This window comes from Camelina sativa, chromosome 11, assembly GCF_030686135.1.
Source record: "Camelina sativa cultivar CO46 ecotype springtype chromosome 11, ASM3068613v1".
Taxonomy (NCBI): domain Eukaryota; kingdom Viridiplantae; phylum Streptophyta; class Magnoliopsida; order Brassicales; family Brassicaceae; genus Camelina; species Camelina sativa.
The window spans coordinates 7,481,976-7,614,357 of NC_141890.1; the positions used below are offsets into that span (position 1 = coordinate 7,481,976).

A 132,382-nucleotide genomic window follows, 5' to 3' on the forward strand; every position below is an offset into this window, starting at 1 on the left:
TTACGTACAAGAGAGTTTGGCTAATGCTTTAGAATCAATTAAAAGAGTATTCATAGGTTCTTCAAACAGGTCGACGGTCCTTCAAGAGCTTCCCCTGACAAGTGGAGAGATCATTAACCATCGCAGAAGCAAGTTCCGATAACGGGGTTTGGCAACATAATCTAGAGAAGAAATCCGATTCCTGACTAGTTTGTCAATACGTTTAAATCATTTGAGGAGGTGACGTGAATCCCTTAGCATGAATTATTATTGTGTTCTGCTCCTTCCATAAATGATAAATAGTAATCTGAAAACACAACCGGAGAAGTATATGTCTTTGAGAGAGTCTCCGGAGTTGATGCAAAGAGCTGCAAGAGTGAGGTCCCAGTCCAGATCCAAATGTTGGCGAAACAAAGCACCCGCTACTTCAGACCATACTGTAAAGGAGTAAGGGCACGCAAAAAAACAAGTGATCTCTCGTCTCGTCGCGCTCCCCGCATACGAAAACCCGTCGAAAGACGGTCCCGTACAGCTAACCAAGATATAAATGCACAACGAGGCATCCCTTGCTTTGCCCACACCACATCGCTCCAACCCATTAATGGGCTACGAGTACGTAGCTGATACCATGTGGATCTCGTGGAGAAAATATCTCTGAAATCACCCTCACCATGCGAAACATTGGGGAGGGGATGAGTTCGCAGGTGAGCTATGATCGGTACCATAAGTGCAAGACGTGTCCGTCTAAGTCTCCAGCCATTAGGACCCAAAGCATCCTTAACCATCATATGAATCGGAATACCTAGAAGACGTGGCCCTGCTGGACCAGTAAGATCAATGAGCCTACCTATAGGGAGCCACTGATCCAGCCAAAAAGATAAATGCTTGTTAATTAGCTAGTTATTACTATCCCTTATTTGTTAGCGGATTTAAGTATTGTATTCGTCTTTGTACTAAACTTGGATGAAATAACATAAAACTATTATGAACAAAAACACTGAAATGCTTATCCACAAATAATAGCATAAACTATAGAACTGTGATATGTCTCTAAAGATGGAAATGCTTATCTATAAATAATAGCATAAATACCACCGAACCTTGATGCAAAGCAACTAATCTTTGACAAAAGTAAATTCTAGAATTGTGATATGTCTTTAAAGATTTTATATTTGTAGAATTTAGGTTTAGTGTTAAGATTTTGAAATCTCATAAAATTGTGGAATCACATTTAAGAATCAAAATAGCTAAAGCCTTGTTGTTTAATCAATAAATAGTGGACAAAAATAAGAATAATCTCTTGTGAAATATGAGCCACTATAAATATCCATCATAAATTATATATTTGTAAAAAGGAATGTCTGAATGTAACATGAGCTGGAAATGAAAACAACAAAGACAAGAGACTAAAACTTAAACATAATACGCTTTGTAGCTTAAACTTAAACTTAAAAACAGAACCACTTATTTCATCTTGATAGCTTCAGTTTCTTCTAAAACTTTGTCCTCCGGTTTGACCTTTGTTGATCTTACGAGATTTACCATGAACCTCTTGATGATGAACTCTAAGTCTTTTCTTGCTCTCCTCGTTAGTATCGCTCCTACAATGAAATCGCAGATGTGCATGCAATATTTGTGATGTATCAAACATACCATTGCACTTGAGACATATAAATGAGCCGTCATTTTCGTAGGGTAGGTTGTGTATCCATTCTACGCTTTCATTATCTTCAGTACCTTCGCCTTCCTCGTACTTAACATAGACGTCAGTTTCTTCATAAGACCCAATCATTTTGTGAACTTTCTTCACCAGCGAACCATCTTTGGGAACGTATATCTCATGATGGGAATTTGGAGATGTCGAGTTTTGTTGGAAAAAAAAGTAATCGATGGGCTTAGGGGTGAAGGTTTGATAGCGTTCATCAAAAACATTTTGAAGCTGATGAGATGTAGAATTCCAAAAGGTTGGATTGGAAGTATTAAAAACTTTAGAAACTGCAACAAAATCTGAGATTTGAGCAGTGCAAGGCATACTGAAAGGAGAAACCATATTGCATCTCATCTGATGAGATGAAGAAATTTGTGAATCATGATTAGAAGTATAAGCAATAGATGGAGGAAACATATTGGCATGATTTGTGATATCAGGAGTATCGAAGATTTCTGACTGGTGGTGATTCCTCAAATTTGAGTTATTTGGGATGGGAACAAGACCATTGTGGTTCACAGTGTAATCATTGTGAAGATTGGACTCATTTGGGACTAAAGACATCTTGAAGAAGAGAGTGTGGTTTACATATTATGCATATCTATCTATTTATATTATTACTACAGTTTACTAAAAATGCAAAATTGGAGGAAAAAACACCAAAAGAAGAATTAAATTTATGCACATAAGGAAACAAGTATATTTTGTTGACTGTCATATAATATCTTTATATGAAAATATATAATTCTTTATTTTTTTAATATTTTTAACTGGAAAATCTCTATTTCAAAAATGTATATGTATATCTTTTTATCATATCCTATTTATTTCCATTTAAGGGGTACATTTCCTTAATAATATAGATATCTTTATTTATTTATTTATTTTTTAACTACAATAGAACATATTAGCTCAAAAGAGCCAATGAGAAGAGATATTGTTTACATAGGTAGCTGGATGCGAAACTGAACGAACACGTCGTGCCAGATTGTCAGCTTTACATTTTGAGCGCGGAGAACTAAAGCTAATGATAAAGAACGGAACTCCTCTTTGTCAACTTGATATATATATATATATATAGTATAAATTAGATAATTATAGAAAGATATCTATCAAGTTTGACAAAGCTGAGTTCTATTATTTGCAAAATCAAATAGACGAATAACTAAATTTCCCGACCGTCTGTGTGGCAAAATATTTATATTAATTTTTTAATTCGTAATATACTTTATGACCATTTGTTTGTTATATTTAATGTTTGAGATTTTGTTTTGATTTTTAATTATTATAATAAAAATAAGAGATCTAAATACATAGTAAATCATCTATACAAAGTCATATTTTTCTTCGTAATTTAATTATTTTACACAATGAATTAATTTTATATGTCAAGGATTGTAATACGACCGTCGTCGGATTAGCGGGCCTGTTAAGTGAAAAACAACACGATCCAGACGATGACATAGACGGCCCATCATAATGCCCGACACATCCAAATTGAAACCCCCCCCCCCCCCCCCCCCTAAACGCTTTTTTTTTTTGGGGTTCATCTCTGTCCCTATCGCGTTTACGCATTCGAAAACTCAAATCTAAAATCATGGCGGCAACAAGCGACGAGCAGATGAATTCGCTTCTTTCAAGTTTCGATCAGATCTACGAGGTGATGATTTTTTCTCGAATTCTCTCTTTCCCCCATCTCTTCTTCTTCTTCACTTGCTGCTTCCACTAATATTCTCAGTTCTGTTTCGTTTCTCGATAGTAGAAAACTTCAAAATCTAGTCTCGATTGAATTCGATTATGAGTAAATCTTCATCTAGAATCGAATCGGTTCATATATTCTTCTCTAATTGAACCGATTTTGGAAGCGAAATCTGGAAATTTTCGATCTGCTCATTGTTTTTTTAGAAATTTTATCTGGTATTCTGAAAATTTTGGGGTTGGTTTTGATTTGATTATATCGTTAGAAGGATTCAATCAATATACATAGCTCACGATTTTGTGTTTCTCTTAGGATTTTAAAATCGGATTGAATGAGATCAATGTTTACAGATCAAAGAACAATGTTGATACCAGCAGAAGAGAGGTTCTTGAGATTACTAATAGAACTCTTAAAGAAGGTTTGGTTCATCTTTAGTATTTTGCTAGTTTTTGAGGTATCTAAATTGTTTTAAACGCGAAGTTGGAATCTGCAGAGAATGAAAGGCTGAAGAAGCTTTACACGGATTCGCTTAGCAATTTTGCTGATCAGGTTGTTCTCCGCTTAAATCTGGACATTTTTGTTGTGTTTACTTTTTGTGATAGAACATAACAAACGTTCTCTGTTTCTATGGTTTTGGAGATATATATACAGCTTGAGCATCGAACTAAGTGTCACAGCTTGAAAGAAGAGCTGAAGAGAGTGATTGATGAAAACAAAAGCAAACAACATGTGAGCTTTTTAGATTTTTTTTTATACTTGGTCAATTCTTCTTTTTCAGCTTGAATAATTTGTCCTTGTGCTTTGAAACTGAAGATGATGATGCTTGGATGATCGTTCCTAGTTTTGAGATATTTGTAAACTGGTGGCAGGAACATAGGAATGCTTTTGAATCACTTAGGCAGAAGCATGTAACAAAGGTTGAAGAGCTAGAGAACAAAATCAGGTTTAAAAAAATGCCCATTTTGCAGCTACTATTTCAACTGTCAATGTATCTGATCATTTTGGCTCAACTTTACTTGCAGGAGCCTTTTGGTTGAAAAAGCAACAAACGATATGGTAATTGATAGGCTTCGTCAAGACTTGACAGCTAACAAATCGCATATTCAAGCAATGTCTAAGAAACTGGATCGAGTAGTTTCTGAAGTGGAATGCAAGTGTAAGACTCGACCACCTGACTGACCTCCAATTGTACTTTAAGTTTGTGTTTTCATTACGGTTCCTGATGTAATCGTTTGATAGATAAACTCGAGATTCAGGATCTAAAGGACTGCCTTCTAATGGAACAAGAAGAGAAATATGATATCAGTAACAAACTTCAGAGTCTCCAGAAGGAATGTAAGAGTGTCTTCCTCTTCACTAACTCAGCGTCCGGAAAAAGTGATAGATTGGTTTGGTTGATCAGGTTTCATTAGCAAGACAAAGAGTCCACATAACTTCTTAAGTCAGTATTTTGTAAAACTAATTACTGGTCCCTTTATATTATTTGCAGTGGTTATTAGTAGAACGTCAATAGCTGAAAAGCAGAGGGATACAACTTCAAATCGACAGGTGGAAACATTGAAACAGAAGCTAATGAAACTGCGAAAAGAGAATGAGATCCTTAGACGGAAACTATCTTCTTCATAGAACAGCCAGGAAACAGACACTTATCCATTCTGTCCTTCAACGAGTAAGTTTCATGAACCCGAAGCACTTTCTTTTAACTTTACTTTTGTGGATGATGCAGTTGAACACTACTCCAGAACCTAATAGTTGCCATCTTAAAAGGCATATATAAAACATGAAACTGAATAAACCATACATATATTGATATTGCTAATAGAAACTTTAAAAAGACTAAAGTTATTTTTAAGTCAGTTAACAAGAAATTGGACTCTTTAAGACGGCATTATCCGTTAAACATTGTTATCCAAAAAATAATAGATTTAAGAAGAGAGTAAGCACACAAAAACAATACATAGTCAATGCAACACGAGTTTCAGTGTTTAGGGAAAAGTAAACATTATACCGGAACAAGCACACTTTCCGATTTGATTTGTAAGAAAAGCACACAAAACATATGAAAGATTCCGCTGGATCTCTCCGTGAATAATAAATAAGTAATAAAAAAAAGTGTAGAATCAACGTCCGTTGTTGAAGACTCTGCAGTTTCTCCTGATCTCACCAGAGCGTCCCGTAAGAACCTTAATGGTGCCCATTTTCACCATTGCCTGAGCGAATCTCTGTCTAAAGAGTGCATTGCTTGATGCAAAACTCGACACTATCCCACGGGTTGATCTATCGAGACCCAAGTTTTGGTCAATTCTTAGGATTCCTCTTTGACGTCGGATCTCTCCATAGATTGCATTATCCACGATAAATGGAGTCCTTTGGTCCAAAAACACTGATGGGTCATTGGGGGCACGACATGTGTTCCTCAACCTAGCATTCAATGTGCGGTCCATTGCAGGGTCGGCAAGCCTGTCCTGGAAGAGACTGCAATGTGCAACACCGACGCTGTGGCCACCACCAATAAGTGTAACCATATCGTTCACATTCATACCTTGAGCTGCAAATAACTGGATAGATGCGCCAACCGGAATTGTTGGTCCGGGCAAGTTCACGTCATTGGGGCTTGACCTTAATCCATCACGTCTTCCTGTTGGTACTGAGAACCTTGGTCCACCAGCTAATGCGACCGAGTCTCTGGTGGCTAGAGTTACAATGTCTGCGCATGAGACTGTTCGAGGGCACGCAGCCTCGAGCTGTCTCTTAGCTTCATCAATGACCTCGTATCCTCTCACGCTTGCATTTGGTCCGGTGCTTTTCTCTGATGGCCTTCCGGGTCTTGGGTCGATCAAGAGGGAAGCATCACAACCCTACACAACCATTTAAACATTGCTTGATTAATGTTATGTCTCAGTATTAGCTAGCTTTTGATTTCTACATGTCTCAATATACACAAACAAGGAGAAGCTTACGTACCCTGACAAAGCAATCATGGAACTGCATACGAAGAAATGCTGCAGTAATGGAACGGTCACGACGGAAACGGTTGGCAACAACATTAGCAACGATAGATTCAGCGCGAGGGCATGAGCGGCCGTAGAACCCAAGTCGAAGCTGCGCCAAAGCAGAGGGAACAAGGAAACAGAAAAGGAAAAACAAAGCTGTGATTGCCCTCATTTCGTATGATGAGCTAGCTCTTACTCCCCCCTGTGAAAACTTAGAAATATTTCTAAGTTTTGGTGATGCAATTGTTCATGCCCGTTAGATGCATATTTATATGTAAATTTGGGGACAAGACATTGTCAAAGCGAATGTTTCATTTAGAAGACGTGCATAGGGTAAATGTGGATACATTGGCAATTGATGGTTGAAAGGAATATACATTGTAGTAGTTGTTCTTTGTTAATGTCTTTTAAAAAATGTTGGAGTTCGTCCTCCACACGTCAAAAAAAAATTGATACTGGCCAACTTGGAATATATATTGAACAATTTGCGTTCAATATATTCTCTCAATTTCAGAAAAGGGTACGTACCTTTTTGGATCCGTTTCGGTCTTTCAGATTATTAAAAAAAAAAAAAAAAAGTTGTAAACGAAAATAGAAAGAAATTCTGCAAGAATTGGTTCTTGTGGTACACGGAACTAAAAATTAGAGAGAAAACAATAAAGGAAAAGGCTATGAAGATTTGTAGAAGAAATTGATGTTTAATGATTTGATGATTAGACTTCAATAATCCATTCAGTTTATACTCACTTATAATGGAAAATATATTATCCTTTGATATTTTTTCTCCAGTGGTGAAAAAGCTAGTGAATCCTCCTAGGCTAAAGATGTCACTAGGTTGATACATACTATATATATAGGTTGTGCAGCAATAGTTGATATCAGTCTTTATTGTAGTACATTAATTACGTGCCGTTTCTACAGATATATGTGAAAAGACAAGTGAGTATCTTCCTAAGCTAAAATATGTCATGGGTGGAAATTTGTGAACCCCGAAGTAAACAAAAGCAAAACCAAGTGAGCAATGTAATGCATTTGCCCAATTTTCTACTGACGTCGATATTTTATTCGTTTTAGGTGTCTAAATCTCTTAGGATTTTCATGTTTCAGCATCACATACAGGCGTCTTTACGATTGCATTTGGGTATATTTTGGCTTCTTTCATATCTTCGCATGAACCATTTGAAATTCAGCAAACTAGCAAATGAAGATGAAATGATCATGCAAAAAGTATCATACATATCACATATTATGAAAGTAGCTTATATTTAACGGTTATTTGTGCTACATTGGACTGGTGATAAAAATAGATACTTATTAGACACACACACCTATTTTGGAATTTCGATTCGGTTAATAATACCAATTCAAATTTCTCCAAAGCATTTGAATAACAAATATGAAAACCAACAAACAAATTGTTTAACTACATAAAACACAAAAAATGCACACTCTAGAATAACATACATGAGTTTGACAAGAAACAAAAGAATAACATGAGAGAGTATATATTAAACCAAAAAAAAAAAAAAACATGAGTGAGTGATCACATAAATTACCAGAGTGCAACGTACAAACATGAGTGAGTGATCACATAAATTACCAAAGTGCAACGTACAAGTGAATTTGAAGGAAAATACAAAAGGAAAACTTCCGGTAAATTATTTAACCGAGAAAAAGCAAACCAAAATTTATAATGGTAATTTTAAAAAAGTTTAGAATCAACGTCCGTTGTTGAAGACTCTGCAGTTTCTCCTGATCTCACCAGAACGACCAGTAAGAACCCTAATGGTACCCATTTTCACCATTGCTTGGGCAAATCTCTGTCTGAAGAGTGCATTGCTTGATGCAAAACTAGACACAATCCCACGGGTTGATCTATCGAGACCTAAGTTTTGATCAATTCTTAGGATTCCTCTTTGACGCTGGATCTCTCCGTAGATTGCGTTATCCACGATAAATGGAGTCCTCTGGTCCAAGAACACTGATGGGTCGTTAGGGGCACGACAAGTATTCCTCAACCTAGCATTCAATGTGCGGTCCATTGCAGGGTCGGCAAGCCTGTCCTGGAAGAGACTGCAATGTGTAACACCGACGCTGTGGCCACCACCAATAAGTGTAACCATATCGTTCACATTCATACCTTGAGCTGCAAATAACTGGATAGATGCGCCAACCGGAATTGTTGGTCCGGGCAAGTTCACATCATTAGGGCTTGACCTTAATCCATCACGTCTTCCTGTTGGTACTGAGAACCTTGGTCCACCAGCTAATGCGACCGAGTCTCTGGTGGCTAGAGTTACAATGTCTGCGCATGAGACTGTTCGAGGACATGCAGCCTCTAGCTGTCTCTTAGCTTCATCAATGACCTCGTATCCTCTCACACTAGCATTTGGTCCGGTGCTTTTCTCTGATGGCCTTCCGGGTCTTGGGTCGATCAAGAGTGAAGCATCACAACCCTACACAACAATTCGAAACATTAGTTTTCCAATGTTACATCCATATGATATTAGCCATTCCATGATAAAAATATACACACACACACAAAGGAGAAGCTTACGAACCCTAACAAAGCAATCATGAAACTGCATACGAAGAAATGCTGCAGTAATGGAGCGGTCACGACGGAAACGGTTGGCAACAACATTAGCAACGATAGATTCTGCTCGAGGACATGAGCGGCCGTAGAACCCAAGTCGAAGCTGCGCCAAAGCAGAGGGAACAAGGAAGCAGAAAAGGATAAACAAAGCTCTGATTGCCCTCATTTCGTGTGATGAGCTTTTCCTTGTCTCTCCTGTGAATGGTACTTCTAACTTTTGATGATGAAGTTCTAAGTACCCTTTAACCATATTTATATGTAATTTTAGGGACAAGACATTTGCAACGAGAATGTTTCAATTAGATGACGTGCAAAGAGTAAAGGTCAAAATATTGACATTTGACGAGTTAGAGGAATATATTAGGTAGTACCTGTACACTAATAATATAATGTTTCATTGACAAGAGAATGGTTCCACACGTCAACGATTTGGTTATGGCCAACTGGAAATACATTTTGAACAGCTTGCGCTCAATATATTCTGTCTATTTCGAAATGGTACCATTTCTGAGAAGTGCATTTTGTTTAGTGCTCTCTATAGAAAAAGCATTTGTTTTTGGGATATAAATGTTTTTATGAAGAAGCTGTAAAAAATGAAAATATACAGAATCTGCAAGTATTGTTTCTTGTGCATTTACCTTAATCGTTTTGCTTATTATTACTAGTGACACCGTTATCTATAAAACATTGAAATCAAAACTCTCATGTCAAATACTTCTGAGATGCTTTCAGTCTTTCAGATGACAATCATTTGTGGATCCTGTAGATGTTTGCTAAAGGTTCGACCAAACAAAGCCATCTCCTTAGCTAATATAGAAAGCTTCATAGATCAAGTAAAATTTCCAACACAAATAGTTTTAATAAGTATATTGGTTTAGAGTAAGTATAAATCCTTAAAAACTGAAATAGTCATTCTGATTGCTGCTGACCAAAAAAATCCTCTCAAACAATCACAGACAAATTGGACAGGATCAAGAAACGGAAACAAAATCATGGAACTGTTCTTATTTGACAGTGGCCAGAAACGTCGTGTAAAACATATCTGAGATCTGAGATTCCGAAAGAGAAAAATAAAGAAGAACAGGCACAACCTAGATTTACATTACACATACATTGGCTCTCTAGAACTTGTTTCTTGTTCTTTCCCTCTCTATTATAAATGAGCCTTTCTCTAATAAAACAGCAATGAATTAAAACCTCATAAAACACAGCAAACGGTTCAAAGATTATAATTGCTGTAGCCACCAATATCAGAAGCTGGTCTATATTCCGTACTATAAGTTTGGCCAGAGAGAGACGGCGTGTAAGTTGAAGGACCTGCCAGCTGAGAGTATGCTGTTGGTCTGTACTGCCCCGGCTCTGTGCCCAGGTAGCTACTGGAGAGTGGCTCTTGACGGTTGCCCAGCTGAGGAGGATATGCAGGTACATAGCCAGTGTCGATTCTGCCATATCCCCCTGAAACCGAAACTGGTTCCTTGTGATTGCTGATGAACTCCTGCATGCACGTAAACCACAGATACAGTTTTATAGTTAGAAAGCGTAATCTTAGTATAATTACAAGGCCAGTTACCACAAAGTATAATACATAGATGGTTTTTTTCTTACTTGAACTAGTTGCTCAGCAGTTTGTACTTGGGAAGATGTGCCTTTGATTTCCACTGTGATTTGATCAGGATGTGGACTCTCTTGAATGGTTATGGTAGCTCCGCTTCTTCGACGGATGTAGGCTATATTAGCTCCTTCTACACCAATTATATCCTCCGCATAGGAGAATGGTATTTGCATCGTTTGAGATACCTAGTCAGGGAACCCATCATAGAAACGTCAATACTAGGTTCTGAAACATAAGCTTACATTTTATAAGACCAAAACCACCGGTAGAAGACTAATCACAACAAGCAAGAATGGTAATACCGCTAAACACTTTGTGGAGATGTATTCACCTGTGTGACAAAAGCAGCAGAAACCCGAGCAAGACCAGGAGAGTGTCTGGCGGACAATACAGGATCCTGACTGTACATAGAAGAAACTCCCGAAGGCTGAACACGTGACTCCATCCGAGACTCGCGCTCCAGGAACGAAGGTTCCCTCCGTGCTAAGAGGGAGAAATCAGGCTCCATTACATTTGAAGAAATATTATGCAGAGATGACTTGTTGTCAGCTAACGGCTCTTCCTGACGAGTTTGAGAGACCCTAGCTAGATACTAAAGATAAAAAAAATAACAAAAGTTAGATCATTGAGAAAGAAAGAAAAAAAAAAGGAGAGAGAAAGCTAGGAACAAATCGTTTCAGATAACCAAGTAGCTTACTTGCTTTTCGAAGAGAGGAACAACAGTATGGTCGACTAGAAATTTCCTTAGATGTCCAACAATGGCTTCTAATGCTTTAAGGATTTTCAAAGCTTCACCCTGCAAATCCACTATCCTCTCATCTTGCGCAGCATAAAACGGTGTTTCCTCTGGCAGAAAAGAAAGTACATATTACATATTTTATTATCGAGTATGCTCGTATGAACTATACAGCACACAATATCAGAAATAGGAAACAGGCATAACACAATTTTTAAAAAAAAGATGACAGACATAAACTGAAGAAGAACTAACTGAACTTTTTAAAAAGGACAAAACAAAAGAGATCATACTTGCTAAAATTGAAAAATACCTTCTGATAAAATACGAACAGATGCACCAGAGTTCTCAACAATGGATTTAATCATAGAACCTTGTTTGCCAATTAAATTAATGGCCTGAGTAGATGCAACTAACAAACGCACAGAAGAGAAGGCACTCCCAGCGTTTTGAACATCATCATCATCATTATCAGGTAACCCTGAAACTCGTCTAAACACCCTCAAGACTGCATCCATTGCAGGGGACATGTATGCCTCTGGCTCTTCCTTACCAGATATTAACACCTAAACATAGTTAAAAAACCCAAGAATTTTAACCTACACCAAAAACCCTAAAGTAATCAAATTGCAAATTAGGAAACCCTAGAGATAGAACTAGAAAAAATCCACAAAAAATTCGACTAGCCTTTTAACACAGACTGAAATCAAACACACTAGAAAGAGAGATTGAAAGAGATACTAACGATGCGATCAGGAGTGGTAAGAGGACCATCAAGGACTTTGATACGAGCACGAGTCTCCTCACACATCTTCTTGATAAAGTCACCTTTGCGTCCAATGATAGCTCCGACTTTAGTCACCGGAACGATCATACGGAACACGCAATCGCCAGGCCAACCTGGCCATCTCTCCTCCGCGGAATCGTTCGTGTCGGGAGCAGTAGTCTCGGTAACAGCTAAGCTATTTGGCTGGTTCAATTCAGGGAAGCCGCTTGCGTTTTCGTCAAGCAATGTGGTGGCACTGATTCCCGCCGGCATAATGATTTCATTCTCAGGGAGGTTTATAGCACCGTTGTTGTCAACGGAATCTGCGACGGCGGCCATTACAACCGGCAATAAAAAAAAAAATTAAAGATACGAAGAACGAGAGAGAGAGAGAGAGAGAGAGAGAGAGAGATTTAACCTCTCTGTTTTTATATTACAATCGGTGCTGTCATGTTATACGACATCGTTTCGGTTCTATTGGTTTGGGCTTCCGGTTAGCAGTTTCACTTTTGAACTCTCTTTTCAAAGCCCATAGAGCAATATTTTCTATACCAATGAAACCCTCCAACTCCCTACATGTCTTTAAAAGAAAAATTAGAGAATCTTAAGAAATTTGTACAATCATATGTTTAATTAATTAATTATCTGAAAATAAATTAACCATGTGAATTAAACCTCTTTGTTTTCCTCTCTATAATATGTACCCTTGTGAATAGTGTGATCTCTTCAAATCTGGACTTCCACACCAATGAACCTTACGTATTAAATCCAATTATGCAAATTCAAATTTCAATGATCGATTGTTTAATATTAGCTCCACAACTTGGTTTACAGTCTCGTTTACTATATTGGATTTACCAATATCCTTCTGCCCACATCAAGGATGCATAATTAAGCTAATGAATAAAAAACAGTACTAAGAATTCTCACATTATATGTATATGTAGGCCTCGGCATTTGGGTGTTCGGGTCGGGTTCAGGTTCGGGTAATTCGGGTTCGGGTAATTTGGGTTTGGATTTTTCGGGTTTGGATTTTTCGGGTTTACTAATATAGGATCCGAATAGATGTTCATATAATTTTGGGTCGGGTTCAGATTCGGTTCCTATCGGGTTCGGGTAATTTGGGTATTGACTTTAAGAAACCTGTAATGTATCCAAAATATATTCGGTTATGAATAGTACCTACTCGAACATATCCAAAGTACCCACAAAAACCTGAAATGTACCCACAAAACCCAAAAAACCTGAAATATAACTGTAGAAACAGTTGTATAATCTAACAAATTCAACAAGAAACAATGAACTAAATCATAAACAAATGAAACTGAACATACCATGAAATCTTAAACAAATGAAACTGAGCATACCATGTCTCGCAAAACAATTCAGATGTGATAGTGTGATATCGTATATAATTGTTGTCGGGTATAAACAGGTATCTTCGGTTCCTCGGGTTCGGTTTGGGTAATATCTGATACATGTGGTTATTTGAAAACGAAAACCTATTGGTTATTTAAACATAATTGGTTCGGGTCGGGTTCGAATATTTTCGGGTCGGGTTCGGGTCAGTTCCTCGGGTTCGGTTTATTTGCCTAGACCTATGTATATGGTTTTAACTTTTTTTAAGTCACGGTTATTAATCTACATAAAAAAATTATGTGCCAAAAGATACAAGCACTCTTTGTCATATGTATGTACTTGTTTCATTTCACCGTAAATTTGGAGGACTTAATAATTAAATATCATCTTGTCATCATATGCAATATGCTATGGCGAAGAAAGAGACGTAACATAAACAAATATCTACTGTCCCGAAGATACTTTTATCTCTCTGCGAGTCACTTTTGTATTTTTCATTAGGTTCCCTATCCATTCTTGATAAGGTGTAACAAAAAAAAAATTTCTTGATTTTTTTTTATCAGAAACCTTTTTTATTCCTATATTTCAAAAATTAGAACTTTGGACATGCATTTTTAACTCAGAAACTAAAATGAGTCCCCATGGTGAATGAATCAGAATTGGGATTTTAGGGCAAAAACACACACGTAATGTGTATGTATATACCGTAATATATGGTCCCCTCGATACATGTATGGAAGAAAAGAGCTAGCGTTCACTTGTAGTTTGTAACTATTTGGGTCAATCTTGTACGTACGTACGCACAGTGCCCTAATCGACTCTCAAAGGTCACATGCTTTATGCTTAACATCGTACTTACAAACGGTTGATACATTTATCACATTGAGTTATCCAGTTACATGTAATCTTTTTTTTTTTCGTTACTTTCTAACAATTTCTTACATCTTAAGCAGCACTTCTTTATCTCTAACTAATTACATCATTACAAATGTCCACAATCTGTTTACTCAACAGTCAATACCTATGAAAGATATATAACATCTACTGATCTACCGTGACGTCAAAAAGGAAAATGAAAAAAAGGTTACATCGATATACCGTCAATAAGCATTAAACCTCGTTAATAGTCTTTTTTATCCAAAGGTAAATAACAGTGACACAATACATGTATATATGTGCTGTAGATTTGTGGCTACTCCTTCGAAAAACCTTATCTGTTTTAGATTCAAATTTTTTTAAACTTCTGCTTTAATTTCAAATTTTTTAGTCGAACAGAACTTAGACATCAATTTGAAAAAAACATTTTTTTTTTTTAACATTACACTTAAAAGGAGAAAAGGTGAGCAAAAGAAAGGAGAAGAAGACAGGTCACATGTTGTCATAAGAAAAGAAGAGTAATAAGTAATAACATAAGAAGATTCCAAAATAGAAAAACAACTGGGATGGACTTTGGAGACGGTGGGCAGAGTTGGCAGACAGGTTTATCCTCTCTTTTCTCTATAGATGGGATAAAATCTCATCTCATCTTTCCTCCTTTGTAAGTTAAGTTCTCCTCGTGTATACTACACATATTCATTGAGTGATAGGCAACATATATTAACTCAAGCTAGAAAAACTCATCTCTACGTCTTGTCTTGTTAAATACATAAGAAAATGACTGATGAGACAATAATCTAGTATGTGACAAAGACAAAAGTATGTATACGGATTAATAGATAGGGCAGGGATATGGTATGAAGAAATACTGTTCAATTGCAGTACGTAACATCCTAGACTCACGAAGTCACAAACAATCGAACTGATCTAAAAACTGTAGAGAATTTAATGATTCCATTGAACGTAATGACGCAAACGTATGATTGCCATCTGCCACATATCACTTCCAAATGGGTCCAATCGTTTCACTGCCCAATACCCACGCGACTCTCTTTCTCTCCTTTGTTTTGTTACTCTCCACATTTTCAATTTAAAAATCGGAAAAGATACGTTAGTTACTTCAAAGTTTTCAGACTATCAGTCAGTACTACTACTATACAATATGTCTTGTTTTAGTGGTCGAAGGTTTTAGTCCAATCGTTGAGTTTCCTACTTCTTAGGGATGTGTGACACTAGCCTTTTTATTCGAAAAGTATATCCATATCATATGATATTTTCTATAAATTATTTTCTGATTCCATTGTTAAGCAGCATACCAATTTGAAGTTTCTGATTGTAAACTTCTTATTAGTCATACATCTAAAATTCGTCTGTATTTTCGTATTTGCCATACATATTTTACAGTTCAATGCCAATTTGAAGTTTCTTAGTAAAAAAACACCACGTCATCTTAGAAATCGAACACATGCAATGGGATTAAGCCACGTAAACGGATAAGGTGGCATGTTAAGTTTTGTAGTTTTGTATATACACGGACATATATACAGACGAAAAGTTTTACAGGTGGTAGATTATAATGTTTCCGAAATTTGGAAATGTCTAAAATCCAGTAATGAATTAACGTAATTACTACGGAAACAATCGATAAGAAAAAATTAACCTATTATCCATGCATTTTTAAATACGTAAATGAAAACTAATTTTTCACTTAGCGTTCTACAAACATGATTCTCAATAGGAAGAATATTTAAAAACAGCAGTCAAAATTTACGTTTTTACATTTTTAAAAAGATGATTGAGCTATAATACATTATTAATATGTTAGAAATATTTTAAGTAATTAATCTAAACGAATGATTCGTTAAACGTGATATCATTAATCAAAAAAATCATTCGTTTAACGTTACAAAAACTTTGTTGAATTTGTTTTCTTTCAAAATTCACATATATATTCATTCCTTTTCCCCAAGTACAGCTACTCTCTCTCACTTTTTCACTCTCTTTTTTCAACTTTTTTACCTCTCTGTTTTCGCATCAACAGAGTGATGATATATCACAAATCAAATCAAAACAGAGGAGAGCCTCAATTTATTTTGACTATATAACTTTGACAAACCCCCAACGGGTCTATTCTCTCTTTTTTTTTACACCTATCTTGTGACTCTCCCAATCCAATCACAGAATCTCTGCCCTTCTCTCTCTCTCTCTCTTTTCTCCTTTGGGAATTATTACATCCATGACCTCTTTCTCTGTCTCTCATTAATCTCAAATCTTCTTAGGTTTTTTTGTAGGCTTTCCGTTTTTCCTTTTATAGTAGACATAAATTTTGTTTTCTTTTTCTTTTGACCCTTTTCGCTATATTTAGTAAACAAGATTTTGTCCGAAGGGTTTAGGGTTTAACAGTAGATTTCGTACGATACTCAGAAGTCAGAAACGTTTCTTGAATTTAAGTTACACTATTCTTTAAAAAGAAAAGAACTTAACAGTGTCTTCCAGAACTAGAGAGATGTCGTCTTGTCTAAGCGGCGGGGCCGCTTACATGGTAAAATCGCCACCGTCACACAACACTCCTTCGCCGTCATCTACAATATCCGAGTCAAACTCTCCTCCGTTCTTAATCTCCACGAGAAGACCACGAACTCCACGGAAACGTCCTAACCAAACATACGACGAAGCTGCGGCTCTTCTCTCCACCGCCTACCCAAACATCTTCTCTTCCAAGAAATCAAAAACTCATACTTTCGGCTCCACTAAATCTCCTCTCAGTGATTACGACGAAGCTTCTCAGTTGCTTCTTCCGTTTGACTCCATCGAAGAGTCCGAGTTTCTGTTCAACCCCACGGTTCCAACGAAAGCAGAACACTTCTTGGAGCGTAAAGATGTCAGTTTTAATGACGACTCAGAGGCGAATGGGTTTGGGATTTTCGATGACTTCGACGCGGGATCGATTCTTGATGAGGAGGTTGAAGAAGGGATCGATAGCTTTATGGGGAGTATTGAATCCAACCAAGGAGAGAATTCCTACAGAATAGGTCGATTAGAGGAAATTATGAAGAATGCTTGGAACGGAAGGTTTCGATTAGGGCTCGGTTTGAGGAGTTCTCTCAGGGAACACGACGACGACAAGAACTGGTGCAAATTTCCCACTGTAGAATTTGATCAGATCTCGCCGAGAATTCAGACCGCCGCCGCCGCCGCCGCAGCAGCTGATGTTGGTGTCGTTGAGAGCAGCAAGAGTAAGACCATTGTTACGACGGCGGAGGGAGACAAGAAAAAGAAAAAGAAGAAGAAGAAGAAGGTGACTCCGGCGGCGGAGAGCTCCGGAGATCCGTTGCCAAGTCTGGAACAGAGAGTGAGTCCGTTGCTGAAGCTCGACTACGATGGGGTTTTAGAGGCTTGGTCGGGTAAGGAGTCGCCGTTCTCCGACGAGTTTCTTGGTTCAGACGCCGCAGGAATCGACCTACATGTAAGTTACTTCAATTCTTTAATCTCTCTTTCTCGCCGCTTAAATTAGTCTATCTTAATTCTGAATCTCCTAAATCCTCTTAAAACCATGCCACATGGCACTCAAATTTGCATCTGAAAAGAGTTTTGTCTTTTTAACGTTTTTTCTAAAATGTTTTGGTAACCAATCGTTAGCCGATCTACATTAGCTAAGATTATCTAAAAAGATGAAGTTGAAAAAATTATGTTTCCAAGTATGACGTAGCTATAGTAGTTTATCAAGTTACTGAGTGAATATGATGTAAGATGAATGCTGTGTGTTTGGGGACAGGCACGCTTGGGTGAGATAGATTTGTTCGGAGAGAGTGGAATGAGAGAAGCAAGTGTTTTAAGGTATAAAGAGAAGAGGAGGATTCGACTCTTCTCCAAAAAAATCCGGTATCAAGTTAGCAAACTCAACGCCGATCAACGCCCACGTATGAAGGTATCTTACTATATAAACATTAGTTTTCAAAATTAGTAATTTATATAATCGCGACATTTGTAAGCATAGTAATAATATTTTAACATGTGAAAATAAACTTTATTTAATAATTATAAGAAAATTAAAATCTTAACAAATAATATTTTTGAAAGTACATAAAACCAAAAGTAATCTATTATATCACTAATTCTGATAGGAAAATTATCTATTAAATTACTAATTTCAATAGAAAAATATGTGCAATTAATAAGGAAAACATTTGCAATTTAATTGCAATTATTATTTATATAATCATATAATAATAAAAATTTAAGAAAAGTGATTAAAGTATGAAAAGATTTAATGTGTAAAAATTAGTGATTAACGTAATGTAATTATTTCCACATTTCCACTTGGCACTCAACTGTTATGTACCCACCTTTACATAAACAAATAATTTTCTCACAATAACGTTTTTAAATTTCTGATTAATTTATGATAATGTTGGACAAGTAATAAAACTATTACTTATGAGATTACAAAATATGAAACAAATATATTTAATATATTGTTACTTTTTCAAATATGGGATAAAATTAGTTTTTAGTTCTTTTTTTGAGAATTATGTTTTATTAATTTTTAGTTTTTATAAAATATTAAGTAAGGTGTAATTTGATACAATGCACAATCTTTTATATGAAAATTATAAATGTTACTCATTGGGATTGAATGCATAGAATTAAAATCTAATTTTATTATCATGTAATAATATACAAATAAATTGTATTGCAAGATGGAGTATGTGAACTCTAAATCTGATTTTTTTTTAAAATCAAATGAAATAAAATTAATATTTTGAATACAACTTAAAATTTCATATATTTTCATATATCCGCGGGCCATATATCCGCGGACCTATTATATTATTTCTATATTGCTGTCTTAAAATGTAAAAACTGAAACTTATAAATGTATAATGAAACTATAGTACTAATACATTTGATTTGAGCTAAGGATTTAGGTCAAGGTTGTCATTATAATATTATGGTTTATTTCTCTGACAGGGAAGATTTGTGACGAGGCCCAATGCAAGGAATTTAAGCGGGATACGAGTATAAGAATAAGAGCCTAAAGAACTTGAGGAGCTCTTTGATTCTTGTTTTGTTTTGTTTTTTGCAGACTTTGCAAATTCGTCCTCCCCATTTTTTTGTCCTTTTTCAACTAGCCCCTCTTGTTTGTTTGTTTTTTTTGTCATAAGGGAATGGGGAAGAAATTAGTTGATTCGAAACAGTAAAGAATGAGAATGAATACGTACAACCTAATTTATTTTGTCTAGAATTTAATTGCGTGATGAGATTAAGAATTCATCATACGCACACTACTAACGCCAGGATGCGATGATTCATATTAGTGGAAAAATGTTGCTATGCACAATAGTTTTAACTATTACTCAATATCCCTTTTTAATATATACTGTAATTCTCTTAACAGTTTGTTTGTTCATCCTCTTTATATTTGCCTCTTTTTTTTTTCCATTTTGTTGTCTCCCATTTAATATAATGTACCATGCACTAATATTATTTTTGTTTTAAGCATTTTTTGCCTAAATATATTTTGGAGTCAAAGATCAAAACATTGTTTCCGAGTATAAGAAATTCAACAGTTTCAATTTCATTGCTTACTCTCTCAATTAAAGGCCGAGCAAACCTGTCGAATCTCTCCTTTAGAACCAGTCTTCACACCAATCTTCCCCATCTTGACTATTGCCTTTACAAAATCAGACTCGAACGTTGCCCCAAAGAACGGATTTAGCATCCCAAGATAGGAATCCACAACCCGTCGAGTTGCTACATCTTCGTAAAGACCTGCATCGGTCTGAAGCACAGCGAAACCATCCTTTATGTTTAGCAGAATCTGCTTGTCGAATAGCCGTTCACTGATCCGGTCCATTGGTACCCGGACGTTTACGTCACCATTTTGTGGGCACCGAGTGGTTAATTCGGGTAGGAATACCGGATTGATTGTCGGGTCAGGTTGCCCACCGGGTAGGAAATCGTAGAGGCGTTTGGTCATGAAGAAGCAGGCCGTTGTTCCGATACTGTGAGCAGCTGATACGGTTGAGATAAAGAATTTATTGGGACGAACGAAAAGTGGACCACTTAATTTTAGAAATTCTGTTTTCTTAAAGCTAGAAACACTTTCCTTCTTTTTTTCTTTGGTTTAAGTTTTTTTTTTCCATGTTAAGATATTAAAATGACAAACTGAGACCAGGTTTGAATGGCATGATAGCTAGTCACTACCGTATTAGACTCGTGCATGTTGATAATCTCTTCTGTATTTTGGTCACACGTGCATGTTGATGATCTAACTCTAGATATTTGTGAAGTTTTGTCCGATTACTCGCCGATCCTATAACAGGCGTATTTTTGTGTGAATGATGACATTTCTGGGGCATGCCCGATTTAGTGGTTTAGATGACAGAAAAATCAAAACACATCTTCCTTATAGAACACACTCAATTTTGTAGTTGAAATAAAATACAAATTCATGCAAAAGTGCCTAAAGTAAATTGAAAGGCTTACGAGAATTTTTCACTGAGGAAGAAAACACTGTTGGCTTAGGCTTGAAAAAATCCAAAAATGTTTTTTTTTTTATTGGTCAACCAGAATTTGGTAACGGACGGAAGCACGTGACACTAACACACGAAGAGAAGAGGAAACGGACGAAACATGCGAAACACATCACGTGTTCAGGAAATGAAAATCATATAACTTGAACTTCGAACCAAAAACCTTGAGATATTCCCAAACCACCAAACAAACATGAATGAGAGAAAGACAAAGGAGAAGAGATACATACCACTGAGAAGCACGAGCTCTTTGGCGTTGAGTCCCTTCTGCATGAACTTAGCCTTAAGTATCTGAATCGAGTCACTGATCTCAGGCATGTCCTTAGGCAGCGACATGTTCGAAACACGACCGTCTCTCCGTCCAGTTGGCACCTCATACGCTGGTCCATTTGCCTGTATTATACAAATTTATCACAACGGAGAAGAAAATAGAGCAAGATCGAAAGGTTTTTTTCCTTTATCTCTAATTTATTATTTACCAAAGATATGGCATCACGTGCAGCCAAGGCAACAATGTCTGAGCAGGAGACAACACCGGGGCATGCACTTTCAAGCTCGGCTTTGGCGGCTTCTACTATCTCAAATCCTCTAACGCCTTCATGCCCAAATGCATTCTTTTCAGAGATTGCTCCGTTGTTCACGAGGATCGAGCCATCACATCCCTGAATTGTGTGATTAAAACTACAGTATAAGCATAACAGCAATAGTAGAAAGCAGAAAGAGGAGGAAAGTGCATTGTACCTCAACAAAGCAGTCATGGAAATGGAGCCGTAGAAGTATGGCTGGGAGGTTAGGGTCGGAAAGAGCAGCTCCGGAGACAACTCGCCTAATGATTGACTCAGCTTGAGGACATGTATTGGAGTAAAACCCGACTTTGAGATCAGCAAGAGAGACACGGAGGAAAACCGTAAGCAAAGACAAAGCTAGACTCATCTTAGCCTTTGTCCACGCCCATTTGTGCTTTAGTAAGATCAACTCAGCAGAGAATGAGAGAGAGAGAGGGAGAGAGACAGAGATAGAGAGGTAAAAAAAGAATAGAGAGTTATACAGACAAAGTCTCTTCATTAAGATGGCTATAAAAAAAAGGACATGTGTTTAACCATATCTGCATCATTGCATGTAAAGTGTCATCTAGCCAAAACACTTAACAAAAACCGAAACAGTAAATATTGACAAGTATCGGTACCCCGGAAATACTGGTGTTATATATACAGAGTAACGTCATTGTGTATCAAACTGAGGAATTAAATTCTTGATGGAAAAGAGTAACTTAATCAAATCAAACCAAACCAAATATTCGTCGTTTCGTACTAACTCACATAGTTTGAAGCAGTTCAGGGTTCAATAACACAGTTTTCAAGCTTTGGAAAGGAAACACCCAGTTGCATTCCAACAGTAACTAATGTCTCCAAGGACCTAGCGCTGTTAGCTAAGAGATCCTCATCAATCTTAATTGAGTCCTGCAATACGTGAAAGGTAAGGTTGATGCAGATGCAAGCACTCATCATGGGACGGTATTATGAAAATCAATGATATATAATCACAAGATTTTCAAATCAAGAAACTAAAATTCTAGGGTAATGGAAGTATATAATTCAATTTTTCGGCTATTGGAGCTTAGAAAAGATTAAGCATAAAGCATTTTATGGGTGATAAGGGTTTTGAGATTCTTTTTTAAAAATACAAAAAAAGATAGTTAGAAATTAGAAGCTAACCTTTTCAAAGACACATATAACGGTGCTTCCACCAAAGGAAAAGTAACCAAGCTGGAAAAAGAAAAGGTTAAATTAGTGGCAAAACTATTACCTACAGTATTTTCAATTATAAAAAGAGGTTCAGAATTGCTTACCTCATCCCCTTTCTTCACATGGTCTCCCTCTTTTCTAACAAAGGCGATGCTTCCAACCATTGTTGCTCCAATTGCAACAAATGCGACCTGTTACAGACATAGGCCAAGGTCAAGTTCTGTGAGAAGATCAGATTTCATTATACAGCTTTGTTTATAAATTACAGCATTGTTTTGAGTTCATAGCATTATGCACAAGAGACAACTGAGAAATAATTTGCATCAGCAGACCCAGAAAAAAGGTTAGTGTATTATGTTCTATGATGAGATGACAAACCTTTCCAAACTCTTCTGTTGATATAATTACGATGGTCCGTTTATTCTCAGTGAACACATTACAGTACTTGCTATTGACTGCAATTGGATTAACCTGAGAAGCAAGGATACGAAAGTATCTCCAATAAGAAAATCCAGAAGAGAAGAATGAAACTCTTCAATGTAAAAACGCAGATGGATGAGTACATACTGTATATAAGCTTCCAGATACATTGACAAACTTTTCAATGACACCAGTGACGGGGGAATGAAATCGATGATAGTCCTGTAACAGATCAATAAATGCATAAAGTGAGGTAATAAAAACAACTGTGAGTTTTTAGCTTTACATCGAACGACATGAAGCATGCAATCTTGTCGTACCTGTGGAGCCAATCGGAATATCACCAAAGATCCATCAAGGAAAGCATCCGAATTCACATCCTTCCCAAGGAGGCCTTTAATTGAGAACTTCCGGCCCTAGCAATACCGAAATCGGTTGAAATTTTTAGAACTGTAACATTTAGGCGGTGTTGCAAGTTATTAGCTGCATCACTTATGTTAAGATTTATTCAATTTTACAGATGCCTAGCTTGCAGAATTACTATAGCTACTCTAGAGGCCGATTTACCTTGATCCAGAACCTTGTGCTATCATCCACCGACTGAAACGCCATTAATCGACAATCAGCAGCAGATACAGCAACATCATCCTGATCCATGCAAGCAATTGGTCTTGCACCAGGCTTTAACTCCCGTATGAAGAATTCATTGAACGTCTGCAAGTGAGATGAGTGATGACCATCTTTCAAATCCATGAAAACTACACAAGCTTTACAGTTAACCACATTTTAAAGGGTTCTTTCCGTTCTCCATATAGACTGCAAAGGATTTTGCTTAGACGCTTAGATTTAGCTCATCATCACTTGCATTTATTTATAGCTAGTCACAAACTAATATGTTTTTAACTTTTTGTAGAAAGTCATATTGTCAGTTATTGCCTTTGCATACCTTAAAATGGTCCAGAGGATACTTGACTTCGGCCATGTTTATTTGATCCTGCAACAAACAAATGGTTCAATTGTCGGCCTTCATGTAAACTTACAGAAGGAGGGCGATGCAGTTTAAAACCTAAGAGATCTAGGGAAGCAATTTCAACCTAGTCATTGTTATATATAAAGCATAAGAGAGAACTGTCGACTGATCTCTGTCAGAGGATTTCACATGGTGTCTCAATTCCCAATAGTAATATCGAATTCCGGTAATATTCATTTAAGTTTTTTTCTAAGATATTTCCGCATAGCTCTATATCAATATCACATTTGAAACAAGTATTGCTAAACTCGAACCCAAGCCAAGTTGTGCTAGGCTTAAATTCAACAGCCATTTGACACATAATGACTTAACAAAAAAAGAATTCTCACCTTGAAAAACTCGAGAAAGCTGGGTATATTTTGAGCAGATTCAACAGTGTTCATTTTCTTCCCCTGCTTTTCAGAAAGATTCTGCAAAATCTCTTTTGCTCCTGTATCAAGGAGATCAATCCAGAAGGAAAACTTATTTGCTTTGTACAATGACAAGAATGTGTATCTCGAGGGATCAGAGCAAGCGTAGAATAACAACAAATATTGATCACAAAGGCACTATGGCCAGGTGCATTACAGAAGTAGTGGTTACCTTGGTCCATAAGGCGAAGTCCAATTTTTGACTGGTAAATAGCTCTCATCGACATAACAATCTTTGAATCGATCAACTCTTCCACAAGCCTCTTAGTCTTCCGATCAATCACCTAAACCAAAAATCAATTAAAGTAAGTATACTTCAAGTGGATTTGCATGAGCCATTAGGAGATACTCAAACGAAAACCACAAAATTTGAGGAATGCAAAAAAAAAGCATTAGGTTCCCCTCAAGCCAGGATATGCTGAAGTTTACAGGATTTTAAGAAAATAAAAATCAGACAACCGTGAGAATCGGCCTCTTTATTAAATGTTTATCATGACATAAACAAAAGAGGTAAAAAGGAAAGATACCACGATATGTGAAGCACTCGAACCAGTATTCAAGCCAACATCATAAGTCGATAGATGAGTCCATTCACTTAGTTTGAACATCCATCTGACGAAATGTTAAAATTGATTGATCAAGCGAAGAATTGATAAATTACTAGAAATGTATGTTTAGAAGATACAAAAATGTGAGAATTCTAACCCATAAGAAGCCTGCCTATCAGTTAAGAACCCTCCAGTCATCGTTTGATTACCGGTTCCTTCGTCAAAACAGAGAGTCATATGGATCATTGCATTGAGCTTGTCAAGTTGAAGAGCCTCACCACAAACCGGACAACTATTTATAATTGGCTCCCTGCAATAGATGCATGCAAATTACTGGGATTCAAGGACGTATAAAATCAATATGTATAAACAAAAGTTCTTAACATAGACAATGCATTAATTGTTATTACTGTTCCTGTTGAACGGCAAGAAGTGCAGCCAACTCATCAATTGTAACAGAACCATCTCCATTCAGGTCAGCAGCTTTGAACAACTCCTCTTTCTGGTAACAAGTCAGTGAAAACATCAAAAGTTAACTCAGCATAATGCAGCAATCTAACATCATCTATATTAAAATGCCAAGGACAACAACTTTTGGTACTTGAAATTTCAAAGGCTAAGTCCACTACACACTCGGAAACAGATACATAGGCATAAGCACGCACAACAGATAGAGGTGACAAAGTTGCTGGATGTCAAACCTTGTCAGCAGCCACTACATTCCCAAAAGCATTCATCAGATCAGAGAACTCTGAGAATGAGAGTGTTCCATCTTCGTCATAGTCCTGCGCTTAGATGAAGAACTCGAACAATCAATTATAAAGGCTACATGATGCATAATGTTCCATAGAAAAGAAACTGCTCAAGAAGCCACTGAAAACAATAAGGTAGTTCAAGGCTTCTTAATTGAAAGAAGTGTCATACCAAAATAGATAGTACAATAAAAAATGAACACAAGGAAATCTGGTTAAAGATGTCTTTATAATCAATCATTGGAAAATTCAGAAAAACACTAAAATTGTACCATGCTAAAAGGATATCAATATATCATCACAAAACTTCACAAGACCAGAACAGACAGAGTGAAAAATAAAGTAAAACATACCACTATGGACAAAATACGCTTCGCGAAGCATGTCTCAGTTTCAACAGGATCCTGAGAGTGATAGCAACCAAAAATCACAAAACCATTCCCACCGCATTCGTTTAAGTAACTGATTAAAATGTCAACATATTGCATACCTCAACGGAGCATGAAATGAACATGGTGCCAACAACATTAGATGAAGCCGGATCTAACAGGTCAAATGACTTGCAAGTAGAGTCAGGTTCCTATATCATCACATTGTATAAAAGAGAAGCAAAACAAATATGTCAACAAACAATTTTCTCGCTGATTTACCATTCACGACAATGAAATGTAGAAGAACTTAAACAGCTTTCATATGGAGAAAACAAACTTTAATTGCTGACCTGCACTACAAATTCAAGTAGATCAAGCTCGCAATAACCAACGATATTGTTCTTCAAGAGCCTATTGGTCTGTATCAAGAAAAAGGAAATCATCTCAACTGATCAAATAGCTAAAAAGACAAAATCTAGAAAGAATAAAGTAAAATCTGATATTACTTCACACCTCAAATACTGAAATTCTAGCCAGACTTGGTCCATTTTTCTCCATGAGGAGCTTCTTCTCCTATATACATACAACACAAAACCGATGAAGCCAAACTATTCTCACAAGACTGTAGAAAAAAAAGAAGAAGATTAGTAATCGAGACTTCTCTTACCGAGTTCCAAATCGGCTTATCCGTACTGCAAAATCATTAGAAGCAAGACGTTGTTAAGTTAAGTACAAGATTTCAAAAAAAAATAATTACGAGAAGAGTTTCAAAAAAATCGAATGGGAACATACGAATCTGAAATTCCCGAACGGAAAGTTTGTTCCCCGAAGGAAACACAGGCGAGCCACTTGTCCTTGAACTTCATCTCCGCCTAAAGAGAAGATACCAAAACGAAGAGAACACATGACTATATCGTAACTAATCCAAATACGCAGTGAACGTTGACGAGAAGAAACAAAATCAAAAACGAAAGGGAGAAAAAAAAAAGTAAAAGCGCGTACGCCGATAAGAGTGAGAAGAGCAATGCCGGCGAAATCCTCAGCGCTGACAGATCTCTGACTGACTAATCCGGATACGCTTCCGGATCCTGGACGACGAAGACGGCGGCTGCGAAAGTTCTTAATCTTCTGTCGCATCTTCGATCGGCGCGATTCCTTCGTCTCCGTTGAGTTTCCGTTTCCCATGGTTCTCGGTCTCTCTAGCTCTCAAGCGCCTCGTAAATCAACGGATCGGAGATGGAGGAAGACGAAGTCAGTGAGCGGCAGTGACCGGGGTCCTTTTATTTTTGCTAAGAAGAATATCTCACCGGAGAAGGTGGAGATGAATTATCTCACACTGAATACTTTAGAAACTTCTTACTTTTCCAAAATTTTTTTCCCTTTTTTTATTAATTTTATTCGTCGGTCTTTTTTTTTTTTTTTTTTTTTTTGGGCAAACATTCGTCTGTCACCTTTAATTGGTTTTATTTCCAATTTTGTTTAATCCAAAGCAAAGTAGACTAAGCCAACGATTAATGAAACAATTTTAAAAATAAAATAAAAAGCGGACGTTGTTCCGAAAAAAAGAAAGAAAAAATTAAAAATATTTTATCACATATAAATGATAATGCTTCACATTAAAAAAAAAAAATGATACTAGAAAACTTCAACTTGGTGAAATAGTTAAATATTAAATTTGACTTCGTCTTAATTTGTGGTGGCGATGGCTGCTTTGTTGAAAAGGGGATTGTCATTTTGTAGGGACATGAACTCTGGAGATTCCTGAGTCCCCAAATCCCATTCAATGATCAAAGTTGTCCTTTTGTTGATCTATTATGCTTTTAGAGAATGTCGCAGTGAAAACGTTTTTGATGATAAAGACATTGGTCAATAATAGCTAAATCCCAAATACATGTGATGATTTTGGATTTCATTGCTTTTTTATTTTATTTATAGTCGCATGTAAAAGTTATAAATCAAGATGATTGATATAAATATATAATCACATTGAATGAGAATATATATATGCTCAATATTTTCCGCAACAAAAAAAAAAAAAAGGAGTGAAGAGTTTTTAAAGAAATAAAGTATAGTGTACTTAAGGTTGTTGCTGCTGCTGAAGACTGATGAGTTTAAAATATGGACCAGTCTTGTTCAGAACGAGTTTACGGTGGCTGCCTTGCTCTACGATCTTACCTCCATGTAATACACTAATTGTGTCAGCGTTCTTGATTGTTGATAGCCGGTGAGCAACCACCACCGTTGTCCGATTAGTCATTAACCGATCCAATGCTTGTTGTACCTAGTAAAATTCATACGTTGTAAACTCATAAACTCCATGTCGAATAAAAACTATAGAAAAGTCTAGTGGTAAAGAAACTTACCACACGTTCAGATTCAACGTCCAAAGCGCTTGTGGCTTCGTCAAGTAATAGAATCGCTGGATTCTTAAGGATGGCTCTAGCGATAGCAATCCTTTGTCGCTGACCGCCTGACATCTGAACACCACGTTCACCTACTTTGGTAGAGTAACCTTCCGGAAGAGAGGTGATGAAGCTGTGAGCGTTTGCGAGCATAGCTGATTCGATGACTTCAGATTGAGATGCTCCTTCGTTTCCATACAAAATGTTCTCGTAGATTGTTGTGGCGAAAAGTGCAGGTTCTTGTTGAACCAGACCAATATGTTTCCTCAGTGCTTTCAAATCTAGTTTCCTGATGTCTTTTCCTGTAATTGGGATAAGAAAAAAAAACAGCTTATTCAGCTTAACAAAGACTTTCTTTGAAACCTTGGTGTTCAGAGATATCTTGAGACCCAAGAAATTTTGTGTTCAGAGTTCTAAGTCAAATGCACTCACCCTCTATCATGACTTTTCCGGCAGTAGGATCATAGAACCGGAGAATGAGTGAAATGACAGAACTTTTACCCGATCCACTCTGTCCGACTAGCGCCATGCTCTTTCCAGAACGAACTATCAGATCAAAGTCCCGGAAAATTACAACATCCGGTCTTGAAGGGTAGCTAAAGTGGACGCCTTTGAGCTCAATCGTGCCTTCCACATTAGTCAGCTCCTCGCTGGTTTCTCCAACGATCTGAGTTTTCCGGTCCAAGATCTCGAACACAGACGCAACCATCTGGTTTCCTTTCAGAAGATCCGGAGCTAGAGCCAATGTCTCACCCATAGCTAACGCCGTCACAATCAAAACCATGAATGTTTTCATCACTGATTTGAATCCCGCTAATCCTTTGTCCATCAAAGTTGATCCGTACCTATAAAATCAAAACTGACAGTTTCAGTCTTTACAATTAGATTCTATTTTTAAATTTGTGCGCATAGAGAGAGAGACATACCAGAGGGCGAGGCCATATGAAGAGAAAATGAAGAACTGAGAGATACCATAGAAAAGTCCAGCAATTTGTCCACGCCTGAAAGAACTTTTGGAAGGTTCTATAAGCTCTCTTGAGTAAAGTTCTAGAATCTTTTCCTCAGCACAAAAGGCGGCGACCGTGCGGATGTTGCTAACAGATTCTCCTGCCAACATGTTGGCCTTTAGGTATGCTTTGCTCAAGTCTCCTCCATATCCTTGCATGAAAAGTTTCTACAAATATAACAGAAAACATAAACACCAACGCAAACATTCATTCAAAAACTGGCAAAACGGTGCGTACGTTACCTCACTGATATGGCCGCTTATAACCAATGGGAATGTGGCCAAGACGACAAGAGTGAGACGCCAGTTAAGTATGAAGGCGATGATGAAAGAGGTCACAACAAGACCTAAGTTCTGGAGTAGAATCGTCGACCTATCGACCACTATGGTTTTAAGCAAAGTCGCATCACTCTCAAGCCGCGATGCCAACATTGAGCTTGTGTTGTCCACCTCATCGAACCACCCAATTTCGTTCTTCAAGATCGCTACAAAACCAAAAACAGAACAACACATCACATAACAAAAAAATGAGATATATGTTAAATTTATTCATTTGATATAAAACTAGCATTGAGACGAACCTCTAAACATATTTTCGCGGACACGAAGAGTGAGACGCTCTCCCATAGTACCGAAGCAGACATGCTCAATGGTGTAGACTATTAGGGTGATGACGGAGGCGCAACAGAAGAGGATAGCTATCTTCTTGATCTCTTTTTGAGTCTCATCCCAACTATTGTAGTAGGAAACTAAGGCTTGCGAGACTCCAAGTGCGAAAAGGGGCATCTGAGATCCAGCTATAAATGCACATATCGTGCCACAGACACCGTACATCCAGTCCGGACGGATCATAGCGTATAGACGTCCCGGTTTTACTTTCACCCTTTTGGATGGATCGGCCCCATCTGGTCGAGTTATGGATTCCCTCTCCGAACAAAAGCTCGACCTTGTTCTTGATAGTTCCCTAGAGTAATTTATACTGCAAATGAAGAACGAAAAAACGTTATGAGAATTAAGGATTTCGTTTAATTTGGGTTTTGTATTTTCTACGGAAAATGATCAGAGACAGAGTATGGTGTTACACGATAGTACCTATGTGGCCTGCTTAACGTGCGATTCAAGGAAGGGTTACGCTGCAATGAGGCAGCCTCTTGGAGACGAAGAAGAGAAGAGTAGGCTCCGTCCGGATTAGATATAAGATTCTCGTGGTTTCCAAACTCCACGATTTTCCCTTCGTGAACAACTGCTATGATGTCAGCGTTTCTTACGGTTGAGAGTCTGTGAGCGACCACCACCGTTGTTCTCCCAACCATCACTCGATCCAATGCTTCTTGCACGCTCTTTTCTGACTCTGCATCTAAAGCACTTGTTGCCTCGTCCAGTAAGAGTATAGACGGATTCTTCACGATTGCTCTTGATATAGCAATCCTTTGTTTCTGTCCACCGGATAGTTGAATCCCTCTCTCGCCGACCTATGAGTGAAAAAAAACAGAGTTTTACGGTTTGTAGTTGTTTCTTGTACCCTAAGGTAAAAATCTCATCTAGGGTCTATAGTTGTTTCTTGCATTCTAAGGTATCCAACTGACTGACCTGAGTATTAAATCCTTCAGGGAGATTGCTGATGAACGAAATTGCTTCTGAGAGCTTTGCAGCACGGGCAATATCCTCAGCTGTCGCGTCATTTTTGCCATACATAATGTTCTCAGTAATCGTTGTTGCAAAAAGAGCTGGTTCTTGGTTAACCAAACCAATCTGTCCCCTTAACCACTTAATATCCAGCTCGTTGATATTGTTCCCGTCTAGCAACACTGCTCCAGAAATGGGTTCGTAGAACCGCTCGATCAAAGATATGACCGTACTTTTCCCTGACCCGCTTCCTCCAACAAGTGCCACGATTTTCCCGGCAGGGATAGCTAAGTTTAGTTTGTCAAAGATCACCACATCGGGGCGAGATGGGTAACTGAAATTCACGTCGTTAAATTGAATGTGCCCGTCTATTTTCCCAAGTTTACGACTGGATCTTGCGCTTGCTTTTGCCACTGTGTTCCGCTCAATCATCTTGAAAATCGGATAAGCAGCAGCTTTTGCTCGCACAAAAGCAGAAATATCTGGCGCCGCTTGTCCAAGAGACCTACACAAAACCCAAAAACAGAAACTTTATGATTCATAAAAAGAAAACAAAGCAAACGTGGAGTGAAAGCAAACAGGATAAGAATATTACAGGCCAGCGATAACAACGTTGAGCATGGTAGTGAATGATTTGCCACCATTGGCGATATCCTTGTGAACCACAATGCTTGTAAACCATACGAGCAAGGCCCAAGACAGAAACAAGACACAATGCAACGATCCAAGACCTAGTCCTTTGGTTAAACCGGCTTTTCTCCCGTACTTGTACGTGTTCTCCAGAGCTTCTCGGTATAATCTTACCGCCCTTTCTTCACCGGTGAATGCTTGTACGGTCCTCACATTCCCAATCACCTGAATTATCATAGAGATATATGATAAACATAAACACCAGAACACTAGACATTTTTATGAAGAATATAATTAAAAGATTTCTTGTCCGAGAAGTAACCAACCTCTTCCGCAATCTCACCGGCCTTGATGTATGATTTCCGGACACGGGCGATAAGTCCGATGGCGACAAACGCGTAGATACCGCCGGCTAAAGCGATTAAGGGGACTATGGATAAAGTGACGAGACTTATTTGCCATACACTAGTAAATCCAATTGCAAAACCGGCTATGAACCGGCTTATGTAGTGCAAGAAATTCCCTACCTGCAACCAAATATACCGGTAATCCAGACAATTCGTCATAAATCATCAACCAGATTTTTGTCATCACACTGAAATTTTGAAATTTAAGCGGATCAAACTGTTTTGTGGCTAGCTAGCTGTAAAGAACCGAAATATAGGTCAAAATTTAAAATATAAATTAAATTGTATCAAACTCAACTGCCTTTATAAATGCATTTTGCAGCTATAACCGAATTAAAGACAATGCATTTATTATTTTTGCATCAGGGACCGAAAAGTTTCATATAAAAAGAAAATAAAGGCATATACAAATATACTTTGGAGTCTCAGAAAAATGAAGAATGCTAGAATATGTTTAGAAAGTTATGAGAAGAGAAAAATTTCTTTATTAATGCAGAAAGAAAAAAAAATTAATGTTTAGCATTATTGGATTAAGCCATTGTTGCATTGCACATTAATCAAGCCATGTGGGGAAAAAACAAGCCATGTAAAAGATTTGAAAATTTAACAACCTAAATGCCTATATAGATTTGATCGACCGAGGCCATGCCTTAATTAGCAGACTTTAGTAGGTATTTGACAAATAATTATTTTGTGTAGATAACCAGATATAGATTAAAAAAAAAAAAAAAGAAAAAAAAATTAAAAAAAACTCAATACCGGTTTGATTCGGTTAAAAGATGTACCTTCTCGGAGAGAGCATCTTGGACGACGAGGATGTCGGAGGTGATGGCGGAGATGACTTCTCCGGTGGAAGCTTCAGTGTCGAATAAGCTTATGTCTTGGCTTAACATCGACCGGAGATAAGCTCTCCTCATCTTCACCGCTTGCCTCTCTCCCGTATGCATCCAACATGCAACCTCTGTTTCCATTATTTAGTTATTTACTAACTTCAAATTTATAACTAAAAACTAATTATATAATACTTAAATTTATTTACCTAACCATGATGAGAATAGTATAGCCACACTCAGATATACAAAATCCAGTGAGTACTGCACCAAAAAGGTAAAAATGTAAGCCGAACAAACATAATACAGGATAATTAGCACAATTCATTCGAATTATTTGGACTATATAATTATATAATTTCAATCTGCTAAACCAAAATCAAGGTAAAAATTTCTCTTATATTTCCGACTAATCTTGTTAAGAATCTCAAGTTTTATTTTATTGTAAAAGTTCGAGTTATATCATAAGGAAAAATGAAAAAAAAAAAAATATATATATATATATATATATATATAGACAAACCTTGGCGACTCTGTGAGAGGCTTGTTTTGGGAAAAGATAAGCAAGACCAATAATATTGATGAGTTTGCCAAAGAAGATGAAAAAGATAGGAACCGAGGCGCCATGAATGCACGCTCCGATGGATCCGAGGGTCATGAGAATGCAATCATAGAAATCTGCAAAGGAGAAGAGCTTAAGCAGTGACACTTTTGGCTGCGCCTTGTCTTTCTCCGGCGTTGGATCACCGGACGGCTGCATTTTTTCAGCTTAAAGTGGTGAGCGTGTATAATTAGTTGGAGAGTAAAATGAATGGAAAAATAAGAGAAAAATAAATATAGGGAGAGGAATTAAGGGAGGAAAGTGGTTAGAGGGGAAGGGAGATGAGAGAAGAGTGAGAGACATTAAATGAAAGAAGACATATAAGACCAAGTTTATTGGTTTCAGCGAGAATTGTTTGGTGTGAAGCTCTACGTGTACGTTTATGGTGTGACCCTAGCTAGTTAATGACTCTCTTAGTTAGAGTCCGATCACTCGCGTTTATTTTGGGATTGCGTTTAGTTTTACCAAATTATGTTGGTAAATTAATTACTTGATATTACTAGCGTAGTTTTCTCGGTTCGTTATTTTGTTCACGGTAAAGGTAATGGAATTTCAAAGGGTTTATCAATGGTGAAAGGAACAAACAAGTATCGATTTTCGTGTAAAGAGTTTGCATATTTTGAGCATGTCATTTAAGACTCAATTTTGCAAACTGTAATAGTCAACGCTTACACAGATAATTCAACTACTCCTATCCTATATATATTTAAGAACAATACTTAGGTTCACCTCTTCATTCACCTCCTTGTAAAATAAGAAAATAAAATTTGTATACATTATTATAAAATTAAAAATTTAAACCACTTTTTTATAAACTCAAACCGATATATAATTTCATTTTAATTGTAAAATTTAAACCCTAACCATCTCATTTGTAAACCCAAACGGACATATAATTTCGTTCTAATTGTAAAATCCAAACCCTAACCATCTCATTTGTAAACCCAAACCGACATATAATTTTGTTCTAATTGTAAAATCTAAACCCTAACCATCTCATTTGTAAATCCAAACCGACATATAATTTCGTTTTAATTATAAAATCTAAACCCTAACCACCTCATTTGTAAACCCAAACCGACATATAATTTCATTTTAATTATAAAATATAAACCCTAAAAAAATTATTTGTAAACCTAAACCGACATATAATTTTGTTTTGATTGTAAAATCTAAACCCTAAACAATTTATTTGTAAACCCAAACTGACACATAATTTTGTTCTAATTGTAAAATCTAAATCAAGCCAATATTTAATTTTCCTTAATTAAAAGTATACAAAATTTGTTTCCTTAATTGGTTTTGCTTTTTAATTTAACTTTAATTTATTTTTAAAATGAGATAATGTATAGAAGATTTTGATTGGTTGAAAAAGAAGAGGTGAATGGAGAGGTTCACCTCTAGATGTGAACCTAAGTATTTTTATATATTTAAATGTTCTAAGTGTATACATCAACTGAATAAAAATGCAGTCACTGAATCAATTTTGTTTGAATTTTTTTTAACTATTGAAATGTCCATTCCAAAGTATGCTCCTTGTATTCATAAATATAATCATCTATATATAGGGGTAAATGGTTCATTTATATCATCAGTTATAAATATAAATTCTTACAAAAACCAAATGAAACTCTGACCGAATAAATTGAGCTGTACCATTTTATTTTTGGTCAGAACTCCACTATAGTTTACACCAAACCTAAACTATAAGTAAACCAAAAATGCATACCCCTTTTCAAAACTTCAACACATCGCCACCACTACAATGAAGTCAAACATGATGTTAATTAACTTATCGATAAAAAAAGACGTTAATGAAAGGAAATTAGTATTTTTTTTTTCAAAGGAAATTAGTATTATAAGATGATGAATTGATGATTGTATTTATGTCAAAACGCGTTCACATGTTTGTTTGGACTTTAGATGTATATGTCCGCTGGATTAAGAAGATTCAACTTCTACCATCCGTTCGAGAAGAGAAGAATTATCTTTTATTCATGTAAAAAACTTAAGAAATACAAGAAATAACTGTAAACAGAATATGTTAAAAATAATTTTTTTACTTTTTTTTTTTTGAAACTTAGCAGATTTCTATTCAATAGCTTTCATATTATTTAAAAACAAAAAGAAACTTGAAGATTAATTTTAGCAAGTTTCACACTATAGAACTTAGTCTATCCAATTAACTATTTAAATATGTTGCAAAGAGAAGAAATTATTAAGGATAAACTTGATACACAAGTTATTAGGATATATATATGTATATATTTAGATTTCCTTTTGGTACATATTGCCATTTTTTTTGGCTTTGTAACTTGTATAAATAGAGACCTTTAGGTCACATAATAAATAACACAAATCATTCATTCATCTCTTGTCATGGTATCAGAGCAGCCGATCTAAAATCTCTAAAACCCTATATTTTTTTTTTCTGAAGAAAGCCTCTCGGCCTCTTCTTCTTTTCGTCATCTTTTGATCTTCTCTTTGTTTTTCCTTTGTTTTTCCTCTCAAAAACAGAGCATCCATCTCCTCTTTTAAGCCTCTCGGCAATAACAATTTGTTTTCAGTACAATGTCAATTACAACGACCAATCCTTCACACAAGACAATCTCACCTTTTGATCTCACGTCCGGTGATAATTCGGGTGCCATCATCTCTCAACCACTTCTCAATGGCCAAAATTATGATGAATGGGCTTTAAATCTTCGGATGGCTCTCAGTTCACGCAAGAAATTTGGTTTCCTTGATGGAACTATTCCAAAACCGGCGGACGATTCTCCAAAGCTTGAAGATTGGACCGCTAATAATCATCTTATTGTGGGTTGGATTAAACTCACTATTAAACCTAAAATTTGATCTTCCATCTACACTTGTGAAGCTGCACGTGACTTGTGGGATGTAATCAAGAAACGGTTCTCAATCAAAAGTGGGGCTCGGTTGCAACAGCTTCGTAATGCTTTAGCCACTTGCAAGCAGAATGGATCTTCTATTGATGATTACTTTGGTCGATTAACAAAACTCTGGGATGGTATTGCTGAATGCATGAGTTCCAAGCGATGTTCATGTGGAAAGTATGAGTGTGATCTCAACACTGCTCGTGACAAAGAACTTGAAGTTTTGCAGATTCATGACTTCCTCCCCGGACTTGATGATGCTGTGCATGGTGTCATCCGATCACAAATTTGTGCTATATCTCCCCTCCCCGATCTCGACAGTGTGCATCAAACGATTGTTCATAATGAAACAATCCGTCTTGGTGCTACAAAGGATGCTGAGTTACTGAGTTTTGCATCTCAATTATCTACTTCTTCATCCCGCCAATCATCACTTCCTCCACGCAACAGTTCAACACCTCATGACGCACCTCGCATCAACCGTGATCCCTCACGCATGTGTACAACTTGTGGTCGATCTGGTCATGAAGCTTCATCCTGTTTCAAGGTGGTTGGATATCCCGAGTGGTGGGAAGATCGATCACGCACCAAAAGCACTTCGCGCGGACCTGCCTCTGCTCCTATGGGACGTGGTCGTGGCTTTCCTCCCCGGGCAAATATCACTCAAATTCCTGCCGTTAATTCCGTTGCTGCAATCTCGACTCTCCCGCTCAATGACGCAAAATCGACAAGGCTTGAGTGGTCTCTCTGATGAACAATGGCGTAATGTTCAACGTGTGTACGAGTCTCACAACAACCCCTCAAATCGTCTAAGTTGTGGACACCGGGGCCACACATCATATGACCGGACAGGCTGAATTACTTCAGGATATCCGGCCTATTACTCCTGTCTATGTCAAATTGCCTGCTAGAGAGGATGTCTTGTCTTCTCAACAGGGCACAATTTTTCTGACACCTACACTCTGCTTGAAAAATGTTTATTTGGTTCCTGGCTTTCATACGAATTTAATTTCGCTTGGCCAACTTGTTACGGATAATTTCCTTGTGGGACAAGTAACTGATAAATTGTTGCTTCTACAGGACCACATTATGAGGACGCTGATTGGAGTTAGTGTTCGTGTGGGAGAGGGATTGTACCAGTTCCATGCTGTTGAGACTGTGGCTTCTAATCAAACCGGTGTTAGCAAGGATTATGCTTTGTGGCATATGCGTCTAGGGCATGCCTCTTCTCGGGTTCTCGGCCAACTTCCTGGTGTTAGTAGTTTATCTAATAATAGTAATGAACTTTTACAAGAGAGTTGTGATATTTGTTTAAGAGCAAAACAAACTCGTCATCCTTTTCCAGATTCTTTTAATAATGCAAACGAGATTTTTGATTTAATCCACTGTGATCTCTGGGGTCCGTATCGCACTCTTGCATTTTGTGGCTCTAGCTATTTGTTGACTATTGTTGATGATTGTTCTAGAGCTGTGTGGTTGTATCTTCTCCCGGATAAATCCACTGTCTCTCACAAGATCCGTAATTTCTTGCAACTAGTTGAACGTCAGTTTAACAAGAAAGTGAAACGTATTCGGAGTGACAATGGCACAGAATTTATGTGTATGTCACGCTATTTTCATGAGCAAGGGATTCTTCACGAAACATCTTGTGTTCATACACCGCAACAGAATGGTCGTGTTGAACGCAAGCATCGTCATATTCTAGAAGTTGCTCGGGCATTACGCTTTCAAGGTCATTTTCCTCTTCAGTTTTGGGGAGACTGCGTTCTTACTGCTGCATATTTGATTAATCGTACACCTTCCAAGGTTCTTCATGGTAAAACTCCATTTGAAATTCTATATGGTCAACCTCCGTCATATAAGCATTTACGAGTTTTTGGATGTCTCGCTTATGCTCATAACCTGAATCACAATGGTGATAAATTTACATCTCGCAGCAAACGTTGTGTCTTTGTCGGATATCCATATGGCAAGAAGGGTTGGCGGTTATATGATCTTGATCGCAAAGTCTTCTTTGTTTCTCGCGATGTTGTTTTTAATGAAGGCAAATATCCTCTCTCTTTGGATACACCAGATGCTTCTATCAGTGATAATCTTCCGACTATCTCACCTCCTGTTCTAGCTGTAACATCTTCGGAGGAACAACTTTCTGATCCTATTCACATATTCGACCAAGAAGGATCGGTTGACCCTCCATCTGATTCAGTGATTGATCCTCCTTCTGAGCCAGCAATACCAGATGATGAAAGTGCTAGACTAATTGGTCCTGAGACTCATTTGACCGGTATCCCGAGTAGATCAACCGTTTCTACTATTGAACCTCTGCATGTTTCCTCTGTTACAACCGCAGGGACTTCTAGTTCGACTTCATCTCCTGTAGATCTTGGTGTTGGTAAACGACACAAAAAGCCTCCTGGTTATCTCAGTGATTATGTTGTTGGTACAATCTCTGTCTCTCCTCTCCCTCCTCTCACGACACTTCCTCCTCAACCATCCTCAGGTACGGTCCATCTCTTGTCAGATTATTTGTCTTCACATCGATTTTCTCCTACTTATTGCAGTTATCTTGTTGCCTTGTCAACTGCTATTGAACCTCGTTCTTTCAAAGAAGCGATGACTTATGAAGAATGGAAATTGGCAATGCAATCTGAGGTCACGTCGCTAGAAGACAATCATACTTGGGATTTGGTGGATTTACCGCCACATAAGACGGTTATTGGTAGTCAATGGGTTTATCGTATCAAGCTTCAAGCCGATGGCACTCTTGAACGCTACAAGGCGCGTTTGGTGGCTCTAGGTAATCATCAAGTCGAAGGCTTGAATTATAACGAAACCTTTGCTCCAGTTGCAAAAATGACTACGTTACGATTAATTTTGGATATTGCAGCCAAACAAAATTATGAAGTACATCAAATGGATGTTCATAATGCCTTTCTTTACGGTGATCTTGACGAAGAAATTTATATGAAACCACCTCCTGGTTTTTCACTACCTGGCGATACAAGGGTTTGTCGACTTCGAAAATCAATATATGGGCTCAAACAGTCTCCTCATTGTTGGTTTGCCAAACTCGCCGATGCTCTTAAAAAGTATGGCTTTAAGAAAACCCGCTCTGATTATTCTCTCTTTGTCTTTCGTCGTGATGGTATCTCGCTACAAATCTTTGTTTACGTGGATGACTTGATCATATCTGGTAATTCTCCCTCGGCTATACAACAATTTGTAGGACATGCTAAATATTTCTTGGGGTTGGAGATTGCGCGTAGTCCTGAGGGATTTTATCTTTGTCAACGCAAATACGCTATTGATATTGTGACAGAAGCTGGCTTGTTAGGCTGCAAACCTGCTGGTTCTCCTATTGATCAAAATCATGGTTTAGCTCTTGCTGATGGTCCGATTTTATCTAATCCGGAGGCCTACCGTCGCTTAGTAGGACGTCTTGTCTATCTCGCATCTACACGACCAGATCTTTCTTATGCTATCCATATTTTGTCTCAATTCATGCAGAAACCGAAAGAAGCACATTGGCAAGCTGCTTTGAAAGTGGTACGATATTTAAAAGGGACTCTTGGGCAAGGCATTCTCTTACGTGCTAACTCTCCTCTTCATTTGAAAGGTTGGTGTAACTCTGATTATGCTGGTTGTCCTTTAATTCGAAAGTCACTCACTGGCTGGTTTGTTCAATTTGGAGACTCTCCTATCTCTTGGAAAACTAAGAAACAAAAGACTACCTCAAGTTATTCCGCTGAAGCTGAATATCGCGCCATGGCTACCATTTGTCGCGAGTTACGTTGGCTGAAATCCCTCCTCTTCGAGCTTGGTATCGATCATCAGGCACCCATCTTTTTATTTTGTGACAGTCAAGCGGCGTTGCATATAAGTTCTAATCCGGTTTTTCATGAACGCACAAAACACATTGAAATAGACTGTCATGTCGTTTATGATTATATCGTGGATGGTACTGTCAAAGCCTCTCATGTCGACACTACGGATCAACTTGCTGATATTCTTACTAAAGCTTTAGGCCAACGCGAATTTGATGTGTTTTTACACAAGTTGGATGTTCAAAATTTGCATGCTCCAACTTGAGGGGGATATTAAGGATAAACTTGATACACAAGTTATTAGGATATATATGTATATATTTAGATTTCCTTTTGGTACATATTGCCATATCTTTTGGCTTTGTAACTTGTATAAATACAAACTTTTAGATCACATAATAAATAACACAAATCATTCGTTCATATCTCTTGTCAGAAATTAAAGAGAAAAAAAAAAACGCAAAGTCAAGAAGGAGAAGAATTCTTTATGTTGGTTGTGGTGATGACTGATGATCCGATGAGCTTATAGTGTGGTGGTGGGGGTCCAGTTGTCAAGCTTACATGTTTTTTGGCTGGTCCCGAATGATGCATAGTCAAGTCCTGATGAAGTGACCAAATTTTTACGATTCCACGCAGTTGTTATATCCATTTCGTATATCTCATATATTCTCCTGACTCGACCTTTTTTCCACTTGTTAAACTTGCATTTTCATTATATTTTCCATATAATATATATAATTAGTCTCTAGTCTGTAGGATATCAATTTTTTGTCCAAGAAGAGGAAACTAGCAATATGCATGTACAGTTAACTAAGAAACTAAAACCAGTAACAAATTTTGAAAAAAATATACATAATTTATATGCAAATAATACATTAAAAATTATATGATTATCTATATCTCCAAGTGATGGAAGCCTAAACACGCGCGCGGGGTGATGGTTTGTATATGACATTTAATTTTAAAGAAAATGAACTCAGGGAAGTTCCTGCTTTGTTTGAATATCACTAAGATCATGTGATATCTCTATGCTTTATTACTTGATACACATGCAAATCTATGTGTGTATGCATATACATAAATACATGTAAATGTGATGATGTTATTCTTTTTATTTAATCGTTATTATACATTCCTAGACTAATTTACTTCTTTAAGATTCTGAAATGAACAACCAACGATCAAACACTCAAAACCCAAGAAATTGATATGACTATTACTATATATCCCATTATATATCTATCGTTACATACCCTTTAATTTATATCTTGGTATCTATAAGCAAGTATTCATTAGATATATATATATATATATATATATATATATATATATATATATATATACACGACAATGGTGGGTAAAAAAACTCACCATGTGCTGTTGATTATGTTTTCAACAACTTATTTATCGTGATACCTTCGATATACAATACATATAATGTGATCCCATTTTCTATTTGAAAAGTATCTAGAATATCACCTTATTATTCTTAAGTTTCAACAAACTTATAAATCCTTAACAAATTAACCACAAAAAATTTATTAATCTAGTAAAAAATTCCTATGTAAGAAAAAGAAAAGTTCAAGAACAATTTTGTAAAAGAACAAAAAATAACAAACTAAAAGGAAAGAAAAACATCAAAGTATGGCAATCAAACATCAACCAGATCTTTAACCAAACTATAGCCGCATTAAACGCAATTATGGCAACCGCTCCTGCTGCGACTACTATCACCGCCTTAAATCCAAGAATACAAGACGTTACAAGGATAACCGAAAACAACCACATCCTATTCATATTTTTGTGAACTAATTTATTTACATGATCTTTACAAATAGATAAATTGAAGAAAACAAATTTTGTTTTCTAAACTCGAACGACTTGTCTATGTTGATATACAATTTGTATGGCCGTATGGGTGTGACAATTTTAATTCTCTCTTTTTCTAAGAGGGAAATGCGTGGTGGAAAATTAAATGCAAAGTATATCATGCACATTTTGACTATCCAAAAAGTAATTATGCAACTGCATGTGCATGATGTATTAGTTTTGGGCATTCTCCATCCTGCTTATTATAGTATTTTGCATTTATATCAGTGAAAATGACGTCTTTGAGCTGGCTATTAAAGGATTAATGTTGATAATATCGTTTTTCTTTGATCATATATATGAGTATGAACTAGATTGGTAGTATAAGTTTTATTTCAAGGTATTTTAACTCTTAATACAAGAGTTTCGAAGAGAAACACATATTGCTTCTCACAATTAAAGGAAAACATAAGAAATTTAATGGATCATTAATTTTATCTAGATTTATTTTAGAGTCACATGTTATAATTTCTTCTTTTAATTTACAGTTTAATTATCAACTTTATTCCACACAATGTTTTTAAATCGTAAATACATATATATTACCTCTCGTCTCTGGATCGGATGATTGGTAGTCAGTTGTGACTCTATATATAGTATGTTTTAATAAAAATCCACACTCACCCTGGAATCACATATATTGTTTTCTAAAAATATTATAATTTGAAGAAGAAAAAAAACGAGTCAAAAACTAACTCCAATAACCAAGGAGAAAAACACTCTCCATCTAACTAAACCATAACCAAAGAGGCTTATACCTACAAATTCCATCTCTCACACCAAAATTTTCAGAAGAATAAACACAAGTACTTTCATTGTCCTTGAAGAGAACATAAGCCATGGATTCTTTAAGAGGCCAAGGTGGGATTCAGATGCTTTTAACTGCTGAACAAGAAGCGGGACGGATTGTTTCGGCTGCGAGGACCGGTATAGTCATTCTCCTTCACGGTTTCTTGGCTCCAATAGTAAGATTTTGGTTTTGAATCCTTTTTGTCTATTCATTTTCTTTTGTTCATGGATGGATCAATGATCAGCAAAACTAGCAAGAATGAAGCAAGCGAAAGACGAGGCTGAGAGGGAGATGGAAGAGTACAGGTCCAAATTAGAAGAAGAGTATCAAGCACAAGTTTCTGGGGTAATTAATCAACACCAAAACAAAACCAGCTAGTGAGATATTGATTTGTACTCATTCATTACCTTTTGTTTCAGACGGATCAAGAAGCAATTACAAAACGTTTAGATGATGAAACAGAAGGCAGGATTAAGAACCTTAAGGACTCTAGCTCAAAGGTCTCCAAGGACATTGTCAAGATGCTCATCAAATACGTAACCACTACTGGAGCATGATTCTCACTTCACTGACCTCATAGTACCTTATCCTCCCTGATAATAAAATTGTTTTGATTCTTCAGCTCCAAATCTTTCTGGCCCATGATCTCTTGTGCACATTAGAGCCAAAATACATAGTCCATGGGTATATAAACACATTAACATGAAGGAAACTAAAACAAACATTAGATGCATAAACTCATGAAGGTATAATTGGTAAAACAATAAAGAAGGGAAAATCGTGTTAAAAGTACACAAGTGTTGAATTATATGTACAACAACAAAAGAGGAAACATGCATGCAAGATAAATGCAGTGGTTGGTTAATTTTTTTTGTATGTTTATTGTACGCTGAGTACAAATTATTACATTTCTTGAACAAAGTGAAACTGTAACTTGGAAATGGCATTCAGTAAGAGAAATAATTGAGCATTTGGAACAAAACAAGCAATGATATATGCCGTAGTAGCTGGTTTGACGAGTATGATCCAAATCAGAACCACCGTATGTCTGAAGCCTACGGATTCGAGTCCGACACATTAGGTCCATATGGCTTAGCTTTAACAGTGCTCTCAATTTCTTGTAGAAGAATATATATATATATATACATGAATAATTTTATTAAAAATGAGGATAAAAAAATGAAATTACATTGGTAATAAAATTCAACGATAAATCAGCTTAATTGGTACAAAAATTACGGATACATTATTTTAGAAATTGCACCTGTAGCATCCGATTATATAGTTCTTGATTTGTTTAGGTTTTGTTTCAAAACAAATAAAATATTTGTTAACGTTAAAAAAAAAATTGATTTGGTAAATGAGATACTATTTCAATACAAATTATTACGATAATTTACAATGACAATGAAATACTATTTTATAAATTAAATTTAAAATGAAAAAAAAAAAAAAAAAAAAAAATCAAGATTCCGTTACGCACGTCATGGTAGGGCAAGAAGAGAGAGAAGAGCTTGTTGTTGAAAAGTCTGTTATATTGTGTTCTGTTCGTTGTAAGGCGACTAACAAGTAACAACAAAAACAGAGCATATATACCAAACTTGGTCTTCGTCTTCGTCTTCTTCTTCATCATCCCTTTTTATCTTCTCCTTCCTCTTTACATCTCTCTCCATCGTAACCAGATCGTTACACTATTCCGGTGATCGCCGGAATAAATTAACAATCTTTTTCCAGATTCCGATTTATTCGCTTAGATGGCAACGTTTCACAGTTTCCGTAAAGCCGTCGGAGCAATTAAAGATTCCACCACCGTAAGCATCGCCAAGGTCAACAGCGAATTCAAGGTCAGACTCACATATTTCATAATTCAAATACTTTTGGTTTCTAAATTTTTTTTTTTAAAATTTATGTAATTAACCGATGAACAATTTAATATGAAATTAGGATTTGGATGTTGCGATCGTCAAGGCCACAAATCATGTAGAATCTGCTCCTAAAGAACGTCATATGCGTAGTAAGTATCTTACCAAACCCTTTTGATTTTGGTTATGATCAGAGACGTTTATGAGTTTTTACATCTCTTTGTGTAGAAATATTCTCGGCTACATCTGTAGTCCAACCACGAGCAGATGTTGCTTACTGCATTCACGCATTAGCCAAGAGATTGTCCAAAACTCGCAATTGGGTTGTGAGTTTTGTAAACTTTTACTCCTTCCATTAAATAAAAACTCTGTTTTTAGGGTTTTGCTTAGATTTGCGTTTCCAACACGTAGGTTGCGATCAAGGTGTTAATAGTCATTCATAGAACATTAAGAGAAGGTGATCCAACATTCAGAGAAGAGCTTCTCAATTACTCTCGCAGAGGACATATGCTTCGTATATCCAACTTCAAAGACGACACAAGTCCTCTTGGTGAAATAGCCTCTCCTATATCTTTAGTTCCATAGCTTTGGTGTTCCTAGTGGAAATTATTCAAAACATTTTCTTGACTTGTTGTTGCAGCTTGGGATTGCTCTGCATGGATTAGGACATACGCGCTTTTCCTCGAAGAGCGGCTTGAATGCTATCGGGTTTTAAAATATGACATAGAAGCAGAATGTTTACCAAAAGGCTCAGGTGCATCTTCCAAGGTTTGTTTCTCAACTTCATTCTCACCCTTTACTTAAACAAACACAAGAATCTCATTAAATACTCAAAAATCAATCTTCCAGAACGTAGATTCCAATGCTTCTCAAACGTATAGAACAAGGATGTTGTCTGATGAAGAACTGCTAGAGCAGTTACCTGCTTTGCAACAACTGCTTTACAGGCTTATTGGTTGTCAGGTAAAAGTTATATATCCAAACTCTAAAATCTTCCAATTTTTTTTTTTTTGTTTTTGTTTTTTACATCAGACGATTTCTTAATCTGTTTTCAGCTTTGCAGCCTGAAGTAACAGCCTATAGCAACTACCTAATCCAATACGCTCTTGCATTGGTGCTTAAAGAAAGCTTCAAAATATACTGTGCTATTAATGATGGAATCATTAATCTTGTGGACATGGTTTGTAGAAAAAATCTCCTCTTCTTTAGTATCATTTTACTTCAGTTCTTTAAGTTAGTATCACTGAAGTATATATCTCTGCTCTTGACTTAGTTCTTTGAGATGTCAAGACATGATGCAGTGAAAGCTCTAAATATATACAAACGAGCTGGCGAACAGGTAAAAGCTCGCTAAAGCTATAGACTAACTCTTGATCTTTCGGAAGCTTGCCTAATAATGTTTTCAACTGCACAGGCTGCTAAACTGGCTGATTTTTATGAGTACTGCAAAGGTCTAGAGCTCGCTAGGAACTTTCAGTTCCCAACCTTAAGACAGGTTCTTTCTTTAACTTATGATAAAATGAAATTGTGAAGATTGATCAGCTCAAAAGAACTATTATCTAAAAACTTGTTTCAGCCTCCTCCTTCCTTTCTTGTAACAATGGAAGATTACATTAAAGAAGCTCCTCAGAGTGGTTCTGTTCAGAAAAAGCTGGTAAGAAACTCAACTCTCATCATATTTGGTTGATACTGATCCAAAATAAGTCTTTTTTTTTTATATGACTTGGCATTTTGTTTTACAGGAGTACCAGGAAAAAGATGAAGAAGAACAACAAGAAGAAGAAGAACAATGTGCGCAGCCTGAAGAACCTGCAGAAGCCGAAAATGAAAACACCGAAGGAGAACAACCTCTTATCCAAGAAGAAGAAAAAATAGAAGAGGAAGAAGCTAAACCTTCTTTCTTGATAGACACTGATGATCTGCTGGTGAATCTTCTTCTACACATCATCCTCATGTGTACTTATTATAATCTCTTTTGGCTAAAATTCTCAACCTTTTCTTCTCCTTCACAGGGCTTGAGTGAGATAAACCCAAAAGCCACAGAGATAGAGGACCGCAATGCATTGGCTCTTGCAATATATCCACCAGGTAGCAAAAAATCTGATTCTTGACCAAAACTGGATACTTTCTCTGTAACACTATTGGAGGAAGAAATGAAATTGGTGAACTTTTTTTGTGTCTCTGCAGGTCAAGAAGCTCCAGGCCCATCAAACAGTTTAAGTTTAATAGAAACTGGTGGATCCGGTTGGGAACTGGCATTAGTCACTCCTCAGAACAACAACAACAATCCTCGCCCCACGCCTAACACAAAACTTGTAATTAAATCTAACACAACAACATCTATTTGAATATAAAACTCTCTGTTTCTACTCTCAAACTAGAATGAGCTTGTTTTCTTTTCTTGTATTTATAGGCAGGAGGATTCGACAATCTATTACTTGACAGTCTGTACGAAGATGATTCAGCTAGGAGACAGATCCAACTAACCAATGCCGGGTATGGACATGGTGGCACAGACACATCAGCAGCAGCACCACCACCAAACCCATTCGAGATGCAACAAGATCCTTTTGCAATGTCAAACAACATTGCTCCTCCCACTAACGTTCAAATGGCAATGCAACAACAACAGCAACAACAGATGATGATGATGCATCAGAGTCCCTACAATTACACTCATCCTCATGATCATCATAATCATCATCAGTTCTCAGCAGGTCCTTCTCCTTCTAATCCTTTTGGAGAGCCTTTCATGGCCCTCCCTCCTCCGCCAGGCTCAGCTGGTCCGCAGCAAAACAACCATCATCATATGCTCCTCTAGAGTTACAACATCTCAGTTAATAATATATCTCTCTTTCTCTCTCTTTTTTTTTTTTAGGGTGTTATTCTTTCTACTAGACAACTCTAGTCACTGATGATTTCTTAGGCATTTTAATTATGTGTCATTTTGTCTCTGCCTATTTTTAACAATCTTTCAGAACTTGTTTGCCTATACTTTTTACCCTGCAAATTATTTATATGCGTTGAGCTAGTTGTGATTAAGAAAGGTAAAACGAGTTCTGCCATGTTTTATTCCAAATAGTCAGAGATCTACTAACCAAATAAGTACATGAACCAAAACCCAAAAAACAATCACGAAATAATATTGAAGGCCACAAAGAGCCACGCAATATAAAAGGACATCCGATATGATATCAAATTCACTAGTAAGAGGATGGAGCAGGCCAGTAAGGGAACTCAGTTGATGTTAACGGAAGGTTATCTTTTGCGTAGAAGGTAGTGGTAATATCGGCTGCGATGTCGTGAACACCAAAGTTACGGCCCACATAATAGATAGAGTTAGGCCTGAGTCCAGGAGACGAGCTTGCAGGGACACAGCATGCTTCATTATGTCCAAGAAAGATACAAAGATCTCCAATGTCTTCCGTGTAAACCAAATCACCGCATATTGTATCCACTCTAAACACCAAAAACCCTTTTGTTTTATGGTAGATTGTTCCCTTTTCCCAGTTCTTGCCTTCCTGGCCGAACCTGCAAATAAGATATCTATATGTTTCAGCATATACTAAATTACCAAACTTGTGCATAAAAATATAAGTTATTAGGTACCATTTGACGAGGAAATGTTCGCCGGAGGGGGACTCCACGAAGTGGTCCGTTCTGGAACACCAGATGAACTCTTCCAAATCTATCCGAAGCACCTCCTTTACATGGTCCGTTTGATTAGACAAGTAGTGGAACTTGGGTTCGAAATAATCTTCCTCCTCCATGGCGTGGAGATCCAAGGACCAATAGTACAGTCCAGAAGGACAAACAGTGAGAAACTTATTGTTCTTCTTTGAATACATTAGACTCGAGAAAGGGTGTACAGAACCAGAGGTATTGATGTTGATCCATTGAGAGCCAGAGCCGCTGAAGGGCTCGCACAGATACACGTCAGATCCCAAGAACTTGACCGCCACTACCAATTCATCCTTCATCATGTTACGAGAGTTGGACATTGCCACGTTCTGGATTCGAGAACTACTAGGCAGAGGAGGTAGATGAAGTTTGATCGAGTCAGATGGTGTGTTACTGACCAGCATGAGATTTGTGGAATTATTGTCCTCCGATTCCTCCAAGGTAACTCTATATCCATCTTTATTATGTGGAATTCCATCGGTCATCGCCACTCGGACCTCTTCTCTGAGTCCCTTGTCCTTAATCACGAGTTTCTCTCTGTATTCATCATCGTAGTGTACTTGATCATTGTGAGAGGTGTTGGCCTTAAGTAGGTGGTCGATCAACAAGTACGGGTGTGTTGGCTTAGAGCAGAACATCCGACCCTTCGTGTTGTTGTATCTCTGCATGCATGCCATGTATACAATGAGTAAGAACCAAAAGGAAACTCCAAGTCATATCGCATAACAAATAAAGAAACTTACGATGACATTTTTGCAGACAGATGGCTTCAAGAGTCGGTTGATGAGCTGAGACATCGTCGAAAACCCTAAACTATTTTGGTGATTTGGTCGTCTCAGAGTAATATAAAGAGAACGCCTTGGAGATAATATATATATAGAAGAAGAAGACGAAGATAACATTAAATCTAAGGAGATATGAACAAGGTGAAGGTCTGTGGAGAATTTGTGATGTTTATTAACATTGTAAGGTGTTTGCAATACAGGAAAGAAGATCGACTAAAGATCATTTACATAATGTTTCTGTGAGATACAATACGTGATGAGGAAGAGATATGAAACTTAGGAGAAGAGTATCCGGTTTGGGTTTGATGGTTCCGTTTGGACAATATTTGATGTTTTATTTTTTCTTTCTTATATTTAATGAAATGACATGAAAATATATATCGTCTAAAGACTCTTAACAACTGTGAAAACATTGGCTTATTTTGAGAAGGGTGTATTGAAACCATGATTTTGAAGAATTTGATGGGATTTAGGAAATTTGGAATTTTGTTAGATTTTAGCGAAGTTGATATGATTTTCTGTAAAATTCTTTCAAATCCCACATAAAATTATGAGATTTGGATTTCTGTATTTTTAACTAAACAAATCCTCTCAAATCTTCCAGAATCCCTAAAAGTCATTAAAATCCAAATGCACAAACTGTTTTGAATAACAGTGGATTTTAAAGTAGATTTTTAAATCATCAGTTCAATAACAATGAATTTTAATAGACTTTTTAAAATTCATGATTGAATAATGTAGGATTTGTAAATTTTACACAAATAACTTATAATGTCAAGTTGAATACACCCGAATGTGACTTCTGGTTTAATATTAATTGGTTAGGTTAGTTAAATACTTAAATGATCTGGTTTGGTCGTATTTGTTGGTAGTCCCTTTTGTGTTTGAGCTGACAATAAGAAAACTGGGCCTTCAAATGGCATTTGTGATGAAGGTTGTGCAAAGTCTGGTGGCGATATCGTAAACACCAAAGGTATTTACGATAAATAGATGCAGTTAGGCTTGAGCAGTTAGGCTTGAGCCCATGAGACGAGCTCGCGGGGACCCGAAGAGCTTCACCATGTCCAAGAAATATACAAAGATCTCCAATGTTCTCTGTGTATCACATTACTTTGAATTCTTCCTTTGGGTCATCCGTTCTAAACACCATGAACCGTTTTGTTATGTGCCCGACCGTCCTCACTCCGTTGATATTCCTGAAAGAGTCTCCACTGTACCTGAAATCACAAATAATGAATCAAACTTATAATCATTTGCAATAACTCAAAAACAGGACCGTACCAGCCATTTGAACTGGCCAAATCCAATTATGCGGTCACTGTTTTAGTTGAAAGCATTATTCGCACTGACTCATGAGTCATGAAAACCAGTTTGAAACCAGTCATAGCAAATATCTAGTCCTTTCTACCGTTAAAATCACGTTTACAAACATATTCTAAACTTTATTTAGTAAGCTAACTAGAAAATATATTCAAGAGTCACATTATATATGTTTTCAAATACTTTGAAATACTCAAACAAGAAAATTATGAAACCAGGTCTAATCACTAGAACTAAGTTTAACCGTGCCGGCCGTTATGGTTTTAAATCGTTGTCTTTTTGTAATTAACAAGTGATCCCGGTTGCACAAGGCCCGATGTATATCTTATGGTGAACAAAACATTAAACATTTCTCTCAAACCTACCAGTTTACTTGGTTAGTACTGTAGAATCAAGAACTGTTGAATAATCAGATTTTTGTACATTTGTTTTAGGGGAAAATAGACGATTAAGATATATTTACCATCATCATATGCTCCTCTAGAGTTACAACATCTCAGTTAATAATATCTCTCTTTCGCTTGGTTACCTTTGTTTTCTTTAGGGTGTTAATTCTTTCTACTAGACAACTCTCTACCCACTGATGATTTCTTACGGTATTTTAATTATGTGTCATATTGTCTCTGCCTATTTCCTAAAATCTTTCAGAATTTGTTTGCCTAAACTCTTTGCAAATTATTTATATGCGTTGAGAAAAAAAGCAATGTTGCATCAGACTGCTTGTCGTTTTGTAGTTGGATCTCCAAGTTTTTGTGATTAAGAAAGGTAAAACGAGTTCTGCCATGTTTGATTTCCAAATAGTCAGAGATCTACTAACCAATAAAACATTAATTAACTGGTAAGTACTACATGAACCAAACCCAAAAAAATATTACGAAATAATATTGCAGGCCACAAAGAGCCACACAATATAAAAGGACATCCGATATGATATCAAAGTCACTAGTAAGAGGATGGAGCAGGCCAGTAAGGGAACTCAGTTGAACTTATTGGAAGGTTATCTTTTGTGTAGAAGGTAGTGCTAACTTCGGTGTTGATGTCGTGAACACCAAAGTTACGGCCAACATAATAGATAGAGTTAGGCTTGAGTCCAGGAGACGAGCGTGCAGGGACACAACATGCTTCATTATGTCCAAGAAAGATACAAAGATCTCCAATGTCTCTCGTGTAAACCAAATCACCGCAAATTGTATCCACTCTAAACACCAAAAACCTTTTTGTTGTATGGAAGAGTGTTTCGTCTTCCCAGACCTTGCCTTCCTGGCCGAACCTGCAAGTAAGATATCTATATGTTTCAGCATATATTAGATTATCAAACTTGTGCATGCATATGTCAAAAGAAATAAGTTATTATGTACCACTTGACGAGGAAATGTTCGCCGGAGGGTGACTCCACCAAGTGGTCCGTTCTGGAACACCAGATGAAGTCTTCCAAATCCGTCCGAAGCACCTTCTTAATATGGTCGGTTTGACTAGACAAGTAGTGGAACTTGGGTTCGAAATCTTCCTCCTTGGCGTCGAGATCCAAGGACCAATAGTATTGTCCAGAAGGACCAACAGTGAGAAACTTTTTATTCTTCTTTGAATACATTAGACTCGAGAAAGGGTGTACAGAACCAGTGGTATCGATGTTGATCCATCGAGAGCAAGAGCCGCTGAAGGGCTCGCACAGATACACGTCAGATCCCAAGAACTTGACCGCCACTACCAATTCATGCTTCATCATGTTACGAGAGTTGGACATTGCCACGTTCTGGATTCGAGAACTACTAGGCAGAGGTGGTAGATGAAGTTTCACCGGGTCAGATGGTGTGTTATTGACCAGCACGAGATTTGTGGAATCATCATCCTCCGGTTCCTCCAAGGTAACTCTATATCCATGTTCATGTGGGAATTCCATCGATCATCGCCACTCGGACCTCTTCTCTGAGTCCCTTGTCCTTAATCACGAGTCTCTCTATGAATTCATCATCGTAGTAGACTTGATCACTGGAACAGTTGTTGGCCTTAAGGAGGTGGTCAATCAACAAGTACGGGTGTGTTGGCTTAGAGCAGAACATCCTAACCTTGGTGTTGTTGTGTGTCTGCATGGCCATTGGCCACATATATATATATATATATACAAGTAATCATACGATGAGTAAGAACCAAAAGGAAACTCCAAGTTATCACATAACAAATAAAGAACTTACGATGACATTTTTGCAGACAGATGACATCAAGAGTCGGGTGATGAGCTGAGACATCGTCGAAAAAACCCTAAACTATGTCGTCTCAGAGTAATATAAAAAGAACGCACCAAGTTCACAATCTAAGGAAATGCTTTGATTGTATCGATATTATGATTTACAATATATAGGCATATATACATATAGGGTTTTGTACACAACTACATTACACATATATCCTTTATTCTATCTTGTGTATAGAAGAAGAATCTTTATGGAGATAACAGTAAATCTAAGGAGATATACATTAATAATCTATTTCATCTATATTATTATATTTGAAGTACATTTTTGTTTATGTCCTTCAAGTTTTGCTTATTTAATATGTTTTATTTACAACATTAACCCCTAACAATTTTCATAAAATAACATTTCATAGAAACTCAATTAATGGAACTATTTAAATCTACCTAATTTGATACGTTTATTGCCATAAATAGCTGGACAACATTTATACATTTCGATTTTTCCACAAATATCTCTACACATTAAATTTTTAATCCCATAAAAATCTTCAAACCTATTTTAATAGAGATTTTTAGAGAAAAAATCTGTTAGTTTTCCTAAATTATCTCGGCTTAATTAATAGTTTCCATTTAATATTTTCTATATATATGGAAGAAATATACATAATATTAGCTTAAAATTGAGAATAGAAACAAACAATATCTCCAATTTCCTAAACAAGAATAACAAAGAGAACGAGTAAATGCTAACAATAAACCGAGTAATTGATAAATTAAAAATGAAAATAATTAATTTTTATATACATTAAACACATAAAATAACTATTACTTCTCACATATCTCTATATTATTCTACATAAAAAACACAATCAAGCGGTGTACCGCGGGTCAAAACTTAGATAACATAGTAACATTTCTATTAAAAAACAAAAAAAAACTTAACCATTTTATTTAAAATCATATATAAACATTAAAATTGTCCCGTAAATTCAATAAATAGTTATAGGTATATAATTTAAAAATTAATAAAACAACAGCAAAATAACAAACAAATATAATATACGTATTTAAAATATTTAAAATTTTAAAAATGTAGTCCCGTGGTGTACCGTACGTTAAAACCTAGTTTTTTTTATAATGGAATGACATGAAAATTTTATCCTCTTAAGACTTTAAACAAAGAGCAGCTGGTTAGTAAAAACATTGCCTTTTGGTTTAATATCAGCTTAGCTACCTGGTTAGGTTAGTTAAATGATCTGGTTTGGTCTTAGTTGGGGTTTAGTCCATTTTATGTTTGGGCTAATAAAAGAAACTGGGCGTTAAAATGGCATCCGATGTTGATTTTTGGTTGGGCTGATAAAAAAATCAAATGTTGTTGGTTGCTCAGAATTCAGAAAGACAGAAACTGCTGTTGATGGACTGTTTGTGTTTTGGACCGGACTCAAACTTCAGTTTATCGTCATAAAAAGTTTATAGATCTTACTGAATTTGTCCATTAGAGAGATCGTTAAAAACTTACAACTATATATGTCACAAGCTATATGAGTTAAAACATTTTTATTTATTAAAAAAAAATACTTAAAAGATGATCGTCTGGCTTAGATCTTAGCATAAGAAGAAACCACAATCAGTAGTGAACCAACCATATCACTAAGAGTAGAGAGGAATTGGAGAAGGCCAGTAAGGGAACTCAGTGGACTTTAATACACCTTCATTTGTGATGAAGGTTGTGCAAAGTCTGGTGGCAATATCGTAAACACCAAAGGTATACCCTACAAAATAGATGCAGTTAGGCTTGAGCCCAGGAGATGAGCTCGCGGGGACACAAAGAGCTTCACCATGTCCAAGAAATATACAAAGATCTCCAATGTTGTCTGTGTATGACATTACTTTGAATTCTTTCTTTGGGTCATCCGTTCTAAACACCATGAACCGTTTTGTTTTGTGCTCGAAGGTCCTCACTCCGTTGATATTTTTGAAAGAGTCTCCACTGTACCTGAAATCACCACTAATGGGATCAATCACTAGAACAAAGTTTAACCGTGACCGGATTACTCATCCGGTTTGACTACCTGTCACAGTTTTAAATTGTTGTCTTTTTGTATCAAGTGATCCCGTTTTAATTTGAATCTTTATGGAGATAACAGTAAATCTAAGGAGATATACATTAATAATCTATTTCATCTATATTATTATATTTGAAGTACATTTTTGTTTACGTCCTTCAAGTTTTGCTTATTTAATATGTTTTATTTACAACATTAACCCCTAACAATTTTCATAAAATAACATTTCATAGAAACTCAATTAATGGAACTATTTAAATCTACCTAATTTGATACGTTTATTGCCATAAATAGCTGGACAACATTTATACATTTCGATTTTTCCACAAATATCTCTACACATTAAATTTTTAATCCCATAAAAATCTTCAAACCTATTTTAATAGAGATTTTTAGAGAAAAAATCTGTTAGTTTTCCTAAATTATCTCGGCTTAATTAATAGTTTCCATTTAATATTTTCTATATATATGGAAGAAATATACATAATATTAGCTTAAAATTGAGAATAGAAACAAACAATATCTCCAATTTCCTAAACAAGAATAACAAAGAGAACGAGTAAATGCTAACAATAAACCGAGTAATTGATAAATTAAAAATGAAAATAATTAATTTTTATATACATTAAACACATAAAATAACTATTACTTCTCACATATCTCTATATTATTCTACATAAAAAACACAATCAAGCGGTGTACCGCGGGTCAAAACTTAGATAACATAGTAACATTTCTATTAAAAAACAAAAAAAAACTTAACCATTTTATTTAAAATCATATATAAACATTAAAATTGTCCCGTAAATTCAATAAATAGTTATAGGTATATAATTTAAAAATTAATAAAACAACAGCAAAATAACAAACAAATATAATATACGTATTTAAAATATTTAAAATTTTAAAAATGTAGTCCCGTGGTGTACCGTACGTTAAAACCTAGTTTTTTTTATAATGGAATGACATGAAAATTTTATCCTCTTAAGACTTTAAACAAAGAGCAGCTGGTTAGTAAAAACATTGCCTTTTGGTTTAATATCAGCTTAGCTACCTGGTTAGGTTAGTTAAATGATCTGGTTTGGTCTTAGTTGGGGTTTAGTCCATTTTATGTTTGGGCTAATAAAAGAAACTGGGCGTTAAAATGGCATCCGATGTTGATTTTTGGTTGGGCTGATAAAAAAATCAAATGTTGTTGGTTGCTCAGAATTCAGAAAGACAGAAACTGCTGTTGATGGACTGTTTGTGTTTTGGACCGGACTCAAACTTCAGTTTATCGTCATAAAAAGTTTATAGATCTTACTGAATTTGTCCATTAGAGAGATCGTTAAAAACTTACAACTATATATGTCACAAGCTATATGAGTTAAAACATTTTTATTTATTAAAAAAAAATACTTAAAAGATGATCGTCTGGCTTAGATCTTAGCATAAGAAGAAACCACAATCAGTAGTGAACCAACCATATCACTAAGAGTAGAGAGGAATTGGAGAAGGCCAGTAAGGGAACTCAGTGGACTTTAATACACCTTCATTTGTGATGAAGGTTGTGCAAAGTCTGGTGGCAATATCGTAAACACCAAAGGTATACCCTACAAAATAGATGCAGTTAGGCTTGAGCCCAGGAGATGAGCTCGCGGGGACACAAAGAGCTTCACCATGTCCAAGAAATATACAAAGATCTCCAATGTTGTCTGTGTATGACATTACTTTGAATTCTTTCTTTGGGTCATCCGTTCTAAACACCATGAACCGTTTTGTTTTGTGCTCGAAGGTCCTCACTCCGTTGATATTTTTGAAAGAGTCTCCACTGTACCTGAAATCACCACTAATGGGATCAATCACTAGAACAAAGTTTAACCGTGACCGGATTACTCATCCGGTTTGACTACCTGTCACAGTTTTAAATTGTTGTCTTTTTGTATCAAGTGATCCCGTTTTAATTTGCAAAATGCCCGGATTATCCTATGGTAAGGAAAACATTAAACAAAGAGTTTCTTCTCTCAAACCTACCATTTTACTTGGGTTAGTAGAATGAAAATTTTTTGAATCAGATTTTTGTACATTTATTTTAGGAGAAAATATACGGTACAGGTTAGGATTTGTTTACCATTTGACGAGGAACTTTTCGCCAGAGGGTGACTCCACCAGATGGTCTGTCCTCAAAAGCGAATCCAACTCATGCAAATACTCGTGCATCAAAGATCTAGGAATATTTACATTCCACGTAATATTAAAGTCGGGGTGGTAACCCTTCTTGAAGTGGAGATCCAAGGAGCACCAGTATTCGCCTCCAGGAGTTGGAATGTAGAACCTTTCATCTTTTTTGGAATACATGAGACTCGAGAAAGGGTTTATAGAGCATGGCGTGGTTTCGATATCTATCCACTGAGAGTTGTCGTGACAAGCAGGCCTATAGAGCCTCAGCTGAGATCCCGAGTACTTGACGGCCACTACCCAGTCTTTGTTGTTTAGGTCAGGAGAAGAGGACATGGCCAGACTTTGGATTTGGGATCCTTTAGGAAGAGGAGGCAAATCAACTATCACAGGTTTTGATTTAGGGTCAGAGGGATCTTGGTAATGGATACTGAGGAAAGTTTGTTTTGACGTGTAAAATCTCACTCCACTGTCGTAAGATGCACAAGTCATCGCATGACGAACCTCTTCCACCAGTTCCTTGTCCTTAATCAAAATTTCCTGTTCTTTTAAATGACTTGTGGAACTTGCTGAAACGCATCTGAAGCGACCTTCCGAAGAGTACTGATCCGCGGTGTTTAAGATGAAGTCAATTAATAGATACGGGTAGGCCGGCGTAGAGAACAACCGAACGTTCTTGTGTCTCTGCCGATGGTAGGTACATTTGATGTAATCAGAAACCAATTTTAGAACCAGAAGTAGTAGAAATTAAACGTTGATTATTATGGAAGAAAAGAAAAGCTTACGAGGAAATGTTTGCATACAGTGGGCTTCAAGAGGCGGCTGATAATGAGTTGAGACATTGTTGAAAATCTATGTGGGTGATTGGTCTTGTGTCTCTTCCATCATTTTTCGAAGCTATGCAAAGGGGGTACGTATATATATCGAAGGATCTTCTATGATCAAAGAAGATATTATAAATATATTATAGAGAGATTTGCGTATATTTTATATGATTCTCTATTAGTTAGATAATTATGTACATTCATTATCTATGAGAGTCAATATACTATCTACTAAACACGCCTTGGAGACCAACCTTTACATTTAAGAAGATACATAAAATATTCTTAAGGAAAAAACATAACATATTTTGGAATCAAAATATATTGTCCTAATTGTTTTGAAAAATTAATATAAATTTTCACATTTCAAATTATCTGGCTTAATATCTAAATATTTGAAATGCCAAGAAAAACATCGTTACTGCAGTTCAAAATTGTTCCAGGAAAGAATGAAACACCTAGAACTAGATCACTTATAGCCTTTTCCATGCGCAAATCGTCAGAACATTGAAGATAGTATATATGAACTTTACAAGTACTGCATGTATAAACCTATGCTGCACTGAGACGGGTACTGATACGGAGACGGGTACGGGACGGGGACGGGAAACGGAAAAATAAAATTTTAGGGGTACGAGTACGACAAGGGTATGTCAGTTTTATAATATATAAAATATAAAAATATCCATAGATTAATAAAATAAAATAAATAAAGTCACTTATAAAGAATTTTCGTGAAACAAAACATGACTATAATATATTAAATAATAATTAAACATGACTATAATATATCGACACTGTTTTCTTGAGTAGCCATATCAATAATCAACCTACATATAAATATTATGAAAAACAAGTTGATAAACGTAAGTTACGTAACGTATAAATGAGTTGATAAAAAAGTTACAGAGACAAAGATTTGAATTATATTAAATTAACAAGAAGCTTGAGAGTTGAGACATACCTTTTGCAGAGCTAAACAGACAAGTTTGTCTTCACCAAAAAAAAAAACAGAGACGTTTGGGTTTGCGATCGATGATCGACGTCGACATGAAGTAAGAATGCAAAAAGATGAGATATATAGAGCATTGATATTTGTAAACCCTAATTAGACAAAGGTTAATTTTCCTTTTCTTTTTTGGACAATGGAAGAAAAAAAGTTAAATTCCCTATTTTACAATAGAAATGTTTCAAAAACGTTTTTGACTAGAATCATTGCCATCCCCATAAACTGTTGCCGTCCCCACCGTGTGCAAAACGTCCCGGAGACGTTTCCATGCCGTTTATTCGCCGTCCCCGTACCCAAAACGTTTTTAAGACGGGAGACGTCATGGAACTGCCGTCCCCGTGCTTCGTAGGTATAAACTATGTCTTTGTTGTGTTGTGAAAAAAACCAACTATATTTCGGAAGAAATAAAAAACACCACACAAATTTCCATTGAACTTAGAGTAGAAAAGGATTTTAATATTAGCATAGAATGAAAAAGGACACCACATAAAAACTAATGAAAAAAAAATTAATAAGTATGGGTAGACTAGTAGAGAGAAACTGGAGGAGGCCAGTAAGGGAACTCCAAGTTCCTTAATGGAACGTCTTCTTCAGAGTAGAAGGTAGTGCAAGTTTTGGTGGTGAGATCATAAACACCAAAGTTATAGCCCACAAAATAGATGCAGTTACGCTTGAGCCCGGGGCACGAACTGGCCGGGATGCAGAAAGCCTCACTATGTCCAAGAAAGATGCAAAGATCACCAATGTCTTCTGTGTAATACACAAACTTTTCATCCCATGATTCGTCCGCTCTAAACACCAAAAACTGTGATGCCATGTGCACTAGTGTTTCCACTTTGTTGTGACTGCGCACTAGGTTGTGGCCGTACCTAAAAACACATGGAAGAACAAAATATAAGATACCATGTTTCATCTCCTTTTGTGTTTGGTGAGCCATTAAATGTATGCCTAGCTAGGGTGAGCAAGCCTTAAATACAGTTTGTATGGTGTAAGTCTCAATCAAATCAAAATGTGGAGTAACCTAACAGTTTTTATAATTGTTATTAAAAAACAATGTCTTGTATATATACCACTTGACGAGGAATTGTTCACCGGAGGGTGACTCCACCCAGTGATCTGTCCTGGAAGAGGAATTTAGCAGGGTCAATTCAGGCACAACCGACTGAGGAGTGTCATCAGCTAAGAGAATGAACTCGGGATGGTCGCCTTCCTTAAAGTAGAGATCCAAGGAGCACAAGTAGTCGCCTCCAGGAACTGGAATGTAGAACCTTTGATCTTTCTTGGAATACATGAGACTTGAGAAAGGGTTTATAAACTCGGGCGAGGTTTTTATGTTAATCCACTGATGACCGGGCCTAAAGAGACTCAACTGAGATCCCCAGGACTTGACACCAACGACCCAATCTTCAGTATTATTTAGGTCACTTGAAGAGGACGACACGGCCACGCTTTGGATTCGGAAACCTGTAGGTAGAGGAGGTAGATGAACGCATGCAGGTGGTGATTTGTCATCGATGTGGATATCTAGGGAGTTTTTCGAAAGCTTGAATCGCAATCCATGATGTGAAAACCCTACAGTCATGGCATGACGAACCTCCTCAACCAGTTTCTTATCCCTAATCAATATCTTCCTTACATTGGGAACGTGATCTAGGTAACCACCTGATTCGCAGGTCTTAATGACGCGACCATCAGGAGAGTACTTGGGGATGTTAAGTACGTAGTCTATCAACAGGAACGGGTAGATTGGTGTAGACGAGAAGGAGCTATCGATCGGGGTTTGTAGTTTGGCGGTAACTCCCATCTCACCATCGGTGCTGTGTGTGTATGCTGTAGACGAGAAAAGACGAACGTTCTTGTGTCTCTACCATGTTTAATTATATCAAAGAAGTCAGACAATAAGAAGAAAAAAAGTTGGAAGGAAAACACCCTAATTATTTCATAGCAATAGAATTCTTACGAGTAATTTTTTGCAGGCAGAGGGATTGAAGAGTCGGTTAATACTACTCTGAGACATTGTTGATACCCTACACTATGTGTTGGGACTTGTGATTTTGATTAGTCGTGTGTCTCTTCTGTCGTCTTACCCATCTATGATGGAAACCTAGTAGAGAGAAATATAATATTATATGAATATATAGAGAATAACCAGTTTCAGGAAATAAATAATTAAATTATTTTCTTGCCAAAGTGTGTCTTAGTTATATGAATTCAGAAACTAATCTTCATCTTAAGTTAACCCTAATATTAATTTAAACCTAATCTGTAATCTTAAATTTGTGCAAAAGTGTATTATATAATTAATGAGTTCTATTTCTCGATGAGCTCGAGTCTTTAATCATTTACAAGAGATTATTGTTCTTACACAAGCTTATAAACAAAATTATCTTTACAATGCTCTGTTTTATAGAGAAATTAAGCTTGGTTTCTCGGTTTCAAACCATACCTGATCACACAATTAAACATCGGGGAGAGTGTGAAATTTACAGTTACCGTGTAAGTCTATTTGTTGGGGTCTAAGAAACGGAAGTATCATAGCATTGGATCTAAATGATAGCATGGGAAAGCAAAGACAGCGATAACATTAGTGAAGCAAAAACACGTACAAGAGCCATATGAATGATAACAATTATGAGCAGCTAGTGTAGAGGAGGCCAGTAAGGGAAATTCAATTTCCTTAATGGAACGTTATATCCAGTGCAGAAGGTAGTGCAAGTTTTTGTGGTGAGATCATAAACACCAAAGTTATAGCCCACAAAGTAGATGCAGTTAGGTTTGAGCCCGGGGGACGAGCTAGCCGGGACGCAAAAAGCCTGACTGTGTCCAACAAATATGCAAAGATCTCCAATGTCTTCTGTGTAGATCATGGTCTTGCTGTATTTATGCGATCGTTCCCCCTCTCTAAACACCATGAACTTTCTTGTTACGTGATTCAGTGGGTTGTCATCAAAGTCCTCCGAATCCTCGCCATACCTGCAAAGACATGATAGAGCCAATATGATGATACTCGAGCAAAAGAGATTTTGGTACATATATTGGTATGTTATAAAAACAAAAGCTATTACCACTTGACGAGGAAAAGTTGGCCGGTGGGGGACTCCACAAGATGGTCTGTCCTGGAACATGCACTCACGTCCGCCAACTCTTGAAAGACCGACTTTGGGAGAGTGTCAAACTTGAATCTGGTGAAGCCGGGTATCTCAGAGTGGAGATCCAAACAACACAAGCGGTTACCTCCGAGAGTTGGGATGTAGAACCTTTTATCTTTCTTGGAAAACATGAGGTTCGATAAAGGGTTTACAGAGTGAGGCATGGTTTTGATGTTGATCCATTTACAGCTTCCAAAAGGCCTGCAGACACTCAACTGAGATCCCAATAATTTGACACCCACTACCCAATCTTTATCTCGTATAGGTAAAGATGAAATGGCCAGGCTTTGGATTTGGGAACCGGTGGGTAGAGGAGGTAGATAAGTGGCCACGTTTTTTATTTTGGAATCAGTGGGCTCGTAAAATATGGCTGGACCATATGAACTAGCGGCGTTGTTATAGTAAAGCTCGACTCGCAATCCATAACGTGAAAATCCGACAGTCATCGCATCACAGACCTCTTCCTTTAGATCCTTGTCATTAATCAAGACTGCCTTTTCATTGCGAGTACTGTAATCGCATGTTGTTATGCGACCATCCGAGGAAGAGTCTGGATTGTTAAGTATGTAGTCAATCAACAGAAACGGGTAGGCTGGTCTAGACGAGAAGGGATGATTCACTTTAGTCTTATCATCCGAATCCAACCCGCTCGTGTAAGTTGTAGATGAGAACAGACGAACGTTTGTGTCTCTCTGCCATATATATATGTTCAAGTAGTCAGAGACAACACATACAAAAGGTTAAAAGGAAAAGCAAGAGATGCTTACGAGGATATTTTTGCACAGAGAGTGCTTGAACATTCGGTTGATTATAAGCCGTGACATTGTTGAAACTCGAAACTACGTGTGTGTATGTTTCGTCCTCTCTAGTCTCTACCTCAGTCCGAGTTAATATAGGATAGTATCCTTGCTCACCAAGTGATTGGCTAAAATGAATATTTAGAGAATAATTTGTTACAAGGAAATAAGATATTAGGGAATTTGATTGGCTAATTAAGTTTTATCTTTTCCCCGTCAAAAGAAAGAGGCATTCTACTAATTCTAAAATCTGGAAATAAAATTATATTGAATCAAAAATAAGCTTTGTAGATGAAATAAAAAGGTTACATAATAAAAAAAAGGTGAACGTCACTCTAGAAGCTGTACTGCACCTATAGAAGGAATGTTTTCCCTCAGTTTTTGAGTCAACGCGACACGAACAGTCATAACTCCAGCAGCTGGTCCAGTGAGCCGAACCTTAACAATGTAACCATCAATCTCAACCAACTCAAGCCCCCCACCTCCAGTACCAGATAGGTACGGCCGTAACTCAGAGAGAACCTTAATTGAACAACAAAACCAAAAAAAGGGCCCATTCATTCAGATCGATTACAAAACACAAGACGCTAAATTAAAAACAAACAAAAACGTTATAAAAAAAACCAAACCTTTTCGATGTTCTCATCGTTCAGCTCTAACCCTCCTGTCTCGGATTCAAGAAACTGCTCAACGGACATGATCTCTGGAATCTTGTCTCGGAGACGACTCTCGATCCCCATCTTCAACGTCATTGATGAGCTAGGACACGAGCCACAAGCTCCTTGTAGCTTTAAAACCACCACAAGCCCGTCGATCTCGTGCAGCGCCACGTTTCCTCCGTCGGCCATTAGTGCAGGCCTTACTTCGTCTAGCACTCTCTCCACATTCTCTTCCGTTAACGGCATGACGCAGCTCACGTGACCAAACACTAAACCAAATCACTACTACAGTTCTAAGAGACTGTTCTGGTTTTTGCAAATCAAAAATACGATTTTCAAGCATTCGTTACCTGTTCGTTTTCTCAAAGGTCGAGCGTGGTGAACGCAAGAAAAATGTATTCTTTGGAATTGACCCCTGAGGAATGTACTGCATTTGGAAGAGACCCCATAACTATCTGAAATTGAGTTCTAAACACAAACGAAGGAGAAGACAAAGGAATCAGAAAAAAAGTCCTTTTTTTTTGTGAAGCTCGACGAACTGAACACAATTTACCTTAGAGTTGAGAAGCGACGAGCGAAAATTAGGGTTCTTCTCAGCTGACGAGACAGAGAGGTTCATCATTGCGATGCGGGTTTGACCCGAAACCGAACCCATTTGATGAATCCTCCTCACTCTTCTGCTTTACGATCGACTAAATTTCCAGAATTTATGAAAACCCTTATCGGAGATTGGGATGAATCAGGTTGGATTGAGCTCTTCTTTACACCTGGGGAGAGAACAGAGTAACCACGAGTAGGGAAAAAAGAGAGAACTTTTCATTAGTGGATGATGATGGATGATGATACGTCTTGGAGATGATTTCATTTTGTGGCTAAGATTTTTTACAAACTCAAATAATAAAAATATAAAATAACAAATTCAATTATTGTTATAATTTATAATTAAGTATACTAATTTTGTTATAATCAGAGAATTATTGAACCCAATAAAAAAGCACCTTTTCACTTTATTATGTAACAGATTTACGAACACTACAATTACAAAACAATAAAACTGGTCAAGAGTCCAGTTTGATCCCACCCAACTAACTTCAAATGTTCGCCATGTGATGTTTCTTGGGAACGTCAAGTATACTTTAATAAGACAGTTTTGAAGTGTTTTTGTTTTTTTTTTTGTTTTTTCAAGGATGATGAATGCAAGACTTTTTAGGGTCATGCTTTCCACTGGCGCAACTCGAAGGGATCACATACATTTGTAGTATTCCTTTCCACTCTTGGCCTGGGTTCACCGTGATTGGTTTCTCGACAGCCGCGCTTTCCACCGTTACAAAACGCTTAAAGTCGTCAACTCCCAAATCGGACACTTTCTTGTCCCATGGATTCCACACAACTGCACATTATATAATTAGTAGGAATCATCCATCATTAGTACTAAAAAAAACCCAAACTGTTTATAATGTGTCTGTGTAATGTTGACAAAACTATGTGTTTAATTACTTGAATCGACTTGTCCCTCCTTGTGTACAACAATAGTCTTCTTTTTCTTATGGTCCACGATTCTTATGTTGTCTGGAGTGCTTAGGTACAACCTGTCAAGCTTTTTTTTTATTGAAGGTGTGTTGTTTAGTGATGAAACATTACAAACAAGAAGGGTTGAAATTTGAATTGGCAAAAGGGAAAAAGAGGGCTTACTTGAGCATTAAAAGTTATAACCTTCTCATGATCAGTAAAACGTGTTCTGTTCTTTTGTTGGTCAAGATAATCCAACTTGTGCAATCCTTCTACCTGGATTTCGCTGAACACATAAAACAACTAGCTTGATTCAACCATTCAAAGATGAGATCTTATGTCTCGTTTCAATATGGGAGATTATGTCTCCTTGGATTACCTGATATTGGAAACAGCGAAATAGGGGTGAAGAGCAAATGTGAAGTTAAACGGCTTAGTGTCAGAATTCTTAACACGAGATGTCAACGTCAAATCTCCATCATGTCCCAATTCTACTCTCAGTCTATATTCAAACCTGTAATTGGATACAGAGAAAATCAACACATTGGTCCATACTCTATGTAAAAAAAATCCTAATCAAAATGTTGAAAGAGAAAAAGAGAATTCAAGAATCTTACTTGTGAGGCCAGATCTTCAAATCATCGTCGGATGATCTTAGGATCAGGTCAACGAAAGCATGAGAAGAAGTCTTTGATGGCAAAGGAGGTGGATTAGCCTCAACTTCCCAGAACCTCTGTCTTGCAAATCCATGTGAGGGAAGTGGACCGGTGTTACTATACTGCGCTTACACAAAAAATCATTCCATTAACAAAAACAGATCATACTATTCAATAATTAATTACAACAAAGAAGATTTATCAAAAAAAAAAACACATACTTGCGGAAATAATATTGGAATTCCTCCACGAATAGGTGTTGGAGGATTGAAGATAGCCTGCACAATACGTTAACACATGATTTTTAGATCTCTTCTCCTTTCGATAACAAATTATTAACTATTGTAGATTTGTAGTTACAGAGCCAATCATAGAACGATCATTTATAACATGGTCTGAATAGGAGATAGAGTGAATCTGAAGTTACCTTACTACTCATAACAAGTAATTCTTCTCCCTTCTCATTCTTCCAAGAAGTTACTTGTCCTCCATACAAGTAAACCTGAACAAGCAAACAAAATGAATCAGAATCTGCATCAAGAAAAATGGACCTTGGAATCTAAGGCAGCCACAAACTAATTTGCTAGTTAGGCTCTATTCAAAAGATGTTTTCTGTACATGACAACAAGTCAACAACAAAAGATCTAAACCAAACAGAAGAAGTACCTCAAAAGATCGACCGCGATGGTCGCGGACAATGATCTTGTCGAGACCATTGATTCCTTTAGTCCGCTCAATGGGACGATGCTCGGTGGCCATGGCTACCACAGCAACCAGCAGAGCCCAGAAGAAGATCACAGATCCTACATTTCCCTTATTCCCCATGGTGAATCGTCGTCCTAAGCCTCCTTGCTTGTTTAAATTATTGATAATTCTCTCTCTCTCTTTGTATTTACATATATAAGTAATTAATACCAAGGAAAGTTATCAAAAAAAAAAAAGAAGAAAGAAAGTCAAAGAGTTAGCCTAAAAAACAGGAAATGGATTTCCCGTACAAATCCAGTAATCAAATATAGAAAAGACTTAATTATCTTCACCAAGAAAAGAAAAGTCTTAATTTGTCGGGTTGACTCTGGTATACGACCCCAACTATAGCACTTTTTCAATAAACATCAGACTTTTTACCTCTTTTCTGAATACCATAAACTATATTTTTCTCCATTAAACATCACAAACTATATATTCTCTTCTAATTACAACATAACGACTCTAAATTATGATTAGACTTAGTAAACCGATAATCACGTTTTAAAAACCACGTTTACATTAAGTGAACCAAAAAAAACAGAACCCACGATAAGTTTTCTTCTTCTCCATATCAAAGTTCCAAAATCTTAGGGTTCTCTCTTCCTCTCAATTTATCACAACAACTACTCACTTCTCTTTCTCTCGATTTTCCTGGTACGGTCTCTCTCTCCTTTCATAGTTTCTCTCTCTCTCTCTCTCTCGTTAGTCTAGATGTTTTTTGTCAAAAGCTTAGAGCTGTTACTTTTTCAGTTATCCGATGAACGAAGAAGACATGGATGCGATGCAACACGACACGGAAATGGAAAATATTGATAACAATCTTAGTGAGGAAAACGAAGATGACTGCAAATTAGAAAAAAAACAAAAGAGAGGGTAAGAAAAAGAAAAACGACGATGAAGCTGAAGATGATGAAGATGGAGTAGATCGGTTTGAGTTTGAAGTAGAAGATTCAGTAGAAAATTTTGTTGATGAATTGTCTGTTGGTCGAAATGAAATTCCAGATAGTTCCGATGAAGAGGAAGATCCGATTGTTTTACGAGATAGAAGAATCCGAAGGAACAAAGTTGATAAATTAGATATTGGTCAATTGTTCTTCAATGGTGTTGAGTTCAAAGAGGCTGTAATTGAGTATGCTTTAAACTCAGGGAATAATGTGGTTCAAGGAAGATGGGAGAAGACAAGGCTTGAATTCAAGTGTGGCGTTGTTGGCAAGTGTAAGTGGAGGGTGTATTGCTCTTTTGATGAGCCCAGAAAAATGTGGGTGGTGAAAACGACATATCGAAAGACAGTTGTACTCCGAATGGGAGATGCAGGCTACTTAGAAATCCGGTTATTGCAAGGCTTTTCATGGACAAGCTAAGAGTAAATCCTAAATTCATGCCTCTAGAAATTCAAAATCACATTAAAGATCAATGGAAGTTGGTGAGTTCTAGGGGTCAATGTCAGAGCGCAAGGCTGCTAGCTTTAAAGTTGATTGAGAAGGAGTATGAAGAACAGTTTGCTCACATTCATGGCTATGCCAAAGAGATTATGTCTACAAATCCTGGATCAACTGCCATTGTTGAAACTATACCTAACTCTATCAATGAAGATGTTTTCAACCGCTTTTATGTTTGTTTTGAAAGAACACGCACACTTTGGAGAGGTTCTTGTCGACCAATTATCGGGCTTGATGGTACATTCTTGAAGATTGCAGTGAAAGGAGTGTTGTTGGCTGCAATTGGTCATGACGCAAACAATCAGATTTATCCACTTGCTTAGGCTGTGGTACAATCTGAAACTGGGGATAACTGGTTATGGTTCCTCCAGCAACTCAAGGCTGATTTAAAACTCAAAGATGGTGAAGGATTTGTTTTGATCTCTGATAAATCAAGGGTACATATCAAAATTTTTGACTTCTCTCTCTGTTTTGTCCTTTCTTTCTAACGTAACAACCTATGTGTTGTATTTTTTATTTCTTTTTACTTTCAGGGACTCATCAGTTCAGTGCAAACGGAATTGCCTAAAGCTGAACATAGATTTTGTGTGAAACACATCATTGAGAACTTGAAGAATAAGCATCCACAAAAAGATGTGATCAAACCATTAATATGGCAACTAGCTTGGAGCTACAACAAGACTGAGTTTAAAGAGAATCTCAACAAAATGAAAGAGTATAATGTTGACGTCTACGATTCAATGATGAAAAAGAAACCCGAGACGTGGTCAAGAGCTTTCTTTAAACTTGGAAGCAACTGTGAGGATGTTGATAACAACGCCACAGAATCATTCAACCCATCAATTACAAAAGCAAGGGCTAAGGCATTGATTCCAATGTTGGAGAAAATTAGGAGGTAAGCTATGCATCGAATGGTGAAGAGGCATAATAAACCCAAGAATCACGAAGGAAGATTTACAGAGTATGTTGCCAAGATTCTCGCAGAGCAGAAGAAAGATGCAAACAAGTGTGATACAACTCCCGCAACTCATGGAGTATACGAGGTTATGCTTTATGGGAATAAGAATTTGGTGAACACGAAAAGAAGAACATGTACATGTGGTAAATGGAAAATCAGTGGGATTCCATGTGAGCATGCTTATGGAGCAATGATTGATTATGATATGAATGTTAAAGATTATGTATCAGGATTTTTCAGCACTGATTTGTGGTGAGACAATTACGAGCAGTCCATACATCCAATGAGAGGGCCAAGATTCTGGATGACATCTATGTATCGCTTGGTAACAGCACCACATGAGCCTATACTACCGGGGAAGAAAAAAACAAATAGACAGAAGACATATCAAAGGATTAAAGGAAAACACGAGTCACCGAAGAAGAAAACAATAAAAGAAACACTTGGAAGGAAGGGACGCATTATACGTTGTTCGTCTTGTGGTGAAACTGGTCATAATGCAACTGGGTGTAAAAAATATCCAAAGGAAAAGACAAAGAGACAAAGAACTACTGAGGTATGATCCTTTTCTTTTTCTTTTGTTATTTTTCTGGTTCGTTTGATAATTGTTTGTATTTATTTTTTAGGTCGGGTCATCATCATCTCAAGTACCTGATACAATCTCTCTCACGCAACCATCGCAAACAAGCACCGACATGGTGGTTTATGAGTAAAATTTTTAACGTAGCTATGAACGTTTCCTTTAGCTTAGTTTTGCAAACATGAATGATACCTTTTGGATTTTTTGTTATTTTGGTGATAGTTTTTGCTTTTTTGAAACCATCGTTTTATACATCTTAACATTAGATTACTTTATTATTGAAAAAACAACTTCAGAAATCTTGTTAGCGTTCAAGAAATTTTAATGGAAATATAAACCCTAAGATTTTGGGACTTTGATATGAAGAAGAAGGAGACTGATCGTGGGCTCTGTTTTTTTGGTTCACTTAAAGTAAACGTGGTTTTCAAAACGTGATTATCGGTTTACTAAGTCTAATCACAATTTAGAGTCGCTATGTTGTAATTAGAAGAGAATGTATTGTTTGTGATGTTTAATGGAGAAAAATATAGTTAATGGTGTTCAGAAAAGAGGCAAAAAGTCTATGATGTTTATCGAAAAAGTAGTATAGTTGAGGTAGTATACCAGAGTCAACCCTAATTTGTCTACTCTTGCTCAAAAGTTAGCCATAACGCCTCATCTCTTGACCTTATTATTATCGACGCCAATATTTACTCTCCTGTTTAAGAGTCTCATTCAATTATACATCACATTTTCTTTCTTTTCTTTGACAATTAGTAATTACATTTTCAAACTTAGAAGAGATTATTGGTTCTATGATCTTAATAGATTTGGAAATCTAAACAAATCTATCTATACATACATTTTTGGAGACATTTATGAAATAAATCCTCAAGTTCAACTCTATTTGCAATCATGCCATTGACATTATCTATATATATACATTTTTGGAGACATTTATGAAATAAATCCTCAAGTTCAACTCTATTTACAATCATGCCATTGACATTAAATTTTACATTTATTTTTTTACTTTAAATAATATCAAACTTAGAATATAATTGAAGAAGATTTTTTCCTATTCAAATTTCCAAAAGTATCGGACCAGCACCCATTAGCATTAAATATTTTATATTTAATTAATCTATTTTTTAAAAAAACTGTACTAAATATTAAACACAATTGATTAACCGTAGACAATAATAACAGCCTAGATTTTTGATTAAACTTCTTGATATAAAAAAACTTTACAAAAAAAACACTCCACCATTTTAATCGACTTGCACAACTATAAATACAAAAGTGTTAAATGATATAGAGATAAAACAACAAAAATTACAAAATCAAATTATAGTATACTCATATAATTATAAAAATAGAATATATTATGTAATACTATTATCTCTACATTGTAAATGAAAAAGAAAAATCACAAAAGAAGTATATTTGTTAACTAAATTAAATTTAATGAACATTAAGGATATCCTAACTATATAATACACCACTAGATGTTGATGATGGAAGTTATACACTGCTTAATATATTGATGTAAAACTACAGTAGATTTAAAAAATACAAAAGATATTATTTACATATATAGTTAATATAATAAATAAATTCTGTATTGCCTTTCTAAACAAAAAATATAGCATCGCGGTGTACCGCGGGTGAATATCTAGTGTCATGTGTTATTCAATCATTAATTTTAAAATATTTATCAAAATTATGTGTTATTGGTTCTATGATTTACAAATACTTGTTAAAATCCTATGTTATTTATTTAATTATTTGTTTTTGGATTTCAAAATCTACATTATGTTTTGAATGGATTTGAAATTGTAAAATAAAAGGATTCAAATCCAAGGATAAAACTTGTTATTTTAAAGTCCATTTGTTTTGATTTTCATAATTTACAATTCTATATGGATTTAGAAATCACTTCAGCCTCTTAAATAAAAACATATTTTGTAAACAACAATGATAAATTTTACTTATTAAATTTAAAAGTAGATAAATAAAATTTATGGTAACATATCAATTAATGTGACCCACTGTAGGATAAAATGTATTAATAATAGATAGTAGGGTCATTAACTAAGGGGATGTATACAATTTAATACTCCTAGTGATTTGAGTTTTTTTTTTTGAGATTTTCAATGATTTTGATGATTTTAGAGAAGTTGATACGATTTATTGTAAAAGTATTTCAAATCCCATCTAAAACCATGAGATACAGAAATCACTTAAAATGTCAAGTTGAATACACCCTCTAAATATATTTGATATACACGAATACATTTGTATAATTGATTTTCCATTGGTTCATCTTAAAAAAACATTTTTAGTTATGACCCGTGACTTATGATAATCGAGAGATACATTTCATATTTAAGAAAAAACCAAGTTGGGTGTTGTGATAATTGTTATTTTCAACAAAAGAATAAAGAGTTGAAACTTCATTTTATGCAAGTGGTGCATATACTGCATAGTTTATGAAAAAGGAAGTTGCATACTGCATAGCTTTTGATGAGCCTATTTTTCTCTTTGCTTTCTCTCTTGTCTCACTTACATACTAAAGTATATGCTAAGTTGCTAACGTTACTAGTCACGTTACTAGTCTTTCATAATATGAAACCTAGCAATAGTATCTCAGTGACAGACTGACAGTATTCATACAAAAAGAGTCAAAAACCTAGAATTATAAAGTTGTACAAACTTTTGAAAGAAGACGAAAATATTTGAAAAAACAAAATTAAAAATAAACAAATTCATTTCTCATCCAAAGTGGCCCATTTATATCATATCAGGCCTCTTATTAAGTCCGGTTTCTTTACGAAGAGAACAACTCCAAACTATGATTCTTAAGTTTCTCTGTTGAGCTTGGTTCATCATCATCATCGTATATAACAACAAAACCAAACTCGATCGTCACTCTTTTTCACGAAATCGCTCACAAATCTAAGAAGATGGGAGTATTCACGTTCGTGTGCACTGTGCAGAAACGGCAGCGGATCATGGACCGCGAAGCAACACGAGGGAGACCTTGAGGCTTTCGCCTCATCTACCTACGAGCTCCAGCGCAAGCTCGTCCAAGCTGCTCTCTCCGCCGATTCATCCGGTGGCGTTCAGTCTTCGTTTTCTCTTGTCTCCCCTACCTCCGCCGTATGCCAGGTATATATATATATATATATATAAGTGTCTCTTGCTCTTTCAAGCTTACATTTTGAGATTGGAATCACTGTGAGGGAATTGGTACTCTCTAGTCTCTACTGAGCTGGTTTCTTGTAAAGCGTAATCCTTTGGCTCATTATAGTACACTTGTTATTGCATCAAATGTGACTTTGCGTCATTTTATAACTAAGTCCTTCACGCTAAGTCCTAAAAGGTTACAGCTTTGAAATAATAGCTAATCAATCAATATGCAATTTGGCAACCCTACTCTGTTTTAGTAGTTGACTTTAGTTTACATGACTTTAGTCAAGATGATGAGTGAATGCCTTGTTGTTTTCTGCATTGTAATTTCTTGTTATTGTTGTTACTTAGAATCAATTTCTTGTGACGTAGGTGGTGTTGGTGGTGGATTCTCTGCTGGAGGAGCTGCATCGAGTGGAGGTGGAGGTGGTGCGGGTGACTCTGCAGCTGCCCCTAAGGAAGATGAAAAGAAGAAAGAAGAATCAGAAGAGGAAGGAGACTTTGGATTCCATCTCTTTGGTTAAGATGGAAATAGTAACTTGGGAGGTTTTAGTTTGAGCTTCCAATTTTTTTGTGGTGTGTTTATTCTATTGTCATGTGTGATATTATGCTACATTGCTTTAAATTCTTATGTAATGACAAGTTTCTCTTTCGATCATATCATACTTTGGCTTCCTCTTAAGAGTCTTAGTAGAAGAATGAAAAATGTTATTTCCTCAAAACAGAGTGCTGAAAAACAGATAAATTCTGGAGCAAATGAGACAATTGCTGAAGAGGGAGGCCTTATTGACGATAAGCATGTAATATTTGGCTTCGGTAGTAATACTGTCTAAAGAAAGTTTCGAATTGTCTTGGTGAAAAATCCACAAGCCGGTTACAACAAATCTGAAGTAAACTACTGATACATTTATGAATATTTACGAACATGCCACACAATCATCACAACGGCTATGCTATCATAAATATTCCAAGTAAACATCCTTCACAATCATCTAAAATCTTCCCCAATGAATATCCAACTTTCATGGAAAGCAAATTGTATTGAGTAAATCTGAGTCAGCCACTACCTTCAACTCAGAAGAGCCACTCATCATCTCGATTCTTGATTTTCTGCATAAACAACAACCAAAGTTTTGTCATTCTTGATCCCATATACCAATCATTTAAAGTCTACTAATCAGTCTTGTGCTACACCGCTTATTTCTAGCATAGAAAGTCTAATAGTTTACTTCGCCCTGTTTCAGCCTATACAACATCAAGAGGAGGAAAGCCTTTTTGTTCCAAAGAATTTAGATTGTACACCTGCCTATTCGAACTTGACTAGAGTTGAGGAATTTTAGTACCTTCACTAAAGGGCTGCTCCAACCTAGTAACAATATGTTTCCCATATGTGTATTTCTTCAATGCAGATGCATGCATTCTGACTCGGCTGAACAATGTTGCACGCTGATCAGCTGTACATGTCTCGAATATCTTCTGCACCACATAGTTTCCATACTGATCCTTCATCATCATCTGTTAAAAGTGGCTTACAGTTAATATCCAATCAGTTAAAAGAAGAAAATGTATCAGGTTTGGTCCACAAGCTCTCACCAATAAACTATGATAGCTCTCGTCAGCCCCTGCAATCTCTTTGATGATGAGGTCACGCTCAATTCGACCACCATACTCCAGACACTTCTCTATAACATTTGATGCAAATTTATGTAGGCTAAGCTGCATGATGTGCCCTGATAGTTTTCTCACGATTCTCTCTCTTTCTTCAGACGTTCCTTTCTCCAAGACATGCTGCAAAATAGCAATGTTGGTTTGAAGTGGGATTTTGGTCTAATTTGACTTCAGTTAATGTTATGTAAGTTTAGATGGTACACATACCTGTGTGACATAATTACCGTATTGGTCCTTAGAAAGGACGCATACTGATTCCAATATCTCCTCGGTAATGAAGCGACACTGATGCTCATGTGAGCAACGCTCCAGAAGCCTCTATACAGAAGGAAAAAGAAAATGTGAGGACGCATGGTTCATGAGTAACAACGAGAGAAACCAAGAACAGGAGAAGGAAAGACCGTTTAATTAAGTGCTACGTACCTGTATAACACGGCAACCATAGGGATGCATAGAGAGAGAGGAAACTTGACCACGGAATGCATATAGCATGAACCCAACTCTGTCTGCCGGGATGTTCTCAATGCATTTCTGGATCACATGGTTTCCATTTTGGTCTCGAACACATCTCATGACCTGCCCATCAAGTTCACGTGCTAAACGAACTCTCTGATCAGGTTCTATGACATCAAGAGCCTAACACCACAACAAAGTTTCACTCACGAGTCAATTGTTCCAATTCCAAACAATAGGTAGCAACTTTTATACCTTTTGTATTACGCGACAACCATACATCTGCAGACTAAGTGGTACTATTTGCCCCATGAGTTGATCCGCAAGCTCCTTTCTCTGTGCTGTGTTTCCGTATTCAAAAAACTGAAACAGATATCGCAAATAATCAATAAAAGTGGTAAGAGTCTAACAATAAACTGTAAGACATGGGATCAAATAGGAACAAACCTTCTGAATGACATAATTACCAAACACATCTGTCATTAGTTTGCAAGCATGAGGAAGAACTTCTCTAAAGACAGCTGCTTTTTCTTCTGGATTACAATTTTCAAGCTTTTGCTGAATGAATCGGCTCCCATGTTGATCAGCACTGAAAGGAAACAAGATTATACTCAAGATTGTTATCATCTGATCAGGAAGAAACCCAAGACAAGACACAAGGATCTTAAAAGACAGATAAAAACATGCCTGAACTCAACAATGTGTCCTGTGATGTCAGATAAACCAAACCTCCTGCCTTTCCCAGATTTCAGCTCTTCAAGAAAATTGCACAACCGTGGGCCATTCCCACCTTCCAAGCTCCCCTGTTGCTGCCATCCAGGATATGCCTCGACATAGGGAACAGGACCAGGTGAAGGAGGAGGGGCGAGCTGTGTAGGAAGATACTGCACCATAATCCCCATATTTGGCTGGATTCCATAATAATTTACACCCATTCCCGTTCTACCCATACTAGAGTTACTTGGCCCTCTTATTTGTCCAAGAAACTTCGGATCATCTTTCTGAGACTCAGGATCAATCTTGTGGTTCCTAGGAGCCAGCGGTTCCATCTGCCCGAATGACTGTTGACAATACTGCATATACATAGGATCTGGAAAAGAAGGTTGTCCCGCATACTGCATTTCACCTCCGTGGACAACACTTCCCGCACTTGGCCCAGATTGAATAAAATCTGGACTGACAATAAGTGGAACAGAACCATGGGAAGGGTATCCAGGCATAAACTGAGGGATCATGTTGGTGTATGGTCCATAACCATACTGAGGAGAATAAGCGGCAGGACACTGCATGTTATACACATGAGCTGGTGAAGTCATATACGCCGCTTGGGTAGCAGTGTAAAGAAGAGGTGGCGTAAAACCTGAAGACTGAAGCACAGGCTGACCATCACCCGAGAACTTGTAAGGTTGTCCATAATGGAACTGTCCAGTCCCGGTAACTGCATCGTTTACACCATGAGAACCCATTTTGCCGCCACCTTGAATCCAAGTTGCATTATTTGGTTGTTGGTGCAGCTGCCTTTCTGGCCTTGTATACCTTGGTTCTCGCGGGTATTTAGCCGTTCCGGATCCAGATATGTTAGTATTCTTCATTTTAGAGATGATAGCAGATTCATCAGGACTCTTCTCAGTGCCAGTGGAACCATTCGTCGTTGAAGCAGCATTATCTTTAACCATAACATCATCTGATATCTCCGAGAAGTTACCACCCTCATCTGCTGTATTCATTTCACCATTTGAAGAGTTAGACCGACTATGTTGAGGGGTCGCCTTAGAAGAACTATCATCCTGCAATGAAAAGAGATTCAATTAAAAGTCATTATAAAGCTAAAGAATGACATTTCACTACTCACAAACAAGTTACTAATGAGTACTAAAGGTAAGGAAGCGAAGCCGAACCTGCCTGAAATCGTCCAAACCTTGAGAACCAGGGGAAAGACGAATGTCCAACCCATTAGTCTTATCTGAAACACTATTAACAGAGAACTGTTGGGAGCTTTCATCCTCAGACACTTCTTTATGAGTAGAAAGTGTACCTTGGGACAAATGATTGGGAGAATTAACTTTATTCAATCCCTTGTTACTTCTAAATCTACCTACACGATTGTCTGTGAAGTTATTATACTCAGTAAGGTAATAAATCGGTGGAGACGGTATGCGGTTAAGGCTGTGTTTAGAAGAATGAGTAGTCACGGTGTAACCAGAGCCGGCCTGTCTTGACAATAGATTATCCACAGCTAGAAAAGATCCCTCCATGCTCGGTGGAGCACTTCCACTTCGATTAGGCACAGAAACCTGCCGAGAATTAGACCATCTTTCATTGCTTCCGGACATCCTAATAGGATTCTCAGTTGCCATTTCTCCAAAGGGTATTGCTCTTCTACACCAAAGAAGGGACCTTTATAACGCAAGTGCCTGAAGAAAGGGAAAAAAAGATCCCTTTTACACAAATTTATCACCAATGAAATCAAAATCACCAGAAAAATAATGAAATTTAAACAAGAAAATAAGCAAATAACACACATAGGTTCTCAAGTTTAGAACTTTTTAAAGTAAAGAACAGAGAACAAACAAGAGCACAACCTTTAAAAGTCTAAGACAATAGGCTTAGAAGCAGATATACATGACCATGTAAATGGTCCACGCATTAGGTAAAGATTAAAAACAATAAAAAGAGCAAAACCCAAAAGAGAGGCAGAGAGAGAGAGAGAGGAAACAGAGTGTAAGTAGAAGGAACGGAACTGAATCCCAAATAAAAAGAAAAAACCCTAGAGCTAAAGAGAGCAGAAGGGGTGTACGGGGGGGGGGAGTGAGGTGAGTAAATTGACTGAGAACTTACCAGAAGACGATTATTGAGGAGGAAGCAAAAAAGATTCACTGTTAAGAAACCCTAGATTCTGGTGCTCAGAGAGAGAGAGAGAGAGAGACAAGGAGGGAGGAAGGAGGAGAGAGAGAAATGAATGATATGATACTCCTAAAGTGACCATCTTTGGCTAAGGGCTTGACTGGTTCTCCCGCTAGCTCCCGCAAACGCTACGTTTGCGTTTGCGGGCGGTTGCTAGCGGTTGGGGCCAATCACACAAAACGCTCCCAATCGCTTTCAGTCGCTTCCAATCGCTCCCAACCATTGAATTCCAAAAGCTAATTCCCGCAAGCGTTTGCGGTTGCGGGCGATTGCGGTTGGAATAATTTTTAATAAAAAAAAAAAAAAGAAAAAAAAAAAACCAACGATAAATTTTTTTCTATCTTCTATATATGTTTATCACCTTCTCAACCCTAACCAAGCCGTAACCCTAGTCTCTCAAACCTCCAAGTTATGGCGTCAACCCAAGGTGATGAAAATCAAGATGGAAACGTAAGTATTGAATCTCTTTTATCATTCATTATATGTTATATATGTGTAACTCTTTCTATTTTTTTCATAGCATCATCTTTTTCATTCTATATATTGTTTTGAGTTTGGTGATTGAATATATGTCTCAACTTGTTTTCTCGAATAGAAAATTACCTGGTCAGACGAGATGACTCGTTTGTTGTTAGATTTGATAACGCTAGAGAAACAAGCTGGAAATTCCAGAGGCAAAAGTTTGAGTGAGAAAGGAAAAGAAAACGTTCTTACAGAATTTAGAAAGGAATTTCCACTAAACTTAAACTGGAACAAAATTAAGAATAGACTTGATACTTTAAAGAGGCAATATGAACTATATCGTAAAATCACGTTTGGAGCAACTGGACTCGGAGTTAATCCAAGGACAGGAAGTCTTGATGCCCCTGATCATTGGTGGAAAGATAAAATTAAGGTATGTAACCACATATTTGTGTAATTATTAATTTCTTGTTTTGTATTTTCATTGATTGGAATTTTGTTTTTGGTTTATAAGGCTTATCCTGAAGCTTCGAGACTCCGGTCGCACCCACTGCGGTTTATACCGCTTCTTCATGTGGTCTTCCGAGATGAAACGGTTGTGGTGGAGGAGTCATGGCAACCAAGACGTGGTGTAAATCGTCATGCTCCATTAGTTGACGTAAGTGAGACTGAACGTACAAACGAAGAAGACGAGAGAGAAGATATGATGCGTGAGAACGAACCTCATCATATGGAAACAGAAGACCCAGATTGGATGTCACAAATTCCGAGGGAAAACTCTGCAAATCCAAATTCCGAGGCGGAACCATCATTTGCATCCAAAGAGACATCTTCTACGCACACTCAGGAGAAAAGAAGTCGAAACCGAAAGCGTAAACAAAATCCAGTAGACTCGACGCTCGACCGTATTGCTACTACTATGGAAGACCGAAATGATATTCTGGAGCAAATGACAAATGCAAAGTCAAAATCTCAGTCAACAAATTCAACTGAAGAACAAATGGCTCTTGTTGTGAAACATGTGAGGGCAGTACCGGATCTGGTTCCGATGTCGGAGCTTTATTGGGCATCTCTTGATCTTATTGCAACAAATGATGTTGTGCGCGGTTTATTTCTTGCTCTCCCAGATGACGAGAAGCTACCTTTTCTAAAGAGACAAACCAAGGAGTCTCGTAATGATTTTGCTTGATGATTAGCTTTGGTTTTGTTGAGTTAATCTTTCATGGAATTTTTATTTCTTGTTTGCATTTTGTTTACGACATTGAGGATTGTCTTTGGTTTTGATTTGACTTCAGTTTTTGTTGGCCTTTACAATATAATATTTTCTATTCATTTATTATGCAAGCGGATGCTTTTTAAGAGTCAAAATGTAACAAGAATTTAATTTGTTACAGGAAGGAAGTGACATGGAGTTGAACACAGTCAGAGAAATAATAGAAGCAGATGACCAAGTTATTGAAGCAGTAATCTGCATTGATCTTCTGGATTATTATCATAGTTATAAAAATAATCCAGAAGATCCACGGTATCAAGCACATGTTTTGCCATTTGTCACATTACTTGATGCAATATTTGGTGATAGACCAAATGCATAAAATAATAAACATTTCACAATGAATTTTATTTGTTTTTCTAAATAATTATTGTATTTTTTTATGATTTTTAATTATTAATCAAGTTTAAATTTTTTTTTGATATTTTAAAACATTTTTATATTATATATCACATTTATTATGTTCTAACCGCTATTGCACCCGCTGGTCAACCAGTCGTAAACCTCCCGCAAACGCACCAATTTTAAAACGCTAAACCAGTCGTTCAAAACGCTTTATAACGTTTGAAACCGCAATCGCCCGCTTCCGCAATCTCCCGCAACCGCAACCGCAACCGTAGCGTTTGAACCAGTCAAGCCCTAAGTCAGTGCTGATTTTTAAATGTTTGGATTTTATTCCGGTAATGGCAAAAATAAAAATCCATATATTTCCACCATTACGCATCCTTTCTTTTTCCGCGAAGTTTATGGAGTTTGACTTTCTTTCCAACCATTATCTCTCTTAACCAATCCTATTTTTTTTCTTTTTTCTTTTTTTTTTTAAATAGCAAAAAAAAGGAGTAGTAATATTAACAAAATCATGTTTAAAAGACTTAGGGGGTGTATTGAAACAATGATTTTGGAGAATTTGATGAGATTCAGAAAATTTGGAATTTTGATAGATTTTAGGAAAGTTGATATGATTTATGGTAAAATTCTTTCAAATCCCACCAAAAACCATGAGATTTGGATTTCTATATTTTTAACTAAACAAATCCTCTCAAATCCTCCGGAATCCCTAAAACTTATTAAAATCCAAATCCACAAACTGTTTTGAATAACAGTGAATTTTAAAGCAGATTTTTAAATCATCAGTTCAATAACAGTGGATTTCAGGAGACTTTTTAAAATCCATGATTGAATAACATATGATTTGTAACTTTTACACAAATCACTTAAAATGTCAAGTTGAATATATCCTTCTTAATAATTTTAAAAAGACTTTTTTTAGTGATTAAGAAGTCTTGTAGCTTACTTTAAATTAATAGTTGTAAACAAAATATCATGGTTATTTTAACAAAAAAAATAGTTTTGTAAATTTGAATTATGATAATTAGTTACTATCTATTTTGCATGTAAACTCTTTTTAAGGTATGTTTCCCGTTTCTAAAACGTTTCAGAAACGGAAAATTCACAGAAACAAGTCATGGAAACATGATTCCAATAAATCTTCGTTTAGAAATAAGATGGAAATTCCGTTTTCGTTTTGAAAATACGACGAAAACTTTTTTTTAGCTTAGAAACTTAATAAATAAAATAAATTGAAAATAGATATTCATAATATAATAAATATATAATCTTATTAATGTTTTAAATCAACTATCTAATATTTATGTTTTAAATTTGTGTTGTTTCAAATATTTCTTTTGATATATAGGTTTTATGTTTAGTGTTTTATTATGTATATACATATAATACATACGTTTCCAAAACGTTTTTATTTCTTAATCTTAGAAAAAATCGTTTCCCGTTTCTGAAACGTTTCTCTTCCAGATATCTGTTTTTGTTTCCATGCAACCTAAGTTACTATTATGCTTAATAAATTCATTGTAGTGTCTTGATATTTTTTTCTAATATGTGAGGAAATGTCGAAACAACAACATATTTGAAAACTATGAGCATATGTACAAGAAGAAACAAGTTTTCTGTAATACGAATAAATCAGTCTCCCTTCTCTCTCCTCCGACTATCGAGACCCTTTGCGTAACCTCCATCTCCGACGCCGGTAAAGCTTTTGCTTGCCGGCGTCGAGACTCTTGTCCCTCGTTCGTCTCTTGATTCCTGAAAATCTTGCTTTTAATGTCTTTTTGGCCACTACTCAATCATCTCAACCTTTCTCCGCAAGACCTAGTTTAAACGGCGGCTTAAACTCCACTGTGAAAGCTGAGAGGCTTGTCACGACAAACCTCCACTCATACCAAACGCTACCGCCTGTTCCTCCAGCGTATCTAAACCTAGAGAACACCCCTTTGCCCAGCGGGGTTTCAACTCTCAACTCTGAGGAGGGTCCTTCTGATTCTCCCAGATCTAAAGAAGCTGGTTCCCCCTCGCCTTCTTTTGAAGACCGTCCTCTCTGGATCTCGTCGCCGGCGTTGTTTTCCATTATTCTTCTGGGATCCCAACCTGATCTTTCAAGATCCAGCCTTGAGCCCTCAAGAAGCCTACCGTCGAAGCGGTTACGATCGGTGCTTGCTCCGATGAAGATGATGAGATTGAGCGGCGGCGGCGCAAACCTAGTTTCCTTTGGTGCTCCTCTCTTGGACCCTTCATCTCGCCAAGTGGGCTTCGGCCCATTTCTCTTCTCATCGAGGCCCTGTGAACAAAGCGCTATTTTTCAAAAGTCCAGGTTTGTACCAAACTCTGCTTTGTTCTCCCGTACGTTACATTTGTGTCGAACTATGTTACCACTTGTCCGAAGACTGCAATTGGGACATATTCAATCAATGTTGCTCTGGGATACAAACTATATTTGAGAACTTTGCCATTAGAATCACATAGGGGTATTACTCATGCTTGCCAAAGTTTGAAGAAGACTGGCATTATGACACCGTCTCTAAGGAACGGATGTTACCGGAGCTACTTTAGCTTACCCTCCTCTCCTCTCCACCGTTTTACCGAGCCCTCACATTTGCTATATTACAACATCTGCCCCATTATCCGAAGCTTTTGGAATAACGGCATTATGATCTCCTCGCTAAGGCTTTGGGATTACTGTACCTTCCTCAATCTTCCCTTTCCATCTCCCTTACTTCCTGAGTCTGTTCAAGCGCAAATCACCAAAGATAGGAAGATCAGTCCCTCAGTTCAAAGCCTGAAGAGTAACGACATTATGACCCCACCTCCTTGGAGTGGTGGTTACTGAAACCTCTTCAATCAACCTCTACCACACCTTAAACCCGATTCCACCATCTGCCTTGGTTATGAGCAGATGAATCCATCGAGCTTCTTGGCCATGGAACCTTTCTCAACGTCCCAATGTCTACAGATAAGACAGATAAGGACAATTCACCATGTTTCGGCTCTGTCCGTGAGTGTGGCTTCGACGTCCCTTGAAATCGTATGCGCACTTAGTGCTTCACCGCCCTTGCCTCCGATATCTCTTGGATTCGATGTCGAACTCTCTATCCCTTGTATCCCTTTTTAATTATGGTTGTAACTTTCTTCAATCTTGCCTTTTGACTAAAACTTTATGCATTGTAAGCTCCTCCTATCCGGTTATTTGATTGAATGAAATGATATCTTTGCACAAAAAAAAAAAGGAGCATATGTACAACAAATTAATATATTCTCAAGTAAACCATTTATTGAGAAAATAAACTAAATAACCCAAAAAAGAAAAGAAAAAAGTTGAATTCAATTGCTAAAAAAAGCGTGTCTGATTTTTGTAAAAGAGTATAGGATTCATAGCTAAAACCGGACATATACCCAAATCCGATCAATTCCTAACCTTTTTGACTTTGTTTGTGTTCCCAAAGAGCCCACACAAGCCGTAGAAACTTGCACTCATATTTTGCTGATTTGCTCTGTCCAAAGTCAGATAAAAAAGTTGGTGTCAACTAAAACCTGGGTTGCGGGGGATCCATTTGAATAATCATTCATCATCCCTTATATCACAAAACAGATTTTGAATTACTGTTGATTGTTCCTATATTTTCATAGCTCTTGACCTTTCTTTAGGATTACTTTTCATGAAGATATTCTCATGACTTTATAGTTACCATTTTTTTTTGAATAAAATGTAAAATTTATTCGAAAAAAATAGTGTTTACATCAAGTGCAGCATGAAGTTAATATAGGTTTTTGAGCGGAAACTAGAAATTATGTTTACAAAGTGTATTTCGAAAGTGGTGTCCTCAGAGTGAACCCAACCACTTTGCCATACAGCAAGTGAGGCCTCCTCCAAACCTAAGTGAGAGCAGCCTGTTGCGGACTTGTCTGTCAAGATATTTGATAAGCTGATCCGAAGATACTGGTGTCTCTCCATGACGGCGTCTATTTCGCTCTTGCCAAAGCGAGTAGATCAATGCCTAGAAAGCATAGCGGAACAAAAACAGAGTTGCAAACCCCAAGGAAGTGTCCACAATATGTCGAGAATTTAGTCATGACTAACTTAGAGATGAGACCGGTCCAAACTGCTGAGGAGTAAGGACATGCGAAGAAAAGATGATTGCGGTTTTCTTGCAACGCATGGTAGAAGGAACAAGAAGCGTTGACCCGTGAATTCCAGCACAACATACGGTCCCCCGTTGTCAAACGGTTCAGCGTGGCGATCCAGACAATAAAGGAGTATTTGGGTGTGGCTTGGGAAAACCAGACACCAGCAGCCCATGGTTTCCTCTGTCCTGAGATCCGGGTCTGTTCACAAGTTTCTTTGGTGCTAAATTTGGCCTTAAAACGATCCTGTTACCCCGCCAAAGGACCATGTCCTCTGTTTCCAGTAGTCCTCTGTTTCGAACTGACGTGAGAACCGTCTCTAATTGATTCAGGTATTCGACTCGATGGTGTCGTTGTCTATGAGTGAGTGCCTCTGCTACAGTTGTATGGAGACCAATCCCCATATCAATAGTACCACGCGATCCTGCAAGTTTGAATAAGCAGCCGAGAGGCGACCAATTATCATGCCAAAACGAGATGTGTTTTCCATTATTTACCTCATACCGAACAAACTCTACGGCTAAAGCTCGTTATTTGAGTAGCTTTCTCCACATCCAAGAACCGGAGGTACTATTTTCTTGAAGAGACTAGAAGGACCCCTGTTTGAGTAGATAAGTTCGAAGCCAGGCCACCCATAAGGAGTTCGACGATAACATTCGCCATATGAGTTTCAAACAACTCACCTTGTTTGCTTCTTTCAGAGAACGCAGACCCAAACCACCCTCTTCCTTCGGCGTACAGACATCAGACCACGAAACTTTAGCTTTTTTTTGCATTGAGAGAAGGACCTGACCACAAGAACGCAGAGCACATACTGTCTATCTCGTTTGTACAAGCTGTTGGCAAGCGGAAAGTTGACATCCAAAAGTTTGTGAGGTTGTGGATAACTGAACTGATGAGCTGAAGACGCCCCGCAAAAGATAAATATCTCCCTGTCCAACTGCTGAATTTTTCTCTAATGCGTTCCAGTAACGGTGTATAGTCAGAGGTTGACATACGCTTGGTTAGAAGCGGTAAGCCAAGATAACGGACAGGAAGGGTTCCTGATGCAAATGGGAATGAGTGTAGGATCACATCTTTGTCACTGACTGTGACACCAGCCATATACAGTGTAGACTTTTTAAGGCTAATATTCAGGCCGGAAAAGCCTGCAAAGTCATGAAAAACCTGAAGAATACCCTCAATAGACGTCTTAGTCCCATCAGTGAATACCAATAAGTCATCTGCAAAGCACAAATGTGTGAGACTGATATTCTTACATCGTGGGTGATAACCAACTCGCCTATCCTTAGCTGCTTTATCAAGCACTGCAGACAAAACTTGCATGCACATCACAAATAGATAGGGTGACAATGAACAACCTTGTCTCAACCCTTTTGCACTGAGGAAAAATCCTGACAACTCACTGTTTACTTGAACAGAGAAGGAAGCCGTGGTAATACAAAGCTCAAGCCACTTAATAAACTGCAACGGGAAGTTCAGAGTGTGGAAAATACTAATCAAAAATGGCCATTGTACCGATTCGAATGCCTTAGAGATATCAATCTTTATGGCACTTCGGGGAGACACAATATCCTTATGGTAATTGGCAACTATCTCTGAGGCAAGGAGGACATTCTCCATTAAAAGTCTGTCCTTGACGAAGGCGGATTGGTTAGGAGAGATAAATGCAAGCAGCAGTCGTTTAAGCCAGTTGGCGAGGAGCTTGGAGATCACCTTGTATGTCACATTGCAGCAAGAAATTGGTCTGTAATCCTTCATCTCTCTAACCTCTTTCTTCTCAGGAATAAGTGTTAGAATGGTAGTATTGACGCCCTTTGGTAAAAAACCAAACTTAAAGAAAGATTGGACCGAAGCAACAAAATCATTCTTAATGGCAGACCATGTCTCCTTTAGAAACTCCACGGTATAGCCATCTGGACCAGGACTTTCGTCCTTTGGCATAGAGAATAAGACATCTCGTATCTCAGCCTCCATTACATCCTTCACCAGCATAGTTTGATATGATTATGTGCAACGATAGGGCAGCAAAGACAACAGCTCATCCGCACCGAGAGCATGGTAGTTTGACAGCCTATGGCCAAGAAATTCACGAAAAAACCTCTCTGCTTCCTGCTTTATTGTCTCTTGTGTATCTGCAAGTCTGCCATCCGGACACTGAATCTCTTTTATCGCATTTCTTGCTTCCCGGGCCTTTGCTGCACGGTGAAATGTTCTGCTATTTCCATCACCGACCTTGAGCCAGTGCAGTTTGGATTTCTGTTTTAAAAATTTTTCCTCCAACCCTGAAACAAACAGCCATCTACTATAAGCAACCGCCTTTCTTTGCATTGTCTGGTCTGTAGGATTTTGCAGGGTGTCAATCTGATAGGTACAAAGATGCTCAAATGCATCTTTAGCTCGCTTTTCCAAATTACCAAGGCGATCTCTACTTAGTAACTTGATATGTGGTTTCAGTGCTTTTAGTTTTTTTGAGAACCGGTACAATGCGGAAGTTGAGTGATATAACGGTTCAGAGCCATCCCAAAAATCTTTAACCATTGGCAGAAATTTTTCATCATCTACCAAAGCATTACAGAACTTAAATGGTCGTCGCAGTTTAGGTTTGTCTCCCCCAATTATTATGCGGCATTGTAGGTGATGAGAGCATCCTCCTGCCTCAAACACACCGTAGGACTGTTGATACTCAAGGAGCCAAATATCATTAACAAGAACCATATCAAGTTTCTTACAAATGAGACCAAACTCACGCTTATTACACCAAGTGTACATCGGACCATGAGATTGCAGATCACTAAAGGAGCAATGCTGCACCACCTCTTGAAAGTCACGCATCCCCGGTGACACCATAGGCTGGATATCAAAGAGTGAATGCTCATCCGCCTTCAAAATTTCATTAAAATCGCCAAAAACCATCCATGGTTTATTACGGAACAATGGAGAGTCTTGATGAAATTTCAAATCCTCCCACAACACTTTTCTATCATCAACACCATTTGCTGCATATACAAACGAAACAAAAAACTCCTTCTCAGCACCTTCCAGCAGGACGGAGCAAGTGATCACCTGACTACTTGTGTAACAAGGCGTAAGACGGACACTGGAATTCCATACCACCCATATCCTCCCTCTTCGATTGAAAGTGTAATTTGTTAAATAGGACCAATCAGGAAAAACTGAAGCAAGAATAGCTGCAGCTTTTGTTTCCTTTACCCTTGTTTCCAAAATACAACCAAACTGAAAATTACCCCTCTTAACCCAATCTCGAACTACGGAATGTTTTGACATTTTGTTGAATCCGCGAACATTCCAAAAGAAAGTCGACATAAATTAATGTTGGGTACCCGACTTACTCGGGTCGCGTTGAGGCTGAGTAGAAGGGTTGCTAACATATTTATGAGATATCTTCGAAGCACGTGGGATTGATTCTCTTAGGGTTACAGTAGGTTTAACTCCACGTCCATTTGTCCCCACTGCAGGCACAACAGACACCGGTGCAGTTGAAGGTAGAACAGGAGGAACAGCGATAGAATCACCAACATGTGTTGAAACAGGTGGAGCTGCCTCCTTTGCCCGAACAACATCCTCCTCTGCCTCATCTTAATCCCCCTCACTCAAAACCGAGTAGGAGTTAGATAACACAGGTACCGCAACAGTTTGCACCAGCGTATTCTGTTTGTTCGAACTAGACATAGGCTTATGACCGGTTTTCTGTGGAGTTATCCACTCCTGAGCTTCCTCTATATCCATGGTTTTAGTAACATGAGCATCAACCGTCCCCAAAACTACTTCTGTAGATTGGTTTATAATCTCCTGAGCAGGAGCGTCTGCAGTCCCCACTATCTCTGTCTCCTTCACCGCTATAATCGTTGGAACAACCTCTGATTCAGTTGGCAAAGCAGTTTTCAGACAGGCAGCCTGCAAATGTCCCCATTTGCGACATTGACTACATTGAGGAGGTAGCCAAGGATAAGAATATTTGACCACAATATCTAACTCCCCCTCCTCTTCTCCAGCCAAGTGGTATTCAACGGGTAAGGTTTTAGTGAGATCGGCCTCAACCAGAATTTGTGCTTCGTCAAAACTTGAGCATGCCTCTGTTTTTGGATGTAAACGTATAGGTGTACCCACTGCACTTGACAAAAACTGCAACCCCTTGTTAGTAAACATGGTGTGTGGTATATTCTTCAATACAACCCACAATGGAACAGACTTCAGCGTTGGTTGTTCCTCCTCAGCGAAAGGCGTCCATTTTGAGAGGATCATTGGAAGACCACCTATGCTCCACATTCCCCGGTTTAAAATTATGTGCCTGGTACTCTCACTGCGCACACGAAATTTAATAGTGAAGTCGTTAACCACAATGACATCAATGAGTGAAGATTTATCTCCCAATCTCCAAATTTTATTGACTATCATGTGAATCTTCCCCACATGGGAGCCTTTGAATTAAGAAACTTTCCGGTGACAAAATCTTCCCACAGTGGTTTTGCATCAACAAACACATCCTTGGGAACCACGACACACTGCTTCCCCTCAATCTCTGTTACCACAAACGCTTGTTTCGTGAATGTGTGCTTCTGCGCCGCCTTCAGCCATGGCTTTTGACCCAAACCCAAACCCTTTGAAACTGTGGTTGCGGCTCCATCTTGGGAGGAGCCTAACTCTTCTGATAAAACCTTAACCGAACTCCCTTGACTCCCTTCTACATCCAACAGCAGAGCCAGATCCAGCGGTGTACCATACTCAGTAGTCCGAGGCGGCTGATCCGCCATAACCATCAAACTTGATAGCTAAGGAAAAAACCCTAATCGCCTTTGTAATCGCCCTCCACATCAGCGTTCTATAATTACCATTTTATCTTGTATAGATTTGATCAGAAACAGATCAAAAATATAATGGTTCTAGTCTCCTAGTCCAATTATAGGCAAACTTTTTAGTCTTTTTTTACCTTTAAAACTAGTCCAATTGATTTTGTAAAGTAAAACTGGTTGACTTTGGTCATACTCTAAACAACTGTGAATGCGATGTTATGGAATGAGACACTTTTAATGGTTTCAACGTAGTAATTAATATCCAAGCAGACGTTATGTATCTATCTTCCATTTAATTTAAGGAAAAAAAAACAAACAACTATCCAATCTAACCATCACAATCTTGAAAAAATGGGAATTTCTTTGTATTTTGTGTACTTGTATAAAGAAATTTCCTTAAGTCATATATAAAATACAAATAAATGCCATTGAAACCATGTTTTTTCGGTTATGGTTGATGCAATTTTTCAGAAGAAAACTGTCTACTATACGCTCGTTGTTGTCGATCCAAAAAAAAAAAAAAAGTCCATTACCATCCAAATGGGCCAATGATAAGACACTTGAAAGACGAATATTCTGTTTTCACCCCACTATTTCGTCCAACTCTTTACTAGTCTAATCTTTTGATATGCGTTTTTGTTTTTGGCTCATGATGCTAGGAGACGCCTCAATGTTCCATGTAGCTCCACTCATTTCTAAGTACTTCAAAGGGTTAGCCTTCCTAACCTAAACAAAACTTTTATTTGAATAATTTAGTAGTGATGGACTAAATTAAGACAAAATTAAAAATAAATTAGTGTTAATAAGCAGATCCTTCGCCGTCGTGGAAGGCACAAAGCGGCGACTGTCAAGAAGTGAGATGACAGAACTAAAATTCGTTATTTTGATACCTTCCACTTGGACTAGTTTTATTTTCCATTTGGCCACATTATAGAAATGAATACTCTCTTTGCTTTGTTTAATGATAGCAGAAGGTGGCTAAACAATTAAAATTTGATCTTTTTAAAAAAAAAAAAGGGTTATAGAGTCGTGAAGCCAACTCAAATCCAAAAGAAAATAGCAATGTAGATTCTTTTGGGAGTTTTATATAACTTTGTTTAATAACAATAAATTAATAGAAATTATTGGAGAAAATAGAAAGCCAAGTGTTTAATAATGTATTGTAGTCCTTCTCCTCTCCCTCTCTCTTGGTTTCGAATTCAATTACTGGAGAAGAAGACTTCTTGGTTTCAATCAAACTCAAAGAGAAAGAAAGAGAGAGAGAGAGAGAGAGAGAGAGAGAGAGAGAGAGAGAGAGAGAGAGAGAGAGAGAGAGAGAGAGAGAGAGAGAGAGAGAGAGAGAGAGAGAGAAAACGAATCAGGGGAAGTAGTAGTAGTAGTACTAGTACTCAGGTATAAAAAGAAGGAAACCAAAACGATCTGAATCGTCGTCTTCCACTTGTGAGTGTGTGTCCTTTAAAAGCAAAAAAGGAAACTTTACCTCTCGCGTCTCTCTCTCTCTCTTTTGACCCTCTCACATTCGTTGAATCCACTCTTCTTTTTTTTTTGCCCTAGATCTTAACGAAGAGGATCAAATTCGACTCTTTTGAGATCTGGGTTCGTATAAAGATTCTGTCTTTCTGCATTATACCGTTTCGATTCAGCTCGAGGTAACTGTATTTTGACTCTTTTCAACTGATGTTGCTCGCTACAGTGTCACCAGGTTATTTTATCTTTTTTGGTTTACTAAGAAGTTGAATCTGGGATTTGTAGCTTGTGATTTTAGTTTGGTCGGAGAAACACTCACTTAGACTTAGACTTAGACTTGTTTAGCTTGTACATGTGCTAAAGAGAGTTTAAGAGGAATGTCCTGCACTTACCTGAATCATAGGAACAACGTGCATTTTGCTTATTGCTTCTGTCTGAAGGAGTTTTTTCTCTTAAGATTAGTTTGAAACTTTACTTAATCTCTCCGTGTCTCTCGGAGATACTAATCCCTGAGTGTCTTTGTTTTTCATTAGATCAATAAAACCCAAATCTTTTTTTTTTTTTTTTTTCATTCAGGCAATGCCAATCTAAGAGAAGTATATGCAGAGGTGAAAAAAAGATTCTATCTTTGTATGCCTATTAGTTAGAAAGGAGAAGGGAGGTGTTAAGATTTGTGGTTTCAAATGGGTGAGACGCAGAAGATGTTGCAGGGGCCGCCGCGTCACCACCACCACCACACATCTCTGAAGAAGCCCTTATGGGTCGTTTTGACAGTTTCAGTGACAAGCATGCTTCTGATCTGTTCTCACATGTATCCAAAACAAGGCTCCTCGTGTCATGGTCTCTATAGCACTAGAGGCTGCGAGGATGCTCTCTCCGCGTGGCTACCTGTTCATGTCAGGAAATTCACTGATGAGGAGATTGCAGCTCGAGCAGTGGTTAGAGACATACTTAGAACGCCTCCCTTCATAACAGAAAACTCCAAAATCGCTTTCTTGTTCTTGACTCCTGGTACTTTGCCATTTGAGAAGCTCTGGGATGAATTTTTCAAGGTACAACAAACCAAACACCTTGATGCAATGTCCAAATGTTTAGCTACATATCATTGGTTTGTTGATAGTGTTTTTGGTGTTGTGAAGGGTCATGAAGGCAAGTTCTCAATTTACATCCACCCTTCAAAGGAACGACCAGTTCACATCAGCCGTCACTTTTCTGATCGGGAGATCCACAGTGATGAGGTCACTTGGGGGAGGATTTCGATGGTTGATGCCGAGAAGCGGTTACTGGTTAGTGCCCTTGAAGATCCTGACAACCAACACTTTGTTCTTCTTTCAGAGAGGTAATGATTTCAATGTTACTTAATTGTCCTACTTAAGGTTTTTTGTACTAACTGATTGAATCACATCAAATTTATTTTCTGTACAGCTGTATACCCTTGCATACTTTTGACTATACTTATAGATATTTGCTGTACTCCAACGTTAGCTTCATTGAGAGGTACATTACTCTCTTAAAACAAAACAAAATTTTTGACTTTATTCCATTACTATTCACTGACACAATGTTCATTTATCTCTCTGTTTCTCAAGTTTTGTGGATCCTGGTCCACATGGGACTGGTAGACATATGGAACACATGCTACCAGAAATCGCTAGGGAAGATTTTAGAAAAGGTGCTCAGGTAAAGACTTAAATCTCTAAGAGCTTCTCTTAATGAGTATGCTGCTACTGCCAGAAAACGAAACAAAATTGTGTTATTATTACTTTTTGTTGTGTGATTTTTGTCTTGTTTTCTTGCTAGTGGTTCACAATGAAGCGGCAACACGCGATTATAGTGATGGCCGATGGTCTTTACTACTCCAGATTCCGCGAGTATTGTGGAGTAAGTTTATCCTGCAGCTGAACATTTTTGGTTTCATACCGTAGCTTTTTTATCTCGGATCTTTTGATATATATAACTCAATTATTCATTCCTCTTCGTATTGAGTTCTGATTCTGACATTAAGTTTCTATAAATATCAGCCTGGAATAGAAGCTGACAAGAACTGCATTGCTGATGAACATTACTTGCCAACATTCTTCAATGTGAGGCTATTTCCTCATCACATTCTATCGTTTACAATATTTTAAGCCTTCTTGAAGCTGAAACATGTTTATTTGCTGGCTCTTCTTTCAGATGATTGATCCCATGGGGATCTCTAACTGGTCAGTAACGTATGTTGATTGGTCTGAACGAAGATGGCATCCAAAGACATATGGAGCAAACGAGATTTCATTAGAGTTCATGAAAAATGTCACGGTATGTTTCAAAATATAGATTCTTGAAAATTGTCACAGTCAGCATGTTATTATACTCTTCTCTTTTCTCTCTTCTGCAGTCTGAGGACATGAGTGTACACGTCACCAGCGTGGGCGAGGTATGCAATTGTGACTCTCCCTTCATAGCCTCTATTCTTCTTTTCTCTCTCTCTGATACTATTACTTGTGCTTTTAAAGCATGGAGATGAGCTGCATTGGCCTTGTACATGGAATGGGATCACACGGCCTTGTTATCTGTTTGCAAGGAAGTTTCATCCCGATACTCTTGACACATTGGTCAACCTCTTCCCAAACTACACAAGCAAAGCTGTCTGAGAGAGGATTCTTGAACCAAACACACACAATTCTTGGACCTAATTATGTTCCAGATATGTCTCAGAGGTGTATCTTTTAAGATACTGTAAATTTTCTGAAGAAACTGAAACTATTCTTGGTATTTGATGTTTCTTGATGAAACTGAAAGTCCGTTATATGCGATTAGAGCAGAAAGTTTTGGTTATAAGAGTTCCATTTTGTGATTTCCCCGCTAGTTCTTATAGATTGGTTTATGTTACATGGAATTGTAATAACTTTAGCTATCATCAACACAAAGTTTTGAATTCTTGAATTCTTGTGCCTTTGTGATGACGAGTGGAGCCCGAGGAACCGTGGGCTGTAGTGGTGAGCAATCCCAGTCTTTACCCTTTCTGACCACTGAGAAATGTTTGGGAATCCATGACTCACCAGAAGCTTCTCTCTGTTTCAGAGACTCTCTCTGCTTCTCCTCCACAGCTCTCTTAGCTTCTCTTGCGCTTTCCCATTCTTTCTTCAGTATTCCTTCACTTACTTCACTCCATATAATCCCCGACTCGGTCTCCATTACCTCCTTCAGATTCTTGACTATTGGAGGTTTGAGTCCTGTGATATTCTCCTCGGCATTGTATATAACTTCGAGCTTACCCGTCTTCAAATTTTTTGCCATTACTGTTCTGTAACATTATGGTATTTTAATGAGATCACAGCTTATGATATTCTTGAGAGCTGTAGTGAACATATGATTCATTTTTTTACCTGTCCCAATGGCCAAAGATGTCGTAGAGCTGATTACCAGAGGAAGATTGAAAGATCTTTCCTTTAATTGATCTATTTTTTTACCTGTCCCAACTCAGCTTCGAGATCAGTCTGCGGACACTTTATCTTAACTTTTCCTGCCCAGTGAGCTCCCGGCGCCGGCAAGAATCTCATAACTAGTCCCGGCTGGTCCATGTCATAAGTCTCTTTTCGACTCAGCAGCTTCATAACTCTTTTACCTTTTACCTCAACATCCACGTAAGTACCTTATGAACCATTAAATGAGTCACATGCAGCAGAAGTTAGACTTTGGAACCAATACGAGATGGTATGGTTTGGTCTTAGGGTAAACTGGACGCATGCTCGAAATAGTTGTGTTCGTTCTTGGACGGATTATTTAAAATTTAACTTTGTTTTGAGATAATTTGGATGTAGCGGAATACATTATGACTGCTACAAATAACATACCACGAAATTTAGGAGTGAAATATTGACACCATGTCACGTCAATCTTTTCCTTCTCGTGAGTCGCATGAAGTGCGGACACCGGTGGATGATGCAATACCTGAAAAATTAGCGATTTATATCATGAAGGAGTTTTTATCTTAAGTTTGATAATTTTTAGAATGGAAAATCACATAAATAAACCAAATCTTTTAAAACATTTGTAAAACATTTAACTCATTTTAGACCATCAATAATTCAAAGTGTAATGAAATGATAATTTTTTCTTTTTTTTTTTTGTTAAAAATTGTAATGAAATGATAATACTTGTTCGGTCAAGACGTTGATGTGACCGTTGGAGACATGGTGAGTCTCGCCGAGAACAGGGTTGTACGGAGACATTCCAACAACCACCGGACGGAGTGTGGAGATGTTCCATGTCACCACCGATTTGAGCCGTTCAATGGGAAGATCGCGACGGCTGCATTCCCCAAGCAGGTCCTTACCGCTGGAGCTGTAGACCATCTCGCCGTAACTTTGGAGTTGTGATCTTGGTAGGTTCAGCTGAGGTGGCAACTTTACGTTCAAATATAGTAGTTAATAACTCTCAAGGAAAACACTAAAATACTTAGTATCATATTATTCTATAAAAACTTATTTTCTTCTCTCTTCACTAAAAAGTGTCAATGTTTGTTTTCAAGAAGAAAAAAAAAATGCAAATGGACGTTCTGTTATGTAGCAATCAGTTTACATCAACAAGGATCCCAAGGAGTTACACCTGAAAAGTGGTGAGATCAGACCCTGGGCGTACGGTCTTAATGAGGCTGAGGATCTTGCGGATGACATTCGAAGCTGTGCGCTCAGAATCATTCTCATCTTCCAGGGAAAAAGGTTTGGCTAGCACAAGGTGTCTTCTCATTTTCTCTTCTTCTGCCTATACACAGCCAAAAATATATTAGATCTGTAAATTTAGTCTCACTTCTTTACCAAAAAAGTGTATGTCTCACTAATTACCATTTGAGGAGTTGTTCAAGAAACGATATATATATATATATATATATATATATATATATATATATATTTTGACATGAGATTATTTCTGTAAATGAAAGAAAAGGAGCCAAGGAGTTATATTTATAAAAAAACTTCAACCCAGAGATAAACACTCTGTATCACAGTACTTAAGTGATAATTACTATCAATCTTTTTACTCCATTATATAGAATGCTGGAAACATAGATAGGGGGTATCAAATTAGAGAGAGTTGGGTTAGCATTTACTATGGATTTGGAGGGGGGTTAGTCGTTAGATCCATGTTTTCGTCATTAAGGCTGGCTTAATTCTTTTATAAAAGGTTGCCCTAATTCTTAACTAGTAGTGATAATTATGGCTATGAACATTGATTTGGCACAGATATTACAGCTTGACTGAATACACCTCGACCCTCGTAAGAAGTTACACAAGGTCACCAAATCAGTTATTAGAAAAGTATAATTGAATCTTCGTTTTTTAGAATTAGATGGATATGACATATTAAGTTTGTAGAGGAGAAAACTAGTATATATTTTCTGTTATGAGGGATGTGAAAAAAATCCCCTATAATATCTGACAAGCCTCTTAAAAACCTGACGTAACGCTCATACATTGTTGATGCTAGGATCGGTCATAATTACAATATTTAGTTAAGCAAAATAGGGGTCGAAAAGATCTTTATTAATTGGTGTCGGGGCACAAAAAGAATGGGCTACAAAGTGAGCTAGGATAGCGAAAAGTAAGATGAAGGACGAGCTGCAAGCTCGTCGATTCAAAGCTTCGAGCGAAGGAATCAATACTTATGACTCGTCTTTTTCCTATTTTCTGCCAATCCCTTTTTACGGACACTGTACGTCCGTATTTATGGGAAACTGTGTCAATTCGTCCTCCTAAGAAGACCAAAATATCCTTCCTTCTTTGGAGGTTTATTTGGGCCTTTAATGGGCCGAACCCTTTGGTAAGGGGTGTGGATCTACCCCTAACATACATGATACATTCAACCTCAAATGAAGTGACAAAAACACCATTTATCACCTTTATGCTTATTGACGGACATGTCATTATCGGCCTAATTATATGTTAACTTTTAACTATAATATAACTTATAAGCTATTATCAACATAGAGTGTTGGAATCTTGAAACTGATTTATGATTTCTCCCCTTCTGCCTCTATGATGACGAGTGGACCCCGAGGAACCGTGGGCTGTAACGGTGAGAGGTCCCAGTCGTTACCGTCTTTGACCACTGAGAAGTGTTTAGGAACCCATAACTCACCTGAAGCCTCTCTGTTTTTCAGAGACTCTCTCTGCTTCGCCTCTACAAGGCTCTTAGCTTCCCTTGCGCTTTCCCAATCTTTCTTCAGTATTCCTTCACTTACTTCACTCCATATAATCGCTGACTCGTACTCCATTACCTCTTTAAGATTCTTGACTATTGGAGGTTTGAGTCCTGTGATATTCTCCTCGGCATTGTATATAACCTCGAGCTCACCAGTCTTTAGATTTTTAGCCATTATTGTTCTGAAACATTAATAGGACGTTAATGGCATCATTCACACAGCTTAAGGCAACAAAGTTTATTTATTATGATTCATGTTTTAACCTGTCCCAATGGCCAAAGATGTTGTAGAGCTGAGTACCAGTGGAAGATTCAAAGATCTTTCCTTTAATGGATCTATTGTTGTTGCCTCTGAATCTTTCGATGAATGAATCGGAAATCAAATTTATCTCAGCTTCAAGATCGGTCTCCGGACACTTTATCTTGACTTTTCCTGTCCAGTGAGCTCCCGGCGTCGGTAAGAATCTCATAATTAGTCTCGGTTGGTTCATCTCATAAGTCTCTTTGTGATTGAGAAGCTTCATTACTCTTTTACCCTTTATCTCAACATCTACGTAAGCACCTTATGAACCATATAAAATTGGTACATGCAGAAATCAGATGTCGGAACCAAGACGAGATGGTTCGGTTATAGAGTAAACCGAACGCATAGTTGAAGACTTTGTTTTGAGATAATTTTGGTGGTAGCAGCAACAATTAACAATTTAATTGACTGCTACATTTAAGTGAAAAAAATAGACATACCACGAAATTTAGGAGTGAAATATTGACACCAAATCACGTCGATCTTTTCCTTCTCGTGAGTCGCATGAAGTGCGGACACCGGTGGATGATGCACTACCTGAAAAATTTGACGTTGTTGGTTGTACCATGTTGGACTTTTTTCAAAAGTTTGGTACATTATATATTTTTTTGGCCCAAAAAAAGGTTGGTATTTTAAAAAACAGAAATCTCCCATTAAAAATCAGACTGCATGTATAAGATTTTTTTTTAATAATTTTTTGGTTTTTTGAAAAAATTAGTAACATATCAATTTATGCGTTGGGACCATATACATACAGAAACTAAATTTGGTTTTTCTCAACTGTAGTGTGAACATAACTTTAGATACGAACATAAAATATATTGGAACTTTTTTTTCAATTAAACCAGTAACAAAAAATTTGTTAGTGTGAGAAGAGAGTTTTTTTTTAAGTCTATGGAACACGTTTTTCTCGTACTCTCTTTCTTATTCTTTTTTTTTTTTTTAATATGTGAATTTTCATTAGAGAAAAAATATTGTATAAGAATACAATAACTATGGTTCTGGAAGATACTTCAAAAAAAAGAAAAAAACAAGGACTATCTTATTGTTTGCTTTCATATAGGAAGGAAACTAGAGATATCTTAGTCAATCTATCATGAGATGTTTAAATTTTTTTCGGTGGGTTTTTGCCAAGATTGCGTCTCTAATCTGCCTGTCCAACAACTTAAATAGAATATGCGGCAGGGTCTTGATGTTGTTGTGAAGTCGGTTGTTTTGCTCCTGCCAAATAGCATAGAGTGCTGCTTGCATTCCCCAAGATGCCAACCTGGTTCGTGTGGGTAGACGGTTGAGGTACATTAGCCACATCATGAATGCATGCCTTGGAATAGCTCCCTAGTACCAGACATGCTTCGTCCAAGTAAGTGGTTCATGTCTCTCTCTTAATGCTTCCCAGATTCTCTTAGTGCTGAAACTGTCGTGAGTGTCTCCTTGGATGCACCAAAGGAAACTGTCTTGAACAGTGTTAAGGGACGGAGGAGGAATTGTTGTGACGTGAATTTGGAGCAATTCAGTTGTGGGGACCTTGCTGGGGGCAAAAGCCAACCATGCGGAGAACAAGCAAGTGCCACACTCCTATTTAATGGAATTCCAGTCTGAGCCGGTCCTGAGGGTCCTAGAAAGTGGATAAGTTGACCAAACGGGGTCCAATTGTCGAACCAGAAGCTTACATGTTGTCTGTTACCCACATCACATCTAAGGAAACCATTTGCAAGGGGTCGAAGATGGAGCAAAGCTTTCCATGTCCATGAGGTCTGCTTCTTCTCATCAATTTGCCAAAAAACCTCATCTTTTATTTTGTTATTTCGAATCCATTGTGCCCACAAGGAGTCCACATTAGAATGTAGACGCCATACAAGCTTAAGGCATAGAGTTCTATTCCAAGTGGATAAGCGGCGAAACCCCAATCCACCTTCTTCCTTTGGAAAACAGAGAGTTTTCCAAGTCACCTTTGAACTTGCTTTTTTGTCAATATCACCTGTCCACAGAAAATTAGCACAAAGACTCTCGATACTTTGCAAACATCCTTTGGGGAGGATGAATGCGGATGCCCAAAAATTTACATTGCCATAGATAACAGTGGAGATGAGCTCCTCTCTTCCCGCGTAGGACAGTGCACGAGCAGACCAACTTGAGCATCTAGCTTTAATCTTGTCGATTAGAGGTCTGTATTCTGCTATACGAAGCTTTACATCAGTGGGAGTCCTATGTACCGAATGGGTAATGAACCGAGCTTGAAACCAAAGGAAGCAATTCTAGCGGTTTCAGGTTGGTTCACTCCAGCAAGGAACAAGTCAGTCTTGTTCTTGTTCATTTGAAGACCCGAGAACTCAGAGAAATCTTGAAGGACCTTTGTAATCTTTTCCAGGGAGTTGAAAGTTCCATCAAAGAAAACCATTATGTCATTTGCAAAAGCTAAGTGTGACACTTGCAGGTTCGTTGCAAAGGGATGGTGGCCAATGCAAGTACTGTTGTATCTCTATTTAACATTTGAGAGAAGACCTCCATGGACAAGGTGAAGAGATAGGGGGAGATCGAGTCGCCCTGCCTTAACCGTTTTGCACCTTTGAAATAGCCACATGATTCACCATTTACAGACACTGAGAAGGTTGGGGTCGTGATGCACTCGCTGATCAGATTGACAAAATGCACTGGGAACTCCATTGTCTTCAGGACATTTATAATAAAACCCCAGTGGATGGAATCAAAAGCCTTTTTAAGGTCTACCTTAAGCATGCCTCTTTCTGATATTGTTTTCTGATTGTAACCCTGGATGAGCTCTGTCGCGAAGAGAACATTTTCCACCAAAAGCCATCCCAGAATGAAAGCTGACTGAGTGTTGGCTATAAGTTTGGAGATTAATTTATAGATCGTGTTACAACACGCAATGGGACGGAATTCACCCATTTTGGATGCGTTTGGCGTCATGGGGATGAGAGTCAGTAAAGTTGAGTTCCACTGTTTCACGAGCTTACCAGAATGAAAGAACTCAAGCACTATTGCGGTTAGATCAGATCCCACGATATCCCATTGAGCCGTGAAAAACTCCACAGAGTAACCGTCGGGACCGGGAGCTTTGTTTTTTGGAAGAGACAATAGCGCTGCCTTGATTTCTTCTGGATAGACAAGAACAGATAGAACCTGTATTGCCGATATAGAATATCTTTGAGGGACAATAGAAGCCAAATACTCAACAGAGGGGGGCCGAGCAGAGGATTGGGATCCTAGGAAACTTTGGTAGTATTCCACAGCTAGCTTTTGGATTCCTTGCTTAGAGTCTACAATTTGATCATTGTCATCAAGCATGAAGAGGATGTGATTTTGTAATAGACGAGTGCGGATGACTCTGTGAAAGAACTTTGAGTTTTTATCTCCATCCTCAAGCCAGCAAATTCGAGCCTTCTTCCTTAGATATGATTCCTCTGCCTGCGACAGGATGCACCAAGCCTTATGAGTTGATTTTTCCCGCTCAATCGCCTGAGAAGATGGAGAAGAAAGCAGAACCCGCTGACAGGCTTGTAAGTCTTCATAGGCTTCTCGCACTCTCTTTTCAATGTTGGAATAATTGTCTTTGGCGAAAGCTCTGATGATACCTTTTAGTTCCTTTAGTTATTTGGATAACTTCAACATCTTGGAACAGTCGAAAATTAGAGCATCCCACCAAAGCTTGATTAAAGGAGAGAATGCTGGGTTGCGATTGAGGAGAGCCAGAAACTTGAATGGAGTTTTCTGCTTTTGTTTTTCCGTATCCAAGAAGACGCAACAAGGGCTGTGGTCGGAGAAACCAGGTTCACCGAAGACTCCTATGGATGTTGGGAACTCTTTGAGGCAGGCATCATTGACTAGGATTATGTCAAGCTTCTTAGCAATGAGTCCGATGACATGCTTGTTTGACCAAGTGAAAGTGTTTCCATAGTACGGGAGATCAGAGAGCTTTGAATGGGACAAGCAGTGGCTAAGATCACGCATACCTCTAGAAGAAGAGGCAGTGGGTGTCACAGAGTGTTCGTGAGGATGAAGGATCTGGTTAAATTCACCGATGACTAACCAGGGCTTGTTGAGAACTAGAGGAGGCAGTGACAGAGCCTGGAGTTCTTGCCATAGGGTTCTTTGTTCCTCACAACTGGTTGAAGAAGCATACACAACAGATATAATTGTTTTCTCTGTGACAAAAGGTAACTTTACCAGACAAACGACCATCTGGAGCGAAGTAGACAAAATTGTTACCTGCACCGAAGGATGCCAGACCACCCAGATCTGAGAAAGAGTAGTTATCCGCATAAGACAGCCTGAAGCTACAAAAGAAATGATATGCTGCGCTTTGTCAGGACTCACATGGGTTTCAATGATCCCACCAAAAAGAGGCTTATGTTGCCTTATCCATTTCCTAAGGTACCTCCGCTTTACGTGGTCGTTGAGACCTCTTACATTACGACAAAAAATATCCATAAAAAGGATATATACTTAGAGGCATAAAGGGCCTCTAGCCCTTGCTCGTGGATTCTTCTTCTTCAACAGACGTTTGGAAATGACTTTGAGGAATCGATCAGAGTCGGCTTCTGGATTATCATCATCATCTGAGATACTATCAGGCTCGGAGTTGTTATCTCGGGAAGCATCCCGGCCCGGGGAAACATGAGAGAAAAGATTTGTAGTAAGGTCTACACAAAGCTTTCCATCATCCTGAGGTATGTTGAAGGTTGAAGGCAGGGTTTGGTAGCCTAACTGTCTCAGTGTAGGAGGTGTCTTGTTACTTGACTCACGTTGCGCTTGGAGCTTATCTCTTGAGAGTTCAGCAGCGGTTGCATGCTTTTCCTGAGGCAACTTTGGAGGGATGACTGAGGATATACGGGGTGGCTCGGGTGTACTCTGCCCTATGATTGGCAGTTGACTAGGGATGGGTGCCTTTCCATTGCTTTTATCTTTTTTGGCTCTAGGCCAAGATGTCCCCGTATGTTTCACTAATCCACATACGTTGCAGAGAGGAGGAGCAGAGGTGCAACGAGAGATGTTGTGTCCTATCTTTTTGCAGTGACTACACACGGAGGGGAGCCACGGGCTGGAGACGTGGATTCTCTTTATTTGGCCAGATTCGAATCTAGCGTTGACAGCTTCCAGTAAGGGTTTACGCGGGTCAATGACTGTGTAAACCTTCACTACCTCAATGTTAATGAGCTTCTCTGTGTGTGGATGGAGACAAATCGGGTGACCCACTAAACCTGCTATGTATTCAAGACCTTCGCGGTTGAAAAACTCAAGCGGAACTCCATGGAAGTCAAGCCATACTGGGACTAGTGTCAGCTCCGGTTTCTTTGGGGTGATATCAGGTGTCCATTTTGCGACAAACATGGTCTGACCATCTATTTGCCATAAGCATTGGCTAAGTATTCTTCGCCTTGCGTTTGGGCAGGGGACTTTGAAGAGATATGAATGCCCTTCCAATTTGGAGACTGCAATATCTCTTCTTTGCTTGCTCCATATGCCATTTACAATGGCATTAACCGCCCCTCGGGTGGGAGGTTCTTCAGAAAATTGTCCTAGGATAAAGCTATCCCAATCTTTCTTGTTTTTCTCAATGATAACATTTGGGATAGTCACACATGATTCACCGGAATCAAGAGTGAACGGGTACCTTTTTCTGCAGATGGCATGAGGTGTCTTTGACTAGAGCTTTCCAAGGATGTTCTTCGTTTTGGGGGGATTCGCAGGGGTGACTACGGGAGGAGGCGGGATCGCCTTTCCTGAGGCTGTAGTGACGCTTATAGGCTCCTCGGTGTTTCCATGAGTAGCAATTGAAGGTACTTCTGCCAAAATTTTGACTGATGTAGCTTCTGCCTAGAAATTGAGGACCTTGGTTTTTTGATTTGCACTACGGTAGCCACTGTTGAGGGAACTGTGGTAGCGTCGGATTTTTCTCTGTTGGCTAGCATCTCAGTAGTACAGGCAACACTTTTGTCGTGGAGCAGATCGAAACTTCCCCAGCTGATTTCGGAGACTCATGCGGGTTTTGTGTCGATGGGGACGAAACAGAGGATGCAGACCCAATGGGAATACCGCGGGAAGGTTTATTTGTAGATTTTGATTTGCCTATAAGGGACGGTGGGGACCGATGCCGAGATCGGTGAAGGTAGATTAAAAAGGAAGAAGATTGCATGTTTGGGAGAGAAAGTCAATGAAATGGTAAAGTCAATTGTTTTTTTCTTCTTTCTTTTTCTTGATTTGAATGATGACCGTATAGGTTGGAGACTACCGATGTAATTGCTCAACAAAACTATAAACATTTTAACGCTGCTAAGTGCTAACTGAACCAAAACCAAACTTCAAAGGGCGTTATTGAACGTTTATGTTAAGGGTTTTAAAAGCTAAACATCCAAAGTCAGTTTCGTTTGCAATTTTTTTTCCTATGATTAGTAGAGTTGATGACGTACTTAATCATAATTATATCTGCTACTTAGGCAAAAATGTAAAACACACACACAACGACAAGTATGAAGATTAAAATCAGTTAAATAATTTGTTCGTCCACTTTCATAAAAAACCGAAAAATATTTCTATATAAAAATATCTGTCATTATCTAATGAACTTTATATTATGTCTTCGTTTGAAATTGTAATAAATATGATTATATTATTATTATATCCAGAAAAAGATGAAAATATATACTTGTTCGACGATGACGTTGATGTGACCGTTGGAGACGTGGTGAGTCTCGCCGAGAACGGGATTGTAAGGAGACATGCCAAATATCAGCGGACGGAGCGTGGAAATGTTCCATGTCACCACCGATTTGAGCCGTTCGATGGGAAGATCACGACGACTGCATTCCCCAAGCAGATCCTTCCTGCATAAGTAGACCATCTCGCCGTAACATTGGAGGTTTGATCTTGGTAGGTTCAGCTGAGGTGGCAGCTTTACGTTCAAAGAAAATAATTAATGATTGGAAAAAATAACTTGATTATGCGACATGTTCAACTGTACTTAGAGAGAGAGTTACATGTTGTAAATGTAATCCCCACCCGAAAAAAGGGTTGCACATGGTATAATTAATATAGCTACTTATAACCACTTTTTTTCCTTTTCGGTGTAGGACCTTTTTCTTCTATGTACACAGTTAATTGTTAATACCTCTCTTGGATCTCGGACAAAAAATAAAATCTCTGGTTGTATATATAAAAGGAAAAAGGTTTTCGTCGATTTATTTAAGATCTGGGGAAGAAATAATTGGAGAGTTCATTTTCATGCATGCATCGTGTATACATTACCGATGTATGGCCCCGGCTCTAGAGATAGGCATCGTCAAAAAATGAAAAAAAAAAAAACAATTTCAATTTCAATTTTTTTCTTTTTAAATCCAGTTTTTAGTAACTTTCTTTTGTTTCATAAAAAGGCTTAAATGTTTTTGTCGAGGGTTTCCCATGTATTTAAATGATGCACTGCTAAGTACTAGAGCCAAATATTTCTAGTATTAACAAAAAAAATATCAATACTATATAATATATGTGTATATATATGTCGGTTATTATGAATTACAAAACTATGTAACATAAGTAAAGTTATATATTAAGTGTTGGAATTGTTACTTATAAGCTATATAAGTACTAGTAAGTTTGTTCTTTACTATATGGATCGTAGTTTTATATTTCATGCACAAAAATTCTTTTAACATTTCTATTCTAAAGAACATTATAAGAATACTTATTATCATTTCCTATCTTCTAAGGCAAACTTCATATTTTTAATTTTTCACAAGAAAAGTTACCAATGTTTTCAGGAAAACCATATACGTAACACGGCAATAGCCGTTGTTCTATAGCAGAACAATTCATCAACAAGGATGTTTAAGATATTACACCTGGAAATTGGTGAGATCGGATCCTGGGCGCACGTTCTTAAAGAGGCTGAGGATCTTGCGGATTACATTCGAAGCTGTGTGCTCAGAATCTTTCTCATCCTCTAGGGAAAAAGTTTTGGCCAGCACAGGGTGCCTTCTCCTTTCTTCTTCTTCTTCTGCCTTTACACAACATAAATGATTGAATCGATAAGTCAAAACTAAACACCTAATTAATTGTTGAAAACTGGATGCAAACCTACGTCAAGAGAACCAACCCTTCTTTGAAACACCTCGTAAGACTTAAATGGCTTGATTAGACATGATTAAATGGAAATAAATTAACAAAAGACAATACTTATTAAGAGAGCGTACCAAACAATATGCTACGTTCCATTAATTTAGGGTTTTGAGTTATAAAATGTAAGATAAATCTTAATTAGTTTGTACTACTATCTCGAACAGATAGAATTATCACACAAAAAATAAAATTAAGATTACAAGTACAAACTATTTATGTCCCACTTACTATTTGGGAAATTTTTTTTTTCAACTAAAACCATTTGAGAAGTTGTTGAAAGTTACTAAAAGTTGTTAAACGTTTTTTTTTTGAGATTATAAGTGTAATAGAGAATAACCCACTTACCATTTGTGAACTTCTTGAGGAGAAACGCTATTTCTGTCAGAAAGAAGAACTCACAAAATAAAGAGTTGATAACTAAAAGGAATAACTCTCAATCTTTTGACTCCATTTATATAGATACTATGTAGATAGATACTTGATAGAGAGATGGTAGATAAAGAAACGAGTTCGGTAAGCATTAACTATTCTTTTGGAGGAAGCGTTGGTCGTTAGGTCCATTTTTTGTCATTTAATATCTCATCGTTCGCTTCGATCGTGGCCGATTTGTGTTGTACTTAGGTAGGGCGTAGGGGAATGGTACTAGATTTTTTCTTTTTTTTTTCGATAAATTCCAAAATTTTTGTTTAGTCGGCTTAGTTCACTTGGAGTTTAGTCGGTTTTGTTAGCATTCGGTTTGTTCATGTCTTATATTTTAGGGAATTTAAATATGTGTATATAGAATAAAACAACCAATATCTTTTTTCTTTTTGTAAAACAACAAATAATTATGGTTAGTTAGAGATGAATGTAGAGATAATTGTAAGACCATCCACAGCTGTAGAGTTTTGTGAAGGGTTCTTTAATTTTATTATTTCATTAAATTTTCAATAATAAATTTAAGAAGAACCAATAAAATTAATATCTGTGATATACAAGGTTTTTAGGGATTCTTAAATGAGAGACAGTTCTCCATCTTTTTGTTTTTAATGAGAACTCTTGTGAGAACCTTACACAAAAAGTGCTCTAAAATGTTAGTTAGATGAATGTTGCCAGGGAAATTATATCCTATGTACTGCGGTTTTTAATAATTTGACAATTATTTTTAATAATATTTACCAGTTTAGCAAAAAAAAAAAGAAGTTTGTTTTAACTAATTATATCTTATATTGATATTTTTTGTGTATATCTTAACTCAATGTTTATGAAACAAAAAAAAAAGATGTAAAAAGTAGGTTTCCATGCATGCGTTGATTTTTCTGAGTAACAAAGCAGAAGAAACATGATTTGGAATTGGACTGCTTTCATTTCGACACGTATTGGTCCGGGTAAATGAAGACGACGTCTTCGGTGTTGGATGGGCTATTCAACTCATCCAAGTTAGTTTTTGTTGTTGTTGTTAAAGCATCTTCTAAATTATTGGCCGACAAAAATAAAAAGCATCTTCAAAATAAATATTTTTTATTTTTCCTCATTTCAGATTTTTATATTCACCAATCACCATCTTCGTAACGCTAGTATTAGATGAGTGTATATAGTTTGCATACTTGTACATAGTATAGATGATTAATTAAGGACTCTGGAATGTTCGGTTTATAAACTAAAATTAATTGTATAGATCCAGTTTGTTCCGGTTTAATAATCACGTTCAGCATAAGAACGCTGTAACAACACATTTTTCATTTAATGAGAAAATCAAGTTTTTCTAACAAACTTTTCTCGTGTTTGCTGATAGCTAGAAACAGGGAACTTCAATTTCTCTTTCTCGTAGACCCTTCGACCCTTGTATAACTTGACATTTCTAGTTTTAACTAATACTCCCTCCATTTTAGATTAATTTAGTATTTTATATAAGATGTTTTCAAGTTTCTATGCAACTTTTAGATTAGTTTAATATTTTATATTATGTAGTATTGTTTCTGATTAGTTGAACTTATTAAACGTAAAGACTTCTTAATATGCGTGTTTTAGTTAAAACATCATATATTTTGAAACGGAGGGAGTATAAACTTTTAGTTTTAACGGGTATAATATTTAAACAACTTTTTCACTCTTTAATTTGATAACTTCTGATTTAAACAATTATGTTAGCGTTATAAATTACCGAGTCGAACGTATTCGAGCTAGCTTGAGATTTTGTTCATTTGGTTTACTGATAAACGACTATTGTCAACACGGTTTTGTTTTTTTAACCACACGTTATTTATCTCCTAACACAAAGCAAACGTTGTTTAGATAAAACCTATGTTAATTGTTAAGACCAACCATACCTCTTCAAAAAACGATTGTTAAAATTTGTTATTATTATTAAAAAAAAAGAATTGGGCCTATTTATTTTCATAGAAATGATTCATAATTTTGGCCATCTAGCGTCGTTTCTCGGGGTACAAAGAAATCGAAGACAAAACCATTTTGTTAGTCAATCTAGAAAAATATCTTTTGCAATGAAAATGTTTCCAATTCCGGAGCTTCCGCTTCAGCTTCGCTGGAAACACAAAGTTATTTGGCTCTTCGATGGAGATGGAAGGCTTCGGGAGGACGAGGCTGAGCATAGCCGGAGAAGGACTTAATGGAGGAATAGTTTCCTGCGACTGAGATTTAATGGGAGTCCCTGGCTGCATCTCCCACTTGAACGGAACACCTTCTGACCTCCTATCATCGTAGTATCCGACAGATAAGTTTCTCGAGATTGCTGATCCTTCCTTGCATATATCATTCTCCATAATTAGGAGGACTAGCGATATATGAGAGTTTATGTTGTGTTCTTGATTCGTATATACGGCTTTTGGCGTGGTGCTTTTGTTAGGAGGAAGAGAAGAGATAAAGGAAGATTGTGTGTAAGTGTTTTGGATATTATATATGGGTATATATATCTAGAGAAAGAGAGATATATATTCTTGTCCGGTAGAGAAGATGGAACGTAAGGTTTTATGAATGATCAAGTTGATGTGTATATATATGAATTTCATGAGTTGATATGTATGACGCAGTGGCGGGGTTTTGACTTTGTATTACAGGATAGAGACTATTGCTTAATACTTCAATGATTCAATTGCTTTTGCAAGGGCAAGGTACCATATATTATATACCATCATGAATTAAGATTCACGTACCCAATATTATTATTTGAAAAGATTACTTTAATTTGCATGTGACTAGAACTTGTACCGTAATGGTTTGTGCCTGATTCAAAACCGCATACAATTACATGTTATTAACAAAACAAAAAAAATTACTTTGAACCAAATACTTAATTTACGTGACTTTCACCATCAAAATAGTTTCTCTTTGGGTCAATCAATTACGAATTGTTGATCTTGAAGATGGCTATAACTTCCTTTCTAATCAACCAGATTAAAGATGAGTTGGCGCCTCATATATATCGGAAAATTGATGGTTGTACAGTTATTTACTATAAACAGCAAAAATTAAGCATATCGTTTACAAGAGAACAAGATTAAAGTTTGCCAAATCTATGTAAAGCTTTGATACGAAGCGCACGTTAGTAAACTCTTTGATGTTGGCCGGTTCATAAGAGCATGTGAATGCTTAGACCCAATCTCTACATAGAGTAAAGATTCGCCAAACTTTGCGTCCCCTTTAATTATCAGATGATCTGAACCTCAATCACTTGTACTTAAACATATTGATATGATAGAAAGCAATGAATAGAAAGCGATCAATATGTGTGTACTGTATGTTATAAATTGCATCAACGACGCCTGTTGCATTCATTGAAGTAACAATTTTGGTTTGGAGAGAGATATGCAATTGGGTATGACTTTAACATTCAATGTAATGTACCAATCATGTCGGTTTCTACAAAAACCGAAGCAAAGACTTGCTTACGAATTTGGCTACCGACACATAAGCCATCTATAAAGTAGAGGAATTATTTTATAAAGGGAATATTATTATTTCAAATGACCGCAATACGAATTTACAATTTGCAATGATCTTTCTAGTAATAGGGATACAGGCTTGAATCACTAAAGAATCAAAGTCAACCAGTCAAGTATCGTTAGCTTGAGGATAACGTTTACTCTGAAAAGCTTTGTGGTTTTAGTTGTGTGAATCCTGGAAGGAAGGTAAGCCCCATTCCTCTGGTTTGAAATCTAGCAGAGAGGCCAGAACTTGATCCGCTACACCACAGTAGGACTTATCTAATCTTGGATCCGGTACCATTATCACATTCCTACACACACACCATTCAGAGACGATGTTTTAGCTAGGCCTTTTAGGGCTCAAACTGAACCGCTAAAATTACTCATCCGCTGAGAGAACTTGGAAACTGTTATACAAGAAAGCCACTTACATTCCAGCGTTTTTAGCTGCCTGGACTCCAGAAGGTGCATCTTCAAACACCAGAACCTTCCGTGGATCTACAGGACCGTCCTATGAATTCCGCAACGAAGAGGGAGACATTAACTTACAAGATCGATACACATGCTAATATGAGAGCTTTATCTTGATACTATGGTACTTATATATGTATAGTAGTTTTATTAATCATATGTGTTACCTCAAATCTCCTGGATGCAGCAAGAAAGCCATCTGGCGCGGGCTTCCCTTCCTTCACCTCTGGGTCATCTCCCCGCACTACGTGATGCATCAACGAGAAAAGCTCACGGTGTCTTTGTGTTTTGAGATCAAAATGTCGAGTGTGTGTTCTGCATCAAAAGAGAAGCCAAAATCAGTTCAGACATGCCAAGAAAGAAATATAAATTCATAAAAAGAAGCTGAAGAAAGCGCCACTTGCATTCTTAGTTATCTATTACAAGAAGTGAATGTGCTAATGGAGAAAGAGATAGATACCCCGTGGCAATACAAATTGGAATTCCTTTCCCATGGAGATGTCTAAGTAGCCGACTAGCTCCTGCAATAAAAGGATGAATATTGGATTAGTGATTAGTCACATTGGCTACTAGTCACTAGTACTCTTAGAGTGATTAGTGACTCAAAAAGAGTATGAAACAGAGGCATTAAACGAAAGAATGGCTAATCATCATCAGCAAAGACCAATCAATTTCTCAATAAGAGGAGGCAATATGCGGATTGTAACCTGGCATAAGGTCACTAGTAGGGAAGAGGTCTTGCAACATGGACTCTCTCTCAACAATGAAATCTTCAGCTGAAAGAGAGTCACTGATTCCACTTTCGTCGACGAAAAGCCTAGCAGCTTCAATGGCTTTTCTCCCCATCATCTTTGCTTTCAAAGACCAATCAAATGTTTTATTGTATCTAGCAAGTATCTTTTCTTGGACCTCCGTGTAAAACTTCTCCGTATCTGCAAAAAGAATACAAAACTTTAGCATAAGCTATGCTCCTCTGCTCACCGGAAAGAACTTAACACCAGCAAAGACAGTTCCTTTTTTTTTTTTTTTTTGTTTTGTTAACACAGCACAATTTTTTCGACTAAGAACCAATCGGAACTTGATTGATCAATGAAGCTCTGAGACTTTGAAACTAGAGAAACCAGATTCTTATAAAAGCCTTAAAGTTTCCAACTTTCGGACCAGAACTCACACAGTGATTAAAAAAAAAACACGAACTACATTATAAAAACAAAGGCAAGGATCGAAGAAGAAGAAGTTACCGAGAAGGAGACCATCCATGTCGAATATGACATGAGTGATGGTTCCTCTGCCGGCTTCGGTAACGGTTGCGTTGACGGCAGCGGCAGGGGTCGACGACATCGTAGCTACGAATCGAAGATTTGATGATGAAGCTCTGATCAGTGGTTTCTGAGGAAAACCTTTGGGAAAGTGAGAAACGGAGATCGGAATCTTATTATAGGAGGAAGATCGGAATGGGTTTGTTAAAGCAACGAATCTAGTAGTCGTCGTCGGAGTTGCTATCATAGTTTTGTTGACGACGCTAATTAACATATTTGACCTCTGACGTCTTCTGTATATAAACGTCCCTCTTAATTGGGCTTTATTTTGGGCTTCATAGCCTGTAATTCATCATTTTTGATAGATAATTTGTAAAAAATTCAACTTATTCAAATAGATAATTGGGCGAATCTTGTTAACTATGTCTGTAATTTTATTTTTACTTTATCTGTTAAATAAAGTATTTTAAATAAATAAATCATAATGCCCATAAAAATTTGGATACACAAATTCGAGATCTAAAAATTGCATGCACATGTTTAAATGAAAAAAATTGAGACGCAAAGAAACGTAAAAGTGTGAATCCACGTCAGATATTAAGAAGTCTTTGTATTTTTTCTCTACTTTTCCGACAAAAGCCTAATGTACATGCATCATCTCCAACTCACTTCTAAAATCAAATCTGCCTTTTGTTTCTCACCGAATCCAAAAAAACACAGAAAGGTATGAAAAAATATCAAAAATCTTACCTTTTCGGTTCATCTTTTTGGATATTTTCTTGTACACAATTATTATTTTCAGGACGTTAATACATTTTGTTTATTTTATCTCTTTCGGAAACTCCAACTCTTTTAGAGAGACATCCAAATATTACCGAATCACACACAGTCCCTATACTATTTTATTATCTATGCACAATACACTCATATTTCAATTAATAGAGTCCATGGACAGATCCACTTTAATTGATCCAACTGACAAAAGCATAAACTTTTTGTTGCTTATAAAATTGTCAATATTCAGAATAAAGTAAGTACGAAATGTGTTATATCGACACATGCCATTTTTTTATATAGTGAGGTCCGGTTAGTCCAAGAATGCTATAAGAAATTTAGAAGAAAAAACAAATGTCGACCATCAATGTTTTGTCTTAAGGCTTGTCCTGTATTTTGTACTTTGACATTGTTGACAAGGCATTGATCTTATCCACAGGACATTCACTTTTTAGTTTTTACGACAAACTAATTCCATTTTACTCTTAATCAGAAATAAAAACCCACTTAATCAGGAAATTTTTGTCTTTTGGTAACTGTCCACGTTATATCATTCCGTGATAACATCATAATTCATAACACAACCCAATATTTGTCCACAAGTATGTGTGACTATATAAATAAATTCCCGGTAATATTTGGTAACCAATGAAATTCCTTGCATTTTCTGATCCGATCCCCACATACAAAAATCTAATTAACCACCGCCACTTGCATATGTTAACTTAAGTTTCAAGCTCTTTCATTTCTCTTCTTACATTCACTTTATTTGCTTACTTCAAAAAGTTCACTACCCAAAACTAATAATAAAGGTCACACAACTTTTCACATTGCGTAAACATAGAACGTTTACAAATTTACAAGAACAACGAAACCAAAAAACAAACAAAAAACACTTAATAATCATCACTACTTTTGCAAATGTTATCCTCAATCTCTTCCTCTTCTCCTCCTCCTCCGTTCTCTTCTGCATAGATACTATCCAAAGCCATCTTCTCCTGCTCTTCCAAACTCCCATTCTTCTCATTTCTCTTCGCTCTACTTCTCAAATCCTCCAGCAGTTCCCTCACAGCTCTCTCTTTATCCCTCCTGTTCTTAATCAGAGCCTCGCTTACATCAGCCGGAGTAATCTCAGCCTTATCAACCACTTCCTCCATCTCCTTCAAAACGTCATCGTTGAGATCACCTTCCTCGTATCCCAAGTAATTCCTCAGCAAGATCTTGATCGAAGGAAACGTACAGTAACTCATGTGTACATGCATATCCATTCTTCCACTTCTTAGCAACGCAGGATCAAGCTTATCAATATGATTGGTCGTGAACACAAAGATCCTCTCGCTGCCACAACAAGACCAAAGACCGTCAGTGAAGTTCAGCAAACCTGAAAGCGTTATCGTGCTCCCATTACCGGAGTCCTCGACAAAACCGGTCTCTGTTTCATTGCTCTGTTTCTTGTTCCGGTTCGTCAAATTGATCGAACAATCAATGTCTTCGATCACGATTATCGACTTGGAGCTAGTCTTCATCAGGAGCTTCCTCAGTTCTGAATTGCTTTTGACCTCCGTGAGCTCGAGATCGTAGATGTCGTACCGGAGATGGTTAGCCATAGCAGCGATCATACTCGACTTCCCTGTTCCGGGTGGTCCGTAAAGCAAGTATCCTCTTTTCCAAGCCCGACCTGTCTTCTGGTAAAAAGATTGACACTGAGCGAAATCTGTGAGATCGTCCATGATCTGTTGCTTCTTAACCGGATCCATAGCGAGTGTATCGAAGGTACTCGGGTGCTTAAAGGGAACAGATTCCCAAGGAAGACCTCTTGAGTCAAGAGACCCACCTCGTGAATTCGTGTAGAGAAGCCGATCTTGATTCGTCCGGCGAATCTCGTTAGCTCTCTCCATGATGTATTCCAAGTAAGAGTCAAGGATCAAGTTCTTGTCTTTCTTCTTGATCTGGAGCGTGAAGCCGCGTTTCTCTTCCGGCATTGGTCTCCAAGCGAAGGTTTGAGTTTGTCTCTGCGTAACGATGTGTTCCCATACGACAGTGACGGAGTTGTATGTGTCGACGATGGAGTCGTTGTTGGAGAGGCCGAACGTGATGGAGGAGGAGTTGACGGCGCGTGTGAGGCTGAGACGGTTTCCGGCGACGGAGACGGAGGAGCTGAGGTAAAGCTGGACGGCATTGTAAAGCTCGTTGGTGTTGACGCCGTCGATCTCTGTTATGTCGAAGTAGCAGAAGGTGGAGAAGAGTTTGAATACTCTGTTTGATAGTTTCAAGAAAGCGAAACGGAGCTCCGGTGGGAATATTGAATTCATTAGGCTTTTACAAAAGGCTAAAACGCCGAGTAACGAAGCCAAAGATGTCCAATACTCTCTCATCGTGTGGAAGAGAGAGAGAGAGAGAGAGAGAAGCAGAGAGCTTTTGAGGAGTTTGAAAAGGTGAATACTTTACGGCTAAATTACAAGGTGAGAGAAGAAGAAAAAAAAAGGAGAAGATGGGTTTTTGAGAAACCGAGGGGATTTGATTGGTTTGTCTCGTTCAAAATCTATTGATTTTTTGGCAGAGAGAGTTTTCTTGAACAACGAGTCTCGTGTTCCCGGATAAAAGAAAAAAGAAAGGAGGAGGCTTTTTTAGTTATCAAGGGTTGTGATGGTGCGGGTTGATGTGTCTTAAAGAGAAATCGAGAAGAAAGGGGTTTGTCAATTTATACAGGCTCTTATTGGTGACCATATTTAAACAAGACGGTTAGAAAATTTTGAACAGTTGAAAAGAAAGCGGTTAAAAAGAGAGCGGTTAAAAATAGCGGATAGAAAAGATAATATGATTGAAGAAAGAGTAGTTGAGTATTTTGCTTGATTGGTAGCATTATAGCGGTTGAATAGTACATGTTATATTAAATTATAAAAAATTAAATTAATTTAATTCAATAATAAAATATGGAAGAACATATTATATTTTATAACATGAAAACTTAATAACCATTAAATTATAAAAATTGTAGGCCTGGGCATTTGGTTAACCATTCGGTTTCGGTTCGGTTGTATTCGGTTTCGGTTATTTTGGATATAGTAATATAGTAACCATTTGGATATTTATGAAATTTCGGTTTAGTTCGGTTCGGTTTCTTTCGGTTCGGTTTCTTTCGGTTCGGTTTCGGTTTGGTTATTTAAATAAATAACCATAACTAACATAAATTATATTAACATTAACCAAATAAACCAAATATAACCAAAACTAACCGAATATAACCAAAATTAACCAAATATACAATAACAAAAATACAAAAAAGGGAAAAATATTGATTCAATTTTACAAAATAGTATTTAACTTTGTAAATTCAAAATAATAACATTTACATATATTGATTATTTAAAATATTTAATTGTTTTGAATCTAGAAATAATTTATATTTTAAGTTTATTTTATAGTTTTGCATAATATTAAGTATATAATATTTGATATCTTCTAGGTTTTCGGATATTTCGGTTAACCATTTAATTGTCGGTTCGGTTCGGTTCGGTTTCGGTTAGTTTGGATATAGATTTTTACTAACCATTCGGGTATTTGAAGAATTTCGGTTCGGTTCGGTTTAGTTTTTTTCGGTTCGGTTTCGGTCGGTTATTTGGTTATCGGTTATTTTGCCCAGCCCTAAAAAATTGTATGCAATAAAAATATATTTTAAAATTCCTAATTTGAAATATTAATGGTTGTTGTGATGATTATCTAAAACATTTTAAACATATAATTGTAATTTAGTTCTACAATTAGGCTAATTATAAGTTCTTACAAGTGAATCTGTCAGTAAATTAAAATTGTGTATATATTTTTAAAGCCTAAATTAATAACAAAACATAAAAGTTTATCACACTAATTGAAAATCCAATCAAATTTAGTTTCTTCACATGTATTACTACATACACGTTAATATTTTCCACTTTTTAAAAAAATCATCATTATGAACAAATATTTAATAAAAACAATTGTTTAATCTTCTTCGTTTGCAACCGAAGTTGCCAAACACTCATATTTTTTGGTGGTTGGTTTTCATCTTTTCAACCGCTCAAAATCACTTCCAACCACTTACTTCTTCCATGGACTCCAACCGCTCATCTCAAATATCATCTCCAACCAACATGATGATTGGTAGTCATTTGAACATCTAGTTTCCAAAAGAGGCGGTTGAGTAATCAAAGCCACAATTTGATACTACAGTACTAGCTTTTTTTATATATCTTTTGCTTTGACAAACTTTTCATTTCTTTGACTTTTGGGAAACATTTTTTTTACAATTAGAGAGAAAATTATACTATCAAAAAGCATGTTATGTTACATGTACACCTCTTGAGTAGAAAGTGTAGCTTGTAAGAGCATGCGATATTTGTATTTCTGAAATAAAGGAAAACTGATTATGTATATTCATTTTTTTTTCATATTGTGTTTGACTAAACATAAGGAAATAATCTAAATACATAAATATATTGGGGATATTCCTAATAATTTGGGCCATAAAGAGGAAATAAATGTTTGACCAAAACAATGGAATAAATTTAAATTTTGGCCGTTACTAAAATTTAGGACGTTCTCATCCTGTTATCCATTCGACTATATATAATACAGAAACAAAATATACTCAAGTAGTCAAATTCATACTAGTAAACGTTATGAACAAAATATACTCAAGTAGTCAAATTCATACTAGTAAACGTATATTTACGAGGTTATTTTTGAAAAAGAAATTAGTGGATCTATTTTTTAGCTTACACATTTGGTGGATTTCGGAACATAGAAAATTGAAGAAAAATAATTCTTAAGAAACATACTCTTCGAGTTGGAGGATTTGAGCCTGGTTAAGAACCGATTAAAGAACTATGAAATTAAGTTAGTTTGGATGTTTAAGATAATGGCTGAGATCTACACATGTGTTGGTCAGTGTTGGTCTAAGGCTTAAGTGCATGATTGTGCTAGGTGTCAAAGACTGCATGTGCACATTGGCAAGTGTAATCCTAAACTAGCAAAAACCAACAAAATCTAATCCCAAGTCTAAAGTCTTCATTCTCCATATTTCTATCATTCTCTATAAACTTTCCTATATATATGAGCTCCCTTCCTTTTCTCATCACCGCTCCCTCATAAACCCATCATATCATAATCTAAGTATATGACAGGGAAGTGATCGGTCTAGTATGTGTACCATCAAAGGATTATAAAATACCAAAAAAAAGTGGAGGGAAATTTATTAGTTTTAGTACCCAATTGATAAAGTGAGTTAAGACTTAAGTTACGTACACTGTGCATACCTATTTTCTCAAGCAATAGACTGGTGATATTTATTGTACATGCATAATAGAAATTGAGATTAAGAGTTGAATCAATAATTTAATCAGCATTTTTTCTTCACATTGATCAACATTATTCCGGATTAAGAAAATATGATCAACACAGTAGTTAATTTCATTAGGAGGAGGACTTTAAGCGAAAAAAACGTTTAGGGGAATAGAGGCGGAAGAGGTTGAAGGCGGAGATGAAAGAGAGGAGGACCATAAGGCCTGCCGCGATGTAGTTTAAGATGATGGCACTTCCCACCTGAAAGCAGAACCTTGTGAACTTGTAGCACCACTTCATCCATTGAAGCTCCTTTGAACCCGTTACCACCAGCAATGAGTGTTGCGCCGCGGCAGATGTCCCGGCGAAAACCACGTAAGCCGCTGTCTGTGTTAATTACATTTTTCATCACACATACAGTTATAGTATCATCAACGATAATCTATACTAAGAGAGTTATGAATACCTGATCCAAGAGGTAAGAAAACCATTTGGTATTGGAAGTCTTTTTCTCAACACTGTGCCAATGAAGTCCTAGTTGAGCCAAATTATACGCAGCAACCACAACATCAATGTATAACTCAGCCCTGTCATATATACACACACTTTTAATTAATACTAATTATCATAAAACACAAACACAAACATATTATAAAATGAATACTTAATTTAACTTTTTGTGGGATGATATTTAAAGAGTTGTTAAACCGTACCCAAATATAAAAAGAGTAGCAGTCCCCACTGTACAAAAAGTCATTTTTATGTTTAACCAAAACAGAAAATTTTCCTAAAATGATACTAAACAAGATCCTTCCAAAAATTGTGAAATCATTACCCCTTTTTTCAGAGCGCATAAAAATTCAAATCTACTAGTTTTAAATACAATTGTGACTTATTCCGTGAGTTTTGAAGACATTGATGGTTTAGTTCCAAGGTATCTCATGAATCATGATATTAAGATTGTATAAAGAGAAATGAGATTATATAAGTTACACATATATAGAGATATTATATAATTTGATATAAAAAAAATAAAGGAAAATAATGGACATACTCGAGAGCAATCAAATATTTGAAACTGACTTTCTTGTGGATATAAGCAATCTCCTTGGTTTGAGAATCCAAACCGATCAAACAAGCAGTGAGGAGAAGAAGAAAGACGATACAGACTCTCAGGATCACTTCTGTTTCTCTCAATTTCACCATCTCACTTCCTTCTCACCTATGATCCCCTTCTCTGTCTCAGCTTGTCTTTTTAGATTCTAGTTGTATCTATATGAGAATAAAAGGAAGACTGTAACATAAAATCTGTAATTGTTGTATATGATATATAGAATGGTTTGGAGTTGAAAGGATTTGGCAGGTGGATATATATAAATATTTAATATATGTACGCGGCAGTTTGTAGATCACTTGTATGAGTAAGATTGATAAAGAAGAATACAGTTGGACTTCTCCATTGGCATTGAATGTTTTTGATAATTTATCTAACTGCTTTCGCCTTTCCTATGAATTTGATCCGTAAGTACTACTTTCTAATTATATTTTCTGTCCTTATCTCTAAAAGTGATACATATTATATAGATAGCTATCTCATGCTTTTTCTGGATTTTATATACTAAAACCGAAACATTTTGATGACTTTTATTTTATTTTAATAACAGTTTTCTTTCGTTGTATTTATTTTCTAGGCTAGAATAGAACCCAAAATTTTCATAATTCTTACGACAGTTTCACGGTCAGACGACATCTTCGAATTGATAGAAATTCGAGAAGGTAATGTGTTCATATATCGTCATGAGTGGGTCTAAACGACATGATTTTGACTTAAACCAGATTAGTAATCAATAGGGAAAATGACAACTCGATCTATTATACCATCCTATTCAACAATCTTAACTTGTGTTTGTTGTTTGGACCCATTTTCATTAAGTCATTATCTGTAATTTAAACTTTGTCTCTTGAAATTTGTCATACACAATAGCTAGGTATATAAAATTATTGTTTGGACATGAGTTATAGTTAGCCGTACTGGATATCCGGGTATCGATCGGCAAAGCGCTTAATCTCGGAGATGGACCAGACTTTTTTGGTAAGAAATTTAAATTATCTGCAAGCTTACCACATGCAAACTACACGAGCAAGTGTCTAGCTCATTGGTCCAAACAACAGCGTCAGATTTGAGTAATATCTTGTTGAGATTTAATTATAAATTTTTGTATTGTGACTAATTATTTTTACTGAATTCTCCTTTGAAGACAAATTGGATGACCGGTGAAATGAATAAAAACTTGGGATTATGGAGAGTCGGAAACTCAACAAAATTTGTAAATTCTGGAAATGTAACTGAATTATATGAAACGAAATATATATATATATATATATATATATATATTGGATATCGAAAATAACAATTTAGTTTGAGAAATCATTGTCGAAGAGAGACACGTTCTGTGCTTTAAATTGGACTGTCCAAATTCATTTCCTAAATGTGGCTCTTAAAGTCTTTAATGTTAGGCCCTATTAGTTAGTTGAACCAACCATCGCATTCATTAAACTTTGAAATCGAAACATGTTTTTTTTTTACTATTTTCTGAGTTTCACAGTATTAACATGTCAAGAATTTTTACATTGAGCTAGACAAAAATAAGTGCTCTGTAAAAGAAAAAAAATAAAGAAAAAAAAATCAAAGATATTGGTGTAGTACTAGAGTTTCCAAATAAAGTATTAAAAAAAAAATCCATTTAATACGTTTATGGGTTACCAGCCCCAGTCACAATGTAAAAGGACTCTAATGACTACCATAAGTCCATAAATTTTAGAAGAAAACATAGAAGAATTTTAGTATCATGGTGGTTACTATATTTGTAAATGGAGATAATTTACTTATCTCGCGGTGTTTTGAAGTACAAACAGGGGACTCTGTTGTTTTGATTGTTGTGTGTTTCTTTTCGTGTGCATTTTTTGAAGCACATCGATGTTGCTTTCATTGTACGGCAAATTAACGCTCACACCGCATCGCGATATAGAATTTATTATCGATTAACAAGTGTAACAAAACATTATTTTCTTAGGAAGATTACATATGTGTATAATCGTATCTCAGAAACACCAAAAGAAAGACCAAAGTAAACAACACAAGAATGAAACAAAACGAAGAGAAAATAAAATAAGTTATTGATAAAGTGCTTGAAAATTTTCAAAGAACGATCATTCAAGTTTATTACACTCCTTGGGGAGACCCTGGGGGAACCTCTTATAATCAGTACAATAGTTGTAGATCATGTAATCGTCTTGCACCCACTTCATCTGTCCGTACTGGTGCGGAGTGAGAGTGGTCCACATCCACGAGTTGTTGTTTGCGTCACAAGACACCCATGTTGAGTTCGATGTTCTGCTGCATGAGCTCTGATCGTTGAAGTTCCTGTAGGAGGCGCTGAATGGTGCATTGCTCCAGTCGATCTTCACGCGACCGCCTTGAGTTGCCCAGTCATCGGCTTCCCAGAGGCTTGAGTATATCTTCATCGGTTGAATCTTAGGGAAAGCCACCCCATGTTTCTCGTTGTTCTTGAACACCCGAATTGGGATCCCATCCACAAGGAAGCTTCAGACACAAGAAACGAGCATTTATGTCAAGAACTATATAGTTTATATGGTATTAGACGTGTCAAAGTTCTTAAGCTTTTCTATCAAAACCAATTGGTAGTAAATGATATAAAATGTATATTAATATTATCAATGTAGGATTTGCTTATAGACTATTTACTCACATGATGTTAATAGGGTTCCAGTGGACGGTGTATGTGTGGAAATCCGCGGTGGGATCGAACCATAGATGGAATTGCATCTCCCGGTCTCCTTTACCTCCGGTGAACACATTGGTGTGGATAGTGTAAGGCTGCCCTGTGAGATTTCCCAAAAACTCGAAGTCAATCTCATCCCATGTCGCTCCTTTAGACGAAAGCTGCCACGCAAAATATAAATTATTTTAACGATTGGTTTTAAGATGAAAATAATTCTATTATACCAAAGATTTGAAATCAAACAATTTCACAAGGATATATATATTCCGTACGTAGTATGCGGTAACGGTACCAGCGGAGTTTCCAGCGACAAGCTTGAGCTTCATGTCGATCTTACCGAACAAGTACTCCTTCTTGGATTGAAAACCCGATCCGGAGGTCTTGTCAAGCGTGCAAGTGAGAAGCTGTCCATTCTCCAATATGTTGGCACGGCCATCTCCCCAAGTGATATCAAAGCTCTCGTAGAAGTTTCCGGCAGATGCAGCCACCACAAAGAAGCCGATGGCCAGGAGGAGAGACAACAACAGAGGCTCTTTGGTTGCGAAAAACGCCATTTTTCCCCGGTTCTCTGTTGTTTCTCGCCGTGAGAAATAAGTATTTGTCGATGGATTTAGATGAATTGTTCATAAGAGGTTATTATATAAAGAGAGTTATTTCGTGGCGGCACATTATCGACGTGGTAGTCTTAAACTTTGTATTGTATGTAATAATATTTAAATATAGAATTATTCGGCCTTACACGGTTCAGCTCAGACAAGTTCGTGGAACTTTTTTGTTGTCCCTTTTCAATATAATATACTAATATATGTCATCAAATTAATTATATTTTTGCTCAACATTAGCTTCGATCAGAATACCATTTATATCAGAAGGGTTGAAAGATTCAAGTGTAATTAGGTTAATTATTTAATAGTCAAATAGCATATATATACATGTATTTTATGGGCAAATGGCATATAATTTATAGTTTTTTTTTCTTTTTTTTTCTTGAGGAATCAATCATAAGATTCTCAGAAAATGATGTTTATTTAATTAGAAATTATTCGTTTTTACTTTTCATATCAAAATAAAATGGAATACTACTCTAACAATATATGCATGAAATTGTGGTTGATTAACAGCTAAGACCGTAAAATCAGATTATTTTGACGTAAATAAATAGGGAATCGTTTTTGATGTAGTGGTTCATAGCTTCATAAATTAAAGTGAATAAAGAGAAGGTGAAAGGTTGTTGAACAAAAAAAACAAAAAAGAGAAGGTGAAAGGTTAATATCATGCAAATAAGATTATGACATTATCTTATTGTTTGGTGTACAAACAATTAAATAAAAACCGGAATTTGTAGTCTAGTGGTTTATATTTATTATCGTTAATGAATCATAATATGTATTCAAACTTACGAATGTAATTGGTAAATAACGGGACAAAACAAACAAAACGGACAAAGAAAATAATATAACCTTATCTCCTTAAAAATGTACAATCATGTTGGACCAAGCACAAGATGTATCCAATATATAGGACACAACAGTTCCTAAGGATAGCATGAGAAAATTCACATTGTTTAAGTGCTGGACGAGACCTCATGGTCATGGCCATGGCGGAGGGTTTGTAAAAGTTATATAGGGTTTACGTTGTACATTTTGGAATTAAGATGAAATGCTTTTTCTATTGTTTTATCTGTTCTCACATTGGTCTATAACTTTAATTTTCCTGATGGTACGTTACTACGTTCAACTGGGAAGGTGATGGATCATTTAAATACGCATATACTCACATAGAAAGATGTAACTAACACTACAAGAAAACAGAACGTTTTCCTACAACATTTCCTACAAATCTTTTGAAAGCACTATTTTCCTTCGAAAAATCTTCAAAGTTTTGACAGAAAAAAATTGTCGTAGGAAAATAAAAGAGAATAATCCTACGCTAAAAGACATAAAAAAAAGCGAAGGGAATTTCCTTCGAAAACCCGTCCAAAACTATTTTCAAAAGAAAAATAGAGGGAAAGTTGGAAGAAAATGAAAGGATAACTATGGGAAGGAATTATGAAGGGATATTTACATTCGTTTTCCTTCGAAAACAAATTCGTAGGAAAAACCGAAAGAAAATGGAAGGAATTTAAAAGGAAACATATTTCAAAGGTATTTAGAAGGAAAGTCTCATTCAATTTTCCTACTAACTAAATGTGGTAGGATATGTCGTAGGACATTGGAAAGATAAAATCATAATTCTTTAATTTAATTAGAACTTTTTAAATTCATACAAAAAAATAACTTACTAAATATACCTAACATGAAATTTTTTCTTTATATATAAATTAAAATGGAAAACCTAAAATTATTTATGATAGAAATATTACTAAAAAAATTACAAAATCAAACAAACCATAAAAATAATTTTAAGTTTCTTTTATTGATGCAGTTTTGTACTTGGCCATTTAAGGAAGACAATTCTGTAATGGACTTTAGCAAAATCGATTTTCTTTAATGGGTTAAGGCAAAATCAATTTTGTGTTATTGGGCTATATCCTTTACCCAACAATAGCAATGGAAACGTAAAAACCCTAGATACACAGAGCAGTTTTCACTTATTCACCTCCTAGTTACCTAAAAAGATCAAGCGGCGTTTCTCATCGAATTCTTCTCCGGTAAAATCCATTTCATTTCCTAAAACATCTAATTCCTTCTATTCCATCTCATGGTTAACCGGAAAGCATCGAGTCAAAGGATGACTGACGACTCTTCGTAGTCTCCGGCTCCAGATCCACACTATTCCGTATGTGTTTCTTCTCAACTACTTGAACAGCCACTGTAAGTTTTCAAGTTTTACGATGTTGGTTTCAGTAATTTTGTTTTTTTCTGATTTTTTATGTTAAGTTTTGTTGCAAAAATAAAATTGAATTATTTTCTTGGGCAGATTTTGTGTTTTTTTTTCTACGGGGAGGCTCATAAATGTTAATTATTTTCTTGTCCATGAATTTTTTTTTTTCTACAAGGAAGCTCATAGTCATTGTCGGTTTTTTGGTTTTCGGCTAAGTTGTGTTTTCTTTCTTTATGGTTTTTTTTTTTTTTTTTTTGAGTCAATTGTGACTAAAAACTTTCTGTTGAAAGGAACAAACCATAGAGATTGCAGCCCAAAAACTCTACCAATCGAGGAAGTACAATGGGTGGTTTAGGGGTCGCTAAACACAACAATGGTGCAAAAACTTATGAACGACGTTGGGATGAGATGGTAAGTAGTTCTATTAACGTTTTGTTTCTAGCTTTAACAATTTTATTACCCAGCTCTGTTTTTGTTAGTAACTTCTGGTTTTTGAATTCACTTCACTTTTGAATTTGATTACGCCTATTGTTTCTGTTTTTATTACTAACTAACTGTTTCTGTTTTTGTAAGACAATTGAACTAGGAACGTAGCCTAATATGATTCATTTCATGGAACAAAGTGTGTTTGATATGGCTTATAGTCAGATGGAGCTCATCCAATCTCAACGCCAACCTGAGGGTGATGCTTCGCTTCAGGAAAATCCTCTTACACGAGAGGATATTATGATGATGATGACGCTGACACAACCTTGATCGTGGTCCCCTAGCATATATAATTAGTTTTTTGGTAGTTCATCTTGTATGAAGTTGTAAAATTGTATGGATTGATAAACTGTTTTTTAGAAGTAATGAATATGTATTCCTTCAATTGTTAAAACATTTTGAATTTATAAAAATGCAAAACTAATTGGGAAAAGGAAAATAGAATTAGTTTGGGGTATGATCTAGGAAAATAATATGAAAATTCTGAAGGAAATAGAAATAATTTTTTGAAGTAATCTTGTGAAAGATTGGAAGGAAAATTGAATGAAAATATTAGAAGGAAAACAGTGAATATTTTCCTTCTAATATTTCGTAGGAAAATGAGAGGTGCTACCCTTCACTTTTCTTTCGCTTTTCCTACGAAACTTCCTTTGAAAATACGGGCTATTTCCTCCTTCGGTTTTTGTAGGAAAACGGTAAGAAACAAATATTTCCTACTAATTTCCTTTAATTTGTGTGGTAGGATATCAAACATTTTCTTGTAGTGTAAACATTTGATACCTTATATGATATTGAATGAAAGAATAGTAGTATTAGTTTTAAAGGCTTTGGATATTTTGCTTAAAAGATTCACGTAGATAAGCACTCGCGTGGAAGACCTTGAGGGAACCTGTTAGCGTCCGTACAATAATTTTAGATCATGTACTTATTCTGCACCCGTCTCATCTGTTCTTGACCTGTCAAGTCTAGCTCCTGGGACAACCACGAACCACTACTTCCTTGTTCTGACCCGTTAGGGCATGACGACTGGCCGTTGACCACGACGCTAGCTTCTTCGTTGAAACCGCGGTAGGAAGCGGTGGAAAGGAGCTTTAGACTAGTCGGTTTTGACGAGACCACCCCTTGTGGCCCAGTCTTCTACATTCCATAGATTTGAGTACATTCTCATCGGCTGGTTCTTAGGAAACAGAGTTCCTTGAGATTCCATGTTCTTGAATTTTCTTATTGGAGTTCCATCCACGGAGAATCTGAATTGATAGAAAAAAAAAAAAAGATTATATTCAAAAGAGTTGTTCAAGATTGGTTTATAAATAATAGTAACAAAAGTAAAACCTAATCTAGTATATTAGATGGACTGTTTTGGCTCGGATTTGCTATTTAGTTTAGTTTACGATATCGTCAACTTTATTTAACAATGTTGGGATCAAGAAAGAAGAAGGCTTACATGATGCGTTGTGGGTTCCAGATGATAGAGTAAGTGTGGAAATCACTAGTGGGATCGAACCAGAGCTTGAATTGTTGTTCTCTATCGCCTTTGCCTTGCGTAAAGACATTGGTATGAAGTGTGTAAGGATCACCACTTAGATTTCCCAAGAACTCGAAATCAATCCCGTCCCATGTAGATCCAGGAGATTTTAACTATAAATCCAAAAGAAAACACATTTAGCGCCTAAACTACTCTAAAAATATGTGTACTTTAGAAAACAACACTAAAGCTAGGGAGGGACTTACATAGTAAGCGGTGACTGTTCCAGCTGAGTTTTCGGCAACGAGCTTGATCTGCATGTCGATTTTACCAAACAAATATTCATTCTTGGATTGGAATCCTGAACCTGAGGCTTTGTCAAGAGAGAGTGTGAGAAGATCGCCGTTGTTTGTGATCTTCCCACGTCCATCTCCCCAAGTTATCTCTACGGCTCGTTGAAAGTTGGCGGAAACAGAGCATATCATAAGAGCAGCAACCAAAGGAACCAAGATTGTAGAAACTAGGTTTCACAATGAATTTGTTTGAGGGGGGGGAAACAAATTCACTCAAGAACTCTCTCAAATAATCGGATTAAAACTAAGAACAAAAGAGGATTTAGGTCTCTTGGGAAAGAAGTTAGGTTCTTGCTCAAGAATAATGAGAAGATTAGGGTTTTGTATTAATTGTTTGATAATTTACAAAAATGGGGATGTCCCCTATTTATATGTTTCTCTAGATTACAGAATATAGCTACTTTCCTAATGGATCAAACCAAGATTAGGAAAATTTATTCTTCCTTGTTAGGTCGGCCGTCGGGCGATCTAGGAAGTCGGCTTCACATTCTTGGACCGGGCCTATAAGATCTTGTTGGGCCCTGCTTTGAAAACCGAATTCGATCCTCTTCCCAAATTTTTTGGTTTAGCTAACCGATTTCGATTCATGGTTTAGACCAGTATGTTGGGGGTGCTGAATCCCGCATTTCGACTCACATTCAATGGAAATTTCAATTCTGTTTCTCTTTTCTTTTTTGTCAAGTTGTACTTATGCCGAACTGCCGAGCTGAATCCAATTGACTCGCACATTCGATGGAGATCTCGACAAAAATAAACTTTATTGAAATTCTGGCTGCATTCGTTCAATCTTTACCAAAAGATGAGGAATTGCCTACGTACCCTGAAATAGGGATCAAGCCAGTCGTAGTTCATACTACATACATAACATAGGTGGAGGTCGGGTTCCCGAAACCTCCTAAATAAGGTCGTAAAGGCGACCTAATAGTAGTAACGCTTCAAGTGTGCCGCGTTCCACGAGTTCTGGATCCGCTCTCCAGATATAGTCATAAGCTCGTAAACGCAAGGGCGAACTGCTTTGGATATAACATATGGCTCTTCCCACCGAGCACCGAGTTTACCGGCGTTGAGTTCTCTGGTATTCTCGTAAATTTCTCGTAGGACCAAGTCACCTTCTCTCAAAAGCCACTGACGAACAGTCTTATTATAATACCTATTAGCCGCATCTTGGTAATGTTGAATCCGAACAAAGGCATGGTCACATAATTCCTCAGCGAAGTCGATATGATCGATTAGCATGTTGTCATTGAGATCAGAATTATCAACCATCATGGCTCGACGAAGTATTGGGACACCGGCTTCGGCCAGGGCGAGCCCCTCAATCCCATAAGCCATAGAGAAAGGGGACTGTCCTGTAGATCGCCGGGGGGTTGTTCGGTAGGACTACAGTACACCATCGAGGTGATCTGCCCATGCTCATTTTCTCCAAAAGAGTCGTTTCTTCAGTCCATCTACGATTGATTTGTTCATCGCCTTGGCTTGACCGTTTCCTTGAGGATATCGGGGAGTTGACGTACCCAGACGAATTTGCCACTTACTCAAGAAACGCCTGGTGATGAGCGAGGTAAACTGCGTACCATTATCGGTGACGATCTCGTAAGGAAGTCCGTGACGGCATATGATGTTTTTACATATGAAATTGGTCACGTCCAAAGATTGGACCTTAGTGAACGACTCCGCTTCCACCCATTTAATGAAGTAATCAGTTAGTACAAGGACGAACTTCTTGGATCTCGACGGCAGGAGAGGTCGAACCTGATCCATTGCCCAGCGCATGAAGGGGTACGGGGCCGTTACAGTACTTAGTAGTTCGGGCGGAACATGTCGCATTGGCCCATGACGCTGGCAGGCTTCACATTTCGCCGAAAAGGCCTCACAGTCGGCTACCATGGTTGGCCAATAATGACTATCCTTCTTGATTTTCAAAGAAAGTGCCCGTCCACCGGAGTGATTACCACCCTCACCTTCATGTACTTCGGTCATGATTAGTTCGACCTCTTCGCGGCTAACGCAGGTAAGGAATACTCCGGATGAACTGAGACGGTATAAGTTTCCATTAAACAGGACGTATCTCGCGCTTTGAGCTTTTGAGCGCCGAGCAGCCCAACGTTCTGGCGGGACGATCCATTCAGAGATATACAACTTAATCTCGATTTGCCAATCGTCAGGTGGCTTTGTAACATCCGTTAGGTCTTCTATCGGCTCTTCAACTTCCATTGGAACCGAATCGTCGTTGATAAAGGTGACCAGGTTGGCTAGATCGATGTTGGGTACCTCTACGCACTCAACAGGAATCGTGCGCTGCAAATCTGGATCCGAGCGATTTGCCAGGGATGCAAGAGCATCTGCTGATGTGTTCCCGCTTCGTGGAACCTTTGTCAGAGAAAAAGAATTGAATTCCTCAGACAATGTCCGGACCAACTGGCGGTATGCACCCATTCGCTCGCTCTTTGCATAGAACTCTCCACTGAACTGACTGACCACTAGCTGGGAATCACAGAAGACTTGCAGATGTGTTACTCTTAGTCCTCGTGCTAATCGAAGTCCTGCAAGAATGGCCTCGTATTCTGTCTCGTTATTGGATGCTTTGGAATTGAGCTTTAATGCTTGCTTAAGCACCTCACCGCTGGGAGATCGGAGAATGAGTCCCACACCGGATCCCTGATGGGATGACGAACCGTCGACGAACATGGTCCAATGCTCTTCCCTAGGAGTTGGGTCTCCGAGCTCGTTATTGGATGCCAATTTTTCCAGCGTAGGATATCTTGACTCTGCGTTGTTGAGGGCTTTGCTAGTATAGAATATTGGTCTTTGATCGCCGCGATCGTTTCGGACTAGCACGCCACGAACAGTCGAGCCAGAAATCAAAACGTAAAGGTATAACGTCTCGCCATTTTCCGGCTTGACTAGCACCGGTTGACTGGTCTTCAATTGCCGAAAGGCGATCTCGCAAGTGTCGTCCCAATGAAAATCCTTGTTTCCCCGGAGAAGATGATAGAAAGGAAGGCATTTATTCGTTGATCGGGCGATGAAATGATTTAGAGTAGCGATCCGGCCAGTCAAGCGCTCCACCTCCCGTTTGTTAGTAGGGGATGGGAGGCCAAGTATGGCTTCAATCTGTTTGGAGTTGGTTTCTATTCCTCGCTCAGTAACGATGTATCCTAGGAATTCGCCCGAGGTGATTCCAAACGTGCACTTCGTTGGATTCAGTTTTATTTAGAATTGATCGAAAATGTTGAAGCATTCATGGAGATGCTGAATATGCTGCTCCGCGATTAAAGACTTGACCAACATGTCGTCGATATAGACCTCCATAGTTCGTCTGAGCAGATCGACAAACATCATATTGACCAACCTTTGGTAGGTTGCCCCGGCGTTTTTCAATCCGAATGGCATAACTTTGTAGCAATATGTTCCTCTATCTGTGATGAACACTGTTTTTTTGCGATCCGTCGAACTCATGGCAATCAGATTGTATCCTGAGAAGGCGTCCATGAACGAAAGCAATTGGTTCCCTGTTGTGGCTTCGACAAGTCGGGCTATGTGCGGCAAAGGGAAGCTATCTTTAGGACACGCTTTGTTTAGATCGGTGAAATCCACGTAGACTCTCCATTTTCCGTTTTTCTTTTTTACGACGACCGGGTTGGACAACCAATCAGGATACTGGACCTCCATTATTTGATCTGCTTTGAGTAAACGCTCGACCTCGTCTTGGACTGCTCTTGCCCGACGCCTGCTTTTCTGTCTAACTGGTTTGAATGTCGGGTCGATATTGAGCTTGTGGCAGATGAGCTGTACCTTAATATGGTATTCCAGTTCGGCCCCCACCTCGACAGTTCGTAATGGATCCGTAGGGTTGATATTTGCTTGGATTATCCATATTTCCAGAGATTTGAGATGGTCCCCACTCTATAATTGCTATGCGTCCTGGTTTTTCGATGACGGAGCAAGATCGGGCCACCCTCCAAGACTCTTTCGACATCGAATTCGCCCATAGTTACTTCGATGACCAGAGGATCCGAATGAGGATGTTGAATCCCTTTGGCATCTTCCGATGTGAACGATATGGGATCCGAACAGAGTGGAGGTTCGTTCGAGACCGACTGAAGGCTGCAAACTTGGCGTGCCCTCTTTTTTAATGCTCGAACAGAATCGGTGCAATCTTCGGGCGGGCCTAGTATCATAGTTATTCGGCCTCAGTGAGGGGAGTTAGGTCGCTCAGGGTTCTGTCTCCTTTGTCGCTTTGGAGGACCGGGTAGCTCGTTCTCTTGGGGCATCTCTTCTTGACGGTCGGCGAATACTTGACTCGCTGGCTGTTGAATATTATTAGCAGGGCCGTTGTTTGCGTAACCTCGACCACCAGCTCCTGCGCTGCGGCCACCGTTGGATCGACCACCCCGCCAGCCTCCACGACGACCTCTCCCTTCCACTTCACCAGAAAGATATTTTCCATAGAGGTAGTTCTTCAAGTGCATGCACTCATTTGTTGCATCGCCATGTACCATATGGAAATCACAATACAACTCCTTTGGTTCGGACGTCGGTTTGTTTTGGCCATCGGCTTCTGAAACCGCATGATCTATGCCCTTCTTTCGGTCCTCAGGGTCGTGATGCTTTCGGGGCTCGTGGTATTCCTCTCGATTCCTAACCTTCGTGGGGGCCGGAGGTTCTAGTGCCGTTTTGGCGGCCAACTTGGCGTCTTCATCTTCCAGGAGTGCAAACCGGGAAGCTCGATGTAGCGTGTCGTCGAGTTCTTTGGGTTCCCGGATGTTGAGATCCTTTCGTAAAGCTGAACCGGAAAGTAGGCCTTTTCTAAAAGCAGCAATTGCGACATCTTCCGGGACAGAAATATTCGCCAGTTTTTCTTTAAATCTGCCCAGGAAACTGCCAATGGGCTCGCCAGGTTCTTGGGCCATCTCCCAGAGATCCGAACTCGTCACACCTCGTTCAATGAAAATTCGGTAATGCTTGAGAAAAGCTGTGGACAGCTGGTTAAAGTTGTCGATTGAATTCGATTCAAGCCGCGTGAACCAAGTCAGAGCGGGACCGGAGAGACTGTCGACGAACAGTTGGCAGTACCCAATATTCCGCTGTTCGTCAGTAAATCGCGCCTTGGCCACAGTTGCCATGAAAGATGTCATGAAGTGGACCGGGTCCTTATCGCCAAGGTAAGTCGGGAGCTTCAGCTTGACGTTCGGTATGGCGGCTTGCAGAATCCGCTGAGTGAAGGGGGTTCGCCGAGTGACCTCGACGATCCTATCAATTTCTGGATCTGTGCTGATAGCCCGGTGGAGGAGCGAGCTTATGCCGCAAATCTGCGACTGGATCTCCTCGATCTCGAGGCAAGCTCCCGTGTTCGTTGAGGGAGCGATCAGGATAACCGGGGTCTCACGAATCCGTGAGACGAGTTCGATGGTCGGAGGCTCGACGTTTCTTGTGGGAGGAGGGTCTTTCGCTCCAATTGGTTGACTGTCGGTATGTCCGAGAAATCGAGATGACGGGTAAGAAACTAGGTTTCCACAATGAATTTGTTTGAGGGGGGAAACAAATTCACTCAAGAACTCTCTCAAATAATCGGATTAAAACTAAGAACAAAAGAGGATTTAGGTCTCTTGGGAAAGAAGTTAGGTTCTTGCTCAAAAATAATGAGAAGATTAGGGTTTTTGTATTAATTGCTTGATAATGTACAAAAAAGGGGATGTCCCCTATTTATATGTTTCTCTAGATTACAGAATATAGCTACTTTCCTAATGGATCAAACCAAGATTAGGAAAGTTTCTTTTTCATTGTTAGGTCGGCCACCGAGCGATCTAGGAAGTCGGCTTCACATTCTTGGACCGGGCCTATAAGATCTTGTTGGACCCTGTTTTGAAGACCGAATTTGATCCTCTTCCCGAATTCTTTGGTTTAGCTAACCGATTTCGATTTATGGTTTAGACCGGTATGTTGGGGTGTTGAATCCCGCACCAACAAAGATGGTGGTGGAGTAATTGATCACTGACATTGCTTAGATACTATATTTTCTTGTATTTGTTTTTTTTTTGTGTTTTGAGTTTAGATTTATTGGGTTTTTGGGTGATGTCGTATTTGTTTGTATTTATAGTAAGAGCAGAGGCAGGGAGATAGGAAGGTTCGATCAGGACGATAGGTTTGGTTTGGTGAAGAAAAAAGGCGCGTCTTGATTCGGACAGCTGGAAGGTGGAAAGTGATGGCTAGTGACATTAATTTGGTCTTTGGAGTTGGAGACGCGGTTTTGTTAAAATGTCTTCTTTATACATTTATTTAATCTTGACCATCGTCGCTTTTTTTTCTAGATAAGTATGGGCATGGCCGTATGGGACACAGCTAAGATCTCTCCCTACTTGTGATGACCATCTTTATTGACAAGTTTCATATTAAGCAAAGAATCCAAGTGCCAGCCTCCTTAAAATCAGTCCCCCTCACGCACGTAAACTCTAGACCCTCCTGTAAAGATGAAATTCACAAAATAATTTTACATGTGTGTGTTTTTTTCTTTTCTTTTTTGATAACAATTTTGCAGAAAAATAAAAATAAATTAGCAGTTGATATCAAAATATCTGGAATTGTGTTAGTTGGATTAGCCAAATTCTTGCCGTAGATTCTCCAAACCTAACTCCTTTTTATATACTAAAACATGTAGACATGTTACGTGCTGCATGGTCTAAATATCTGCTTGTTTGGTTCTCCTCTGAAAAAAGTTTTGAGACAAGAGACATGTCTTTCATGAGTTGGGTAAATGGGTCTATATTTATTGGGTCTTTCATCAATGGAAGACATTAATTACAAGATACGAAAAGATAATCAGATTGTTTCCAAGGTTTCTTGTCTTACTGCTGTGCTGAAGATTATTTTTAGTACTTCCGTAGGTCATCGTTTAAATTCCAGTTTAGTAGATGTGATACAGTTTAATTTCTCATACATACTTTATGCAATATTTGATCAAATTATATGTTTCATTGTTTTGCTTCTAGAGTTTGAT

General features: G+C 37.4%; 26 protein-coding genes, 2 long non-coding RNA genes and 6 pseudogenes across 38 annotated transcripts in view; 11 read left to right on the forward strand and 23 right to left on the reverse strand.

Annotated features, from left to right (window-relative positions):
• Positions 1 to 1,297: 1,297 nt before the first annotated feature.
• Positions 1,298 to 2,251, reverse strand: LOC147933724 (uncharacterized). Its single transcript, XM_087472303.1, has one exon. The coding sequence runs from the start codon at positions 2,249 to 2,251 to the stop codon at positions 1,463 to 1,465; it is 789 nt and encodes a 262-aa protein (XP_087328429.1). The 3' UTR covers positions 1,298 to 1,462.
• Positions 2,252 to 3,226: 975 nt separating this feature from the next.
• Positions 3,227 to 5,227, forward strand: LOC104722357 (protein At-4/1). Of its 2 annotated transcripts, none has more exons than XM_010440508.3 (8): positions 3,227 to 3,347; positions 3,699 to 3,804; positions 3,880 to 3,935; positions 4,038 to 4,115; positions 4,256 to 4,329; positions 4,409 to 4,542; positions 4,626 to 4,721; positions 4,876 to 5,227. In XM_010440508.3, the coding sequence occupies exons 1-8, from the start codon at positions 3,285 to 3,287 to the stop codon at positions 5,010 to 5,012; spliced, it is 744 nt and encodes a 247-aa protein (XP_010438810.1). In that variant the 5' UTR covers positions 3,227 to 3,284; the 3' UTR covers positions 5,013 to 5,227. The 2 variants fall into 2 exon arrangements, with proteins under 2 accessions (XP_010438810.1, XP_087327135.1); XM_087471009.1 differs by having other exon boundaries at positions 3,235 to 3,347; positions 4,626 to 4,788.
• A 61-nt stretch (positions 5,228 to 5,288) lies between these two features.
• On the reverse strand, positions 5,289 to 6,628 carry LOC104722358 (peroxidase 44). The gene is made up of 2 exons (XM_010440509.3): positions 6,351 to 6,628; positions 5,289 to 6,244 (listed from the first exon to the last, which is right to left on the reverse strand). Exons 1-2 carry the CDS (start codon positions 6,549 to 6,551, stop codon positions 5,507 to 5,509), a joined length of 939 nt encoding a protein of 312 aa, XP_010438811.1. The 5' UTR covers positions 6,552 to 6,628; the 3' UTR covers positions 5,289 to 5,506.
• Positions 6,629 to 7,864: 1,236 nt separating this feature from the next.
• On the reverse strand, positions 7,865 to 9,208 carry LOC104722359 (peroxidase 44-like). The gene is made up of 2 exons (XM_010440510.3): positions 8,941 to 9,208; positions 7,865 to 8,835 (listed from the first exon to the last, which is right to left on the reverse strand). The coding sequence occupies exons 1-2, from the start codon at positions 9,139 to 9,141 to the stop codon at positions 8,098 to 8,100; spliced, it is 939 nt and encodes a 312-aa protein (XP_010438812.1). The 5' UTR covers positions 9,142 to 9,208; the 3' UTR covers positions 7,865 to 8,097.
• Positions 9,209 to 9,951: 743 nt separating this feature from the next.
• Positions 9,952 to 12,548, reverse strand: LOC104722360 (RNA-binding KH domain-containing protein PEPPER). The gene is made up of 6 exons (XM_010440511.3): positions 12,069 to 12,548; positions 11,637 to 11,889; positions 11,285 to 11,433; positions 10,919 to 11,179; positions 10,581 to 10,772; positions 9,952 to 10,470 (listed from the first exon to the last, which is right to left on the reverse strand). Exons 1-6 carry the CDS (start codon positions 12,426 to 12,428, stop codon positions 10,195 to 10,197), a joined length of 1,491 nt encoding a protein of 496 aa, XP_010438813.1. The 5' UTR covers positions 12,429 to 12,548; the 3' UTR covers positions 9,952 to 10,194.
• A 3,753-nt stretch (positions 12,549 to 16,301) lies between these two features.
• On the forward strand, positions 16,302 to 19,566 carry LOC104722361 (protein CHLOROPLAST IMPORT APPARATUS 2). Its single transcript, XM_010440512.3, has 3 exons — positions 16,302 to 17,790; positions 18,100 to 18,252; positions 19,296 to 19,566. Exons 1-3 carry the CDS (start codon positions 16,831 to 16,833, stop codon positions 19,347 to 19,349), a joined length of 1,167 nt encoding a protein of 388 aa, XP_010438814.1. The 5' UTR covers positions 16,302 to 16,830; the 3' UTR covers positions 19,350 to 19,566.
• Positions 19,567 to 19,811: 245 nt separating this feature from the next.
• LOC104722363 (peroxidase 43-like) lies at positions 19,812 to 21,925 on the reverse strand. Of its 2 annotated transcripts, none has more exons than XM_010440515.3 (4): positions 21,602 to 21,925; positions 21,340 to 21,522; positions 21,091 to 21,253; positions 19,812 to 20,339 (listed from the first exon to the last, which is right to left on the reverse strand). In XM_010440515.3, exons 1-4 carry the CDS (start codon positions 21,923 to 21,925, stop codon positions 19,918 to 19,920), a joined length of 1,092 nt encoding a protein of 363 aa, XP_010438817.2. In that variant the 3' UTR covers positions 19,812 to 19,917. The 2 variants fall into 2 exon arrangements, with proteins under 2 accessions (XP_010438817.2, XP_087331721.1); XM_087475595.1 differs by lacking the exon at positions 19,812 to 20,339 and adding an exon at positions 20,716 to 20,926.
• Positions 21,906 to 27,795, reverse strand: LOC104722362 (phosphatidylserine decarboxylase proenzyme 3). 3 transcript variants are annotated; one of them, XR_015572604.1, is made up of 21 exons: positions 27,139 to 27,617; positions 26,929 to 27,008; positions 26,804 to 26,828; positions 26,650 to 26,709; positions 26,487 to 26,555; positions 26,256 to 26,345; positions 26,119 to 26,169; positions 25,715 to 25,798; positions 25,424 to 25,515; positions 25,171 to 25,323; positions 24,993 to 25,077; positions 24,638 to 24,749; positions 24,385 to 24,485; positions 23,972 to 24,019; positions 23,593 to 23,739; positions 23,346 to 23,475; positions 23,173 to 23,247; positions 22,984 to 23,076; positions 22,710 to 22,796; positions 22,576 to 22,626; positions 21,906 to 22,320 (listed from the first exon to the last, which is right to left on the reverse strand). XR_015572604.1 is itself a non-coding variant. In XM_010440514.3 (21 exons), exons 1-21 carry the CDS (start codon positions 27,319 to 27,321, stop codon positions 22,195 to 22,197), a joined length of 1,908 nt encoding a protein of 635 aa, XP_010438816.1. In that variant the 5' UTR covers positions 27,322 to 27,795; the 3' UTR covers positions 21,906 to 22,194. The 3 variants fall into 3 exon arrangements, 1 of the variants encoding a protein (XP_010438816.1); XR_015572605.1 differs by having other exon boundaries at positions 23,346 to 23,441; positions 23,593 to 23,841; XM_010440514.3 differs by having other exon boundaries at positions 23,346 to 23,441; positions 27,139 to 27,795.
• A 305-nt stretch (positions 27,796 to 28,100) lies between these two features.
• On the reverse strand, positions 28,101 to 34,072 carry LOC104727743 (ABC transporter B family member 2). The gene is made up of 13 exons (XM_087475596.1): positions 33,561 to 34,072; positions 33,247 to 33,301; positions 32,993 to 33,168; positions 32,127 to 32,327; positions 31,766 to 32,025; positions 31,135 to 31,675; positions 30,637 to 31,016; positions 30,126 to 30,523; positions 29,788 to 30,029; positions 29,465 to 29,712; positions 28,971 to 29,383; positions 28,500 to 28,840; positions 28,101 to 28,417 (listed from the first exon to the last, which is right to left on the reverse strand). The coding sequence occupies exons 1-13, from the start codon at positions 33,795 to 33,797 to the stop codon at positions 28,214 to 28,216; spliced, it is 3,696 nt and encodes a 1,231-aa protein (XP_087331722.1). The 5' UTR covers positions 33,798 to 34,072; the 3' UTR covers positions 28,101 to 28,213.
• A 2,137-nt stretch (positions 34,073 to 36,209) lies between these two features.
• On the forward strand, positions 36,210 to 37,283 carry LOC147933725 (uncharacterized). Its single transcript, XM_087472304.1, has 2 exons — positions 36,210 to 36,459; positions 36,517 to 37,283. The coding sequence occupies exons 1-2, from the start codon at positions 36,210 to 36,212 to the stop codon at positions 37,281 to 37,283; spliced, it is 1,017 nt and encodes a 338-aa protein (XP_087328430.1).
• A 5,560-nt stretch (positions 37,284 to 42,843) lies between these two features.
• LOC104722364 (V-type proton ATPase subunit G3) lies at positions 42,844 to 43,644 on the forward strand. Its single transcript, XM_010440516.3, has 3 exons — positions 42,844 to 43,152; positions 43,260 to 43,360; positions 43,435 to 43,644. The coding sequence occupies exons 1-3, from the start codon at positions 43,065 to 43,067 to the stop codon at positions 43,570 to 43,572; spliced, it is 327 nt and encodes a 108-aa protein (XP_010438818.1). The 5' UTR covers positions 42,844 to 43,064; the 3' UTR covers positions 43,573 to 43,644.
• An 881-nt stretch (positions 43,645 to 44,525) lies between these two features.
• Positions 44,526 to 47,923, forward strand: LOC104722365 (putative clathrin assembly protein At4g25940). The gene is made up of 14 exons (XM_010440517.2): positions 44,526 to 44,859; positions 44,960 to 45,029; positions 45,106 to 45,203; positions 45,289 to 45,427; positions 45,518 to 45,645; positions 45,727 to 45,840; positions 45,941 to 46,057; positions 46,151 to 46,216; positions 46,292 to 46,372; positions 46,454 to 46,531; positions 46,620 to 46,802; positions 46,890 to 46,965; positions 47,065 to 47,192; positions 47,291 to 47,923. Exons 1-14 carry the CDS (start codon positions 44,770 to 44,772, stop codon positions 47,696 to 47,698), a joined length of 1,776 nt encoding a protein of 591 aa, XP_010438819.2. The 5' UTR covers positions 44,526 to 44,769; the 3' UTR covers positions 47,699 to 47,923.
• A 157-nt stretch (positions 47,924 to 48,080) lies between these two features.
• On the reverse strand, positions 48,081 to 49,355 carry LOC104727744 (uncharacterized). Its single transcript, XM_087471813.1, has 3 exons — positions 49,302 to 49,355; positions 48,487 to 49,220; positions 48,081 to 48,408 (listed from the first exon to the last, which is right to left on the reverse strand). Exons 1-3 carry the CDS (start codon positions 49,353 to 49,355, stop codon positions 48,081 to 48,083), a joined length of 1,116 nt encoding a protein of 371 aa, XP_087327939.1.
• A 2,250-nt stretch (positions 49,356 to 51,605) lies between these two features.
• On the reverse strand, positions 51,606 to 52,909 carry LOC109127244 (uncharacterized; annotated as a pseudogene).
• A 3,437-nt stretch (positions 52,910 to 56,346) lies between these two features.
• On the reverse strand, positions 56,347 to 57,756 carry LOC104727745 (uncharacterized). Its single transcript, XM_010446821.2, has 2 exons — positions 57,034 to 57,756; positions 56,347 to 56,739 (listed from the first exon to the last, which is right to left on the reverse strand). The coding sequence occupies exons 1-2, from the start codon at positions 57,570 to 57,572 to the stop codon at positions 56,394 to 56,396; spliced, it is 885 nt and encodes a 294-aa protein (XP_010445123.1). The 5' UTR covers positions 57,573 to 57,756; the 3' UTR covers positions 56,347 to 56,393.
• Positions 57,757 to 59,439: 1,683 nt separating this feature from the next.
• On the reverse strand, positions 59,440 to 60,930 carry LOC104727746 (uncharacterized). The gene is made up of 3 exons (XM_087475597.1): positions 60,874 to 60,930; positions 59,984 to 60,777; positions 59,440 to 59,782 (listed from the first exon to the last, which is right to left on the reverse strand). Exons 1-3 carry the CDS (start codon positions 60,928 to 60,930, stop codon positions 59,440 to 59,442), a joined length of 1,194 nt encoding a protein of 397 aa, XP_087331723.1.
• A 488-nt stretch (positions 60,931 to 61,418) lies between these two features.
• Positions 61,419 to 63,381, reverse strand: LOC147933726 (uncharacterized). The gene is made up of 3 exons (XM_087475598.1): positions 62,830 to 63,381; positions 61,979 to 62,754; positions 61,419 to 61,886 (listed from the first exon to the last, which is right to left on the reverse strand). The coding sequence occupies exons 1-3, from the start codon at positions 62,884 to 62,886 to the stop codon at positions 61,553 to 61,555; spliced, it is 1,167 nt and encodes a 388-aa protein (XP_087331724.1). The 5' UTR covers positions 62,887 to 63,381; the 3' UTR covers positions 61,419 to 61,552.
• Positions 63,109 to 64,392, reverse strand: LOC104727748 (nifU-like protein 3, chloroplastic). The gene is made up of 4 exons (XM_087475599.1): positions 64,072 to 64,392; positions 63,869 to 63,986; positions 63,489 to 63,787; positions 63,109 to 63,381 (listed from the first exon to the last, which is right to left on the reverse strand). The coding sequence occupies exons 1-4, from the start codon at positions 64,171 to 64,173 to the stop codon at positions 63,190 to 63,192; spliced, it is 711 nt and encodes a 236-aa protein (XP_087331725.1). The 5' UTR covers positions 64,174 to 64,392; the 3' UTR covers positions 63,109 to 63,189.
• A 103-nt stretch (positions 64,393 to 64,495) lies between these two features.
• On the reverse strand, positions 64,496 to 66,703 carry LOC104722367 (putative glucose-6-phosphate 1-epimerase). Its single transcript, XM_010440519.3, has 8 exons — positions 66,350 to 66,703; positions 66,111 to 66,185; positions 65,905 to 65,961; positions 65,645 to 65,805; positions 65,407 to 65,541; positions 65,211 to 65,313; positions 65,016 to 65,115; positions 64,496 to 64,908 (listed from the first exon to the last, which is right to left on the reverse strand). The coding sequence occupies exons 1-8, from the start codon at positions 66,506 to 66,508 to the stop codon at positions 64,700 to 64,702; spliced, it is 999 nt and encodes a 332-aa protein (XP_010438821.1). The 5' UTR covers positions 66,509 to 66,703; the 3' UTR covers positions 64,496 to 64,699.
• A 484-nt stretch (positions 66,704 to 67,187) lies between these two features.
• Positions 67,188 to 69,487, forward strand: LOC147933727 (uncharacterized; annotated as a pseudogene).
• Positions 69,488 to 72,352: 2,865 nt separating this feature from the next.
• On the forward strand, positions 72,353 to 73,262 carry LOC104722368 (large ribosomal subunit protein P3z-like; annotated as a pseudogene). Its single transcript, XR_015571533.1, has 2 exons — positions 72,353 to 72,557; positions 72,951 to 73,262. The product of XR_015571533.1 is annotated as a large ribosomal subunit protein P3z-like (transcript).
• Positions 73,263 to 73,401: 139 nt separating this feature from the next.
• Positions 73,402 to 80,084, reverse strand: LOC104722369 (pumilio homolog 6, chloroplastic). Of its 2 annotated transcripts, none has more exons than XM_087473396.1 (11): positions 79,977 to 80,084; positions 77,538 to 77,691; positions 76,598 to 77,113; positions 75,387 to 76,486; positions 75,147 to 75,288; positions 74,955 to 75,062; positions 74,670 to 74,882; positions 74,454 to 74,564; positions 74,172 to 74,366; positions 73,922 to 74,093; positions 73,402 to 73,688 (listed from the first exon to the last, which is right to left on the reverse strand). In XM_087473396.1, exons 3-11 carry the CDS (start codon positions 77,054 to 77,056, stop codon positions 73,669 to 73,671), a joined length of 2,520 nt encoding a protein of 839 aa, XP_087329522.1. In that variant the 5' UTR covers positions 77,057 to 77,113; positions 77,538 to 77,691; positions 79,977 to 80,084; the 3' UTR covers positions 73,402 to 73,668. The 2 variants fall into 2 exon arrangements, with proteins under 2 accessions (XP_087329522.1, XP_087329523.1); XM_087473397.1 differs by having other exon boundaries at positions 76,598 to 77,137; positions 79,977 to 80,060.
• Positions 78,121 to 79,399, forward strand: LOC104762888 (uncharacterized). The gene is made up of 2 exons (XM_010486288.2): positions 78,121 to 78,498; positions 78,580 to 79,399. The coding sequence occupies exons 1-2, from the start codon at positions 78,220 to 78,222 to the stop codon at positions 79,252 to 79,254; spliced, it is 954 nt and encodes a 317-aa protein (XP_010484590.1). The 5' UTR covers positions 78,121 to 78,219; the 3' UTR covers positions 79,255 to 79,399.
• Positions 80,085 to 85,818: 5,734 nt separating the features above from the next.
• Positions 85,819 to 87,099, reverse strand: LOC109127245 (uncharacterized). Its single transcript, XM_019231799.2, has one exon. The coding sequence runs from the start codon at positions 87,097 to 87,099 to the stop codon at positions 85,819 to 85,821; it is 1,281 nt and encodes a 426-aa protein (XP_019087344.2).
• Positions 87,100 to 89,763: 2,664 nt separating this feature from the next.
• Positions 89,764 to 92,928, forward strand: LOC104722370 (glycosyltransferase BC10). Of its 2 annotated transcripts, XM_010440523.3 has the most exons (11): positions 89,764 to 90,065; positions 90,180 to 90,274; positions 90,669 to 91,144; positions 91,232 to 91,431; positions 91,518 to 91,589; positions 91,682 to 91,772; positions 91,893 to 91,973; positions 92,114 to 92,176; positions 92,268 to 92,390; positions 92,470 to 92,508; positions 92,588 to 92,928. In XM_010440523.3, the coding sequence occupies exons 3-11, from the start codon at positions 90,776 to 90,778 to the stop codon at positions 92,723 to 92,725; spliced, it is 1,176 nt and encodes a 391-aa protein (XP_010438825.1). In that variant the 5' UTR covers positions 89,764 to 90,065; positions 90,180 to 90,274; positions 90,669 to 90,775; the 3' UTR covers positions 92,726 to 92,928. The 2 variants fall into 2 exon arrangements, with proteins under 2 accessions (XP_010438825.1, XP_087331411.1); XM_087475285.1 differs by having other exon boundaries at positions 89,815 to 90,274.
• A 53-nt stretch (positions 92,929 to 92,981) lies between these two features.
• On the reverse strand, positions 92,982 to 94,838 carry LOC104722371 (oxysterol-binding protein-related protein 4A-like; annotated as a pseudogene). The gene is made up of 5 exons (XR_015572437.1): positions 94,683 to 94,838; positions 94,232 to 94,480; positions 93,929 to 94,025; positions 93,461 to 93,726; positions 92,982 to 93,378 (listed from the first exon to the last, which is right to left on the reverse strand). The product of XR_015572437.1 is annotated as an oxysterol-binding protein-related protein 4A-like (transcript).
• A 760-nt stretch (positions 94,839 to 95,598) lies between these two features.
• LOC104722372 (oxysterol-binding protein-related protein 4B-like) lies at positions 95,599 to 107,600 on the reverse strand (annotated as a pseudogene). The gene is made up of 6 exons (XR_015572606.1): positions 107,157 to 107,600; positions 104,433 to 104,591; positions 103,244 to 103,489; positions 97,020 to 97,116; positions 96,540 to 96,837; positions 95,599 to 96,457 (listed from the first exon to the last, which is right to left on the reverse strand). The product of XR_015572606.1 is annotated as an oxysterol-binding protein-related protein 4B-like (transcript).
• Positions 107,601 to 108,643: 1,043 nt separating this feature from the next.
• On the reverse strand, positions 108,644 to 110,653 carry LOC104722373 ((DL)-glycerol-3-phosphatase 1, mitochondrial). The gene is made up of 6 exons (XM_010440525.3): positions 110,345 to 110,653; positions 109,811 to 110,035; positions 109,564 to 109,624; positions 109,271 to 109,418; positions 109,064 to 109,143; positions 108,644 to 108,943 (listed from the first exon to the last, which is right to left on the reverse strand). The coding sequence occupies exons 1-6, from the start codon at positions 110,634 to 110,636 to the stop codon at positions 108,811 to 108,813; spliced, it is 939 nt and encodes a 312-aa protein (XP_010438827.2). The 5' UTR covers positions 110,637 to 110,653; the 3' UTR covers positions 108,644 to 108,810.
• A 1,203-nt stretch (positions 110,654 to 111,856) lies between these two features.
• On the reverse strand, positions 111,857 to 114,345 carry LOC104722374 (AAA-ATPase At4g25835). The gene has a single exon (XM_010440526.3). It carries the CDS (start codon positions 113,509 to 113,511, stop codon positions 112,033 to 112,035), a length of 1,479 nt encoding a protein of 492 aa, XP_010438828.2. The 5' UTR covers positions 113,512 to 114,345; the 3' UTR covers positions 111,857 to 112,032.
• A 2,088-nt stretch (positions 114,346 to 116,433) lies between these two features.
• On the reverse strand, positions 116,434 to 118,011 carry LOC104722377 (CASP-like protein 2C1). The gene is made up of 3 exons (XM_087475268.1): positions 117,510 to 118,011; positions 116,922 to 117,042; positions 116,434 to 116,842 (listed from the first exon to the last, which is right to left on the reverse strand). Exons 1-3 carry the CDS (start codon positions 117,659 to 117,661, stop codon positions 116,588 to 116,590), a joined length of 528 nt encoding a protein of 175 aa, XP_087331394.1. The 5' UTR covers positions 117,662 to 118,011; the 3' UTR covers positions 116,434 to 116,587.
• A 1,466-nt stretch (positions 118,012 to 119,477) lies between these two features.
• Positions 119,478 to 120,956, reverse strand: LOC104722378 (xyloglucan endotransglucosylase/hydrolase protein 14-like). The gene is made up of 3 exons (XM_010440528.3): positions 120,531 to 120,956; positions 120,226 to 120,419; positions 119,478 to 120,059 (listed from the first exon to the last, which is right to left on the reverse strand). The coding sequence occupies exons 1-3, from the start codon at positions 120,810 to 120,812 to the stop codon at positions 119,666 to 119,668; spliced, it is 870 nt and encodes a 289-aa protein (XP_010438830.2). The 5' UTR covers positions 120,813 to 120,956; the 3' UTR covers positions 119,478 to 119,665.
• Positions 120,957 to 122,793: 1,837 nt separating this feature from the next.
• On the forward strand, positions 122,794 to 124,000 carry LOC104722379 (uncharacterized). The gene is made up of 3 exons (XR_757187.3): positions 122,794 to 123,071; positions 123,372 to 123,492; positions 123,655 to 124,000. It is a non-coding gene; the product is annotated as an uncharacterized LOC104722379 (long non-coding RNA).
• Positions 124,001 to 124,406: 406 nt separating this feature from the next.
• LOC104727750 (putative xyloglucan endotransglucosylase/hydrolase protein 23) lies at positions 124,407 to 125,625 on the reverse strand (annotated as a pseudogene). Its single transcript, XR_015572509.1, has 3 exons — positions 125,299 to 125,625; positions 125,012 to 125,205; positions 124,407 to 124,814 (listed from the first exon to the last, which is right to left on the reverse strand). The product of XR_015572509.1 is annotated as a putative xyloglucan endotransglucosylase/hydrolase protein 23 (transcript).
• Positions 125,626 to 132,181: 6,556 nt separating this feature from the next.
• Positions 132,182 to 132,382, forward strand: part of LOC147933728 (uncharacterized) — a 1,706-nt gene continuing 1,505 nt past the window's right edge. The window contains exon 1 of the long non-coding RNA XR_015572431.1: positions 132,182 to 132,382. This exon is cut by the window's right edge and continues 315 nt beyond it. This is a non-coding gene — a long non-coding RNA (uncharacterized LOC147933728).

Excerpts from the sequence above, each read along its gene's own strand:
- LOC147933724 (XM_087472303.1), bottom strand. The coding sequence starts at position 2,251 with ATGTCTTTAGTCCCAAATGAGTCCAATCTTCACAATGATTACACTGTG.
- LOC104722357 (XM_010440508.3), top strand. The coding sequence starts at position 3,285 with ATGGCGGCAACAAGCGACGAGCAGATGAATTCGCTTCTTTCAAGTTTC. Across the intron at positions 4,116-4,255 it reads AAAACAAAAGCAAACAACAT|GAACATAGGAATGCTTTTGA; the intron begins GTGAGCTTTTTA and ends AACTGGTGGCAG. Across the intron at positions 4,722-4,875 it reads TCAGAGTCTCCAGAAGGAAT|TGGTTATTAGTAGAACGTCA; the intron begins GTAAGAGTGTCT and ends TATTATTTGCAG.
- LOC104722358 (XM_010440509.3), bottom strand. The coding sequence starts at position 6,551 with ATGAGGGCAATCACAGCTTTGTTTTTCCTTTTCTGTTTCCTTGTTCCC. Across the intron at positions 6,245-6,350 it reads TCCATGATTGCTTTGTCAGG|GGTTGTGATGCTTCCCTCTT; the intron begins GTACGTAAGCTT and ends ATGGTTGTGTAG.
- LOC104722359 (XM_010440510.3), bottom strand. The coding sequence starts at position 9,141 with ATGAGGGCAATCAGAGCTTTGTTTATCCTTTTCTGCTTCCTTGTTCCC. Across the intron at positions 8,836-8,940 it reads TTCATGATTGCTTTGTTAGG|GGTTGTGATGCTTCACTCTT; the intron begins GTTCGTAAGCTT and ends ATTGTTGTGTAG.
- LOC104722360 (XM_010440511.3), bottom strand. The coding sequence starts at position 12,428 with ATGGCCGCCGTCGCAGATTCCGTTGACAACAACGGTGCTATAAACCTC. Across the intron at positions 11,890-12,068 it reads TTACCACTCCTGATCGCATC|GTGTTAATATCTGGTAAGGA; the intron begins GTTAGTATCTCT and ends AACTATGTTTAG. Across the intron at positions 11,434-11,636 it reads TGTTCGTATTTTATCAGAAG|AGGAAACACCGTTTTATGCT; the intron begins GTATTTTTCAAT and ends CTTTTCTGCCAG.
- LOC104722361 (XM_010440512.3), top strand. The coding sequence starts at position 16,831 with ATGTCGTCTTGTCTAAGCGGCGGGGCCGCTTACATGGTAAAATCGCCA. Across the intron at positions 17,791-18,099 it reads CCGCAGGAATCGACCTACAT|GCACGCTTGGGTGAGATAGA; the intron begins GTAAGTTACTTC and ends GTTTGGGGACAG. Across the intron at positions 18,253-19,295 it reads ATCAACGCCCACGTATGAAG|GGAAGATTTGTGACGAGGCC; the intron begins GTATCTTACTAT and ends TTTCTCTGACAG.
- LOC104722363 (XM_010440515.3), bottom strand. The coding sequence starts at position 21,925 with ATGAAGAGACTTTGTCTGTATAACTCTCTATTCTTTTTTTACCTCTCT. Across the intron at positions 21,254-21,339 it reads CACGTGATGCCATATCTTTG|GCAAATGGACCAGCGTATGA; the intron begins GTAAATAATAAA and ends TGTATAATACAG. Across the intron at positions 20,340-21,090 it reads AGAGCTCGTGCTTCTCAGTG|CTGCTCACAGTATCGGAACA; the intron begins GTATGTATCTCT and ends CAACCGTATCAG.
- LOC104722362 (XM_010440514.3), bottom strand. The coding sequence starts at position 27,321 with ATGGGAAACGGAAACTCAACGGAGACGAAGGAATCGCGCCGATCGAAG. Across the intron at positions 26,170-26,255 it reads TCATTTCATGCTCCGTTGAG|GATCCTGTTGAAACTGAGAC; the intron begins GTATGCAATATG and ends TATCACTCTCAG. Across the intron at positions 25,078-25,170 it reads GATAGGCAGGCTTCTTATGG|ATGGATGTTCAAACTAAGTG; the intron begins GTTAGAATTCTC and ends ACATTTCGTCAG.
- LOC104727743 (XM_087475596.1), bottom strand. The coding sequence starts at position 33,797 with ATGCAGCCGTCCGGTGATCCAACGCCGGAGAAAGACAAGGCGCAGCCA. Across the intron at positions 31,017-31,134 it reads CTGAAGGATTTAATACTCAG|GTCGGCGAGAGAGGGATTCA; the intron begins GTCAGTCAGTTG and ends TTTCACTCATAG. Across the intron at positions 30,030-30,125 it reads CCGCGAAAATATGTTTAGAG|CGATCTTGAAGAACGAAATT; the intron begins GTTCGTCTCAAT and ends TTGGTTTTGTAG.
- LOC147933725 (XM_087472304.1), top strand. The coding sequence starts at position 36,210 with ATGTCAATTACAACGACCAATCCTTCACACAAGACAATCTCACCTTTT. Across the intron at positions 36,460-36,516 it reads TAATAATCATCTTATTGTGG|CTGCACGTGACTTGTGGGAT; the intron begins GTTGGATTAAAC and ends ACACTTGTGAAG.
- LOC104722364 (XM_010440516.3), top strand. The coding sequence starts at position 43,065 with ATGGATTCTTTAAGAGGCCAAGGTGGGATTCAGATGCTTTTAACTGCT. Across the intron at positions 43,153-43,259 it reads TGTTTCGGCTGCGAGGACCG|CAAAACTAGCAAGAATGAAG; the intron begins GTATAGTCATTC and ends ATCAATGATCAG. Across the intron at positions 43,361-43,434 it reads ATCAAGCACAAGTTTCTGGG|ACGGATCAAGAAGCAATTAC; the intron begins GTAATTAATCAA and ends CTTTTGTTTCAG.
- LOC104722365 (XM_010440517.2), top strand. The coding sequence starts at position 44,770 with ATGGCAACGTTTCACAGTTTCCGTAAAGCCGTCGGAGCAATTAAAGAT. Across the intron at positions 45,204-45,288 it reads CCAAAACTCGCAATTGGGTT|GTTGCGATCAAGGTGTTAAT; the intron begins GTGAGTTTTGTA and ends TCCAACACGTAG. Across the intron at positions 46,803-46,889 it reads TAGACACTGATGATCTGCTG|GGCTTGAGTGAGATAAACCC; the intron begins GTGAATCTTCTT and ends TCTCCTTCACAG.
- LOC104727744 (XM_087471813.1), bottom strand. The coding sequence starts at position 49,355 with ATGTCTCAGCTCATCAACCGACTCTTGAAGCCATCTGTCTGCAAAAAT. Across the intron at positions 49,221-49,301 it reads CTGTCTGCAAAAATGTCATC|AGATACAACAACACGAAGGG; the intron begins GTAAGTTTCTTT and ends GCATGCATGCAG. Across the intron at positions 48,409-48,486 it reads GAACATTTCCTCGTCAAATG|GTTCGGCCAGGAAGGCAAGA; the intron begins GTACCTAATAAC and ends TCTTATTTGCAG.
- LOC104727745 (XM_010446821.2), bottom strand. The coding sequence starts at position 57,572 with ATGACTTGTGCATCTTACGACAGTGGAGTGAGATTTTACACGTCAAAA. Across the intron at positions 56,740-57,033 it reads GAAAAGTTCCTCGTCAAATG|GTACAGTGGAGACTCTTTCA; the intron begins GTAAACAAATCC and ends TGGTGATTTCAG.
- LOC104727746 (XM_087475597.1), bottom strand. The coding sequence starts at position 60,930 with ATGTCTCAGAGTAGTATTAACCGACTCTTCAATCCCTCTGCCTGCAAA. Across the intron at positions 60,778-60,873 it reads CTGCCTGCAAAAAATTACTC|AGACACAAGAACGTTCGTCT; the intron begins GTAAGAATTCTA and ends TAAACATGGTAG. Across the intron at positions 59,783-59,983 it reads GAACAATTCCTCGTCAAGTG|GTACGGCCACAACCTAGTGC; the intron begins GTATATATACAA and ends ATGTGTTTTTAG.
- LOC147933726 (XM_087475598.1), bottom strand. The coding sequence starts at position 62,886 with ATGTCACGGCTTATAATCAACCGAATGTTCAAGCACTCTCTGTGCAAA. Across the intron at positions 62,755-62,829 it reads CTCTGTGCAAAAATATCCTC|AGAGACACAAACGTTCGTCT; the intron begins GTAAGCATCTCT and ends TATATATGGCAG. Across the intron at positions 61,887-61,978 it reads CAACTTTTCCTCGTCAAGTG|GTATGGCGAGGATTCGGAGG; the intron begins GTAATAGCTTTT and ends ATGTCTTTGCAG.
- LOC104727748 (XM_087475599.1), bottom strand. The coding sequence starts at position 64,173 with ATGGGTTCGGTTTCGGGTCAAACCCGCATCGCAATGATGAACCTCTCT. Across the intron at positions 63,987-64,071 it reads CGTCGCTTCTCAACTCTAAG|AACTCAATTTCAGATAGTTA; the intron begins GTAAATTGTGTT and ends GTTTGTGTTTAG. Across the intron at positions 63,382-63,488 it reads ACGATGAGAACATCGAAAAG|GTTCTCTCTGAGTTACGGCC; the intron begins GTTTGGTTTTTT and ends TGTTCAATTAAG.
- LOC104722367 (XM_010440519.3), bottom strand. The coding sequence starts at position 66,508 with ATGGGGAATAAGGGAAATGTAGGATCTGTGATCTTCTTCTGGGCTCTG. Across the intron at positions 65,806-65,904 it reads TTCCAATATTATTTCCGCAA|TATAGTAACACCGGTCCACT; the intron begins GTATGTGTTTTT and ends GTGTAAGCGCAG. Across the intron at positions 64,909-65,015 it reads GGAGGGACAAGTCGATTCAA|TTGTGTGGAATCCATGGGAC; the intron begins GTAATTAAACAC and ends TATAATGTGCAG.
- LOC104722369 (XM_087473396.1), bottom strand. The coding sequence starts at position 77,056 with ATGGCAACTGAGAATCCTATTAGGATGTCCGGAAGCAATGAAAGATGG. Across the intron at positions 75,289-75,386 it reads GGACACATTGTTGAGTTCAG|TGCTGATCAACATGGGAGCC; the intron begins GCATGTTTTTAT and ends GTTTCCTTTCAG. Across the intron at positions 74,367-74,453 it reads ACGGTAATTATGTCACACAG|CATGTCTTGGAGAAAGGAAC; the intron begins GTATGTGTACCA and ends GCTATTTTGCAG.
- LOC104762888 (XM_010486288.2), top strand. The coding sequence starts at position 78,220 with ATGACTCGTTTGTTGTTAGATTTGATAACGCTAGAGAAACAAGCTGGA. Across the intron at positions 78,499-78,579 it reads GGTGGAAAGATAAAATTAAG|GCTTATCCTGAAGCTTCGAG; the intron begins GTATGTAACCAC and ends TTGGTTTATAAG.
- LOC109127245 (XM_019231799.2), bottom strand. The coding sequence starts at position 87,099 with ATGTCAAAACATTCCGTAGTTCGAGATTGGGTTAAGAGGGGTAATTTT.
- LOC104722370 (XM_010440523.3), top strand. The coding sequence starts at position 90,776 with ATGGGTGAGACGCAGAAGATGTTGCAGGGGCCGCCGCGTCACCACCAC. Across the intron at positions 92,391-92,469 it reads AGTTCATGAAAAATGTCACG|TCTGAGGACATGAGTGTACA; the intron begins GTATGTTTCAAA and ends TCTCTTCTGCAG. Across the intron at positions 92,509-92,587 it reads ACGTCACCAGCGTGGGCGAG|CATGGAGATGAGCTGCATTG; the intron begins GTATGCAATTGT and ends GTGCTTTTAAAG.
- LOC104722373 (XM_010440525.3), bottom strand. The coding sequence starts at position 110,636 with ATGTTAATTAGCGTCGTCAACAAAACTATGATAGCAACTCCGACGACG. Across the intron at positions 109,419-109,563 it reads CCAATTTGTATTGCCACGGG|AACACACACTCGACATTTTG; the intron begins GTATCTATCTCT and ends CTTTTGATGCAG. Across the intron at positions 109,144-109,270 it reads CTGCATCCAGGAGATTTGAG|GACGGTCCTGTAGATCCACG; the intron begins GTAACACATATG and ends CGGAATTCATAG.
- LOC104722374 (XM_010440526.3), bottom strand. The coding sequence starts at position 113,511 with ATGAGAGAGTATTGGACATCTTTGGCTTCGTTACTCGGCGTTTTAGCC.
- LOC104722377 (XM_087475268.1), bottom strand. The coding sequence starts at position 117,661 with ATGGTGAAATTGAGAGAAACAGAAGTGATCCTGAGAGTCTGTATCGTC. Across the intron at positions 117,043-117,509 it reads AAATATTTGATTGCTCTCGA|GGCTGAGTTATACATTGATG; the intron begins GTATGTCCATTA and ends TATATATGACAG. Across the intron at positions 116,843-116,921 it reads TTTCTTACCTCTTGGATCAG|ACAGCGGCTTACGTGGTTTT; the intron begins GTATTCATAACT and ends TAATTAACACAG.
- LOC104722378 (XM_010440528.3), bottom strand. The coding sequence starts at position 120,812 with ATGGCGTTTTTCGCAACCAAAGAGCCTCTGTTGTTGTCTCTCCTCCTG. Across the intron at positions 120,420-120,530 it reads GTACCGTTACCGCATACTAC|CTTTCGTCTAAAGGAGCGAC; the intron begins GTACGGAATATA and ends TTTGCGTGGCAG. Across the intron at positions 120,060-120,225 it reads TGGAACCCTATTAACATCAT|CTTCCTTGTGGATGGGATCC; the intron begins GTGAGTAAATAG and ends TTGTGTCTGAAG.